Here is a 144,179-nt window from a genome sequence, read left to right on the forward strand (position 1 = left end):
AATTGTAATATTTATGAAGGACGTTCAGGGTTTCGTGAGTTTTGAGCATTTATTTCGAGTCGATGGATTTGCTATGGGAAGTCACATGTTGCATTGTATACGATGTCCGAACTGTCGGTTATTGTTGTGATAAACTTTTTGGAACTTTATCAGCTGTAAGTCTTGTACACCCTGATACGCAATAACTAAAGTAATAATCCTCTGCTTACTCAGAATTTCTGTAAACAGCGTAACATGTCTGAAACCCATTCATTTTGATAGTGTAGCCATAATTATTGCAAAATGTGTCACAATGTAGTTTTGTTTTGAATGATATGCGCATTACAACAGATATTATAATTTATTTTGGTATAAGATATTTTGAAACAGTTATTTTGTCTGCTTGTATCAATAAGTATTGTAATTCTCTTTTGCAATATGGCTGTCTGACAATAGGTACTGCCATGGACAGATGGAGCCGCTGACTGATTAGCAATAAAGACATTACAGTTATAGTGTGAACCATGTCTGCGACTGAGTCAGTGTATGATCGTGTTCCCCTGGAGGGTTTGGGCTAAAAATACACAACGCAATCCAAGTTAACATCGACGATCACAACCGAACCGATGCCAGGGGTCACATATATATATATATATATATATATATATATTTGTTTGTTTATTTATTTATTTTATTTATTTTACTTATTTATAAACGGCAATGCATCCACTATACAGATTTTCATGCAGTTGCAAATACAATTGTATAGAGAGAGAGCAAGCAGACCCTAAAATGCCGTACCATACATCACCCCACCCCCTCTCACACACACATGCACCAACATATCTCATTACATAATATTTTATGAAATGACGTATGTATTATTCATCCCTTCATTTCAGTGGTGTCGACTTGGACTACTTCAATTATGATGGTATTGAAAGATGTGTTTCTGTAAGTCCATGGAGTGATTACATGGACGCTACAGATTGCTATACAGATATGAATGGATACATTTGTGAAAAAAGCATATGTAAGTCACATCTTAGCTTGTATTTATTAGCTCGTCATCATCACTGAAGGTAGAGTAGATTTTATGACATCACTCTGTTGAATATGCTGCGAGATCCTCACAGTTATAACTGATATAATATAATGATTTACTAATTTATTGAGACATGCTGCATAGATGTAACTATGTTTATATTAAAAATCAATATATTCAAACTTAACTTGCTGTGTAATTAGGTATGTAAGATAAAAATTTAATGTTTTGTTTTGTTTTTAAAAAGAATAAAGCATAATAACAATAATATAATCCGTTAAATTCGACCCATTGTGAAGCAATCCGTGTGTCTTTGTTTACGTGTTGTTCAACTTTGTACTTTATTCATACAGACGGTGATACGAATGTTTACACTGAGTGGGGAAGTCAAGTTGAAATCACGGAAGAATGGGAAAAAGATGGGGGTATAACAGGTAATTGAAGCTAGCATTATGAAATATTAACGCTATCGTATTGTTGACTACAACTATTTCTGTCTATATGTCTGACTTACTGACTCTGTCTGTCTGTCTGTCTGTCTGTCGCCCTATCTGTGGAACATATTATGTCTGTCTGTGTCTTTCTGTCTCCGTCGGTAGCTCTGACTCAGTGAATTCCTACCTTCTTTCCCACTCCGCCTCTCTCCTGTATAGCTCTGTCACTGTATGTCACCTATTTCTTAGTGTTATTTGAATGTTATTTACAATGTATCTTCGGTCGAACTATGTACCCTAACTTTGAACGGTGTTATTGACAAGTTATCTTGACATTATTTTTTCAGGTTGGCAGATAGCACTTATGGCAGTTGGTGGAGTTTTTGTCTTGATCTTTCTTAAATCCTACTGGGATAAACGTGCTAGACAACGTCGGAATGCTAACAGGTCAGCGCCAGCGCCGCCAGCGCCGCCAACAGGTGCACGTACACCGGCTCCTCATCCACCAACTAACCAAACCAGTACTGCCGAGACACACCAGTCAACACCAACAATAGGTCACGTGTCAGATGATGACGCTGTCCCGGAGGGCGCTGTGAATGTTTCAAAACCGACCTCTTCTACTATATATCCCACGAGATTAGGCCCAGATATAAATCTTTATAATATGTACATGCCAGCCGTCGAAGGACCGCTCCCAACGACTCCACCTCCTACATATTTTGAAGTATATGGAGATAGATGATTTTGATAACTGTAATATACTATTAGACTGTTTTTTGTGTGCACGTATGTTATGAGGAAATTGAATGTGATACACCATGAACTATTGCGGTACATGGTGGCTTGGGCACATCTTTTTCTTTGCATACACTGTGTTACTACTTTGTTAATCATTCAAACCCTTCAACATATGCAAAACAGGTGCTTTTAATATTATGCCGATATTATCAATGGCATATTTTAGTTTAATCTCCATCCATATTATTAATCAAATACACGTATGTAAATAAGATATTAATACATGCCTGTACTCTGATACAGTACTGGTGGTTTGTGAATGTGATAAAGTTGTGTTATATAGCAACTATTCTCCAGAAGTTGGCAATATATATATAGCTTCATAATTTTGCCACGTAACTCAAGGTACCTCATCAGCCTGTTCCTTCAGCAGCAGCCAATATTACTAGCACTATTTTGGACAGACGTTGCCATACATGGGGTCAAGCTGCAATAGAACACTATATATATATATATACATATATATATATATATATATATACATGTATATATATATATATATATATATATATATATATATATATATATATATATATATGTGTGTGTGTGTGTGTGTGTGTGTGTGTGTGTTCGTATATATATAGGTAATTATATATATATATATATATATATATATATATATATATATATATATATATATATATATATATATATATATATATATATATATGGTCACCTATATGCATATCTTTTAGAAATATTGTATTCAGAAATCCTCCTGTCAACCTGAAGTATTTTAACCAAAAAAACATTTGTAACTACATTTGCCTAAAAATACAACCGTTTTCTTAATTAGTTCTTGTGGTGATTTTATTTATTTTACATGGGAATTGTGCAGGCCAGTAACAAGTTTGTTTTCTACAAAAAACAACTTCATGGGAGTATTTCATTAATTATATATAATATTAGTAACTAATTAAGTTTTATATGTTTTGATAGAAGATGGACAATGCTATGCACTTAAATTTCTTAAAAGTAAAAGTTAAAACGTTATCGTCAGATGTAATTTGTGTTGCTTTGTTTTGAATAGAATCTGGACAATTCACCGAGCTGGATTCAGAAAGCGTCTACAGTCACGTCAGGACTTCACTCATATAATGGGTTGCCAAACATTAAAGGTTTTGTACTCAGTTCCTTATCCTTTGTCGCCTCCTGATTTAAATCAGTGTACACGTTATCAACGACAACTTGGCGTGGCGTCTTGTTTTCATTCAACGTTTCCATCTTCGTCATCTCATGACCATCTTCTTGACTAACTATAACATTGTTGTTTTGGGGAGATGGTGAAGTGGTTGGCACAGAAGGGGTTTTGGATCTCCTGAAACATCAATTTGTCAGACTGGAATGTCAGCTTTTCACAAAGAAAAACATTCAAAAAGTTCAATATTTTTTTGTTTAATTGACAGTATTATTATATTGCTTATATAGACATGGGAATGTGTGGTGAAGTTCAAATCGTTTACACAATGAATCCGGTATACAGATGTCACCATCAAAGATTTCCTTTACAAGCTGAACACAAACATATTCAAAACAATAACCGTTATAAAATAAGTGCTCACCTCCTACATATGCAACATATTATCAATACTAGAGACACTCCAGCAATCACAATACCAACATATAGCAGTCCATTTAACTGGGACGAGTCTGTAATGGTTGATACTTCTGACGTCATTACTATAACAGAAATGCAGTAAAAAGGTTTATTATTACATTTTAAATGTTTGCTAACAGCGCACATTTTAAACTTCCTGTGAGAATCATCGTCGGGATCATATAGGAAAAGTATGGAAATGTGTTTAATTTATGAGTATGTCGAGATATACCTGTGCTAATTGACGTTGTTTGTCCTGTTGTTGTTGTTGCTGTTGCTGTGGCTACTGTATTATTTGTTGTTGGTGTATCTGTTGTTACATCTCTTGTTGCATCTTCGTTCGTTTGAGTATCTTCTGTTGATGTATCTTTTGTCGTTGTCAGTGATGTTGTTGTTGTTGTTGTTGTTGTTGTTGTTGTTGTTGTTGTATCGTCTGTAGGTCTCTCTTCTGTTGTTACATCTCTTGTTGCATCTTCGTTCGTTTGAGTATCTTCTGTTGATGTATCTTCTGTCGTTCTCAGTGTTGTTGTATCGTCTGTAGGTCTCTCTTCTAGATCTGTTGTTGCATCTTCGTTCGTTTGTGTATCTTCTGTTGATGTATCTATTGGTGTATCTTCTGTCGTCAGTGTTGTTGTTGTTGTTGTTGTTGTTGTTGTTGTTTCTGTTATTGTTGTTGTTGTTGTATCGTCTGTAGGTCTCTCTTCTGTTGTTGCATCTTCTGTTGTTTGTGTTTCCTCTGTTGTTGGTGTATTTTCTGTGGATGTAATGGTACGCGATAGGAAAGGGTCCAAATTTTAATACATAATACACCTGAACCTATCTAGATTGTACATGTAAATAGAATCACAAGAACAGAGTGAAATAAATATATTTTGATATCCATAAAACAGGATATGCATGCTAAAACTCAAACCAGATCTACCTTGAACAGAATAATAATAATCAATATAGACAATATGAAAGACGATGAATAAAATAGTTCATTTGTAAACCACAATTTACAGGTTATTACATGCCAGGAGAGAGAGGAAAAGCTTACCTGTGACAATCGTGGTTGGGTATTGTTCTGTTGTTAACGCTGTAATGAAAATAAAAAATTGTACATGTGTTGCCTTACGTTTGTCCTAAATAACACTGGTATAGTCCATATTTAGTACGTTAAATGTTGATAACACAACAATCTGAATACAGTGTGCAAACTTACGTAGTATCAGACATAGAGATGACATACATACATACATACATACATACATACATACATACATACATGTATCCTACCTGTACATATAGGGAAAGTGTCATTCCAAAATCCGTTTGCCATACATTGTATTATATTATAACCACTGGTCAATATATATCCGTTGTTGCATGTGAGAGAAATAACGTCACCGACGAAATAAGGACACGACCCATTGAATTCAAAGTTTGTGTCTTCATTTAATTCAGGAGGAGGCTGACAGTCGGGATAGAAATCTGAAAGATGGGATTGAAAACCACAATTCTTATCTATAGTATTCATATTTTCAGACGCAGTGGTAGAACGTTTGTGACTATGGTAAAATAGGAAGCCTATAGAATCATGTAACACACGAAAGTTGAAGCACTTTAAAATCACCGACGTTTTCGCAAAGTAGGACTGGTGATTTCGTACATAGATACATGTACTTACCAAAAACCTCAATCGAAAATATTCCGCTGTTGCTACTAAAGTTATTTGGTTTTAACTGGATGTTGACTTGATTGGTACATGATATAGCTGTCCCATTGATGAATAACACATCAACTTCCTCACCATGGTACTCTTCAACGATAGACATTGTTCCCACAACAACTTCCATAGTCAAATCCCGTAGAATGGAAGTATTGGCAGGAGTTGTTATACTCCATATGCATTCTTGATTTCCTGAGTAATTACTAGGAAATCCTGGTGAATAGATTATCCCAGGTCCTTCCAAGACACCTCCACATGCACCTAGGGATGCTGAACGTGAAAAAATGTACACAAATTTGCCGATCAAAAATTAGAATGACATTTAATTATATGTTAACGATATATTCACAACTTAAAAGTATCCACTGAAAAAAAAAATATTTGTTCTTAATATTACCATTGAATTGCATTTGAACCAATATTAAGTGCAACATTCGTAAGTGTGACTATTGAAAACACAGGGCATAGTTTTGCTTTCTATATATTAAAATAGATAATCGCGTTTATAGTGTTTCATTTCTGCCATAGAGGGTGCTGTCTATGATTGAGCCTGGGTAGGCCTTTAACTGTGTATTTAGTATCAGTGCTATTTAATGTAGTTCAAACATGTATATGGATGTATACTGTTTTGAAAGACTCAGTACTGTTAGGCATCTTTTGTTATTCCCTGGAGTACTTTGCCAGGGAGTTTAGCTGATAATTTGTTATGACAACACTTTTCTGTCGGAAAGTTGAAGTTACGTGTATTGATTTACTGTAAGTTCCGGAGTGATACGGTAGGAAGAAACAAGAGGGAGATATTCCTGGACAAAGACTGTGATGAGCTGTGTGTTGCGCTAATTATGGCATAAGTTAGCATCTGTGATGTCAAGTGTGAGGAAGGATCGACTGTTTTCCAGAGTATAAAGTTAGTTTGAACTTTATTTGAAGAGTTGGCCGAACGGTGTAGGGACAATATGACGTTAGGTGACCTATTTGTACCCAGTAGATAATCCGCGAAGCGTTTCTCATACACTTTTCAGACTAATCGTAGTTTGCCTCTGGTTTGCCCATGCCATCGACAAACCATTCGCTGTCTGATATCCTCCGTTCAACGTAAACAACGTTGGCTTGTCTAAATCTCATAATCTCTGTGTTGACCGACACCGGTAATTTAATTTCCGGCGACCGGATGAGAGAGAAAAATTGTTACTTTGTAACTCATATCTGTAGTCTTATTGTTTTGGAAGGTTGTTGACCTACGTTGTGTAATGGTATTACAGCTGTACTCCTATTATTTTTCATGTTTTCTGGAATTCTCTCCGCCACTTTCTTTTTAATTAATTTCTTCTGCTGTGACAGCAGCAAGTTTCTCGCTAGTAGTTGCATTGCTGGGCTACTAGTGTGTCGTACATTGACCTAGTTCATACAAGTCAACACGTGGTTATATATTTGATACTGTAACAGTGTAGCGAAAAATTAAAACAAAACTTGGAGTCTTTCTTTCCCGTCTATTCTTTCCCATTTGCGGCGTTTTCTTTCTTTTCTTACTGCTGACCGGTATGGTTTACTATTTCGCTGAAAGTTTGATATATGAGATTTATTAACTGACTTATGATTGGCTGATGCTGATGCCCTCATTTACATATCAGTCACATGTTACCCCTACCTAAGCTTGGGTACAATAATATGTAGCAATTCATATTTACATTGATCTGATCCTACTAAGTGTACTAATGGTGTATAAGCAGTGGAAGCGTTCCGAGTTGAATGACGGCGTAACCACTATAAGAGCACCGCCAGGGTTGGGAATTGAGAAGATATTTTCGGTTGACATAATGTGCTGTAGATTTCAACTCACTGTTTGTGTATCTACTGAGTGCCCGAAACAATGACCTTTCTCGACCCCACTCGCCAAGTAAAAGGACGTCTCTTATCAAAACCAACAAAACAACATGCTGTTAAAATTACTTGACAGAAAAAAATCAAATAATGTTTTATTATATGGCACCTTGTAGGAGAGAGATACTTTTAAAAAGCGAAAAAAAAATATATAAAAGTAAATAATAAACAAACAAACAAACAAAACGTACATATTTGTAAACAAATATAGCCAATCAAAGCCCCTGTGATCTAATCCAATATATGCATTGCCTCCTACTCCGATTCTAGTGTAAACTTGTTGGGTAGAAAGTCGGTAATTGAACCAGAACCTTACCTTTCTGTATGATTAGAAATTCTTTCTTTGATCCTCTCTCTCGCGTATACATTTTGAGCGGGCCAAGATGGTTACTAGTTACAGATGTTATCACTATGACGATCCTGAATTTGTACACTAGTTACTGATGTTATCACTGACGATCCTGAATTTGTTAACTGTATACATACTTATAAACGATTCTTGAAATAATGGTAATACATTATGGAATTAAGAACAAAATTATGTGACGTGTGAAAACAGATTTACCATTATTCTAAAGGTTAACCGAAATAAAATCGGTCTAAAGTTTCAACATTAAATTTATATCTATGACTTTTTAAGTTGAAGTCTCGCTCCTAATACTTACTGCTGTAAACTGCAAGTTCATTCTGACCACCACATATTTGACTGGTGTCACCAAGACATTCTTTTTTACAATTGCCGTAGTCTCCTTCACCGCTACTCCAGTATGTAGAATTTTGTAATCCACAGAAACAGGTCATCTTATCGTCGTTCAATCTCCCGTATAATCCAGCATATGATGTATTGAGCTGACGACAGTAGTCAAGACACAATTGAATTGTCATATTGTCACTCACCATACTACCGTCTGGTAGTGATGGGTTATTTCTGTCGTGGTTGTAGCAACCCAAGTATCCAAAATCTGAAATAAATGGTGATAAAGACGATACCAGGAAAATATATATATAATATATATATATATATATATATATATATATATATATATATATATATATATATATATATATATATATATATATATATCTTACCACTGACTTCCTAACCTGCTCCAAGCTCACACTTGTCGAGCACTCTTCGATAACCCGCAATGGAGAAATTCGACATCGACTAGACGAAAAACAAGACTTGATTTTCTTCTACCCTCAACATATACTCCGCTCTGCGTGCAGACGTATCGAGCATTGTACTACGGATCTATCTTACCACTGACTTCATATATATAATATATATATATATATATATATATATATATATATATATATATATATATATATATATATATATATATATAATAAGTACATCATTGTATATTCACATACGATCGTTTGCCTTTAGTCAAGGCTTAATTTTATCCAATACCTGTGTTGTGTTGTGTTGTGTTGTGTTGTGTTGTGTTGTAGTTTTTCATCCTTTCTTCTCAAACGGCTTAGTTGTCTTTCCACTGATAGCATTTGAAAATAAGCACCTCTCACCTTAAATAAACTATTTGAAAAATTGCTGTAGCTTTTACATGTTTAACTTACAGTTGCATTTCGCCGTAGCAGTGTTTGGGCAACCATTGTTGTCGTTGTACCTACACTCAGCTAACGATGTTTCGTCTCCAGTACAGTTAATGGCGCTAATACGAGGACGGGGGTCACCATCGATGCCTTTGACTTCGTTATCTTTCCACATGGCACCAACATCTTCAAACACTGTTGAGGTAAGTTTTTGAAATCTGAAATTCCTAATTTCTTTAAAAGTCTTCATTTCTTTAAAACTGTCGCCATGTTGAGGTCAAAGTTGTGTAATCGAATGAATAGATACTTATTTGTTATAAAGAAAAGCGTCAAATGATTTCTCTCTTTGTATTGAAATTAAAGTAGACCTTTAATGTGCATTTTCGTTAATTTAAGAATTTGATAGCTCGCCAAATGTCTTTGGTATTAAATTTGGAAAAGTTCTATTTTATCATAACATTTTATTTGTAAGATTTCCTTGGTACTTCCAAATAATAGTCACACGATTGTATTTGAAAAGTGTTATACTTTTAGTATAATAGTAATAATCTGTTTCTTTACCCAAATAAATATAACAGTGGGTAAATGGGGCATCAGGGAATAACTTACAGCTAGTCTATGCATAAATGTTGAGATGGAAACTTTGTGTACGATAATAGGTGGTCGACAGGTTTGTTTTTTGCACTAAACTAATGAAAAACCGTGAGCTTCATTTCTTTCACTCTTCCAATCCTGCCACTTGACAGCGCTCTTTCATTTATAGCCGCCGTGATTAACTCGTGCGTATATTTTTGGAGTCATCATGATTGGCGAACGGATAGAGTGGCCGGCTTGTCGAGCCCCATCGCTGCCGTTTGTTTTTGGAGTGGCTAAAGTCCTTACACAAGAAGTTAACCAAGACTGCCTCAGTCAACCCAGGTGTATAATTGTTGATCTGGTAGGATAGAGATTGCATTGTGAATGCTTTAATCCCATGCGCTTATAAAGGCTGCAATGGATTGTATGCTCCCCAGGGAGTTAAGGAAGTATAAAGAGCTGTTGTGCCGCTATAGATCCTCACCAGGGGTAATAATGGAAAAGAATACTAATAATTGCAAACAGAAGTTACTATGCAGTTCTGTACAAACTTGGACCTTTATTTTCATACATATGGATCATACTCAATGGTACACTGGTCTGATCGCCCTGAAAGTGTTGAACAGTTTAACGTGAATATCCAAATTATAGCATTCCTTACCAAGTTCATTACATAGTATATCTGCTTCATATAAATCCCAATCAGTCTGACACATTGGTGTCCACCCTTTGTCGTCAACGTAAACCTCAACTCGACCCTCATAAGGAGTAACGCCAGCTTCCAGTCGTACTCGTTTCGCTGGGATTATATCTAAAAATGAGAGATTGCAATGTTTTCACGTTGATTAATAAGATATTTAGCCAAGGATTTCTCATTCAGGATTAAATTATATCATGCAAATTAGTTTAAGCCACTTAGTTATGACAGAAATGGGTAAATCGCATTCAGTAACCTCATATATGTTCATTGGGTAGGTAAATCACAGTTCCTTTTACCCAACTAATCAGTTATTATTATTTACAAGTAATGTTTTGCCTTTAGGGTCAACATAGTCGACTCTGTCGAACCGTCTGTTTCCAGACTTTACAGGTAGTCGATTTCAGTTACATATAATTAATTGCTTAGTAAGTCAAATGTCTATGCTAAGAGCTGGACCTGATGATATTCTTATCATAGGTTATACGATAAGTTGAAATAAAGTGACACAATGTAAACAGTGTCGTAGAGTAGCTATTTGTTATTATAAGGTTATTATGTCATGCAGTAGCTATTCTAAATTATGAGTAACACCACTGCGATGGTGTGATGTCAACTCAAATGGGTTATACTTATATAGATAAGAGTAATCAATCTAGAGTCAATCACAAGTGTGTGCACTCACTGCTGTTCATCTATTGACTGTGTAGTAGTTACACGTTGAGATAGATTATGACATGTTCAACAATATTATCGGATATGTGAAACATTCAATTAACAATGGTTGTGCCACTCTTAATATTTTACTATCATTCATCAAGAATAGTGTGTTCGGGCGTTAGTGGGGAAAGGTATACGTAGTCTGTCGTAAAATGATTTACCAACCGCACCCTAATTTTTGATTTTGGAATATTGACAAACGTGACAAAATGATACAATTAACTCTTAACTCCAAATGGCTGAAAAACGTAAATGTTTTAATTATTTGAAATTGTGTATAGTTATATAAGATCTCATGTCATTATGTAAACAACATATTAGTCATTTGATGAAAAGATATAGCCAGCACATATTTCTAGACTATTTGGGAATAATGCATATACCTTGCCAGGTCAGAGCTGTTACCTCGTACTAAGGCTGTCAGTACTGGGCCATGAATATAACATAGGCAGTTGGACAAAATCATAAATGAACATGCCTCAAGGGCACACATACAATCTTTTTTATTTGAGATACGTTTTTCCGAAGAGCAATTCAAGGATGTAAACGGACAACTTTTAAAGGCTAAAAACCAGAAATTGGTTTCAGCAAAGAAATTGCACTATTCATGCTCTGAAGCTCTAGTTTAACATGAAAACTTGTATCCCACTATATCATGTTTTGTCAGCAAATTGCAATTGTGTTTGGCACAAAGCAATAATAGTAATAATAGGTGGTTCTTTTACCCAAATATATAAATGAGTACTAAACATTGGCAACAAAACAAAGAAGAGAAGGGTATATAGGGAGTCGGGAAATAGGTCGTAGCTGCAGTCAAGCCTTACTCCCGGCATTGTACATTTTCCTATAGTTCAGTATCCTACCTTTAATCAGATTGTGTGTCGTTACTCGTTTACTACATACGTAATTGATAAACTGACCTGTATCGGCGGTAATGCCATAGATGCCTGCAAGGACAAACGTTAAAATCTGTACAGTACCAGTCGCCTCCATGTCGTTGTCTGCGATCTAATACATTATAAACTACCTGTAGAAATAAGAATTACTCAAGGTTATTTTAATCCTTTTGAAAACGAAGTTATTGATTAATAGAATCTATATGTATTTGCTTTCTTGTTTTCATACGTACACAACCTGTCCAGAAGTGAAGATAATGACTGAATAATTACAATTCAAGTAGACACATGTCAGGGCGATAACAACATAACTGACAGTAAGAGTTTCAACCTTACCACACTCCCTTACGAGGTCAAACCTTGTCCTCATTCTGTTGGTGTTTTCTCCTATATGTAGGAAACTAAGTAAATGCAAAAAAATATGTCTCGATAATTCTCATTTCTGGAAATATCACCTTGTATTTTTCTGTCGTAACTTAATTACCTGTGTTCATAATTATCTGCCACAGTGACTATTAAACTTCGAAATGTTTGAGTAGGCACTCATAAAGTGGTTACAGGAGAAAGAGCTAAATACCCAGGTGACAGTTTAGTGTGTTGTCATATTGGTTCTCTCATGTGTCACACCTGTATATATGATATGCTAATTAAATCAACATATAACATTCTTTATACCTTTTACCTGTCGAAATGTTGACTCAGTGTTTGACATGAACGCAGGATTAGCAGTCCTCTACCAGAGCTATTATTAGAGTTTGTGCATTGGGTGATAACCAACTCCTTGTCTGTGTTGCAGCTGGTGTTATCAGTAATGGATACCTCTGACAAGTATACAATATACACCAGTGGAAAGATAAACAACAAGGCGAAGCCGCGTTCTTTATCTTTCCAGCGGTGTCTATTGTACCTATGCCCGACAAGTTCACAGAATGGCAGGAATCGTCCATCTCACCCTTGCTAGACTAGATTAGGATAGAGTACATACCGTGTCCCCCCCTTGCCTGGCTTTGCCTGGCTAGGTGACGATAAAGTACACACAGATACTGAGAGAGTGTACACATTCGGATGACGACACACACACAGCATGCACTTTCCCGTGTTCACGCCGCAACAAATACAACTATAAGATACATCTTGCTGCTCAGTCCTTTCATGCTTCTAAATTGTCTAGGGTTCCTGAATGTAGTCTAGCTCATATGAAGACCTGTTAAGTTCCACGTAGGATACCATTTATCACCATACTGTAGTATCCACAAATAAACATTCAACCACCAAGTGGTCATAATGACTTAAACATCCACATACCACCTCCTCATCAAAGTGTAACTGATCCTTATATCCATCTGTACATATGTGAATAAAGTATTCATACGGTAGTAAGCATTCAAATAGCAAACACTGTCTACTGTGTCTATCTCTATCAACCCATTCACACAAGTATATACACATCCACATAAAAGACTTTACACAAGACTTTACACATACTACCTTTGATCTAAGACTTGACTTGAACCCTAAACAAATCTTAAACTTTGAGATATCTCCAATAACTTGTCAAAGAATTATATATATTGCCATGCATGCTCACTTTATATAATGTACTGATGTCCTGTTTCCATTGGCAATAGCACAGAACACTGTGAATTGTAACTTAGTTATCACATATGTTTCCACGTCTGGAGGTGTGTTAATGCTAATTTTAATTCGTTAATTTTACATATATGTCATTTTCAATACTGCCCTCATAGTTGTAAACCTTGTAATCTAATTTCATTCGTTTGATCGATGATATACATGTACAACAGCCTCGAGTAGTCGTGAAATTGTCATTATATAGTTTGATATATATAATTCATTAATCTGGTTTAGATTAAATGATATACAATAAGCTTCCTTTGTTCTGAATTTATTATTTAAAAAATACAATGGCCAATACGACGACCATCCCTTTTGGATTTTGGATTGGACAGGTATTTATAAATCGTCTGAAAAATCTTGCTAGAAAACATTCCCAAAATATTTAACACCTCATGACTTTAAAGTAATTTGGAACACACACACACATACATACATACATACATACATACATACATACATACATACATACATACATACATACATACATACATACAAAAATAAACAAAACAGAACATTGTATCCAGACCTATTTATTTAGTTTTGATAACATCCATATGTATTCACGCATACCAACAGACAGTTATGGCCCTGACCTTTGTACAACTCGCGTTTGACTGAATGAAGTGAGCTAAGGAAAACTTCAGGCATGGAAATAATTAGGTAAAAAATGCTATAATGTGTAACATTGACTGCTGTCATCAATCGACAGTCCATTATATTTTATAACACATGATTCATAAAAATAAACAAAAGTGATGGAAGTACGTATAACCATGAACCCATGAACAAAATACATGACATACATCACTAGATATTTGTACGAAAAATATATATAAGAACTCTAGCAAATATGTTAGTATTGGAACACAAATTATATAACAATTCCCTTTCTGGAATAAGTATATGCAATACATATTTTGTCTATTTTTTTTACAGTAATGGCGACACAATATGATGTTTTGTTTCTGTTTCTACTCAATTAGAGTAGTGCTGTACACTATTGTCAAATTCAGATTTGACCTTTACTTTGAATAATACAAAACTAATGCACGTGATAAAATCTGTTCAACCACTGATTTGAGTGACGCTGTGTCACCGAACAGCGAAATAGCTATAGGCTATTAAAAGAAGTAACACAAACAAGTGGAAATACAACATTAAGACATGCAAATAATGTAATTTTTTATGTTACATTGACTGATTTTATATCAAAATATAATATTTATCACAATGTACATACATCTAATTGAAATCACGAAACCTAAAATAAATATCATAGGGCTCAACAGAATGTTTAACTACACTGCTGCATTGCATTGTCTGGCTAAACAAAAAATTGAAAACTGATATTCATAATCTATTCATATATCCCGATAACAGACAGGACAGGACAGAAAGTCAGTAAGTCAGTCAGACAGACAGACAGACAGGCAGGCAGGCAGACAATACGGAAAACATAATTTAGGTAAATATAGCTTGTACGTGTGTACATAGCTATTCGACAGATGAGCCCCTGGGACTCTGACACAAGGCTTATAAAATAAAATTTTACTGCATGTAAATGAATAGAGTATAGATGTAGGTTGCTTATATTTTGGCTTTGCACTCAATTGTACATCCCTGAATACCGCCTTTTATGCCAAGCGTGTCATATACTGATATCGACAAGATCTAATGGTGGAGTTTTCTTATTTCCATGAAACGTGTTCATCTGTTTTAACGCTTCGCCATCTTCTCTGCGGGTAGTTTTACCAATGTTGTCTTGAAGAGATGACAATTGGGTTGGTTCGACAGCATTTGGAGATTTGCTGAAGCAGAAATCAATATTAGTACATGTAGCTCAAGACTGAAGTGTTGATCGTTATCTCATAGCTATATGTCAATACCTATTATTGACACAAGTCATTTCATAAATTTTTAACTGGAGAAACCGAATATAGTACTCTGGCGAGTGCTTTGTTAATTGAGAACAAAATTCCAGAAAAAAGAATCATGTCCATAAACTATGACCTACTTCTACCACCTAATTACTTGTGATATTACAGAAACATCAAGTTGATCCTATGCCATAGTGGGGTATCTTTGTTGCTTTCCAGCTATAAGGCAGAAATAATATATTCATGTTTGAACAATAAATATTGATGACTCGTTAGTGCCTATTCCTTCCAGTGTAAAACATCTGTCATGAATATTCATTTTGCTACTATGAACATACTATATTTGCTGACTTCCATAATGCATTTGCCCACTATGACTGCAAAGATAACTTTGTGGAAGTTCAACTTGATATTTCTCTGAAATCATAAGTAATTGTAGGTGGTATACAATCATGAAATAACTCAAGAACCCATGTTTTCAAATGCCTTTATTTCCTGGACTGGCCTTCCTCCTTTAAGGGCTGTCCGAAACACACTTGTTGTCAACGTAACGACGATGTTATCAATCCATCTTGATAAAGTTAACATGTACTTTCACTTGTGATAAGGTACGTTATACTGATGTTGCTTTGGGGATGAATTTAACGATCATAAAGGTACAAACACTTGCTGTCTTGAACCCTAGTGTAAGGCTTTCATCAACTCAAGAAATTGTATTTTATATGATGATGGAGCGCCGTGGCTGAAGAGAACATACAGTGTTGAATTTCCTAGAATATTAGCCATATTATTATTGCTAAGTATTAATCTACTTTTTATCACAGTGACGTATGCAAATGTGATGAATAAGACGTCAGGAATTAGATAAAGCATTACCTGGAAAATGAAAGGAAGAAATTACTTCATTAAATAACTGCAGTGAATGCTTACCCCGTGCAGAAGTTACATACTGCCACAACTGAACACACAAATAACGTCACTCCAGCCATCCCCGATAATACAACACCCCAAGTCAACAGGAACGAGTCGGCTGGTACTTCTGAGGCTACAGCAAAAACAATATTATAAAATTGTGACTTTTGTTGCGCATAGCCTAAAAACCTGTCAATGACTGTCTAATCTAGCCATCCCACAACAACTCACACTATGGTATTTCTCAAACTGTTGTCAAGTGAAGAACATTTTAGTAAAGGGTAAAATCATGTTGAAACAGGCGGTGGTTGTAGTATAATCTACCACAAATTGGCAGACCGTGTGGTTGTAATTGGCTACTTCATTCAAATGGTTATATGTACGACATAACTCCACTGTCCACCAGTCCAAATGTAAGTCACATGTTGATACGATACAAACTGACAAACATCAGTTTATATCAATGCTGTAATTGGATTAAAGTGGCCATATGGATGAGAATTTGGTATTTATTTTGGATTTTTATTTGGTAAAACAGCTTCACTATGTTTTTCTACTTGAAAAAATAATGTGAAATAACATATACCAAGTCCATGTTCACATCTCAATAAACGGCAAAACATTAAACAATGTGTAAAATGTTTGTTATTGTACGTACAATAACAAACTTTTTACACTTTTTGCATCTTTTTGCAATGTATTGAGTTATGAACATGGACTTGGTATATGTTATTTCACATTATTTTTTCAAGTAGAAAAACATAGAGAAGCTGTTTTATCAAATAAAAATCCAAAATAAATACCAAATTCTCATCCACATGGCCACTTTAAAGGTTATACCGCATTCCAATTTAGTAAATTAGAGAAATTTTATTTTACTTTTAATACATATGTTGTTCTAGGATTTCAGTGAGATTGAAACCATACCATTGATAATTGACGTTGTTGTATCTTCAACATCTGTTCTTGGTGCATCTTTCGCTGTGTATACTACAATTATAAACAAGTGATAAAGTCTTATTAGTTCAATTCGATAGGCATTTCATGATTTGAAAAGATGCTGAGGTCACACATCCTCAAACAGAATACATCGATAACAGCGCCTCTCTCTCTCTCTTTTGCAAGGAATCTTTATCGTTGGTTAATTAACACAAGACGCGTTTGACAACATGTTTCCTGAAGACAATGTATGTCCTGCATGGTTTTATTAATAATTTGGTGTTTACCAATCACATCTAACGTTATTGATTCCTCTGTTTATTGAATTGAAATGTATGAATATGAATATGAATAAAAATAAGGCAAATTTAACGAAGCAATATATGTTTCAATGAAACATGCAAACATAAAATGTATACTGAATTACTCTACCAAGCTGTTTGTCGATGCTTACCTGTGAGAGTAGTGGTTAGGGGTTGCTCTGTGGTTAATGCTACAATATAAAAAAATATATATTTAATTTTGTATTAACTTTGTCATACAAGGTCTTGGTGTACTATATTTATGTGAAATCACTGCAAACTGTCATTCATATGCACTGAATTACTCTACCAAGCTGTTTGTCGATGCTTACCTGTGAGAGTAGTGGTTGGGGGTTGCTCCGTGGTTAATGCTGCAATATAAAAAATATATATTTAATTTTGTATTAACTTTGTCATGCAAGGTCTTGGTGTACTATATTTGGTGAAATCACTGCAAACTGTCATTCATATGCACAAGTAGACATATATGTATGCTGGCACAGTTGCTTGCTTGATTTCTTACTTACTTACTTACTTACTTACTTAATTAATTAATTAATTAATTACAAATTGCAACTTACCTACTTCATTGCCTGCTTGCTTACTTATTTTACTTTACCTATTTGCTCATGTACTTGCGTGCTCCCTTAATTTCTTTATTACTTATTTATGTACAAGCTTGCCTACTTACCTACTTACTTACTTACTTACTTTACTCGTTCATGTACTTGCATGCTCCTTTATGGGGGCCCGTTCTGTTCACAATTATGTAGTGTGCTAGAATTAATTTAATGTAGTCTAGAATTAATTTTTATAATGACTGAAATTAATATTATGCACTCCTTGAATTAATTAAATGTGTTTTAAATTAATTTCATGTCGAATAGAATCAATTTTTATATTAACTGCAATTAATATTATGTATTCCTTGAATTAATTAAATGTGTTTTGATTAATTTTATGCATTGTAATTAATTTCATGTATTCCTTGAATTAATTAAATGTGTTTCCGATTAATTTTATATACTGGTCTTAATTTTAGGTAGTCTAGAATTAATTTTATGTATTCCTGGAATTAATTTCATGTTGTCTAGTATTAATTTTGTGTATGTGCTGAATTAATTTTGTGTATGTGTCGAATTAATTTTGTGTATGTGCCGAATTAATTTTGTGTATGTGTCGAATTAATTTTGTGTATGTGTCGAATTAATTTTGTGTATGTGCTGAATTAATTTTGTGATGTGTCGAATTAATTTTGGCCCTACAATCCTTTGCGCGAGATTTCTTATTCAAAATGGCGGCCCGCAGCTCGCAGTCGGTGGTGCTCAGCGGGTACGCGGGTTGTCATTCGAGAAAGGAATCAAGGAGGATTCTGCCAATTTTTGCTCAGTTGTTCGAGTTTTTCTGTCTCCCCTGAATTTAGGATCGACAGACGATCTAGAATAAATTTAGTGTCCGAGGTCAAACGAGCATCCGGGTATTTATTACTGTAGCCCTATGCATATATGATAACGAACATCCACGACCGAAATCTGGTCGTACGACCGGTCGTGCGTGTAGCGTAGGCATTGAAAACAGTGGTACGGTTCATTTTGGGCCGCAGATGTGGATGATAATCCAACGGGACTACCTTCCCATATTATACAAGTAGCACTGCTAAGTTTACATCAATCTTTGACTTAATATTTGAGCAACATGCTATCAGCTGAGATAGAATTAGGGAAAATTCTGGTTGCTGTAGCTTGGATACCGGATACTTATTAATTTGCTACAGCCGTAACATCGATACAAGCACAGGGGACCCAGGAACCGTGTGACAAACAAAACAAAACAAACAAATAAATAAACTATCTAATAAATGACAAATGAACAAGGAAACGAACGACAAGTATAGGGACAAATAAAATAATTAAATAAACCAGCAAATGAACAGATACTCATGGGGGTATACTAGATATGTTTATTTTCTATAGTGTACCCATCACTATCTGTATAGAAAAAAAACATATCTAGTATACCTCGATGAGTATATGTTTATTTGCTGGTTTATTTAATTATTTTGTTTGTCCCTATACTTGTCGTTCGTTCATTTGTTCATTTGTCATTTATTTGATAGTTTATTTATTTGTTTGTTTTGTTTTGTTTGTCACACGGTTCCTGGGTCCCCTGTGATACAACTTGGACCGCAGTCGCTTGTAAACTGTTATTCCTTTCCTAAATGGTTTTATTCTTGTCTATGACGGTCCTAATACAGAACAATGGCGTTATTATAGGGGTTGGCGATATTCTTACAATCCCCCGTCAAAAACGGCCGCCGAACATGCGAAACTTGACAATTTTGAAAACTCAAAATTGTCTACTTTCGCATGTTCGGCGGCCGTTTTTGACGGGGAAAGGGCAGATCGGGGCGTCGATTGTGCTGCGGGGGATCCCTAAGAAGTGTTGCGGTTAGGAAATGTCAGATTTTCCGTAGGTAGGTCGATATTTTGGCGAAAATAGGGATTGATATGTGCGATGCAGATCCGCATCGCATCAGCTGATTGGAATTCCTCCACTAGGAATTGTAGCGTTAGGTGCGGGTTAAACACTTACACTTAAAAAGTCACCAAAACAGACGAAAAAACCCACAAAACATTGCAGCTACGTTGGATTGGGCCCTCCTCTCGCTAAGTCATCCAAAAGCAAAGACAAAGTCACTGTGGCATCAAACATTCGAAACTTAACTTCATATAGATCGTCTGTCGATCCTAAATTCAGGCGAGACAGAAAAACTCAAACAACTGATTTTAGATTGAGCAAAAATTGGTAGAATCCGCCTTGATTCCTTTCTCGAATGACAAGCCGCCGAGCACCACTGTGGGCCGCCATTTTGAATAAGAAATCTCGCGCAAAGGATTGTAGGGCCAAAATTAATTCGACACATCACAAAATTAATTCAGCACATACACAAAATTAATTCGACACATACACAAAATTAATTCGGCACATACATAAAATTAATTCAGCACATACACAAAATTAATACTAGACAACATGAAATTAATTCCAGGAATACATAAAATTAATTCTAGACTACATTACAATTAAGACCAGTATATAAAATTAATCGGAAACACATTTAATTAATTCAAGGAATACATGAAATTAATTACAATGCATAAAATTAATCAAAACACATTTAATTAATTCAAGGAATACATAATATTAATTGCAGTTAATATAAAAATTGATTCTATTCGACATGAAATTAATTTAAAACACATCTAATTAATTCAAGGAGTGCATAATATTAATTTCAGTCATTAATAATTAATTCTAGACTACATTAAATTAATTCTAGCACACTTTACATAATTGTGACCAGAACGGGCCCCCATACTCCTTTACTTTCTTTATTACTTAATTACTTGCTTGCTTACTTGCTTGCATAGTTATTTACTTATTCACTCACTTGCTATTCCACTTACCTTCTTGCTTGTTTACATACAAGATAGTTCGCTTGCTTGCTTGCTTGCTTGCTTATTTACTTGCAAGCTTGCTTACTTAATTATTTGCTTGCTTTCTTGCTGGCTTACTTACTTAGCACTTTATTACTTCCTAGATAGTCATAACATATCCTACCTGTACAAATAGGGAAGCTACCATTCCAGATTCCAGATTCCATACATTGTATTGTGTTATGACCACTTGTCAATTCATATCCATTGATACATGTAACAGAAATGATGTCACCGACGAAATAAGGACATGGACCACTGAACACAAAGTTTGTGTCTTCACTTAACTCAGGAGGAGGCTGACAGTCAGGATAGAAATCTGTAAAATAATAATGTGATAAAAACATGGTTTATTTTTCAATGTTGTTGACAGAATTGTTTGTTTTTAAAAGACATTGTTTATAACAGTTATGATCTCATGACATTTGCATGCTATCGTTACCATCGTGTCTAACCACAGCATCGTCATTGTGACCCTCATGTGTATCCTGATGTGTATTATCTATGGAATAGTCGGAATACCACATTATACGTTAGTATATAAGAAGTGATGAAATGTTATAACTGTCTTTCTATGAAGTCAGATAACAGGTAAGTCTTTGATCATGGAACTTCAAAATCCCTTCGATGATTCCGAAAACCATGGGATTACTACACATTTGACACTTACCAAAAACCTCAATCGCAAACAGGCCGATACCACTACTGAATGTATTTGGTTTTAACTGGATGTTGACTTGATTGGTGCATGATATAGCTGACCCATTGGTGAATGATACATCGACCCACTTCCCGTGGTATTCTTCAACGACAGAAATTGTTCCAACAACGTCGTCGATAGCGAAATCCAGTAGAATGGAAGTATTGGCAGGGGTCGTTATATTCCATATGCATTCTGGATTTTCTGAATAAGTACTAGGAAATCCTGGTGAATAGATTATCCCAGGGCCATCCAATACACCACCACATGCACCTAGGGATGCTGCCATTATGGGGGAAATATTGAATACATATACATTACTGTTTCCCAGCACTATCTTTGGAATATGTCTGATCAGGCAATTAAATACTGAAAACTTGTTTTGATGGCAACATCATTTGCAAGTCACAGTATATACCACTGGCAACATTCTGGTATGTTTAATTAGTATAAGCACTTTTCAAATATTCAAATATTGCTATTGTTTTGTATAATGGTATTCTGCTCACAAACTGTTTTACATTGGATTTTATCCTAGATTCAAAATGTAACCTTGTATCTAAGAGCCTAAAAAGGGAATGCAACTCCAGGAAGTAAAGCCATTGTTATAAAAATCCGGTCCCGGGGAGTCATTTCATGTTTTTTTACATCACCTAGATTACTTCAATACGCAGTTGCAGGGAAACAGTAATTTGAACGTGGCTCTCATTTTGGAATGATATTTGCTGTGGGTCACGTGGGGTTAGTACAATGCTTGTACAATACATTAACTCTGAATACTATTGACTTTTTTACTGAATGTAATAGGTACTGACGAGCCAGTAAAAGTATTCACATATAATCATTAATTCTGCGATGTAACCCACAATGAATATTACCAAACAAAGGACAACCACATATACAACTTGATGTGTCTGCAATAACGTGCATGTAGGTGAACTAACACTATGAAATGACTTCAAACTCTCCAGAACCCAAATAAAAGTTAGTAAAAATGGTTCACTTCCTGTAATTGCGTTCCTCTTTCAGATTAAGTGTCACCCACATACTTACTGCTGTAAACTGCAAGTTCTTTCTGACCACCACACAAATTACTGGTGTCACCAAGACATAACTTTTTACAATTTCCGTAAACTGCTTCACCGTTACTCCAGTATGCAGAATTTTGTAATCCACAGAAACAGGTCATTTTATCGTCTTTCAATCTCCCGTATAATCCAGCATATGATGTATTGAGCTGACGACAGTAGTCAAGACACAACTGAATCGTCATATTGTCACTCACCATGCTACCATCTGGTAGTGATGGGTTATTTTTGTCGTGGTTGTAGCAACCCAAGTATCCAAAATCTGAAATGAATGGTTATGAAAATAAACTATGATTTTTTTTTCAAAACATAGATACCTAAATCATAGCATCATTCTATATTCAAATGGTATCGTGATTAGGCTGGTTTAAACCGTAGCCGACGTTCCCTTTGATCTGGAGTCAATGTCCGTGTTGAGGTTCCCCGTCCCTTAAGAAAAACGGTCGTCCTCTCGGGGTGCTCGTACTTAATTATGGGCTAAGTTTCTCGTGGTATCAGCTTAAACATTATGGGTCTGTCTGTAGGTTATTTTTTTCTTAAAACTCATTAAACAGTAAATGTGTGTGTACATGACTAAGAAATGATAATTTTTGTCAGAAGAAGTTTGACTTTGAACCACTTGTTTCACCAAGCGTCCCAAATACATTTTTCGTGCTTAGGGCATCCCATCGCACAGTCAGTGGCGTTGTGATTTGTTTTGAAATCAGTACAGGGTGCCTTTTTTATTATTTCGCAAAGTTGAAGAACGGTGAGGTCATGAGACATGTAGAATTAAATACGGGTGCCTCCATATCACAACTGACATTTCGAGGCAACGGTCATTGTAAGTAACTTTTGATATCATATTACATCTGTATATGTATCTTTAACTTACAGTTGCATTTAGCCGTGGCAGAGATACTACACCCCTTATTCTCATTGTATCTACAATCAGCTAGCGATGCTTCATCTACAGTACAGTTGGTGTCGATAACACGACCGCGGGAATCACCACCAAGGGCATCTTTTTCGATTCCTTTCAACATGGCACCAACATCATTAAACACTGTTGAGGGTAAATTTATTTGTTTAGTTTAATTTATGTGTGGTAAAGTAAAAATGAAACGTTGCGATTTATGAAGAATTTCTTGTTTATTGCAATGAGTGAAAGCACTGAAATCATCCCAGTAAAATTGACAAAGGCTATACTATAACCAAAGTCTCCTTAAATTTCAGTGAACATCACATTCAGCAACATTGATGATGTCCCAATTATGGTGAACCAGAACTATCGTTTCAGTTGCTAAAAGCTAATAGATCTCTCCTTATGAATCAGGTTAGCATGGATTCAAAGGTAAACTTAGTTACTGAATTTATCATTTAAGCTGATGTATGTTTGCTTCGAAATCACAATGCAAATGGCAATACAACTATTATATCAATCAATCAATCAATCAATCAATCAATCAAATTTCTATAGCGCCGATTTCCAGAGCAATGTTCTGTTCAGTAGCGCTGATTGCTAAAGCACACTATATGCTTTGGTGAACAAATAAATGTCTTCAGTTTTGTGTTGAAACAATCCATAACTGAATTCGGCATCACGCACATTCTTGGATTATGACAAAGTCATGTCACATAGCTGGGGGTTGTTTGTTGTTGTTGTCTCAAGTTTTGATAACGCACGTTCAGTTTATTTGTTATTATTTATCATTATTACAGTTCAATATATATCATACAAACTGATTCAGAAGACCGGTACTACTATCTTGTTTGTGTTATACCATTATACACCCTGTCATTGATTTTAATACAGTGACTATCCTAATTATAATATTCCTTACCAAGTTCATTACATAATATGTCTGCTTCGTATAAATCCCAATCACGTGAACACACTGGTGTCCATCCTTTATCGTCAAAGAAGACTTCAACTCGACCCTCATAAGGAGTAACGCCTGCGTCAAATCGTACTCGTTTTTGTGGTATTATTTCTAGAAGAAAAGGAACATTTAAAATGTTATCACGTTTTGATGTATGTAGACAAATATGTACCAGCATTCATTCAATGAACCTTGATGGGGGATGTTATCAACGTCCGAAAATGTGGGATAATTGTCTGCGTCGAGATTTCAGAAACACTGCCGAAGCCACGTACGGTGGATATCTGGTGAAAGCTTTGGTGATTTATTAGTATTTCTTGGTGCAAAATGAAGTGACACAGACTGAACGTTTCCACAGTTGAGCTCTAATAATGTTGTGGACAATCATAGTTCATTCCATCTAGCGTCTACTGTCCTTCGCAAATTAGTTATATATAAACACATTTGCTAATGATGAAGTTGCGTTTTATCACTCTCATTAAACGTGGCAAGTGACCGACCATTGATATATCAAGACTTCGAGCTTTTCGAAATTCCTAAATGCTTATAAGCTAAACTTGAAACACGTGACATTTATGTTGTCGTAATAGATGAATAAACTAAATATCGCACTTCACTCGAGTGACACAAATCTTATTATTCAGACCTGTGTACTAATTTACATATGAATGAATTTACATATAAATGAATTTACATATGAATGAATGTAGACTTCAGCCTACTGTTGCATTGTGCCATGCACGAGTCACGTTATTGTCCTTGTACAGAAAATATGGCGTATATACCCTGTCGTTCTACGTCATAACCCATGTCTACGTAACTGCTGCTCGTTCTGGAGGGATCGAAATAGGAGTCAAAACGTTCCAAATTGTCATTATTTTTATTCTGTCTGAGGAGGTATAGTTATCCCAAATATTCGTGACCTCAGAATTTGTCACTACTCGCGATCGTCTAGCGATTTTCAGTGGCAAAGCCACTTAGATCACATTTTTCTTGACTGAACAAATATTGAATAATATTAGGGAATGACCTGTAATTCCATTATGTATGTGTAAAGGAAAAAATATCGATTAATATTTTGACTAGCATATAGATTGAACTCGTAAGCGAAAGTAATTTATTCAATGTATAAAATAGAATGACGTCATACTCAGTTGCATTCGCTGTTATGTGGCTGTAGTTAAGTTACACATTATGGGAAACTTTGAACAATTTAAAATTTTAACAGATAAGGAAAGATTCCAGATTCATTATGATTATATCACTCTGTGTCTGTACTATTATTCGACGAGTGTACAATAACGTGTACATGTCTGGGTGCTTCTATGGAAACGAAGGGGTTTATTGTCATAGAGAAAGATAAGCCATATCGGTGTAATACAATCAAATATTGAAAGTGGAGCGCCGGAAGTAAGCTAGTAGTTTTATAATACGTCACATTTTGTGTGAATTTCAAAGTCACTATGACACTTGCGAAGATTTCGTTATTTACGATGTTTTTCCGATATGTAACTTTTTTCCACATAAACTCGTACCATTGTCCTGACAATATATTTCAACGCAACTACGTGTATAAACGTACACATTGGCCTAACTTAGTACAAAGTATGCGTACACAAATGTAAGGAATTAATAAAACTTACCTGCTGAGGTGGCGATACCATGGATGACTAAAACCACAATCGATAAAATCCACAAAGTGCAAGTTGCCTCCATTCTGGTGTTTGTGAACTAATACAGGACTTGGATACTATAGAAGTACGAATTGCCCAAAGGCGTTGATACTTTTGAGTTTGGCAGTATTCAGTATTTGATTAGTTCCTTTTGTTGTTTTCATAAGTAGACAGTTTGTCAAAAAAAGTAAAGATAAAAACTGAATTGTAATTCACCGTCTACAGACTGACGTATATGTCAGGGCCATGCCAACAAATTTTACGTAGGAGCTTTGATTTTGTCACGTCTCTGCCCCGTTACTCGCTAGGTCATGTTTGTGTTCTTCTGCACCTTTCTATTACATTATGTGTAAGTAGAATACGGATGTATGAAGGTGTGTTTTTTCGGTAGCCCCCTTGTCCAGTTGCTGAATAGACTTTGATGACACCTACCGTGAAGTAGAAACAGAAGTAATCATACGGTTAAAGAGTTTACGAAAATTCCCATTTAGACATTTGGAGAAACAGTATCCGTTATTTTGGCATAGCTAGCGAATCGGGTTTAATTATAACATTTGTTGAACTGTTTTGTGTTCATTTAGTGTACGAATGAATGTAGATACGTTTGCCTAAAATACGCACCGTTTGTTTTCAATTGATAGTTTAACCTTTGTTCATAATGTTTAGCCATGATTACACGATACAAATATTTGCGTAGCGAATCATTAAGTGTTTACAAATAGATGGAGTCAAAATGTCCAGGTGATATTTTAGTATGTTGACGTTTTGATTTAAACTTTGCACATGTCAATACTTGAGATGTTAAATAAATATTTAAGACCAATATATTCATCACGTTTTTCTTTTATTTCCATGCGATGAGGAGGATAGGCCTTACAGGCCCAACTACTTAAGCAATAAACCACCCCCTGGGGATGGTATACCAAGAGGTTTTGACCAGTGAACGAAATATATGCACGAGCGATAGCGAGTGCATATATTGAGTTCACTGGTCAAAACCGAGTGGTATACCTTCCCCAGGGGGTGGTTTATCGCTATTATATTATACCAGTATATTGAAAATATCGGAAACAAGATAAAAACTAACATTTTCTCGTTTCATATGCGCCCCTGTGGCTAATTTGCATAACAATAACGCTGCTTTCAAGACAGCTGATCTTGGCCTCAACGTGAACGTCGTGCAGCGACTGGATTTATTTTACCTGCGAATCGTTTCTAGGGATAATCTGTACATTGATCGGCTCATTAAAAGTGCACAGTGATGAATAAACAACCTGTTTGACTCAAGGTATAAACTTGAAGTGGTTTATTGAATACAGCATGCTTCGATCGTTCCCGGCCGAATTCGCGACTCGGTGAAGTGATAGACAGGTTAATATTTACAATGTATTTATATTACTGGAAGTTACGTCAGTAGATTTTCGGAGATTTCCCTCTCGGATTGATGACTGATACTCTAGGACAGGATCCCAGAAAAATTTCTATTTAGATTAATGGTAAGTCGGCCAGTGTAAGCTCTTTCACTTGCTTCATTTTTATGACAGGACAGGACAGCTCACCAATGTTTCCACTCCAACTAGCCGCGCCGCTCCGAGGCTGGGACCGATTTCGTGCATGCCTTGACCTTAGTACATGTAGTAGGCGATGATTTGAACAAATACGCGATGACTTGGTTGCTTTCGAAATTTCCTTCAATAATTTCTCATAAAATATTGTCTCATTGAGAGAAAATCCTCCTCTGACAATTCGAAGAGTTCGCTATCAGTATCACGGCGGACTACAACTCAACGCTCGTAGACGAACAAAATTTGGACGCGTGCCAGCAGTGCATTATCGTACCAGCAGTGCATTATCACTCGTTTTAGACGCGCTAGTTCGATGTCTAGACCAATCAGATCCCTCGATTTCCACCATCAATATACTGGTATAATATAATTACTCATAACGAACATAATAGGGTGCGATGAAGGCAATTTAAGAACGTTAGAATGAGTACGCCTGAACTATATTAAAGTAAACGGAGTGATTAACTATCAAAATATTTTTTGTGACGCTGAGTCGTTACGTTTACTACTTAATAATCTCTCGATTCAAGCCATTATTTAATATTACGTTAGTTCTCTACTACACATATCTCATTCTCTCCACAACGCCCTTCTACCTTTAAATCAGGTACCGGGAACTCTGGGAAATAACTTAGGCCACGTATCATGTCCATGCTTAATTTGGGGCAATCGTAAAATGTACAACGGATCGAAGCGCCATACCCAGGCCGGCTAGTTATTCTTCCAGCTTTCGCACTCCTTTCGCTTTCTCCCGCTATGATTCATACTGTTTCAACTTTCTTATTAGTAACATAAATTATACAATGGCAATACGATAAGAATATAAAATCGTCATCACCATAAACGAAAAAACTAAAGGGTGGATTTTCCCTAATTTTATGAAATGCAAATTGACAAATTGAATGGTAGCAAAACCAATGTTATCTAGCAATCGTTCGTCCACCTGGCCTCATTATATAACAGGGTGAACTTTTGATGACACTTACAGCCGTCAATCTCAGTCGAATACTATTTTCGAAATGCAAACACTGTTCTAAAATTCAGGACACCTGAGAGTTCATTGTGACCTCGCGTCACATATCACAACTTGGCTCGAATAAATCATCATATGACATCAACTGTGCAAATTGCGAATATCGTTAAGTACAGATTTTGATGCTGAGGACACATATTGACATCTAAGCTCTTTGAAATGTCTTTGCCCGATTGTGACGAATGAGGAGGCCGCATAAGAAGACCCATTTGTTATAACTTCACGCACTGACAGCACTTGATCGTGAAGGGCCTACAACTTTGTAAAGGGCACTATTAACCGGGGTACATACGTAGAACACGTTACAATAATACTTATTTACTTACCACATGCTTTCGTGTTTCTAGCGACGTTAAACCTAAGAGTCAAGTAGATACTTAGCACATCTCACCTTGAAATTATTTCAGAAAGGTTTTTAACTTTTTGACGTGTTCACGTCTCAAGTCATCTTGCAACACAATTAAGCGCAAAGCAAAGACTTACTAATAGACTTAGCCTATAGTCTAATTCCTGCTGAGGTCACCATGCTTGGCAATATGGCAGGGTGTAACTAATTAGGTAACTTGTATTTTATATTGATTTGTTGCGCCATTCTATGTAATATCTTGATGTCGTATTCTACCATGAAATGCAAATAATCAGCATGAAAGGAAAAGACACAACTGTGATTTTAAAGATAAACTCAGACCTGTGTATATAAACAATTCAACTCTTTGGGAAGCTCAATGCAAACAATCAGCATCAAGTGTGGTGTGATGTCTGATAACAGGAGGTCGTAAAATAGTTATCTTGTGTTCAATCTCATTCTCAGGTTCAGCCATTGTATGGCAAGGTTGTATATAAAAATAGTGTTTCTAAGTATGTTAATTTTACTCGGTCTAGATATTGTTGTCGTTGTATTTTACTACCTCCTGTTATCAGACACCACACTTGGCGTTGTTTGCTTGAATTGGACTTTCTAAACAGTGTAATTGTTTTATATACAGGGTTGTTACAAGTTGAGTTTATCTTGAAAATCACAGTTGTGTATATTCATTTGAATTTCATTGTAAATTGATCCAGCACTTACAGTGCTTATTTTAGTGTAATTCATACCTACATATCTTCAGATAGAATGGTTGCTCAGACTCCGACCCTCGAATTCAAATTACCTTTTTATATTAATCACTGCCCTCAACATAGTAAACCGTTTCGTGCTTCCTTCGTTTAATTTAGAGTATATGGCATAATACAGATTCATTTTGTTGTTAATTTATTATGTATACATTTTTCAAAATCAAAGTATTTTGCAGCGACCATCTCGACGTTTATTATTTGGATTGAGTCGCTGACCAGAATTCATTTGAAAAAACAAGTCAACTACATCATGCCTCAACTGTTTAGATGCGCAAACAATCCGTTAAAGCAAAGTTAACCAATCACAGGGTTTCATTGTCGGTTATGTATGATTTATTTATTTTTGATAACATTCATAAGCACATACGTAAATCAACCAAAATATGGCCTATGTAAATCAACGCCAGTTCAGCATATTTTGTGTTGGCTGGTAAACCGGCCTTCACATGTACATAGGGTTATTGATGTAGTAGGCCATTGGCACGGTGCGTTTCGTACCCAATTTATTGACAGTGCCATCGTTACGAAATGTAACTTCATCGTATGCAACTTCATACGGATTCTTGTTGACTCCTGACAGAGCTGCCATCTGCGTCAACCCCATACTACCCAGTTGGCTTATAGTTCCAGTTTTGTTGTAGAGAGAATGTGAATTGGTTCGTGAAGAATAAATCTTGTGTCTCCTGAAACATGGAAGTTCGATGTTAATATTAGTTGGACTGGAAATCAAGTTAGTGCCTAGAAACTTTTTGATCGAAAAGTTAATAATAAATACATTCGTTTACTCGACAGCATTATGAAATAAAATTAAAATACAGGAAAATGTATGATGATATCCAAATTAGGGATTTAACTTTCAAATTTCAAACCAAGAGAATAAATTGCAAAGGTTCAGTTTAAAAACAAAAGGCAAAAAGCTTATGTGCACACATAAGAGGGCGCTGTACAAATCGCCAGGATTTCTTTCACTGGCATTATAAACTGTTTTTACCATTCTCTGACCAATTGTATTTTTCCATTTTCGTTATGAACTTTAATAAAATCACGTTACATGCCGAAACTAAAGTTTGACCTAGAAATTTCAGAATAAAAAGTTTACGATTAGTCAAAATTTGTATGTAAATCATCCTCAACTCAATATCACAGTGCAGGTTGAGGGACTGATCACTTTCTTTGTTGGCGTCACGTTTCTAGGACCTCAAACTCGAGTAAGACACGCCCTTCTCGACCCCCACCTCTAACAAACTAATAACAGTTCATTAAGTTCACTGCCCTTTTGGTCACCCTGTTTTTGGATCTTAGAGTGCGAATTTAACAAATCCACTCAAACATCTCCATCCCACCCAAGCCCTATGCCGCCAAAGAAATTGAGGACATTTCTCCCTTTTAAAAAACATTGTAAGTGTTTTTATTGGTATATCGGTTCTGTCCATTTTGTTTTACTTAAATATACTAAACTAAACTAAACTAAACTAAACTAAATTAAACACTTACCACAGACAAAGACAACACACCGACACTATCAAACTAGTAACTATTACAGATGATGTAATCACCGCACTAGTATATACTCCAGTCAAAATGAACGGGTCTGAGCGGGTCGTTACTTCCTTTGTAGACTCTGTATCAAAGGTGAGTAGAAATAATGAATGTTACGCTAGTTTCAAAATTGGCTGCAGCGCATAGCACGACCAGGGTCGATATTTGATCTTGTATTGTTATTATTGTCTACGAAATATGCAGTTGTAAAATAACGGAAAAGAATAATTTTATCTAAATTTAGGATTTTATTACTTATCAAAAATTGACTTTCTTAGAAATCTGGACGTGTCTAGTGAGATTTAAAGAAAGGTCCAATCAGACTGAACTCTGTCTTCTGTTCAATTTTTCGGTCATGATTTACGCGGCATGTCTGCAAATTGCACCTTTCGAGAATATATCTACTAGCAGGCCCCCTCATGAGTTTCAGGCATCAAAAACCAAATTATGCAAATAGGTGAGATAAATGCATGTCACGTGAATCATATCTGTAGGAGATTACATAAGTATCACGTGTCATCATTGGTACCTTCCATTTCAAATAAGAAGCTGCAAAAACGTATGAGGTCAATAATACAATCGTAGTTGCATTGGTTGGAAGCTTAGGAGTCATTTTTGGCAATCCGGCATCGCGTGAGCTTTCTAATACAGAGCTATAAAAAAATCTGGCTTAGAAGAGATATACTGTACACTCGGCGAGACATTCTGAGAAAAGAAATCATATTTTTGTTACTATAAATATAAATAGAGCTTGATCTCACTAAGCCGAAATACCCTTTATTTTTTGTCATGGGGATGATAATTGGAATATACCTGTGACAAATGGTGTTCCTTCTGTTGGTGATGGTGCATCTTCTGTTGTCGGTGTGTTTTGTGTTTTTACAGTTGCTGCATCTTTAGTTGTCAGTGAATGTTCCGTTGTCGGTGAACTTTCCGTTGTTTGTGCATCTTTAGTTGTTGATGCATCTTCCGTTGTCAGTAAATCTTCCGTTGTCAGTAAATCTTCCGTTGTTAGTAAATCTTCCGTTGTCAGTGAATCTACTGTTATTGGTGTATCTTTCGGTGTTGATGCAGAGTTTGTTGTTGGTGTATCGCCAGTTGCCTTTGCTACAACAACAAACAAACGGTAATTTATCACCCCAGTGGGGTTGGTAGTGGTAACATTTTTTTACAGAAATTACTTTGGGGAAATTATAATACTTTAGGTAGGAAAAAACACATTTTATTTGGTAAAGAACGATTGTATAATACTCCTTCTATTCAAATTGTTCTAAAGATAGCTGGTGTTTTTGTTCTATACACATTTGTAAATATTTCTGGCACATGCAACTTTGTAGATTGAGGGGAGGCAAACACACTGACCTGACTGACCCATGAGAACTTAAAATGATCGACATTTGCAAAACCATAGCTCAGTTAAATTTACAGACAAACAGACACACTGACAAAAAGACAGACTGACAGACAGACAGACAGACAGACAGACAGACAGACAGACACACACACACACACACACACACACACACACACACACACACATACGCACACACACACACTCTGACAAATAGACACGCCCCAGATGTTAATTTAAAATGCTCGACATTTGCAAAGCTACGCTTGAGGTTAATTCATGGATTATAACAAACGCATTCCCAACAAAATCAAAAATAATTGAAGAAAAAAAAACACTTATTGTCATAGAAATACTTAAGCCAAGAAACACAGGAGTAACTTTTTCATTAGAATGTATTTGTCAATTGCTAGTTTAGTTATAGCAGTACAAAAGGTTGTGCTTACAATTGCAAACAACAAAGGCAGAGTTCATGCAACTCATGTCGTCTGTGAAACTACAATCAGCTAACGATATTTCATCTCCATTACAGTTGATGTTAATAACATTAGTTTTACCGATAAGTTCATTCTCTGCAGACCCAAATGATATAGCACCAACATATTCTGTTGAGGTAAATTTTCAAAATCTGAAAAAAATTCATCTTTTTGATTACCTAGTAATGCAAGTAATATTAAACCTGCACTACCAGTAACAAGTATTATAAATTTGTTTGAATACTCAACCAAGTTTTCCTAATTCTTAAAATAGCAAATGTTAGACACTGTATATGTCAGTTAGCGGTCTATTTTCTCTAGAAATAGCATAGTATAAAATTTGAAATCGTGATTCACGGAGACTTTGATTTTTGGATACGGACCCTAAAGTCAATTTCATTTGATATTCGGCATTGCACAATGCTGTGGGTTACTGCTATGAGCTACTGCATTCAATAAAAAACAGTCAGATTCTGTCTATCTTAGTTTACTGATTTCCAAAGTAGTATTTAAAGTTACGGCATAAGCATTAATTTAATAGCCTAAGGTAGACTGGTCTCTCAAAATGTTGAAAGCAACTTACAGTTTGTAATAATCTCTGATAAAGTTAATTGACAAACTATACTATAATTCCTTACCAAGTTCATTACATAGTACATCTGCTTTGTATAAATCCCAGCCTGTACTACACACTGGTGCCCATCCTTTATCATCAAAGTAGACTTCAACTAGACCATCATAACAATGAAATCCTAAAAGTCTTACTCTTCTTGCTGGGTCTAAAAAAATATTGTGTTTTGTGCTGATTGACAAGACAGTTAGACAATCTGTTTTCAATTCGTTAAACAAAATACTGAATCAATGACAAGTGACATGAGGAGCCTTTACTATGAATCAATGACAAGTGACACATGAAAGCAATTGGTCGTTCACTTCAAATAACATGTAACAAAAATACTTTATGTATCCAAAATAGGAACTTTACGATAATTATAGTTATAATTGGCGTTAACACTGCTCTTCAAACAAGTGACATGTGCCAATATTGAAGAGAATCAAATAGTAAACAGATCATGACATGTGCACATGTAAAGCATTACTATGGCCCACACTTGGATAAAATATGTAATTAGATGTCGGCGAGTAAAAAGTATTCTGACTGGGGGGGGGGGGGGGGCATCGGAATTGCATTCTATGTACACATAATGAAGTGACGTCATAAACAAATGTACATTTGCATCCCCAGCTGGTTAAAAGGTGGCAATGATTACTTTACATGCCGAGAGAAATTCTAAGATTAATAAATACTAGGGCAGCAATCAATGTGTCGACTTACTAAGATAACTACACGCAAACTTGTGTTGTTCGAAGTAGTAGATTACAGCAATGGATGAGTCATTTTGTTGTTGTTGTTGTTGTTGTTGTTGTTTTGTTTTGTTTTTGTTTTTTGTTTTTGTTGTTGTTGTTGTTGTTGTTGTTGTTGTTGTTGTTGTTGTTGTTGTTGTTGTTGTTGTTGTTGTTGTGAGGATGTACTCACCCAGTCATCAAGATAGTGTAAGGCCGCTTGAGAAAAAGTCACTATCAAAAACGACACCCTACTGAGAGTATAATTGTACTAATGTCGATTCAATAGTTTTTGTCAACATGTAACAGACTGGTAGTTTAGTTTGTGCCCATCTTAAAGTTGAAACTTCGATTGCCGTTGTCGTATATGTGAAACATTAAATCAAAGATTATTGTACTACTTATGATTCGTCATTTATGACATCCATGATTTCCAGGTTATCTACAAGTTATGACATTGTTATGATATTGATTATTGAACAAATGATTATCTATTTCTTTAATTGACCCGTACACTTGTAACTATAGACGATATTAGTCAGCCAAGACTTGCGGCTTCAAATTTATTCGTTAGATTTTTGACATGGTACAGGTATCCTTAACTAGTGCGAACTATCCTATCATGTGCACTGTAATTGTATGCCTTATCATCTAAATGAGTGATATGACGGATGATAAAATAACAGCTCTCACGACCTTCTCAAATTTAGTACTTTCCACTCGTACAGCCTCAGTCAACGACACCCACTCTCGGATCAGAATGATAACTTCGACCAAAGAGATCAGTAACAAGTTGGCTATCAAACGCAAATGCAAAGTATTAAAATTTAAGAATGACGCTGTGGTCCCCAATATCAATAATGATTCTCGGCCCCAGTGAGTTCTGATATGTCTTCCTGAGGCCTACATTCTGCCATTTGTGATTTTTGTCAGTCATTCCTATAGTACAACAATCGATATGTTGGCTTTAACATATATAGACACAAACTCAAACTATTGTTGTGTGTTCATCGTGGTAGGTCACACAAGTGGGTGGTAGCGACGCCTTTGTTGTGCAGATATAATCACCCTGTAGTCAAAATGGTGTAAATACTGAAAGTCTCTAAACTGTACACTGCAAGATTATGGAAGTCATCAGAAATGCCACCCGACTTAAACCGACGTCCATTAAATACCTTATAGCATCACGTCGCAACAATAGTTTCTGTCTGCGTCTATCATTGTGAACTGAAACCTAGATTGCCAGAGTCGTAACTTTGTAAAGAGTATACCTACACAGAGTTAGCGAATTTATAAACTAACCTGGAGTACATTCATCCGCGGTTATACCATAGATGACTACAGCAACAAAAAATAAAATCCGCAGGGTGCCAGTTGCCGCCATACTCGGGTTTGTGAACTTGCACTGTACATGTAGATATTATGTACAGAAATTATTGATAATTAGATTTACTTTTCTGATATTGTTCTCATACAAAGACAACCTGTCTAAAAAGTAAGATAAAAATATGGATTATAATTCATGCCAATAGACATATGTCAGGGCAGCACCCAAAAAAACATAGTAAGATATATGACTTTGTCACTTTCCTACCATTGTGACTGTTCTGAAGTTTTACTTGATTTCATTGTTCTGCTCTGCTTAATATTTAATAGTGCATCGTTTAGGAGTAAAATCGAACGATAATTCTCATTCGAATTACAACTTGTACTTAATAGGGCGCTGACCCTTAATATTTGTTTATCCGTGTTTATAAAGTTTCCATGGTCACTTTTCTGAAATGTCATTGCTGTATGTCAAAAATCGTGTTAACAATAGAAGGTGGCCTAATATCGAGCTGACATTTTAGCATACTAATATTTTGACAACATGTCACAAACTTCCTATACGCGAGAGGCTAAGTCAACAGTTAAATTTGACATTCACACAGCTTTTTTTCCAATCTATGAGATTAAAGTCACGAAGTTTAAGTCATTCTGAGTTCCTAGCCACTGAACGTACGTTTTACAAACGCTTTGAAAATATCAGTTTGAGGCGAGGGTGTGGCAGCAGACACCATTTTGTTTACACAAATCACGTGAGGGATTGTTGACAGCAGTTATAAACAGTCAGCTACTAGACTAAGTGTAATTGCGGTGTATAATGTCACAATACTTGCACCAATTGTCACACAAATGTCATGTTTTCCACTTCAACAGCTATTTATTAGTAAATAATTCGACTCGAATAATTCAAAATGACTCAAAAGGCCTGGTTACTGGCGAGGATACAAATAATGTAAAGAGCTTATTGCGACTTCACTTTGAGTACACAGCTGGGCGCGCGTTTAAACATGGAACCCCTCACATGCACGATTGTTTACACCTGAATTGAAAAAGTACAATAGTAGTCACGACAAAGCGTAACATAAATGCTAAAATAAGTACGCCACCATTAAGCCATCGACCCTACACGTGTAGGGTCTATGATTAAACGAAGGAGCCTATTTTCGTATCGTAAAGCACAGACAAAAAAGCAACAAATAAACAAATACAACAAAAATATATATAAACAAAACATGGTTTAATTCATTTTGTTTGAAAATATTTATGTACATGTTAACCAAGGTTAATGTGAGTAGGAATAAGTGCTACCATCAATTACCAGTCTCTATGTAGAATTTATTTTTGCTGAAAGAATTCAGTCCTGTGACCAAAGCGCATAAACTTCTTTACAAATCTGTAAATTGAACAGGAAAAGTCACTTGACTTGTTATCTATATATATTGTAATTAGTGTTAGGTTTATTGTTTATTATTACTTAAGGAATTGACTTTTATGTCTGTAGCAGATCTAGAAATGGCCGCTAGAAACTCATCTACATTTTAGACAACTATTGTTGCCTCCCAGTGAGGCTGCAATTATTATGATTCTGTTAATGGTTAAGTCGGACTTCTGTCAGCCACAATACATCAACAAATCTGTTTAGGAAACCTAATCACGTGATGACCATGATATAACAGCGGCTGATAGACTGGTAATTTAATGTAGTGTTATTTAAGCATTACACAAATAAGACATTCAAAACACCCATGGTATTACATTGTGAACTCGATGTTGAGGGAGGGTTTAACTATATGTATAAGGTTTCTGCTGTGCCACAACATTACAAACATGCGTCTACATCATGTTTTCTTTACTTCTCGAAATATTAGTAAATCGTCCGAAAGCGTGATTTCAAAATGTTTCCATTAATTATGTTTTGACCAGCTGGTATAAGTTATTCCTCAAACACTTATGTCATCCGAACATAAGAGTGTTGTTACCACTCGGCGGCAAGGCCCTCTATGTTAATAATTGTGTTTCATTCACCTATTAACGGAAAGTGTATGACAACTTCTAAATGTAATCGGTTAATTCATCTAATTGTTAAAATGGTTAGCAGAGAATGTATGTAGTTAATTTAGCTTATTTTGAGTAAATAAAAATATGCTAATGAAAATTTATGTTAAAACATTATGTATGGCGACAACCGATGTCGTTAACGTTGATAGTGCTTCGTCTGAAAATTGAACATCAAGGTCCTTCAAGCACAGCATATTCAACTTCTCCATGATTGTCGTTTTTGTGCTCATATACTCGTTTCTCGTCTATGCCCTGTGTACCGTCTTGTTGGGGTACATCGTCATCAATTGCTGTGTATATGCCATCGTAGTTATCGTCATTTATTTCCTTAACATTTTCTTTTATGATGACATCGTCATCAATTGCTGTGTATACGTCATCGCCATTGGCATTGCTGTCTGCATCAGCTGACTCGTATGCCACGTTTTCAACAAAACCACATCGATGGTCGCCGAGATCGCCCACTGGACTGGTGTGTTCGACACTTTGAATTGTTCCACTATGTATGCTTTCATCCAGTGGTACTTGTACGTTCAGTTTGTCGTTTGGTAAAATATCAAGGTATTTCTCGTCATACTTATCACCTGTAACTCCATCTCCCAAGTCGTCAACTCCATAGATCATATTGTCTACAAACCCAGTATCAGGTGAATCTGTTAACTCGTACACGTTATTCATCAAATCACTATATTCGCTAGCATTGTCATTACTCGCCTCATTCCGTTTATCCAATCGTTTCTTTATTTCGTGAACCACGTCTCCTCTGTCATTATGATAATTTGCATAAACCTCATTATCGCGGTCGTCATTTGCATTTTGATATTCTTTACCTGTTGTTGCATTGATGACGTATTTATGTTCTCGGTTCGATAAATCAACACTTTCGCCCGTTTCATCTTCAACAACCCTGCTGTTGTTGGCTTTAATGTTATTACGATGAATGTTTACCACATCAAGTACGCTTGTATCAACAGGATGTCTTGTAGGTCTTGTAGCCTCTGGCGTTTGCCTTCCGAAAAGGAAATGACCATTTCCATCCTCGGTGACTTCTTCATAGGGAGTCGCTTCATTCCTTAACGAAGTCTGCTGTTTTGCATGATCATAGTTCCCACTGTCTTCTATCGCATCACCGTATTGTTGGTTAGTGAAATGCATACTTAGTTCACGTGGACGATGATGTTTAGATCTCCTGCACAAGTAAAAGTAAATCAGATATGAAAAAAAAATGTGTACTTTAATAGTCAAGGAAGTGATTTTGAAGGGGAAAGACAACACTGTTTGTGTAATGAACAGGATGAAATGCTTTGGTTTTACTTACTTGCTAAGTAATTATCAGTACGTACCAGGTATTGATCGGGACTTGACAAATGATCAATGGGCCTTGGTTGGGAACGTCTGTTAGTATAGAGAGCCTAGCTACTAGCGACTGATTGTATTATTATGCAGTTAAAATAACAACAGAAACAATTGGCAACATGTTTTACAGAATTAGCCTCTCAAGTCGTTTCGTGTTTTGTATTTTTGCTAGATTATCATAATTATGGTAATTGCAGAGAAGATGCGGTGCACGATTATCTATACGTCACTTTCGCCATAGTTCTGATGAATGCCACTTGTACAGATAATAGAAAGTGAATGAAAGCAACCATATATTTTATCTGGCGTAAAGTTTTATTAAACATAGTGAATTCATAAGGTATCCCTTACAGATTCAATTCAGCTAAACATTAATTCACATGTTGGTAATTTATTAATTACCTGAAAGTGAATGATTTTGGTTACTATTATCAACATCTTTGTGTTTAGGTATGATTTAGTTGACCGATTCACCGATCTCATTTCTAAATTGATGCTCGTCGTTCTCAGTAACAAAAACTTCTTATAAAAGAAGTAAGAACGATTATGTAAACCAAGCTGTTCGATTTGAGGAACTACAACTAAATATTCGATTTTATATAGTTGATAATTCTTTACGAAAATGTTCATACTGCTTACCTTTTATATATAAATATAACTACCAGCACAGCAAGTGCAATTACAATAGCCAATGGAACCAAAGTACCAACCACTATACCTAGAACAATAAATGAATAATTCGTTATTCTTAATAAAAAAAATAATCACCACATGTTTCGTTATACATCATGCTGTTACTATATGCAAATACAACTAATTTTTTGCTACTTGCATTTCAAAGCAGGGAACACCTTATAAATATGTCACCAAAACAGGAAACATTGCAACAGTCTTCAAAGAAGTTATTTGTTATTTAGTACGGCATATCACATTGATAACGAATGAATCCTTACCCGTGACATTTGATGAATGAGATTCTTGGGATGGCTTATCTGTTACAATAGAATAAAAGTATCTATTGAAATTAGTAATAAGAACCGAAAATTCTAAACTACCTCCAATTGTTACATGTTTGTCCATCAAAATGTAATAAATTTTAACAACTAGAATAACATTAATAAACAGACAAACCTACATACCTACCTACCTAACTAAACAACCCCCCCACACACACACACACACACACACACACACACACATACATACATACATACATACATACATACATACATACATACATACATATTATGAATACCAGCTACCTTGTTGAATACAAAGCGGTTTGGCTGTCCATCTTCCAGTGTGTGTACAAGTGATGGTGTCACTACCATTAATATAGAACCCATCAGTACATGTGTATGTCACAGTGTCTAAATACGTAAACTGACTTTCATTTCTGTCAGCATTGTCAACATAGCCAGGGTCACCACATGTAGTAGCTTTGAACGAAAAAGAAATAACATAAATACCAAACCGAGTACACACACACCCTTGCATTCTAATCTAATCAAGCTCCGTTTGTTCTTACACAAAAATAGGCACGTCTAGATCTGATTATCATCCAGAGTAAACAATTTACTTTGATATCCATCTTGTAATTATAGCAACAGTGCACCCATCACGTTCTGTGTTTATATAATACTAAGATATAAGTCTAGACTAAAAAATATATTATTTCAATTTCTTACTTGTGTGCTGTTCCTAAGCTCCATATAGACAATAACATACACAGTGGCTACTTCCTCATTAGCAATATGAGAGATTTTTTACCTTCACATGTAGGAAAGGTATCATCCCAACTTCCATCTTGTTGACATTCTATACTATGATGAGTACTAGATAGGTCATATCCCTTGTCACAAGTAATAGAAATAACATCTCCAGTGTAATAAATACACGGACCATTAGACTTAAAGTTTATTTCTACTTTTAGATTGGGAGGAGGCTGACAGTCTGGATAGACATCTGTAAGATTCAAAGTGAATTGAAAATATACTACCGTTAATAATATTGTAAATTGAAATGATAACTAGTACATACGTTTGCTTGTCTTAAGATTCAGAGCATTAACTTGTAACCCTGTCCATACATACACGTAATGCTTGGGCAAAGAAACGAAAGTATATATTTACTATCTATCCCACTCTGTACTGTTCATCTTCAGAGTATGAAAGTGTTGACACAGGCATGAAATAGATAGTAGTACATATACAGTCCCAATATCGTCATTTCTGCCCGTGGGCCAGGCTATTCTTTATTCTCCTGGTCGACCCAACGCGAAGAGGGCAGATAACCTCCTGTTTAGACGGAACAAACATAACAACAGTAATACCAGCTTGCCCAGCAAATATCCCGGATGTTCCTATCTGAAACAATGAGTTTGTTTCATATGTATATTGAGGAATTGACAAATAAACACATGGCTTACCTATACCAGTATATTCAATAGCAAACAATCCCATTTCATTCATGCCTTCTCTAAGGCTAAGTTGAATAAAAACCTGATTAGAACATGACATAGCAGTCCCGTTGTCGAATGATACGTTCACATATTTGCTATTAACTTCTTCAAACACGTGTACAGTCCCTATCCGATTATCGATAACAAAGTTTAACCAAATGGAGGTATTGCCAGGTGTTGTAATGGTCCATAAACAGTTCATTATCCCTGAATAGTTTCCAGGAAATCCAGGTGAGTATATAATTCCAGATCCATTCCTACTGCCTCCACAAGCACCAAGGGTTACTGTGTAAAAGAAGTCAATTGCAAGATGAATAGAACTAAGAATTATGCTGTTTATGTCATAATGTCAATTGATTCCTTTGGAAAGGTGACGACTAGAGTGTATATTTTCGTAAAATATGTTGGCATTTTGATATCAGTCCTGTGGTACACTGTATGATGTATCATCTGCTTTACCATGAGTACAAAAGAAGTAATGTTAAAAACGTCTAGTATATATAGTCATGCAGTAACACATTTTCCTGTAATCAGTAAACCAGTTCATAGGGTTGGAACTTGGCACACTCGGAATAACGTTAACTTTGTTGATACGTACACTGAATATTTTTCTTGGTGATCCAGTATTAAAGTAAGTCTTCTGTTATAGAATGATTCAAAAGAATTCATATATTTGTGTCTAGATCTATCAGATTCGTCTATTCATATATTCATTGCTCTGTGTGATTATCATCACAGAGTGGAGTATAGGTATATGGCACATATTATAATAGTTTCACATATAAAGTTTAATATTTGCAGATGGTGTCATATATTTTGCCATGCTTTTGGAGTCCTTTGGTATATAAATGTTCTGTTCGTATTTATCTGCAGTTTTATTGAAAATGTAACATGGTCTTATTATCTGGTGAATTAAATGTAATCAATTAAATTGAATTCATGCCTCACTCATTCATTCATTCATTCATTCATTCATTCATTCATTCATTCATTCATTCATTCATTCATTCATTCATACATGCATATGTCTCTCTTCATAAAGCCATAAGGTGATATTTGTACGTACCGATGTACACTGATAATTCTGTATTACCACCACATACTTGGGTATCATCACCACCACATCGTCTGGAACATTCACCGTGTTCTGCTTCACCATATATCCAATACGCAGTTCCCTCTATTCCACAGTAGCAATGATTTTTATTTCTCAACATAGCATATGATGTATTAAGTTTACGACAGTGGTTCAGACAGAGTTGTATTGTCATGTCATTATCCGCAAAGTAACCATCAGCCCATGAAGAATCACTGTTTACATTGTTATAGCAACCTAGGTATCCATCATCTGAAAATGAAAACAGAGGTTGGCATATTATTACAAAAAAGGCAGAATATTATACAAAAGTCTTGATTTTTTATGTTCTGTGAACTATTGTACAGTAATAAGATCACATCTGAGCAAACAATATCCTTCTATGGGTGGAAATGTTTAAATATGTGCATGTAAGCAATAACAACGTGGCATATCGAGTAGTTGTTGTCATTATACATAATACATAATATTACATTGACACTCGTTCAGTACAATATATGTATTTATCATGTACGTCAGTTATATAGTCACAGCATGATTATCCTATAATAATATCACATAAAATATATAAAACTAAACTTACAGTTGCATTTTGTTGTTGCAGAATTAAGACATGTTGGATTGACACTTGCCGTACAATCAGCAATAGACATTTCATCCCCATTACAGCGTACATTGATAATCCTTGGACGAAGATCTCCTGTAAGAGCGCCATCTTCCCTACCACTCCACATGGCTCCAGGATTTCCAGGAACTATTGTGATAAATTAAAAATTATCGTTGCCTTATGAAGACCTATATGTTATAATTACAATATCGTAAATGTTTTACGTCATGAGGCACAATTGTAGAAATGTAACGTACCAGTTAACATTCATAGTTGGTGCACAGGGGCTCGGAAAAGACCTTTGTATTTGTTTTATTTATTTATTTATTTTTTTAGGCTTTTTCACTTTTCTTTTTCTTTTTAAAATGTGTATACCCTACAAGGTGTCATGTAATAAAGTAACGTTTTCAAAAGCTGATGTGTTTATTTCTTAAACCAATTTTGATTGTTCTTTTGGCTTTACTTTGGCTGCCTTACTAATTATTAATGAGTTACTGTTACGGAGCGCCCAAGAGCGGCGATCCCTAGAGCATGTCGGCAACCCTTGTAACCAGTGGAAAGAGTCTCGAGGGCGCTCGGCAGAAGTAACTCATTGATAATAAATAAGGTAATCATAGTAAAGTCATCAAAAGAACTTGAACAATCAAAAATTGCTTTAGAAGCAAAACTGAAATCGTTACGTTGTAACAAGACACCTTGTAGTGAAAAAATATATACTTTAAAGAATAAAAAAGTAAAAAGTAAACCAAACAAAATCAATATTTGTAAAATCCAAAGACCTTTTTCGAGCCCCTGTGGTTGGTGCGGTGTTGGTAACATACATGCTTCGATTATCAAAGCAATGATATTTTATATTGAATTTCCAGTACAAAATATTATGCATTCATTTGAACGAGACATAAAACAATCATTCTGCAGCGATTATTTTCAAATTAATTTCAGATTAGAACAACAGTTTTATATTGTCTGATGTCAGTTTCCACACTCACTATTTCTCGTGAGACTTCACAATTTTTGCGATTTTAATGTATTTTTTCTCGAGTACGTCAAAAAAAAGTTTTGGGTCGGCAGTGAAAAGCTACGGGGGGGAGGGGGGGTAACCGGAACCAAACAATTAGCAAGACATGGTCTTTGCTTGTCATTTGATGTTACATTACACCGTCTCGGATACCATACTATGTGCTGTTCTTTGTTCACCTACCCAGTTCGTTACATAATATATCAGCTTCATGTAACTGCCATCCAGACTGGCATAAGGGTGTCCATCCTGTATCGTCAAAGACTTCAACCAGACCGTCGTAGGGTGATTCACCATCTACTAGTCGAACTCTTTTGATAGATGTTGTCTCTGAAAGGATTTGAATAATTGTTAAATTTGCTATAATCTTCAATCTCAACAAATATTTATATAGAATGCAACTTCGTGACATAAAGTGGTCAAGTGCTATACCTATTTAAAATCTCAAATAGAATGTAGATATTTAGCCAAAATCTCCATTTGTGTTTTCCTAAATATCTTAGATAGGTTTTACCACATTGCGATTTTTTTTTAAAAGTATATGAATGTACACATGATCAGTCATTTTCGAAAAGATAAAACCCTCTCAGCCTTTCATTCAGTGGCCATTCATTTCTCGTTGTGCGATCTCTCAAATGTTGCTACGAGTTTAGGGATTACAAACGAACGTGTATTAACATATTGTAAATAGGTCGAAAGCCTATTCACTCACTCGGTTTTTTGCCGTATCCCTGTGAGCCTCCTGCCACTCAAGCCAATGTAGACGTGATTTCTAGCCTGATATGTAGGTCAACAATGACTTGAACCACAGGTAGACTATTGATCAAATGAAAACTCTCCAGTAATTTAGTTGCTTGACTAAGATATAGTATGTAAGGGTTTAAAAACATCTACCAATAGAATATCTGTTTCTGTAGTATGTTATTTTCCTTAAAGTTAGTACATTATAGTTGAACGGATATAGCAAAACGTTTGTCCCGAAGTCTTATTATTTTACGAATATATGAAATGCTGGAACAATCTTTTACTGTTTTTTGTCATGGCTTTTGAGTATAAGCGTATGCATTGAGTACCATCAACACATCATTAAGTGCCATTCATGATCATACTGGTACGAAGTACACAACACAATATCACATACCATGAACAGTGTGTTTCAAGTACTTTAGACTGTCTGAATTTTACATCAACCGTTTGAAAGAAAAACTCTAAAAGGATGAATGCGACCCATTCCTATTCCTAATACTACCTCTTAGTCAATGTACTCTAAACCTTTAGTTCGCGCTGAGATAAAATGACCGAGGATCCACAATAGTACCTTCGTTATTATTAACTTACAGGGAGGGATTGGTTAAAGACGCCAGAAGGGATACTCTGAATTAGACGAAATATGGCGCTTAACATTTTAAAATATGCGTGCTTTGGTCCCTTGAAAGGGTGTTGACGACAGCCCCCTTCTCAATAACAAATGTTGTATTAGGAGACTTAGTGTTACTTTGAGTCGCTAGACGATTACGTGTTATTCCTCAAGATTTTCCTTCCTTCATCCAAGGAAAATATAAGTGAACTAAGGTGGCTTTGTCACCACGAGTCTCTAGACAAGTAATAACAAAACCCGTAGGTCACCAGTATTTCCCGGCTGAGTGATGGACAATATTGGGGAGTAATATAATACCCGCTCAAGCATATTTTATGAAAAATACGGAACAATAATGGCGTTGTGGAACCTTTGGATTCAAATTTCGAGAACCATGGAATCACTTACATACACATGGGTCGTCATGACGTAGCAGGGTATCAAATCCATATTTTTGTTGAAAGAAAGTAATAATTAGACTTGTGCAATAACGTTCATTAGCATGAAATTCAAGATTCTCCATTCTTTAACATGTTTGTTACCATCTCGTGTCTGTGAGTCATTCAGATTCCGCCTGACTTCATATTAAATAAGATTTACATTTCGTCATAATTATAACCTTTGAACTTTTGCCACGTCGTCTTGTTAAGTCAAACTATAACCCGATGACACATGTAATGGTCCAGGTAAGAAGTTACAAAGAGATAGAGTTCACCATGTGTTGACCTCGTCACGAATCTACACCGCTCTGTAAACAAGTGACGTCATGTCCACACAGTATTTAAAACATTCCAATTTTGTAAAACGGCACCTGTGGAATTTGGTAAAATTGTGCGTCATCTAAGTTATGACATTGGATATTTCTGACGAGGCATGAAGCAACCCAATTTTGCTCTCAACATCTCCAAGGAAAATGCCCATCTTATCAAAATTTCGCCAGCACCACACAGTATGACATTACAAATATGCTCCATCATTTTCGTACCAGAAAAAAGTATGATCAATGGAGTCCTCCTACATTGATGACCTTTGACCTCTAGCATAAATTAAAGCCTCCTTTTAGTATTAAAGGTATACTAGCTGTAACTGCAACATTTTTTTAATCTGTTTGTTAGATATACTGACCTACTTAATATTGTACACTCGGAGCAGAATTGAATCCCCTGTTGGTATATGTATTTATATAGCTGTAACACATAATGTGGTACTGTAACAATAGATCCAATCGTACAGAGTTTTGGGTCCGCACCCAAAAATCCCCCCCCCCTCCCAAAATGAATTCACGATATCAGCCTGTTGCTGTACTACTTCTGGATACAATCGACCCCAAATCGACACGTGTACAATATCTAATTATTGATATTTGAAAAAAAAATTAAGCGAATATATTGTTTGTTGGTTGTCTATTTTTTTTTTAAAGTATTACCCCAGTTACAGCTAGTGCAGTTTGAAAGGGAATGGATGGTTGAGAATTCACTATGTTTAATAAAAACATAGTGTTAAAATGAGATGAAATTAGTCTTGATGATATTCGTTGCTTCTAATCTCAAGATCTATCTTCACCCCATCGAGCGCAATGAGAAATGGTGAAACAGAAGTTGTTCATGAAATTGAGGAAATACCCCAACTATTAAAATAATGTAAACAATGTATAAGTAGCGACAAATATACAATATTTGGACATTAATATGTAACTGTCTTAAAATACTTATCATTGGAGAGAATTCTGTGATATACGCCACCGATAGTCTCTGAGTTATGATACAATGCGTCGATCCCAACTTAGGCGGAAGTAACATTTAGGCCTACGGAACTTCTTTGTATAACAATAACATTCGCTTTAAAAGGGACAAAGGGTAAGCCTCATACATTTATTTGTGGAACCAGAGAAATCATGGTCACTAATTCTACATCGCGCGGCTTCTCTAAAATAGACATAACATTGGGAAATTTGAGTAATGCATTAGAAGAGGCCTTCTTTCTATATATATATATATATATATATATATATATATATATATATATATATATATATATATATATATATATATATATATATATATATATATATATATATATATATATATATAACTCGGTGAGTATCAATCTGCTAAGACAGTGCTCTATACCGCAGTGGCAGAGCGTAATAGTTTTGGTAGTACTGGAACTCTTTCTTGGGTGTAACTCGGAGTTTCACGCATATTGCGATCATCAGACACTCTGAGGCCTACTCTCTGGGTGTGCTGTATATATAGAGTGTAGACAATAGAAATACCATCACTATTGTCTGTGTTGGTGGGTGGGTAGGTGTTGTATGTGTGGAGGTGTTGGTTGTTATTGTGTGGGTTATTGGGTGCGGACAAGTAAGTGTTGGCGGGTTGTTCCATGTTGGGCTTTGATGTTCCGTTAGTTAACGGGTTTAATAGTTTAGGTGATAGATGCTCTATTGAAGTTGGACAAATAAAACTTATTCTCGTGTCGGCATTTGGATATCAACTCAGTTCTTTTGTTTAGTGTGGAGCTTTTGTCTGCTTTAATAATAGTTAGTTTTTCGGTTAAACACAGGTTGCATCGTTTTGTTTTATTGGTGTATGCTTGGGCTTTCTTGTTGATGGACCAGGATACGGAAAAAGGCTCATTGTTTCTTTTCAGTTTCCAAATGTGTTTTGATAGTTCTGTGCTGTTTTCGTGTTTTTCATGTTTGAATGACTGTTTGTGGTTGGCGTATCTCTGTTTGAAGTTGTTCTCTGTTAGACCGATATATACTTTTGTTTGTTTTCCGTGGACGGTGGCTTGGTATACGATGTTTTCCGTTTGGCATTCGCCGTTCAGAGGGCAGGTGTCTTTCTGTCTGCAATTACAGGGTTTTTGAGTGGGTTTAGTTTCGCTGTTGGAGATGGTGGCGTTATGCGCTTTGATTATGGTAGCCATGTTTGGCATGCAGCTATAACTGACTTTGACATTGTTTCTGTTGAATATTTTGTGTAACTTAGAGTCTGTTGGGAAATGTTTTGTGATTAGGTTGAGGAATCGTTTGCCTACATTGGTGGCTACATTTTTGCTGTATGGTGGGTTAAACCAGATGGTGTTTCTATTTCTGTTTTTCTTGTTTTTCTGCGTCGGGGTGCTGGTGTACGTGATGTTCTCTTTGTGGCCGCTGGTTTTTAGTGCATTTTGGTACAGTGGGGCTGCCTGGAATGCGATGGAAGGCATTCTTTTTTCTCAAAAAACAATCAGGCGAAAACGATAGCACCACTACAAAAACAAATTTCGGTTTCAATAGCAAAAGATGCCCGCCACAAATCGACGAACTTCGACCATTCGAGAATGATATGTTAAAACTCATAGAAGACATCAAATTCCGTAAAATCAATGACCCATTCCAAACCACACTTAGAAACGATGTTAGAAAAATCAAAAACTCCCACGAAATGATCATCCCAGCCGATAAAACCAGAAACCTGTACCTCCTTCAAAAAGATCAATACAACAAACTCCTTAGAGATAATATAACCAAACACTACAAACCCGCCAACGATAGAGCCTACAACAGCATTAACGCAGAAGCAAAAAGTATAGCACAAAAACTCGATTTAGACGATAGGACTGAAATACTCGCCAAGAAAGAAGCTTTTATAACGTTAAAAGACCATAAAGACAATTTCGAACACAGTTTACCTTGCAGACTAATCAACCCCGCAAAAAGCGAGATAGGCATTATTAGCAAAAAAATACTTGACACCATCCTCCAAAACATAAGACCCATAGTCGCCGTCAACCAATGGAAAAATTCTATGTCAGTCATCGAATGGTTCAAGAACTTAGATGACAAAAACAAACACACTTTCGCCTGCTTCGACATATGCGACTTTTACCCATCCATAACCGAAAAATTGTTATTAGAATCCCTCAAATTTGCCGGCCAATACACCACCATATCAGATGAAGACAAACAAATTATCATGCACGCGCGGAAATCTCTACTCTTTGATAAAACCAAACCATGGGTAAAAAAGAATAGCAATGGATCATTTGACGTCACAATGGGAAGCAACGACGGGGCCGAAATATGCGAACTGGTCGGAATATTCATGCTACACAAATTAGCCAAAAAATACGGTAAAGAAAACATAGGTCTATATAGGGACGACGGACTAGCCGCCTTCAAGAACATCACCGGAAGTAAATCAGAAAGTATCAGAAAAGACATAACTAAAACCTTCAAAGCCATGGGGTTAAAAATAACCATACTCACCAATCTGAAAACCGTCAACTTTCTAGACATAACGCTCAACCTCAACAACGGTAAATATTACCCTTACAGGAAACCCAACGACAACCCCATGTACATACACACGCAGTCTAACCACCCACCCAGCATCATCAAGAACATATCGTCAGCCATCGGCCGTAGAATTTCCGACATATCATCCGACGAACACATCTTCAACCAGGCAGCCCCACTGTACCAAAATGCACTAAAAACCAGCGGCCACAAAGAGAACATCACGTACACCAGCACCCCGACGCAGAAAAACAAGAAAAACAGAAATAGAAACACCATCTGGTTTAACCCACCATACAGCAAAAATGTAGCCACCAATGTAGGCAAACGATTCCTCAACCTAATCACAAAACATTTCCCAACAGACTCTAAGTTACACAAAATATTCAACAGAAACAATGTCAAAGTCAGTTATAGCTGCATGCCAAACATGGCTACCATAATCAAAGCGCATAACGCCACCATCTCCAACAGCGAAACTAAACCCACTCAAAAACCCTGTAATTGCAGACAGAAAGACACCTGCCCTCTGAACGGCGAATGCCAAACGGAAAACATCGTATACCAAGCCACCGTCCACGGAAAACAAACAAAAGTATATATCGGTCTAACAGAGAACAACTTCAAACAGAGATACGCCAACCACAAACAGTCATTCAAACATGAAAAACACGAAAACAGCACAGAACTATCAAAACACATTTGGAAACTGAAAAGAAACAATGAGCCTTTTTCCGTATCCTGGTCCATCAACAAGAAAGCCCAAGCATACACCAATAAAACAAAACGATGCAACCTGTGTTTAACCGAAAAACTAACTATTATTAAAGCAGACAAAAGCTCCACACTAAACAAAAGAACTGAGTTGATATCCAAATGCCGACACGAGAATAAGTTTTATTTGTCCAACTTCAATAGAGCATCTATCACCTAAACTATTAAACCCGTTAACTAACGGAACATCAAAGCCCAACATGGAACAACCCGCCAACACTTACTTGTCCGCACCCAATAACCCACACAATAACAACCAACACCTCCACACATACAACACCTACCCACCCACCAACACAGACAATAGTGATGGTATTTCTATTGTCTACACTCTATATATACAGCACACCCAGAGAGTAGGCCTCAGAGTGTCTGATGATCGCAATATGCGTGAAACTCCGAGTTACACCCAAGAAAGAGTTCCAGTACTACCAAAACTATATATATATATATATATATATATATATATATATATATATATATATATATATATATATATATATATACATACATATATATATACATACATACACATACACACACACACTCACACACACACACACACACACACACACACACACACACACACACACACACACACACATATATATATATATATATATATATATATATATATATATATATATATATATATATATATATATATATATATATATATATATACCTGATTTGCAGGGGTTGGCGAAAATGACTTATCCGGGTCGCCTTGGCATAAATTCAGCCCACTGTAGAGTGGTCTGAGGCATAAAGAACTGCCGAAAAGAAATCTACATCGCCTTTGTTCCCCTTTAACAGGAACAGTGGCGTAGGGTTGTTTGAGCATAGGCACTTACTTGTAAGCGATCCATACAGACAGACAATATGAATAGCGCTTTAGACTCTCCTAAGCTAGCTCTACATTGTTACATTATGATAGCAACTTCTCTTCTCTGGTGTTTCCCTTCCAGTAAAAGTTGAGAAGGGGTTGGTGTAATGTCAATAAAACAATATATTGGGAGAGCGAAATTGATAGTTATGCCATGACATATTGCTATTGGTTGAATGATAACAAGGCTTCTTCAACTAGTTCTTATACTTCATTGTGATAATCAAAAAATGAAATATTAACTTTACCTGCATTAGTGTCAGTAACATTGAGTACGGCAACGAGAAACGACAATAACTTGAGTGGTGTGTTTGCCTTCATACTGGTATTGATAGCGGAGCCGGTCAGTCTGTTGTAGAACATGAACCCGGAAACACGGGTAGTTGAAAGTTCAAGTCCAGGATGGGCTAGAAATGCCTTCAGTTGATAGATAATGAACTTCCATTGTCCATAGTCGGTGGCAGTTACGATAAATTACGAGTGTGCTAGTTTATGCTGGCCACAACGCAACATAGAAACGTATAACGTCGGTACACAGCTTGCTTGACTACTTCCGGGTTGGTAAGCGGGTATTTATACCCCGTGTACTGTGATAGTGACTAGTGAATGGCGCCATCTCCAGACGTACACATAATATGTAAAATAGTGCCTGACTACTGGGTCACAGGTCACATCGTTAACTGCTCCGTATCTGTAGTCAGTTTATAAAACTTGAAGATGGTAATAATTATATCCATGATAAAGAGAAGTTTCGGTGGTATAGAATTTCTTTTCTGTCAGTGAAAGGCTATTCTGTAAAGACCTTGATGACCCAGAAAGTTCACTGCATTGTTAAGTGACGCAAACATCATTGTATCATGGCACCGCGACCGGTTTCCCCCATGATACGAAACAACTCGTCAGGTGAGGGCATGTAATGGTTGTTAGCATGAAATGTAGAGTGTATTTAGACCATATTGGTTTACTTTGAAGAAGTCCTCTGGTTTAGCTTCACACTTTAAAAAATACGATTTCCAAACCTTGGGAATTAGTACCTGTACATTTTGTAGTACAGCCATGCAGCATTTAAAGCATTAACGTTAGAGAAGAACCCACATCTCCGTCTAAAGTCTATTTAAGCGAGTAAATACAGACAATCTAAGTAATGTTGAGTTACCTCGCGATCGGCGGAGTTGAACTTCTTTTGTAAACGATATTAGGGATCAGACACAAACAAAGTAATATGAGACACTATAATTATTGTAATTAAATCTTGCAGAGCCAAGGCAAGAGAAGTGAATAGCAGTTGTAATGATAGCTGTTATTTTAAAACCTTTGACATTTTTTGTAGGCTGGTTTCACAGTTGTGATATTTTCATTGGCAATTGAAACAATTATGTATCGAAACCTTGATGCCACCAAACTTCATAGCTTACTCATGCACTGCAAATATCCGGGTAAAGAAACTTTACTTAGGGTTTTCGCAAATAAGACGTGACGACTTACTGCTAGTTGATTGTTGTATACATGCAAATCACGGTCATCACATCATGCCAGGTGGAAATCGAAAGTCCATGCTATAAAGACGTTAAGCTTGTGTAGGCATAATTATAAACAAATATATTCCCTGAATACCACAAAGATAATAACATTTTATATCACGATTATTCCAGTTGTTAATTTTTTAGCCACTTAGGATTTTGCTCTTAAAAATCGGTTATTTTGTGCACTGAAACGGTACGATGCCAAGAGGTGCAAGACAGTAGGACGGCATGTCTGTTTTGTGGATTATAAATTTAACAAGTACACACATGTACATTACAATAGGTCATTCGAGAGTTCAAACAGGAAATTGAAATACAGCGCCCTCACTCAAATTGGGGGTATCATCAACTCATCGTACCGTTTCTTAAGAGCTTTGTCTCTTGGTATTATTGTTCAGATATCGAGGAGCGCAGCAGTGCGCTATGATTAACTGAGTAACCTATACCATGTATACCCCCAAGGTACACACAGACAGGAAGTAGAGCGCCACCATGGCAAATTTTGGAAAGGCATTATATTACCACTGAATAAAGGTCTGCATCATTTTCGGGTAAAAGAAACACAGCAGTACATGTTTATTTGAGCAAGTGATGTAGAGATTTATTTTGTTTCTCATGGATTAAGGTGAACATTTCAAGTCTAACTGATTCTCAAATCTTCGAATCTTTGCAATGAATTTAGGTTAAAGCTTAGCGAAACATTAATAACCAAAGACTGACAGATTCGTCATTGAGGGCGCTTCACATTACTAGGCCGTTGTGCACCGTGACGACAACGTTACAGCGATGTGAAGTTGCGCACCCACAATGATGAATCTGTCAATCCATAATAAACAATGAGTTGTTCAATAAATTCCTGATATATTGTAAATGCTGTTACTGTGTACTTTCAAATATTACACTTATACAACGGTTGTTGTGAGTTGATTAAATAAAAAGTGCTGTGTTCTTGTCTGGGTTCGAATGAAATACCATCAGAGTGACAAACTTACGCAGGTCATTCAAAAGAACGTGACAATGTACAAGTTTGTTTTAGGTAATTTGTTTCTATGATTTTACATTTTCATAAAGATACTTATATTCTCGATTATACAATCTGTTCACATTAGTAAGAATATGCTATTGAATCAATATGCAAATCAAGGTCAAAGTTCACATTTCCCTGCAGTCAGAAAACAGCCATTGGTGGCTGCTAGTATTGTTAAAATTTATGTACTGGAGACATACTAAAAACTGTAGGCAAATGGTTTATTTTTATTTCTGCAATTTGGCAGAATTGTATGAAATGCGGAAATAGATAACTATCAATCTGTACCTTGTGTAGGCTATGATTAATGTGTACCACTCCCCTACATTTTGTTTCTGTTTGAAATCCATCGTTTTTGCAATCGCTAGTAGCGTTACTTAATTGGCTTGTGTTTTTGAATCTTGCGTGGATTTCATTTGATTTTCTAAGTATGCACGCAGTAGAGGTCTTCACGAATGTTTGACAGTATATTACATTAAAATGACAATTAAAATGAAATGTATAAAACGTGAAAGAAATATTTCGTGAATATTTGAAAGTTGATACATAAGAAAACTGACACTTGCATAAATAAAAATAAAAAAATGTAAATGGAATAAATGTCATGGTATATTCAAATATAAGATATACACTTACAAACTCGTAGAGTTGATGTGGCAAATATGTCCAACATATTATGTTTGTAAAGTTATTGTAATGTAAAGTTGGAAGTAAATGAAATTATTAGACAAAATGTCCGACTCTTGTGTAAATGCACATTATTTCTTTCTCTTTTTATAAAAATTCTGTAATCTTCCCAAAGATAAAATGGAGGCAAATGAAATCACTTGGATCATCGAATCCAACTAAATATTGAATTGTCAAAATATGTGTAAGGTATCGTATACAGTGATTGTGTTTATGTCTGTTCAATGTCATGGCCCAGGTCCTTCTAACACATAGTATTTAACATCCTCTTCATCTGGAATCGCCATGTTGTCTGTATTTTCCCTGGCGACATCTCCCTTCTCTCCATTTGTAACATCGTCATCAATTGCTGAGTACACGTTCTCATCAGTATAATCGACGTCATTAGCACCAGCAGACTCATATGCCACGTTTTCGACCATGGTGTTATTCCCATCCCTGACCAGATTGTCTTGTGAGCTTGTGTCTTTGCTTGGAACATGTTCCACCGTTGTGATACCCTCTTTCATATCGTTGTCTTCATAAATGATATTGTCCACGAACCCGACGTTGGGGGTATCTGCTGACTCGTACTCGTTCTCCATTCCTTCGATGGAATTATCTTTAGCCTTGGTTTTGCTAGATTCATGGTCATTACTTGCTTCAGCTGTGTTACCAAGGTGACCATACGCATATGCATATTCAAGATCCTCTGGAGGTTTTCCAGTTCCGCTAATGACGTAATCTTTCCTGTCGGGTAATTCTATCACTTCCCCTGTATCATTTTCGACGACGAGTGTTTGACTACCTCGTTTAGCATCATTGTTTAGGTCCGTTTGAGGATTTACGCTCTCGATCACATCACACGGTGATGTATTCTTAAAGTTCAAGTGTCCATCTCCATTATCAACGATCACTTCGTAGGGCGTAGTGTTTTTCATTGGCGTGTGTTGATCTATTTCGTCAGGCCCTTCGCCTTTGCCTTTAATTATGTCACCATACTGGCGGTTAAGGAAATGCATACCACTGGGGATTGGATGCTTCTTAAATTTCCTTCAATAAATACCACAACGAAGTCGGTGTTAGTTGGAACAAATATAATTGATTTATTCATTCAACACCATGCCCCACTCCTCCCACCCACCCACCCACACACGCATAAACACACGTCATCCCAGTTTATCTTTGCGTGGCGTGCAATAAAATATCAAATATTATAATTGTGCTTTCTGCAGTGAAATTTGATTTCATTATTTCGTGTGTACCATTTCGAATGTAATTCTGGGGAATATTGCATCCTACTTTATGCAGACAGAAGTTTAATTTGTACTCACATCTACTGAAATGTTTAGTCTTTGATAACATTAGATTAATTTTCAAATTCGTTCATATTAAATTATGAACATAAGCATTTACTATATATATTTTTGTTAGTTAGCAATATTATTTTTTTTAATTCATGTTTACATAAAAAGAAATGTTGTCTTGATTTTTTTCGCTCATGAGACATGTTTTGACACAAAGATGGACACATTTTAATTCAGACCCTAGACTGACAAGAGCAGAGATATAACACACACACACACTACACACACACATACATACATACATACATACATACATACATACATACATACATACATACACTACACAAACGCACACACACACGCACGCACAGACAGACAGACAGACAGACAGACAGACAGACACGTACACATACTCATACACACACAGTGATCCTTTACCCAATGGTGATAATTATTGCTATTCTTTACTTTGTCCAGTGAAATAGAAAAAAAGGCTTTCTTTGAAAACATACACATGTTGATGATTTTAATAGCTCCGAGTGTTTACTTTCCAACTGACGATATCAACATGATTCTACATCCCCACTATGCGCGGTACCTCTCTCTATATATATATTTTATTTTTTTTGCAATTCAAGTTATCTGAGTGTGTGTAAAAATAAATCGCGTCCCGTGAGTCAAACTTCAAATCTCATGTATTTGGGTTTTATCAGACTAAATATTGCTTTTATTTGCTATGGTCTTTTTGCAATGGTGGTATAAGTTCGACACTTACCGTCTGTAAACAAAATATGCCACAAAACTTCCAATTAGAAGTACCAAAACTACAGAAACTACTGCACCAATTATCACACCTGTAATGGAATATTGTGATCAGTGTGAGAACGAAGATGACATAGCTATTGGAGTATTGCGTCTATTTGTGTATAAATGAAGGCCATGCCATATATGTTGGCAAGACAGATGTGACGTCATACAAAGCTGTTTTCCCATAAAACTTAGCAAGAAATCATCAGAATAGTCGAACATTTGTCAAGTACAGTTGGGCTTCTTTACAAGCCTCCAGGGTTGAGTAAGCTATCGATTTTTAATTTATCACCAACACTCATATTTTAGTTGAGAGCAGTAAATAGTGCAAGGTAAAGACAGAAATAAGTAAGACTTTGCCTTTAACATGTTTATGCATATTAGATATCAATAGATAGGACATAAATAAACAGACGGTAAATAATAACATACTGCCAATCAATACCTGTATTAGTCGACATTGTTGACTGTTTGGATGTCACATATGGCTGTTCAGATGATATATCTATTAATATAGATAAAATTATAACGTTAGATTTTACACACAGTATGAATCAAGTTTCAAAGCAGACTACAAACATACATCCAGAAATTGGCTTTATACTATGGTATCATTGGTGAAATAATGATTTGGTATAAAAATACATGTATGTGTATGATGGTATATAGTGAGTAGATTTCACGACATTAGTCTAACTTAGCTTTGATACTACATGTAATAGTTGTATCACTGTTGAAACTATTCAAGCATATATTGTGTACAAATTGATAACAAGTTTTGCAATTTCATCACTACCTACCAGTAAATGGCAATGGGGTTGTCTTTGCAGGTGGTATATCTAGAATGAGTAGAAAAAAATAATTATTATTTTTTCTGTTACAGTATCAGCACAACTACCTATCCCTACACCGACACACACGCACACACACACACATACATACATACATACATACATACATACATACATACATACATACATACATACATACATACATACATACATACATACATACATACATACATACATACATACATACATACATACAAACATAACTTTCTTACATTTACAACTCGGGAAAGAATCGTTCCATGTTCCATCTTCTTGGCACACTATAATGTGATGAGGGCTACTCAATTCATGTCCACTATTACAAATAATAGAAATAGTGTCTTCAACGAAATAAGGACAGAGTCCAATAAACTTGAAATGTTTGACGTCACTTAAAATGTTAGGTGGCGGCTGACAGTCGGGAGTAAAACCTGTGAAAATGAAATGACACATGTGTAAGAGCGGTGGTTGTTATTTCTGTGTGTCACATGCTCCGAACGACCCTACATTTTTTCAATACAGTGAAGTAATGTAAAATTACGCCCTCTGAGACAGGATTAGGGAATAAATTACAGCGTCACTGATACGATAGCGACTCCATAAGCGCGTAACTATTGACGAAAATTAGTATTAATGGCTCAGTGACATTTGACCGGGACTTTTGATTAAACAAGTGGTTCGCATAGTTTGCAAACTTCTAGCATTAACTGTCACTGTAAGTCATTCAGCTGTAAAATGTACAATCATGGTAAATTAATAAAAAGCATCACCAACATGTACACATACACTTACTTTTTTGAAATTTTAACCGACCAGTTTTTTTAAGCGTATTTAATTACTTCGAGAAGCATATACTTAAATAGGGCCGCCCTAATGAATAAATAACAAGTTCAGATTCAGTAGCCGCAATATTAATTTGGGTGTATGCAGAATGATGTAATATTAGAGTTTTTCGGCTTAATAAACACAATGTCATACTGTGGACAGTATAATCAGTATTTTTACTTCATAAATACCTGTATATTCAATTGCAAATAATCCCTTTCTATCAACGCTGCCATCTGAGGTGAACTGAATGGAGACTTTGTTTGAACAAGACATGGCTGTCCCATTCTCAATCACTAAGTCAACATATTCGTTATGCAGTTCCTCGAAGACCATTACATTTCCAATGGTGTAATTAATAACAAACTCGATAAAGACGGAAGTCTCTTCAGGAGTAGTAATAGTCCACAGGCATTCCATTCTCATGAAATAGAATCCAGGAAATCCCGGTGAGTATATTATACCAGAACCACTGACAACATTGGCTCCACAGGCTCCAAGGTTTGCTAGGGGAAGAGACAAGATCCGTTAGAATGACCAGTGGCACAGTTTAGCTGCTCACTATGTTATGCCATTAACATTGTCAGCAATTGTTATCATGAATGTTCATAAATTTCAGTATTGCATTGCCAGTTTTTGATAGGTAGTGATACCATGTATGTAATAAGATATGTCGATAAAATATTTATATCACAAACTATTCTTCCGGGACTACTATAAACCGAAATATGATTATTGCAACCACATATCTCGCTATCGTCATCACCACATACTAGTATTGAACTATTTTGCTTGCTCTGTTTCACCATATTCATAACCTACAATAGAATTTTTAGCACAACTGAATTGGTAAGGTTTCGTAGTGCTATAGGCATGACAATGTTTCTGTCTGTCTGTCTGTCTGTCTGTCTGTCTGTCAGTCTGGATATGTGTGTAAACAACTTAAAAGTCAAAAACCGTGGGACCAATTGCCATGCTATTTGGTTGGTAGATTACTTGGGTGTCAAGTTGGGAAACTGTTCAAATCAAAATGATCTTACCGCCAATGTGTGATTTGGGTCAACAATGTGATTTGTGATCAAAAATCTTAAACTCCAAAACTACTTGGCACATCGGTCTGAAATGTGGTTGGAATGTTCTTAGAGGGGATTACATTAAGATTTGTCCATAACATGCTCCCGTTAGTGATATGCAAATTAGGTGTAAAATCGTGTCTCTTTGGTGAAACATCTCTAATTACAAAACTATCGAGCAGATTGTGCTGGAATTCAATGGGGATGCATCTGGGCATGTGTAAATGAATATTCACAACGTGATAATCCCATAAGTGATCTGCAATTAGGTCTTAAAATGTCAATTTTGGTCAAAAACGTATATCTTCAAACTGCATGGTGAATGGGGGTTGAAAATTGGTGGGGATGTTGCTGGAGGTGTTATTCTGCAGTTATTGTTGAAAACATTTTGACAAAATTGGCCATAACAACCATGAGCACGTCCTTAATAACAGTGGAATGACGATGCATATTACAAATAATAACAGGGATGGGTAGGTAAGTGAATACAGATTGATAAATATATGCAATATGCCTAGCAACAAGACCACATCCATACAAACAGCTACATGATGGTTTATAGTGCAAATTAAGATGAAAAGTGGAAAGGGCAGGCAAGTTATTAAAGATTCCACAAATGTATGCAAGTGTGCTACAGCTGTTGTGCTACAACACCATTGGCGCTATGTTTAGTATGTTAAGTCCTTTTACCTGTTCTCTATATCAACATATCGATATGAGTTGACGATAATAGTCTGGACAATTCAATAGTCACCTTGCCGTGCCACCGACTAGCGTCTGGTAATGACATGTTGTCTTTTATTTGTCGTGGTTGTAGCAAGCCATATAACCAAAAATCTCACATGTCTAGCGTTATCACTTATACTTACTGTTGTAAACTGAAAGTTCATTCTGACCACCACACACTTGACTAGTGTCACCAAGACATTCCTTGTTGCATTTTCCGTGTACTGCTTCACCATTACTCCAGTATGTAGAATTTTGTAATCCACAGAAACAGGTCATCTCACCGTTTTTCAATCTCCCGTATAAACCAGCATATGATGTATTGAACTGACGACAGTAGTCAAGACACAATTGAATTGTCATATTGTCACTCACCATGCTACCATCTGGTAGTAATGGGTTATTTCTGCTGTGGTTGTAGCAACCCAAGTATCCAAAATCTGAAATGGTGATAAAGACGATATCTTGAATATATATATATATATATATATATATATATATATATATAATAAATACATCATTGTATGTTTACATGGGATCATTGTTTGCTTTGGTTTGCCTTTAGCCAAGGCTTAATTTGATCCGATACCCGCCCTGTGTTGTAGTTTTTCATCCTTTCTCTGCAAACGGCCAAGTCGTCCTCTCACTGATAGCATTTGAAAATAAACACCTCTCACCTTAAATAAACTATCTGAAAAATTGCTGTAACTTTTCCATGATTTAACTTACAATTATTTATTTATGCATGTATTTATTTTTGAATTGTTGTATATGTACAGTTATACCTTAATGTACGCATTTCAAAGTTAAGGTATCCCTCTATTATACTTACTGCGGTCTACATTTACAAGTACCGGAAGGAAAATTACAAAAAAAAATTACAAGTTAAACAGAGGACGGAAAGATAAATAAATAGGGCTAGAAATGTATCATTCATCAAATTATAAAACAATGATGTGTCAATAAAATTATTCGAATTGCTAGCATGATTGTATGAATCCAAGAAATGGTTTCACTTTAATAATTTTAGAAACTAACTTACAATTACATTTAGCTCCTGCAGAATTCCTACAGCTCTTATGTTCATCGTATGGACAATCAATGATAGAGGTCTCGTTTCCAGTGCAGATCATGTCGTTGATTCGAGGCCGGGGGTCGTTAGCGAGGACGTCCCCGATCTTGTCCCTTCTCATAGCATTAACATTGCCAGGAACTATTATTAGACATTAAAATGACATGATTTTTTTCAATTAATTTCTATTATCATTACAGAATGACATGATATTGGTGTGTGTGTGTGTGTGTGCGCGCGCGCGCGCGCGCGCGTGTGTGTGTGTGTGTGTGTGTGTGTGTGTGTAGATTTTTATTTAATTTCTATTATTACAGTATGATATTGGTGTGTGTGTGTGTGTGTGTGTGTGTGTGTGGATTTTTATTTAATTTCTATTATTACAGAATGATATTGGTGTGTGTGTGTGTGTGTGTGTGTGTGTGTGTGTGGCTTTTTATTTAATTTCCATCATTACAGAATGATATTGGTGTGTGTGTGTGTGTGTGTGTGTGTGGATTTTTATTTAATTTCTATTATTACAGAATGACATGATATTGGTGTGTGTGTGTGTGTGTACGTGTTTAACTATATGCCACTTATATATTACAGTTACTGCTGTACATTTTTTTACACGCCACATTTATTTTGTAGCTTTCTTTATCTTCGAGACTTATATTGTATACTTGTCTAACCATCATTACATTTCAACTTACTTAAGTTATAAGCAGCCTTACCTAGTTCATTGCATAGTATGTCCGCTTCGTCTAAATCCCAATTACCCTGACATACAGGTGTCCATTCTTGATCTGTAAGACGAACTTCAACTAGACCGTCATAAGGAGTATAACCATTCATAAGCCGTACGTTCTTTGATGTAAATGTCTCTGAAAACGGTAAAATGTAAAAAATATGTATTATAAATGCTTGTCAGCTTACATTACAATCAGTACTCCTTCATTGCATGACTTTGGTTCTAAGACCACGAACGTAGATCCCTTTCGCACATACTTCCTGGACAAACTTTATTGGGAGACAAACTTGACTTTAAATCAGTTTATATTGATGTTTTCTACGTTAGATACTCTGCAGTGTCTTGTTCCTAACATAACATTTTACATAACGTCGTTAGCCCTCATTTATTGTCACATTGTTTGAATATACAGATACTTGATTTACATTTGACTTAGATGCAGTACTGTAGCTGTTTCGCCACGTCGTGTGTAAGCTCCTATCAAAAATGTGCTCAGGATCCAGAACACATATTTGAACTGGGGTTTTGTTGTAGACAATATCCCTCACCTCATTACCTCTGCATATTCTATGTCATTGTCTATAAATATGTCGCTCTCGATCAGATTAATTCTTCCTCAATACTATTTTCAAGTGGAAATCGTACTATATTCTCGACGTTTCAGCTATTTGTCTGTACTTCGGTGGACATGTTAACTAGTTCGCATGCTCTATGTTCAAGAACGAGATCGTAATGGCGGCAGCGAACGACTTTAATGTAGCGGTTCAGAATATTTATTGCCGCGGTTTTGAACAAAAAATGAACATATTCGAGTGCTTACGTACTGAGTTTTGCTATTGATGCGATAACTGAAGCTAGGGAATTGGCTCATTTTATGACAAAACTCTGTAAATAATTTCAGAGACGATTTTAGATTAGCGAGGTTCATTAATAGCATTGTAGCTTTGTTTTTCTTTGCAAACCCAGTAAAAGAATAAACAATAAGAAGAACAATGTTGAGTCACACAAAATAAAATATATATAATTTTTTTTCAGTATTGTAAATAAAAACATAGCTACAATTGTGGCAGTTACATTTGAATCAATGATTGAGTACCAGATCTACGGCATAACTGTAGTGCTGCACGACCTACTTGAGTGATATTGTTCAGAACACGTATTAAGCATTAACTAACAAGTTTTGTTCTTCCACTTTGAATTTAGAAACAGGCATGCATGTTTCAACCACATGTCCCTTTTCCGAGTTCACGCTCGATCTGGTAGAACGATTCAAACGTAGTTACATTGTAATATTTTTAGACATGTCCCTTTCTATACCAAATGGAAAACAGGGGGTTTCAGTAATAGTCATTGGTTTGCTGCCACAAGGAATATATAATACAAATAATATTGTGAAGTATTGGCTTCATACGAACCTGTTGTGTATTCGTTACTGGAAATTTGTCTGAAAATAATGATTTCCGTTAACTTAGTTAAACCCCGGATGTCATTTCCATATTAGCCTAAATGTAACACAAGGCGATACCATCGACCGAACTACCTTTACAGTTATCTGGGCTCCTGATTGGAAGGTGATGGGTATGTGAACGTACGTTCAACCAGTCTGACTTCGTGCTTTTAGACGTTATCGCAATGTGTATATGCATATGACATAGTAATAGAATAAAAGTTATCTTACGTATATTGGTGTCGACGACATGGCTCAGTATAACTAGAACAGATAAGTTCCAGATAGCCCTAGTGGTCCCCATACTGCTGTTAGTGAATAAAGCAGTTCCTGTGAAGGACGTTCAGCCTGAACGTAGTGGTAGACCAATGTCTTGCCTGTATTGAAATTCAATATAATGCGATCGATGGGTTGTTAGTTTTCACGTTTCACAAACAAAACACGGTAATGGTGATTAATTGCTATTCTCACACACGTCATTGGATATACGTACAAAATGGTTTATCTACAAGTAGGTGAAGTGCTTGTCTAATACTAACTCGGTACACAAATGCATTGTTTATGGTTTATGTTCCAACTTCTAACTATGACATATAGAATGTAAATCTACACTGCAACACTCAGACAACATGTTGTTTGTTTGTCAGAGTTCTCGCGAGAGCTCAAGGACACTGACCTTCTGTTTGAAACTGATTTTTAGAAACACAGATATGATTTCTCGATAGAGTTAACAGAGTTGATTTGTTACTTCCGCTATGAAAGCTGAAATAAACCACTGTAACATCATCGTTTGGTAACAATTAACCGGATATGAATCATACGTCTGTTAAAGGCGAAGTGATAATTGCGAGCACTACAGTTTCGGTGTTAATCATGATGTCAATTGTCATAGAACAAATTCAAAAGTAAAAAAAAGATTGAGATGGACCATTGTAAAAAGAGGCATTTGTATAGTACAGTTATTCTCCCTGTATATTACGTGTACAGTGCCTTGACATGCCATATATGATCGGCAACCAGAAAAATTTCAAGTCACGATTCTGTTAACCAGTTTTCTAACATCTTTGGTATGTGGGCTTAAAGAATAAGCATGTCCTCAAATCGACCTCTGCCTACGTACACAGGGTGTATGGATAAACAACATACTTACACCAACAATGAAGCACGACCAGTCAGAAGTTTGGCGCTAAAAATAACTCGTATTTATGACGGTACCCATTACTACACTATTGTGATATCGAACTTCCCAGTTATGGTTCAAAGTTCAGCGATTGACGCAAACTATGTTGAGTAGGGTATTAAATTTGAAACCGTTGCTGTGTGAGAAAAATATCACTACATCCTATTTTATCCTTATATTGTTCACAGTGTACACACACACGACTAAGTAGTTTTACACAAAAATGTGTCAAACCACAACTAAACGGACTTCATTATTTATTGCATTACAAGGCCACCGGCCCATTTGCCAAAGACATGTTACAGTACGCTTGTCGCACATGTATTTAAGTTTACTATGCCTTGTATATAAATTTACAGATGAATTAACAAATCACAATCTGTTGTTCACATTAATGATTCAAATTTGTTAAAATTTGGTATCAAATATAAAGGCGCGAGTAGGGACTCAGGTATCAAAGAATTACATGTAGGACAATTTGACAGAAAATGGTATACGGCAACGGACTTTATATGGAGATGTCGTTTACATGATGACGTCATTTCCGTTTAAATTCCATGTGCCGACGAAACAGAAAGGTGTGGTAAACCAATCACCTATAACCTGAAATGTATGGCACCACTAAGTCTATCTAGCAGTAACTTTGATATAGATTTTCCGTCTAATTGTCTTCTATGCACCTGATGGTCACCCACACAGTTTTACAGATATTCAACAAACCTTTTATGTCTACACCCCGTTATTAAAATACTGCAAATCATGCGCACTACATACAACAACCATGCAGGATGACGGATTCACTTTATTTATGTCATTTCCTATCAAACGAAAGAACAGTGTAATTTATATCAAGTACAGGTCAACACGACACGGAATTTGCAGTTACCGCATAGTTTGGATAATAAATGCTGGAAGGGAAAGGACACCTCGCGATATCTTCTATATCTGTGGTTTGAAGGTCTGTATCATTATGTTTAATAAAAACTACATACGATAAAATGAGCTGGTTGCGTTTACTTTCACTTACCCGTACAGATCTAGAGCTAGCATCCATCAGAACTTAGGCGGAAGTGACGTATGGGCCTTGGTAGAGAACTTCCGTTAAACACATTGTCGACTGCTTGTATTGTTACGCAATTACAATTATAGAAACATTCGATAACCAGTTCCCGTCATGTCATCGGGATAGACAGTACACTGCCACATTCAGAGCGAGAGTGTCCACGTATTCAACACTGTGTGTACCATGTGTGACACGTTGTTTGTCGCTGATGTCAGCCGAGCGCCTGTTGAGTAGATTTGTTTCGATGAGGAAATAGCTATCTGAATCAAATTCAGTTCTAAAACGAATGTCTTGAAAACGTAATCACGGTAATGTATTTACATGCGTGATAGTGGATGATAGCTTCGTTGTGTGGTCGTTGTCGATCGATCGTCGGATATAGGAGTGAGTAAATGGATAAGACGTACATCGTATGCAAAGCATGTGTATACAATCATAAATGTAATCATATGTTGACACTTTGTAGGTAATGTTACAGATAAATTATTTGTATCCATTTTTGCCAGCTGCTTTCAATATTAGTCTATAGAGTACTAATGAATGTTTTTTTTCGTTCGACAGCATCATCGTCAGTCTAACTAGCACCATCCACAGAGCCAAAGCAAATCGAGCCAGGAGATATCAAAATTGACACTAGTATAAGAGGGACATATTTCCGATATCACATATTGCAATATCTTATTATTATTCCTTTGTGTCACTTGCTTATGATCTAACATAGTAAACATCCACTTGAAACCAGGCCATAAAGCAAAATGTAATCCAAGATGTGATAATTTTAATAGTAACAACAACAACAACAACAACAACAACAACAGATATGGTTTATAGTACTCTGTTAACCATCATACCAAGCGCATTATGTTACCAGATTTGCCCGAGTTCCAGAATTTTACTTTGAGTAATGTCATTTTGTAAAGTGTATCATCTTGGTTATTTCTATAAATTTATTCTAGTTAATTTTATCTGCTGTGTATGCATGGTTATATTTTATTATGATCCATACAAATGTTTTTCTTTGGTTTTGTTTTTATAGCCATCAGGCTCTCTGTGACTGTCCCAGAAGTGTATAGATGGATTTACATCCGGAAGTCTACAACCCTCATGAATCTAACTGCTATTGATGAATACAGATTATAAGTAAACAAGAAACTTGTTGAAACAAAATAGGTGAAAAAAGAAAAACACATTGAATTGTACGAGGAAGTCGATGACCTTCTCACTATTGAGGTAGTAGAAATAAACCTTCAATATAAAATTTGAGTAGCTGGGAGCACAACAGTCCCATATGGATACATTTATGAAAGGACAGTCTGTTTTTCAACTCACTTCATAAATCTTCTCCGAGAAAGAACATTACCAAGCTCCTCTACATATTTGGTGGTTTGTAACACAAAATTCAATCTCTTCTTTTTGTCTACTTCGAGTTTGGACTATTTACTAGGTTGATCTTGACTCTGTCCTTGTAACACATACCAGGATTAGTGCAATCTATTTCATGTAACAATGACAGCCAATGTAGGTACCACAAAGTTTAGTTGTGATATTACCATACCAAACACGTTCCTCAATGATTGGCTTATCTGTTCTATTGATGCAGTATTTGGTTGATGATTCATTTAAACTTGGCTTGTTTTTGAGAAGACTATTATGGCTCATTAATAAGTTAAACACTTCATGGGGGCCATAAACTGTCAGCTTTGGGTAAACGTAAAATGATGTAATGTGAAAGATAACAACTCTCATATATATATATATATATATATATATATATATATATATATATATATATATATATATATATATATATATATATATATATATATATATATATAACTTCACTTGTTTACAATGGTCCTGAGTCCTGCTATAAATAGTTTTCAGCATGTCAGTCAATATCTTCACATTTGACTTTATGTAGAGGAAGACTTTGCATCTTGTACATGTGTAATTTTTCATCTGTTATTAGCGTATTGAATTGCTTGTTGTTCCATATTTGTATATGTTTGTTTTCATTTTGGTACGCACACTAGATTCTAGTGATTGTTGCAGTGCTATTGGTGATATCTTAATTCATCTCAAGTCAATATCCCATACGAGAGTGACAGTACACGTATTCGTTCATTCGTTTGTTCATTCATTCATTCATTCATTCATTCATTCAATCAATCAATCATTACTGTCTCGAGCAAAGGAATACAAAACAATTTGAATTGTCGACTAAGTAGACAATTCATTAAATATATATTTTGTTGTTGGTTTTGTCTCTATTCACTTATTTTGCCACGTGACTAAGCAGCAATATTATGTGACTGTTGCTATGCGATGGCGTGATGCTGTATTGACATTCGTTGTCAATACTCTTGTAGTAAGGTCTGACAAAAAATTTAGCTGTTAGAACCGTCTCTTCAAGTGAACTTATCCTATGGGGATCCTTAACCCCTTCACTAACTTTGCGGTGAATCACCGTGGGGAGCCTAGAGAACACTTTTGTCATATATATACAGTTGTCCGCTGGTAAAGACCATGACCCCATGTCTTCACGTGGTGTGCATGTGAAGTCTAGCATGTACAGGCTGAGTGAAAAAGTACGACAATATCTAAATAACAAGGTATATAATTACCTGTAACCAATTCTCCAATCTCAAAAATCTAAGAAGAAGTAAATTTTTCAAGGTATCAGGAAATACAAAAATCTACATCAATATTAAATATCCATCGAAAGATTTATTAAAACCTCAGACCATTGCCATTTTCTTATAGTGGTCTGAGCTAAAACTTACATCAGTACACTTACACTATTAAATATTAGATGAGGATTAAATAAATAGCCAACGAAATATAGCCAATCTTCATCTAATGGGTAAACAATGACATTCTCCAACTTCATAAAATATATAATCAGTAAGCATGTATGTCTCTAACAAATGAAAATACGCTGTAAAGTATACTAACGACAACACAAAATAAATATTTTTAATACTGAACATAAACGTCAGAAGACCCTCGACCGATCCAAAACATGAAAGAAATAATATTATATTGGAGATATTACGTACGGTGATTCGAGTGCGCATAATTCGCAATTTTAGTCCTACTGTAATTTCAAGGTCAATAAACCATAACCAAGGTCATGATAAGGCATCCACTATAGGTTAGGAAAACGGTATACATTTCCCAAATAACGTTAATTCGTATTCGTTTGTTGGGATAGTCAAAGGACTTGATAACTCGCGCCCCAGGCTTTCTTGACGCTTATAGGGTTTTCATTGTTTTACATCATTTTAGCATTTTATCGTTCAAATTTGGAGCCTTATTTATATAATTATCGGAATAACCGAGGAATAACAAATGATAGCTAGGCTTAGCAGGTCGAGGAAAGACCTTGGTTAGATCGGAATAAGACACAATAGCTAGAGCTGATGTTCCATGTTTCTCACTCACTTTCATGTGTTCACCTCGGCAGTGGATATAAACCTTTCTGAAGTCTACTTAGCTAATTCCCTATATGAAATGATCTCGTTTACAATTTGAAAACATGACGGTGACTTTTGTATAGTTATATGATCTAGGCTGCAAGGTGCAAAAAGATCCGAGTAAAGTACAATAGTTATTGATATAGAACCTGTCACAATTTAGTTTTTAAAACGATGTAAGGAGTCCATAAAAGACCAAAATGGAAATATCAAAGTCCTGTAATGTGCGCAGATGATAAACTCCACGAACTTCGTGTTCATGATACAGCGGAATAAAAATTACTTGTTAACTTCTTGAGTCAATTATCTACATCGATATTTAATTATTGTGCATAGAGTTATGACTTTCTTCAACATATTTTCATACATTAGTATGCCAAACGTCATCGAGCCGTAATTAACTTCATCTGTAAACGCCCAATCTTCCTTTGAGGTTTCCACGGATTCTTGCTCAAGTAGTACTACCCCCAGGTCTTGACACGACTATTTATTTACCTGGTAAGAAAACAGACCATATACAACTGGTTTGTACGCTACAGCATAAGATATAAAAAAAACCTACAAAGACAAATAAATAACAACGGACCACTATAGAAAATGCTATATAGTTGTCTTAGGAGAAATAAGCATGTTTGAAATTGTTCCGCCAAAAAATATAACTTCCAAGGGCAAGTATGATATGATGCATTTAATAAAAAGCACAATGTGATTTACTTTATAAATATCAGAAAGTATCTTCAAATCGTATGGAATTTGAAAACTTCCGCCAAACTATTGTATTTTACGTGAGTTGAGCAGATGTTATATGAAAATCACTCACAGCATACCTTGTTTTATGTATCGCTTGGATCATATGATTTTACATTGAACCACTACTACATAATCGTGCGACAGCTAACAGACCATTATTCGTTTGTTCATTCATTCATTCATTCATTCAGTCAATCATTACTGTCTCGAGCAAAGGAATACAAAACAATTTGAATTGTCGACTAAGTAGACAATTCATTAAATAAATATTTTTTTGTTGGTTTTGTCTCTATTCACTTATTTTGCCACGTGACTAAGCAGCAATATTATGTGACTGTTGCTATGCGATGGCGTGATGCTGTATTGACATTCGTTGTCAATACTCTTGTAGTAAGGTCTGACAAAAAATTTAGCTGTTAGAACCGTCTCTTCAAGTGAACTTATCCTATGGGGATCCTTAACCCCTTCACTAACTTTGCGGTGAATCACCGTGGGGAGCCTAGAGAACACTTTTGTCATATATATACAGTTGTCCGCTGGTAAAGACCATGACCCCATGTCTTCACGTGGTGTGCATGTGAAGTCTAGCATGTACAGGCTGAGTGAAAAAGTACGACAATATCTAAATAACAAGGTATATAATTACCTGTAACCAATTCTCCAATCTCAAAAATCTAAGAAGAAGTAAATTTTTCAAGGTATCAGGAAATACAAAAATCTACATCAATATTAAATATCCATCGAAAGATTTATTAAAACCTCAGACCATTGCCATTTTCTTATAGTGGTCTGAGCTAAAACTTACATCAGTACACTTACACTATTAAATATTAGATGAGGATTAAATAAATAGCCAACGAAATATAGCCAATCTTCATCTAATGGGTAAACAATGACATTCTCCAACTTCATAAAATATATAATCAGTAAGCATGTATGTCTCTAACAAATGAAAATACGCTGTAAAGTATACTAACGACAACACAAAATAAATATTTTTAATACTGAACATAAACGTCAGAAGACCCTCGACCGATCCAAAACATGAAAGAAATAATATTATATTGGAGATATTACGTACGGTGATTCGAGTGCGCATAATTCGCAATTTTAGTCCTACTGTAATTTCAAGGTCAATAAACCATAACCAAGGTCATGATAAGGCATCCACTATAGATTAAGAAAACTGTATACATTTCCCAAATAACGTTAATTCGTATTCGTTGGTTGGGATAGTCAAAGGACTTGGTAACTCGCGCCTCGGGCTTTCTTGACGCTTAGAAGGTTTGCATTGTTTTACATCCGATTCATTTTAGCAATTTATCGTTCAAATTTGGAGCCTTATTTCTATAATTATCGGAATAACCGAGGAATAACAAAAATGATAGCTAGGCTTAGCAGGTCGAGGAGAGACCTCGGTTAGATAGGAATAAGACACAATAGCTAGAGCTGATGTTCCATGTTTCTCACTCACTTTCATGTGTTCACCTCGGCAGTAGATATAAACCTTTCTGAAGTCTACTTAGCCAATTCCCTAAATTTGAAATGATCTCGTTTACAATTTGCAAACATGACAGTGACTATTGTATAGTTATATGATCTAGGCTGCAAGGTGCAAAAAGATCCGAGTAAAGTACAATAGTTATTGATATAGAACGTGTCACAATTTAGTTTTTAAAACGATGTAAGGAGTCCATAAAAGACCAAAATGGAAATATCAAAGTCCTGTAATGTGCGCAGATGATAAACTCCACGAACTTCGTGTTCATAATAAAGCGGAATAAAAATTACTTGTTAACTTCTTGAGTCAATTATCTACATCGATATTTAATTATTGTGCATAGAGTTATGACTTTCTTCAACATATTTTCATACATTAGTATGCCAAACGTCATCGAGCCGTAATTAACTTCATCTGTAAACGCCCAATCTTCCTTTGAGGTTTCCACGGATTCTTGCTCAAGTAGTACTACCCCCAGGTCTTGACACGACTATTTATTTACCTGGTAAGAAAACAGACCATATACAACTGGTTTGTACGCTACAGCATAAGATATAAAAAAACAAACCTACAAAGACAAATAAATAACAACGGACCACTATAGAAAATGCTATATAGTCGTCTTAGGAGAAATAAGCATGTTTGAAATTGTTCCGCCAAAAAATGTAACTTCCGAGGGCAAGTATGATATGATGCATTTAATAAAAAGCACAATGTGATTTACTTTATAAATATCAGAAAGTATCTTCAAATCGTATGGAATTTGAAAATTTCCGCCACACTATTATATTTTACATGAGTTGAGCAGATGCTATATGAAATCACTCACAGCATACCTTGATTTATGTATCGCAATTGGATCATATGATTTTACAATGTACCACTACTACATAATCGTGCGACAGCCAATAGACCATTATTACCGGGTATTTCTCCGTTTGACGATTTTCTTATAATCAGCAAAAACTGAAATGAAAAATAAAATCCTTTGGTTAACAATTATCCTTTAGATTTAAGGAATCAAAAAGGCGCATACCAAATGACAGGTTAGAGTGACCGACTCGTCGTTATCATTCTCGCAAACCAGAGCTTAATTTTTCTTCTGTAACACATCCTCGTGACGGTGTGTCTTGGACCGTAACGTACCGTAAAAGAGGTTGTGTTGACGTTAAAGTAGCCGTAAAGAAGGCTGTGGTTTTTTACGGATGATGTGTCGTTGCGAACACTTCGTATCATTTGCTGCTCAGATAAAACAAACATTGGGTTTACAATTTGACAGTGATTTGTATGAAAAAGGGGTTACATAAAGCTGTACACCCGGAAATAATACGAACAGCTGTGGACATTGGGTTAACAATTTGTCAGTGATTTGCATGAAAAGGGGTTTAACATAACCCAGAAATAATACGAACGACTGCAAACATTGGGATTACAATTTGTCAGTGATTTACAGACGTACCTCTCGGAAGCTGATTTGACCATCGTTATCTTCATCGACAATTTTTATCATACTTTGTAGCGCAACATCTGACTGGGGTTCTCCTAACCTCTCCATCATACCTTTTAGTTCTTTAAAGTCAATGAAGTCATTCTTATCGACGTCAAAACTGAAAAAATTTGTATCAAGAAAAGTGGTAAAATTAATATGTTGACCAATAGTATCCAATTAAGTCACAGTTCATCTCATAGTAAACTAAGTTCACTTGAATGATACATCAATATTCAAAATTTATATATCGCAAAACTCCCAACTTATGTTTTGTTCATTTTCTACCTTTCTTACTTTCATCGATGCAGTTTTTTCCTCTCATCATATATATATATATATATATATATATATATATATATATATATATATATATATATATATATATATATATATATATATACCTGCTTGTTTTCTATATCAATTGTAGGTATTCCATCTTTGAGGGTTAGATCCTCTAGACAGCAATTTTGTCGTTGGAGGAATAAACCAAATCTGCAACTCATAGCTCAATTACATGTAGGAGCAAGGATTGAAGACCCCAGCATTGAAGATAGCTATTTACATAAAGAACATGAGGGAAACGTAATCTTGCCTGGACAATTAGATATTCTTCACTGATAATTTCCTTCGTTCAGCCAAGGAAAATATGAGTGACCTAATTAGGGGGCTTTGTCACCAATATTTTCCGGTTGAATGAAGAAATATATTGAGAATAATATAATTATACTTTATCAAGCATAATTTATGAAAAAATGGGGAAACTGTGGCGATTTTGAACGTTTTGACTCATTTTAAGCACCGCAGAACCGGTGACGTAGACACGGGTTGTAATGACGTAAAACGACCAGAGTATACAATTCATATTTTTGTTCGATGACAATAACTTTGTTTGTGCATGGTATAAGGGGATTTGTATGAGCGAATACTATTACGGACACGAACAGTGTGGCTACGAATAGATAAGCTTGATACAAAGAAAAAAGTTTCTCTCTCTACATATTAGTAGCATATTTAGTGGATTTATTTATTTATTTAACCACCCAAACGTGCAAAAACGAGGTAAAGTAATACCATCATTCGTTTTCGTTAGGTAGTGTTCCATATCATCTATCAATACAAGCAAGATTATGTGTCCTTCTGTGGATAGGAACTATAAAGTGTGATGAACACATAGAGATACAAAACCAATACGAATATATTACTATCAAAAATAACCGCTACCATCACACAAAGTCACTCTGGTTCACCATAAGCACGATGTAGCAGAGTGATAACTTTTGTACGAGGAGTGTTAAAGTGTGGCATTGATGTACATGAGATCTGCTAAATTTATTTCAATAAAAATTGGTAGAATTGTTATAGTACGTTATTCATGTATCAAGTTCGCGAGTGTTGATACAGGCCTATATTTCAGTGGTTTGCGTGTATATTTGCTATAAACAACACCACCAATATGAGTTTAACCGAGTTCTCTGTCCACGTTTAGGGTCGGAGACACACCAGGGAGCCTTCCTTTTTTGAGAAGCGGAACCCTGATGCATGAGGGCGCCCCCAATTAACCGCTTCCAATTATTAAACACAGCATATTCCTTTACAGTTGGGTACGTCCAGCTCACGATAATTGATCAGTCCTACAAGGTCGTGTTACAAAATAATAGGGTCATTTGATTCATGCTGTGATACTATACACAATATACCCAACTACTTCAGTATTTCTGTTTACCAGTCGGCTCACTATTACAACGTACTATATATATTGTAAAAGTCCTCAGCTCAGCCATAGGCCTGGCATGCCATCGATATGGTTCTGAGAGGCTGTCCATTCAGTCGTTATTAGTTCAAATCCTATTTGTAATGTTAATAGAACGGCAAACATTGTTGACAATCTTACATAACACACACGATGTAAAGAGACGATATATTTGAGATAGGTAAACTTGTTCTTGGTGATCGTTTATGCGATAGTAATGCAACTTAAAAATAATTGTAAAATGGCAATTTTCCAAAGGTCAAAGTTTAAAAGGTAACATAACAAGTATGTCGTATATTCAAAGTTAGCACAGAGAAACCTAGTCTATCAGCTAGCCCTCGGATGTTCTTCCGATAAAATACGACACACAGCCGAACAACGCTATCGAGGATGGAACTAGACTGTTCGGGCAGGCCCTCACATGCGAACTTCGTTCGCTTATAGTTATAGCATCGAAAGAAAGCCCGAACGTCTAGCAGCAAGACTAAGAGAAACCCAGAGAACGAAAACATTACTGAAGCGTCACTGTTTCAATTATAAAAGCAACAACACATACGATTTATACAGTGGTGGTAGGAGTATTACATGTAAAGGTCAGAAGGTCATTACGATTGATTACGTAATGCTGGCTTTGTCTCAAAGTTTCATAGAAAAAGATCGTCACTGTGTACGTGCAGGCATCAAAGTTTTCATACATCTGTTCATACATCACCACCTAACCAGATGCCTGTCGACAACAATAACAAAACATGATCGTCTACATGTGAGGCTGGGTGGGCAGTCGTTGATTAGTGGTTTCAAATACTGCAATATTCAGACAAGTCGACATAGAATTCTTTCGTCCAACATGTTGAGTAACTGAGATATTGTTGGTATTTTACTGCCCTCCAGACAATAGACCTTTACTATAGTATACATCTTGTCGGTCAACTCTATTAGGCGTCTCAATGCAATGGCCTGGTACGACTAGACCCTGAAGGGAAACCAATACTTGCAAACCAAAAAACTGTGTCAACACACTTTGCGACTTTCAGTAATATCTTTTCGGCATCAACACCGCATAACTGGTAGGAAAATCCGACTTACCTGTCAAATATTTTCCGACATTCTTTAATCTTTTTTATTGGGATTTCCTCAAACTCAACGAACACACTTTGTGATACTCTAACTGGTGTCACCTTGACCTGCTCTCCTATTAGTTTCTGTCGTACCTCGAAGTCCGACATGTTGAATTGGTCAATGGTTTGGTTCACCAGAGAAGGAATCTAAAACCTGCTGATCTTAAATACCCTGGCTGAAGTCAGCGAGTAGTGTGATATCATTGTGCACCGTACGACAACGACACAGTAGTGTATCTGATTTCAATTACGTAGGACGAGCACGACAAATTGTTGCGTCTGTCACGTCATACCTGACTCATATTGTCTGGTAGATGCCAATATTTAGAAGGGGTGATTTTTTTTAAAGGACTCCGATTACACCACATGGCAACGAAGGAGGTGAGGTGAGGTGAGTGAACCGTGACGTTGGCTGATAGTCAAAACTTTGTAAAGCCTTGCTCTTTCAGAAAATAATCTAACACTTTGGAATAACATCAACCTCTTTCCCGCTTAATACAACCCATATCACAGGACCAGAGCCATATAGCTACGTTTATGCTCATGAAAAAAAATTAATTAAATATATAGATAAATAAATAACAACAACAACAACAACAACAACAACAACAAATCAAAACTGACAATATTAGACATATTAGTATTAACATTTTTTTTATTTAAGAAGAACTACGATATGTTTCCTACATGTGAAATGGTCGACAATTTAGAGACAAGGGGAATGTGACAGATCGATGTTCCTAGCAAAACGTATACTATGAAGGATATCGTATTTTCAAGTATCAACTTGACGGTTGATGAACACACATACCCGTCTTTCTTAGAACAAACATGCTTAGAACATATTCACCAGGCGCAATTGACATCGCAATGAATAGGAAAGCTGCATTCTCACGATTAATAAAGCCATACTTCGCGGTATTGAAAAATCACACCAGCTTTTCAAATATAGCGGGAATCCAGTAATTGAGAATCGTAAATGGACCAACCATGTAACTCGTTTTGACCATCCCAGATGACTAATACTGATCTCATACGACGACCAAAACTCTTCAAACCAGTTTACATGATTGGTCCCTCTGCGATTCTAAATTACTGGATGCCCGCGATTTTAAAAATAAAACAGTATTAAACGATAATATTATTCGTAAATTAATGTAGAATGATGTTGTCTTGTGAACGTTTATGTGTCACCGTCATTATATGTATCTCATACTGTTACTTTTATTCAAATAACATGCATAAATTATCCTAGTATTATGCATAAATTATTCAAATTAGCCTCCCTGTACATTTACAAGTCGAAGGCACCCGGATAAAATAAACATATACCTGAAGTCAACATATACCTATAGAACAATGTTACTAATTTCTGTTGAATGGCCTATGATTTAATTCTAATTGTTCACAATACTGATGGTAGTGGAGTCATAATGATGGGTCATTATCATGTTCATCGCGAACGTTTTCTACAAGTCTACTAGATATCTATTTTCCTAACTCAAATGTTCATCCTAGGCTAGGCCAAATAAAACAAACGGCGTGTTTCCGATAACTCGATAGACCATAGTTTGTGCGCCGATCATAAACATGTTTTGAAAAACTTAAGGTAAAATGTTAGCAATTTACTTCTATTTCCGTGTTGTATACCTATGTATTTGCCGCATCTTTTTAAAATCGTATTCCAGAGAGAACCAAGATCTTAACATTACAGTCTGCATAAAGTGTTCATCTACTTAACTTCTTCATTTACTTCTTCTACACCTCACCAACTGTTATGGAAGTATTATGACTGCTGACTATCTTATATTGGGTCAAAGAAATTTCAAAAAAAATTAAATTAAAATAAAATAAAATGCAATTCCGACCTACCTATGGATTGATAAAAAATATTGTGTGGTTCCGATTACACTTAATTTTAGAATAGGTGGGTTAGGTAGATTTTTATCTTATTTTATTTTATTATAATACATTTTTCATGTGTGAGTGTCTAGTTCAGGTTTTCCATTGTTTTTCAATGGTCTCTGTGTTGTTTATTTCTTCCTATCAGATGTACAGCCATTACAGATTTAAAGAGAAGTTTGATTTTGTCATTTTAAGTTGATGTCAGTTTCCACGTCCACTATTCCTCGTGAGACTTCACAATTTTTGCAATTTTATTTTTTTCTCGAATATCTAAAACCGTTGAAAACCGTTTAGGGTCGGCAATGAAAAGCTAGGTGGGATCGGATAACCGGAACCAACCAAACAATTATTTTTTTAGACCTAACCTATTTTTTGAAGTCATGTTATCTGAAACAAATTTTGTTTTTATATATTGCCTAATGTGACACGGACGTTTAATTCATATGAAAAACTACTCTACTAGACACGTATATCTCCTGATAGAAAGTGTTACTGGGTATAAATACTTATTAACAAAACTTAGAAAAATTCCTGTATGTCTACAAATTAAGAAAAGTTCAATGGCGTAATATTAATATTCCACAAAAGGTTTATCAATGATTAATTGTAGGTAAGTTTTGTTATTTAATAGTTTCATTAAGGAAGTTCTGTGTAAAGCACTGTGGAAATTTAAAACAATGATTATATATTTATTCAACATTTCATAATATTCGCACTAGTTGCCCTTCCAGTGGCAATGTGTAACGTATATATATAGACTTCTTCTGTTAATAAACAACGTAGTTATAAAATACCTGGTTTGGACTTTAGTTGATGTAAATGTTTCAGTTTATGGTGAGATTAGTTGGCCGAAGCAGTGAACTCATTGGACCTACTGGTTAGGTCCAAGCCATTGGTGCCTTTGTAATTGCTGTTAATCAAATATTGCTCTAGATTAATGTCTCCCACACACCAATGCCTATGATACCTACCGACTTACCTAACACTCGTCCAGACTTGCGCACGTGCGCGCGCACACACACACACACACACACACACACACACACACACACACACACTCTCCCTCTCTCTCTCTCTCTCTCTCTCTCTCTCTCTCTCTCTCTCTCTCTCTCTCTCCACACATACACATACATTACAGACAGACAGACAGACAGACAGACAGACAGACAGACAGACAGACAGACAGAGGCAGACAGGCAGGCAGGCAGATAGGCAGGCAGGCAGGCAGGCATGCATACATACATACATATATACATACATACATACGTACGTACATACATACATACATACATACATACATACATACATACATACATACATACATACATACATACATACATGTGCGTAAATATTTACAAACCCGCTTGGTTTACACATTTCCTTCCTGATTTGAGTATTGAAATACCCAAGCTAAATTGATATATATAGATATCTTCACACTAATATGTGCCTTAAAGATTGCAGTGTGCACACGAGGTTGTTATCCCTCGAAGGATTCGTACGCAATGTTATCGACCATTGGATGCGAGCTGTCGTTGCTTCCTGGACAATAAACGCCAATGGCGTATTCATTTTCATCCCTCGCTTCCTCCTTAGCTTCCCGCTTTCGCTTCCCTTTCTTTATAGGTTTCGTATACATCGGCAGATTTCCGTTCGTCTCCTCTTGATCACCGACTTCTGGTACATCGGCTTGTTCGGTCTGCACAATGTTTGTAACCGCGTAATGGGAAGGTTGTGCTACCCCTCTTTGTCCATTGGTGTTCCCATCATCCGACATGTCTTCCACAATAGTCGCATATTCCCCAGCACTAGAGTTTTTAACGATGTGACCTTCCTTTGGCACACCCGCCTGTATTTCCTCGTACTGACAGCCATCCATTGTTTGAGTCTGGATGCCTGTATTGTCGATGTGGTCGTGATCAATGGTTTCCATCTCGAAATGGTTGTCTCGTTGTGCTTGTAATTTACGCCTGATTGAAAGCAGAACCAAAGTAATTGGTATCAGAAAACTAATTTAGTGACTGTACCTTTTAGTTCCCATTTCCTATAGAGCATGGATAAGTTACATGATTGAACGGCCCTTTTTGGCAGACACGCTGGAGTGTGGCACAGAGAAGTAACTTTGCTAGAAATACCATGTGCCGAAGTCAAATAAATGCTACAAACATTGAACGGGTACAATTTAAAGTTGTAAGAAAAAAGTATGATATGATTGTTTTCTACTTACCGTCTTAAGTAAAGGATGGCGAATAGTAGAACAGCGGCAATAATCAACAGAACAACTGCTACAACACCAATTATGATAATAAGAGTACCTGTAAAAGTAGACATTGCTAGTAAGTTAATTACACTGAGCCTGGTACATTATTTTCAACACCACGCAAAAAAAGACTATTCTCTTTAAGGAAAGATGCTATAAACAGTACAATATCATACACTTTGTAAATTTCAAAACTTTCTTGCGAATCTTTAGCAACTATTACCTATCTGTTATCAACTCTTACCTCCCTGTTATCAACTCTTACCTACCTGTTATCAACTATTACCTTCCTGTTATCAACTCATATCTACCTGTTATCAACCTTATATACCTGTTATCAACTCTTACATATATGTTATCAACTCTTACCTACCTGTTATCAACACTTACATATATGTTATCATCTCTTACATACCTGTTATAAACCTTACGTCTGGTTATTACGAGACAAAGTATTACTTTTGGGTTAACTTTCCATAGTCCCCAGAAAATATATGATCAACTAAAATTTGACAGGAAACATTGTCTCACATACTCACCCCATGTTCAAACCGTTTACATATACTGTACTTGGATGGCAAGAAGCGGTCATGTGGAATTCGACGTAATATATTGATTCCTCAAGGTTAAGGTAACCGTTTTAGTTTTCTACCGCTATAACAATGATATATCTTGAATGGATCCGGTAAAACCAGATTCTTAGCTTTGACTCTGCACGAGTTAACATTAGTACCATACATCATCACGGATAGCCATCTTAGTATCGTACTATTAAGTAATATCAGGATTAATTCATTTAAAATATAACTAGTTACTTGCCTTTGTTTCCAATACCAAGTTTTCGTCCCAGTCCGTTTGCATCAGACACTTTTTCACCTAGTGTGTAGAAGAGAGAACTCGGAATTAGATTTGGAGTTTTCTATCAAAATCATTTCCATTCCTAGTATAGCTGCACGAAATGCCAAGGGCGCACTATAGCTATTCAGTGATCAAATATGCATACATCCTATGTAACGCGAAGGTCTGGTTAATTCATATTTGAGGCATTCTTCACCGATACCACAGGGACATTTGCACCGATCGTTAATCTTACAATTGCCTCTCTTCGAATGTACCATTTAAGAATTTGTACGATAACACCAATACGTACATGGATTGGAATTGATAAATATTTATTTAGACATTAGACATTTAGATTTAACTTTTTCACATTTCATTATGGACATTAATACGCGATATATTACAATTCGGTACTAGTGTTGGGTTAGTATTACATATTGGGTTAAGGTGTTATTACGTATTGGGTTAGTATTACATATTGGGTTAATGTGTTATTACATATTGGGTTAGTATTACATATTGGGTTAAGGTGTTATTACATATTGTGTTAGTATTACATATTTGGTTAATCTATTATTACATATTGGGTATACTGGGTTAATTATTACATATTGGGGTGATACAGCTAGAACCATGCGAACCATTCTCCGAGATACGTCTAATTTTAGGATACGACGATTCTCTGTTCATTACCTGGTCTTATACAAATATGACATGAAACAAGCAGGTTTCATACGTAACGGTAACGCCATGACATATCTTACACAAATAATTGCGATGTATGTATAGATCTTCAGATGGATTCTTTCTATTCAATTTTCAAAGTTTGTTTGTACAGTCCAGTCCATTGCCATGAACATGTAACTGTGATTAGATTATTATTCGGACAGTTTATCATCGAAAACAAACGCAGGATGACAATTACCAAACTCCAAATTTAGGGGACGATCCAAAAGCATTGGTGAACATAGGTAACTTGTATCGGAGTGGTAATGCATTTTGCAGCACCCTCAATTTTGCCATTTCACATCATGTGATTTCACGTCATTCCGGTTCCGGAAATATACATACACGCCATCTTTACAAAATATCTTACATTTATGTCAATACTTACAGGTTGGAAATGAACTATTCCATTGTCTGTCCTCCTTACAAATTACTGAAGAGTAGGATGATGTCAGCTGGAATCCTTCATCACAATTCACGTGTATAGATATGTTACTTGGACATGTTCCATTAATTGTAAATGTACCATGCTCAATAGTAGGTGGCTCACAGCTCAGTGTTTCAGCTAAATAAAGATGTGTTGTAATTATTACAGATACATTTTATTTTAAAGACATCTACAAGAAATATACGGCTTTCAAAAAAGGTTTTAATGTAATAACACCTGGAGGGGTCTAAAGGAAGGGGGACTGGTTGATTCACACCCATAACATTCTTGAATGGCCTTCAACTTTGTCAGAGTTTTGCAGAAGTAAACTTTCTAGCTTTACTTGATCTGAAATTGTGAACAGGGAACAATGCTATATGGTTTCATTGCATCCTTCGAAATGTTACATGCTACTATTTGTTCAATGATTGTTTACCTATGTTGATGAACTTAAATGTTATATTTCTCAAAAACGTATTACCTGTGTAATATATCAATCATCAATCAAAGACTAACATTCTAATGACTTAAGCATAACAATGTATTTTGAAAATATATACGATATCGATATGACTTTTAATTCATTCTGTAATTATAAGAATAGAATACAACTTACCTGATACCTCAACTTCAAACATTCCAACTCCATCGTTAATATTCATGAGCATATCACTGTGAAATGTTATGGTCACAATGTTAGAACACAAGGCGATTTTTGTATCTGATGATATTCTATTGAAGTGTCTTAAATTTTCCGTTATGCCACTTTTTGTCTCTATAACATTGATGTAATCGTTTTCTCCTGCTAGATTTAATAACACGAAGTTCAGCGAAACTATTGATCCATGTGAGACTGCAATGTCCCAGGTGCAATCCATCATGTCCGTGTAATTGCCTGGAAATCCAGGTGAATAGATTATTCCTCCTTCTCGTATACTACCACCACATGCACCAATAGTTGCTGTAGAGATACATGATGATAATGATGATGATGTCAGTAGGGTATCCTGTATACGGACTGGGCCTCCGGGCATGTAAAAAGAATGTTGACGATATTGATTTGACTAATTAATTCTATTTTATGTGTATTTCCAAATATCACAATTATTACACTAGTACTGACCAAACAGAAGATAATGTCATCACCACATGCTTATCCCCATGTCAATTCGGTACGGGCAGTTCCTGTGTCCTTATATATACTTGCAACAGATCAATTGTTTTCCCGGCTAACATATTCTTTTAAATAATATGTGTTTTGTTCCAATTGGTAAGGGGTGCACTGTATGTAGAGACTTGTAATTGTTACATTAAAACGTGTTACTTACTCGGATAAACTCCAAATTTTCTGATTCCACCACATATCGAGCTTTCATCACCTTCACATACAGCATCGCATCCATCTGTTTGTACAATATTCGTATAATCATTTCCTTCCCTTCTACAAGAACACGCCCGTCCAAGGCTGAGTTCTGCGTACGCCATGTCCTGTCCACGACACCAGTTAAGACAATATTGGATGGTCATTGTGTCGTTCTCTATCGGACCAACGTCTGGACGTTTGTTGAAAGGATTATCGAAATAGCATCCCATGTATCCTTTATCTGTCAATGAAATATTGGAAAGAAGGTATCAAAACATTGACATGTTCTTGTTAAACAAACATACGCGGACTAAATGATATATATATATATATATATATATATATATATATATATATATATATATATATATATATATATATATATATATATATATATATATAACTCGGTGAGTATCAATCTGCTAGGACAGTGCTCTATACCGCAGTGACAGAGCGTAATAGCCCCTGTGTATCTGTGTAACAGATATATATATATATATATATATATATATATATATGTATGTATATATATATATATATATATATATATATATATATATATATATATATATATATATATATATATATATATATATATATATATATATATATATATATTGTGTGAAACTGTTAATAATATCGCCAGGGTTAAATGTCAATCTATTAGCGACTTGGGTACTTGCAACCACTAGAAAACATGTAAACCAATACTAGTTAGGCCTGAACTTCCAATTGTTTTTTCTCAAGAAACAAGTGTCTTTTTGTACTTAGCTGTAAGGTCAGAGATATTAGGAAACACATTTCATCCAGGTATTTTATACCTGCCAAATATAAACTTTATTTATCACAATTGTTTACCATCGATGATGAAGAATGGTCAGGAGAGATATTTTTGTTACCTTTTAAAGTGTCTTTGGATTCGAAACTACAAGATTTTCTATGGAAATTAGTACATTAGTATATCATATAATTTATACAAACAGAAGACTGTACAAAATGAATCTTTGTAGATCACAAGAAACTTTGATGCACCTCTTTGTTGAGTGCAACAGCGTTAAGTGTATTTGGAATAGCTTCATTATGTTGTGAGGATCTCTCGTTGCAAGCCCCACAAAAACTGTCAACAAAGCAAATTCTTTTGGGTGACACTTCTTTGTCTTTGCTTTTAAATCATGTGTTGTTGATTGTGAAAAACATTTTCTATGATTGCAAATGGAAAAAATCATTCCATCTTACTCTAATCATCATAAACATCAGAACTGCTAAACAAAGTGAGCTTCATATTGCAAAAAGAAATGAGCACTACAGTAAATTTATAGACAAATGGTCTGTTTTGACTGTGATATCCGATTACCTCCTCTCAAAAGTGGACTATTCTTGTATTTTCATGAGTAACTGGAAAGTTGGCCCGTTTTCTCGGGTAGTTTTGTAACTTATTGAGTGGACTTGCAAATAAATAAATATATAAAAAATAAAAATAAACTTACACCTCTGTCACCTTGTAAAGTCTGAATGCTGCGCTGTGGGAAATGCGATATTCTTTGTGAAAGGTAGTCTAGTCTTAGTTACCTTGACCTTTGCAAACATGCTATTTTATCAATCTGCCAGAGTAGACATTACAATAACTACTGATAATCCCATAGTCCCTTGCATTTGAGCATCCGCGAAATCTGGATTGCAAGTTCCTTGCGATCCGTGTCTTATATCTATGTTAGAATATCTGTACAACTAAGCTGCTTACAATTACATCTCGGTCTGGCAGCCTTGGTACATTGTTCTGCAATCTCGTAAGAACATACGTTAAGGGGTGTCTCCTTTCGATCTCCTGTACATGTTAGGTTGTACAGTGTCACCCATTCTTGACCTTCTACCTTGTTCTCAACATCAGTAATTCCAGCCACCATTGCTCCAGGATATCCTAGCGACAGAATAGCGGAGGACGTCGTTAAATCATAATATTCGCATCTCACAATATCATATCATCGATGAAAACTATCGACGTAAGAATGTTACAACTGCTGACTTCAGATCATGGACCAACGGAACCTCTTACAAATACGGAAAGTAAACAAAATGAATAGGATTAATAACACTTGGCTCAGCATGTTGGAACAGCAGAGACTTGTATTATATATCATAGTTTGATAAGTACAGTTTTATTACCTCTTTATGTGTATCTGGAATGCTCGGGGAACTGGAAATTTGTTTGTGAAGGTGAACTAGTATGTAAAGAGGCTAAAAAACTGTTCTTATCAAGTGATTGAATGTTATACAAGTCTCTGTACTTCCATTACATGCCGTGCTAAGTGTTATTAATCCAACTCAATTGTTTATTTTCCCTGTTTGTAACAGGTTCCGTTTGTCCAAGGTCTGACATCATCAGTTATAATTGTTTCAAGTCATATATTCAAATAAGTATTTGCGGGAAATAGGGTTAGAAGGAAAATGGTCTTTGTCTTGATGGCCTACCACAACTGTAACAACAGAAAACATGCCTTGAATGCTCGTCTCATTGCCGTAAACCACAGGTAGGCCTATTTACGGCATCGTCAAAAACGTGCTCGCCAGGCATCGTCAAAAACATGCCCTCCAGAGGTTGCTTCAGCAGAATTGTGTGCTCTGACATGCGAGAATATAATAAAGGATGACCGATTATTCCATGCTTTTCCTGTCTTCAAAAGTGTGTCTTCTGAACAAACAACGTTGACACCAACGATTTATTGTGTGTATGTGTGTGTGTGTAATTCGTACCTACCTAAGCTAGTACAAACGACATCAGCTGTATCACTGTTCCAATAATCATCAGCACATATCTGTATCCATCCATGATCTGGTACATTCACCTCAACTATACCAATCTCAGGTATTGGACCATCAACTAATCGTACGATGTCTGAAGACAATACTGATAAGGTCCACAGAGAATTAGAATAATGAAGTAAGTATTTTTTTCTTATGCACAAAGTGAAACAACTAACTACGCAGATATATAATCTGCATAGAAATCCAGTTTATGTCCTTGTTTAGTGTGAATACTGGCAATAATTAATAGCACACACATATATCTGTACCTGTATTTCATTGAAACTTGCACTTCCGTATTTTGTCATGTCAACTCGTCTCTCATCAAAACTGCTGCTTGTGAAAAATATACTTCGAGATTGTTTTAGCCTTCTGATGTGCAATATTTAGATATATTATCAAACATTGAAATTACATCAATGGTGTCAAAGTTTGATATTAATAAATCTTGCCTGGGAGCATGTTTAATCACCGAACTAGCCTATCTACCAACCTACCTATCTATCTACCTCCTTACCGACATCCCAAACCTCACCACCTAACACGTGCCCCCAACCAACAAACTGATCATTCACACAGAAAAAAGAGAGCTATCACATACATAACAAACTATCATTACGGTACATGGCTTGCTCTAAACAACATACTGACTCCAGATGTACTATGAACCAGTCTCTGTGGTGAACTACATTGTTCAGTGTTTGTGAATTTAAGAACTACAGCACCCCTTTCATGTCTGGCAGACAATATAGCTATTTGTTCTTACCTTCAATGGTTACCTTATTGTACAGTAACACTGAAATAAAGACGGCTACAGTGCTGTAATCCATAGCGTTTTAACGCCAGATAACTATCCTGAAACGTCGTGTACATAACAAATAAACGACAGTGTCTAATTTGATACTTCCCGGTGCAAGGGTCACTCGTTTAAAATGAGTAAAGAAAGCGAAAGCCGTAAATAACTTTTTGTCTTTTTGTTAGACATGCGCAGCATCTGTCAACCTATACAAAAGACACAATGGAATCAGATATATATGTCATGTTATAGTGCGTCATATGACCTCTATTGCTCCATATAGTGTCAATACCCGGTCGTTGGAGCAGTCCTTTCAAAAGGGCTACCGAAAATGAGAACTTTCAATGTGTAGGTACGGAAATTGTTAATCTTGCTGAAAGACCTTCGGACTTTCTACCGATACGAAGGTCGATTTTTAAGGGCGGAACGTGTTTCACTCTCGATAAAGCGACCTTCGGTCGCTCGTCGTATCATATCGGAAGAAAACCCGAAGGTCTAGCACAGCTAGACTAGGGAATTGTTTACCTCGTCCCCGTGTTAAAAGGGTTACAACGTATCAACGTACAGAGAGACGGACGGACGGACGGACGGACGGACGGACGGACGGACAGACAGACAGACAGACAGACAGACAGACAGACAGACAGACAGACAGACAGACAGACAGACAGACAGACAGACAGACAGACAGACAGAAAGAAAGAAAGAAAGAAAGAAAGAAAGAAAGAAAGAAAGAAAGAAAGAAAGAAAGAAAGAAAGAAAGTATGATGAGGTATATAATAATAAACTTACATCCTTCTGCCGTCGAATACCCTATAAGTATATAGTATTGTTAATATTTAATTGTAGCTCAGGTCGCTATCAAAATCCAAAACGTGAACAGGAATAAGTGTGTGAAAAAAGTATAAAATCATATGCATTCATTATATACATTATTGGTATTCTAATAAACACCTGGACCAATAATTTTTATTTAAATTTTCTGATTAGCATAATTTATGGACATTCCATATGCCTTAAAGGGCAATACAACGAATAGCAAGCTTGATCTTCTTGATATTACAGTTTAGTTATTAAAACATCAATATGTTATCAATATAAATCATACAGTAATGGGTTTCTGAATATTAGCTGAAATGCACTTAAAAGGTATCAACTAAAATATTGATATTGGCAGATCTTCGGTCATATTCTACAGGAATTTTGACTTAAAACATCTTTTTTGTGGTTCAATTATGAAGTTTACCTGACTGATAAGTGGAAGCCTAGATCATTTATATGACAAGCTTAAATTATTCTTGTTTACTGAATGTTACAGTGAGGTCTACACACTTGAAAAAAACTCACTCTATTGCAATTATAAAGTGTCGCTAGAACAAGAGAGATATATAATTGTGGAAGTTTAAATGCCAATATATGTATAAATTTATATGCTTTGTTTCCGCTGTTCTTGCCATTGTCTGTAAATCGAGAAGTTAGAGAACCTGCTTGCTTTGTGATGCAGACGAAATTGATGATGAATAATATTTTGTACTCGTTCATTTTCATATCGAAATACATTCCCATACAGTATTTTGATCCTTCATCTCAACAAAACATCAATAACTTGTTTTCTACCGATAACGTTGATGCATTTTAAAGATTAGCAGATTTGTTTTACCATGCCATGAAACTTTGTATTTAAATGAACAATGATTTGTAATGTAACATTCACTTGTCTTCTATATTGCTTTTTATTGCCTTCCTGCTATGTTTGTTTTCAAATTGTTTGACATGTATTATGGGTCGATGGCCCTGAATTGCATATGAAATAATGAGATTTAGTCTTATTGTACCTATTTTAAGAGTATTTGTTTCAAACCAGCAAGGTTTGATAAATATTACATGTAATGATATATTCATATAATTAGCATGGAATGGATAAACCTACATTTGTATTTCCAGAGATGAGAGTTCATGGCCATCTTAACGTTACAGTAGTTATATTCATCTTATATATTAAAAATTAAATCGTCTAAGGTTTCACTAAACCTTGATAAATATGCTTTTCTCTATCTGGTGAGAGTTCAGTATAATCATTAGCTAACTCTAGATCCTGATTGGCTACGTTGACGTTTTCCCCACTCCTGTTTCCATTAGTAGATCCATCATCCATCACTGCTTCATAATCAGCCTGTCTGTCTGAATCTATAGTACGTTGTCTTTCTTGGATATTGTCGTTTTGTTCGTTTGCCGGTTCTTGTACACCATTTCGTATAGCGCCCACATTTGCATAATCGCCAGTGTTTTGCATTTCATGGATACATTTTTTATTCATCTTTCGAAGTTTCCTGTGAATAAATGAGAGGTCGGCAGATATGACATTATAAGATTTTCTGATTACCTTTGATTATAGTAAGCTTGCTACCTCACGTTATCACACTTGCCAGTATAGTAGTCATGAAATTATATGTAATTTCTTCTTCTTTTTAAAAAATAAAACATATGTAATTGCAGTTTGTGTGCAATGATTGCTGGTTTGTACATCCTGTATATTGATTTGAAAACTAGAGAAGTCATGTCCCGCACAGCAGGAATAGTTGGCGGTAGAATGTGTCTATATCACGATTTAAGAAATTTGGTCCTTGGCCATGGTTCATTAAGGATAGTTCTAAGCATTTTTTCTCAATATGAATGTTTTATAAGTGCTTACCGTCTGTAGTGTATGACAGTTACCACCAAAGCCACGATTAAAGAAGAAATCGGTAGGACTATCAGTAAACATACTATAGCTACCAGTGCACCTACACGAAAAATATAGAATTCTGCTTGTGAATGAATGAATGATTGAATTTTGATATTCAATGAACAATGCCAACCTTTCTAACTGAAGGTACTATACAAGATAAAACCATATAAAATGTATACCTCGAGACTCTACATGGCTTTGTAGTGAGTCTTCAAATGGTCAAATCGTTTGATAAATGTGATATGTTTTATTTGTAATGTATTTGTCTAAAGTCATGTATATATATTAAAGTATAAATTAAAAAGAATACAGTTTTTATATTGTAGGTTATTTAACTATCAAGATTTACATGTTCATCATAGCCTTGTCTTGATTCTTATCTAAATGCAGTTGTATGAAATATTTGAAAAACAAAGATTCTACCAATTTCTAGTGTCACTGTTGAATGGTTTGTTTTAGAGTCACTAATCTTCGGCGTGGTGTTAATATCCGAAGCCGCTGAATAAAATAAACATAAATACCAATTTTCATTATGTTACATAATTTTGAGAGAGAGAGAGAGAGAGAGAGAGAGAGAGAGAGAGAGAGAGGTGAAATAGAGAGGGACAAACAGAGGGAGAGGGAAAGCGAGTAATCTTTATTTAGACGTAGTGTGATTTTAAATACACGAGTGTTGCCTTCTTGGACGATATATTTATATGCAAATGTTTTGTTTATTCCTTCTTCAAATGTGTCTATTTTTTTTTTGGGGGGGGGGGGTTGCGTCTGGAAACCGAATAATTACAGATACAGATATAGGTTAAAATATTGACAAACAATCCAGTATCATTTCTACAGCCCTTAATAATTATAAAAACGGTTTCTCAGGAGATCAATCGATATAGTCTATGTTCCATAGAAAATACGGAAAGTTATTTTTGGTACTAGGTAAAACACAAAAGGGTAATGAAAGACAACAAGAACACAATAAAAATCACAATATCACATAATTCACCTATACACCCTGGTAGTATGTCGTTCCATTTCCCTTCCTCGTTGCAAGAGACCGTCGAATATATTGTTGTAAGTATGTACCCTATGTCACACAACACATTTATTGAGTAATCATAGGGGCAAGTGCCACTCAAAGCAAATGTACCATTCTTTACATTTGAAGGAGGTTGACATCTTAGATTATTAACTGCAAAAATATCAATATGTCGTATAAACAATGAATCTAAGGCATGTAGGAATGGGAAACAATGCATGACCACTTTCCTTGCGATTAAAGAGTATACATTTATTATAATTATTCCATGTCAAGAATGCTAAGTAATATATATATATATATATATATATATATATATATATATATATATATATATATATATATATATATATATATATGTGTGTGTGTGTGTGTGTGTGTGTGTGTGTGTATTCATATAACTATAAGTATCTCACTGGAGAGAACAATGTTCGATGCAATATTAGTAACAGAGCATTATAGACTTAAGTCCATATATATATATATACATATATATATATATATATATATATATATATATATATATATATATATATATATATATATATATATATATATATATATATATATATATATAACTCGGTGAGTGTCAATCTGCTAAGACAGTGCTCTATACCGCAGTGGCAGAGCGCAATAGTTTTGGTAGTTCTGGAACGCTTTCTTGGTTGTAACTCGGAGTTTCACGCATCGTGAGTTGTCTGATGATCGCACGATGCGTGAAACTCCGAGTTACAACCAAGAAAGAGTTCCAGAACTACCAAAACTATATATATATATATATATATATATATATATATATATATATATATATATATATATATATATATATATATATATATATATATATATATGTATATATATATATATATACGTATTACGAATTTGAATGCCAGAAGACGGGACTTATTAGAATAGCAATATTACAATTAGTAGTATGCGCCTTGGAAACAAATGCTAAACTTTGTTCCTAAAACACCTAACCCATTGTCGGGCAAAAATAAGGAGAAAACCAAGTTTCATGCAAATATTTTAAGTTGAGGTCATTATAAGCCCTATTTTAGAATCCCATTCACCAAGTACTGTTCACGCTATTAAGTAACAAGAACATCAATCCACTGCAAACTGTGTCATACGAACTGATCAGAACTGAACTTACCCGATACCACGATTTCAAAAATTCCAAGCCATTGGCTAATAGAGGTGGACTTCTCACTGTGAAACACTAGGCTAAGGGATGATGAGCACGAGTCGATCTTTCTCTTAGGTGGACATACGGATACATTGCAGTAACCGATTTCCCTTGTTGAGTCAAAGATGCTAAGGTAATCATTGTCTCCTGCAAGCTGCAAAAATACTATGTCTAGTGAAATTGTTGACTCACTAGAAGATGAGATGATCCAGGTACAGTCCATCATTTCCTTGTAATTGCCTGGAAATCCAGGCGAATAGATGGTTTCACCTCCTATGATATGGCCACCACAGGATCCTACATTTGCTGCAATTAAGTGGAAATGTTTTTTAGTTAAGATGAAAGGGCTGTCATGGATACTTGACTTAACTTATATTTTAATGTATTCATGATGCATATGATTTAGCTAAATACATCAACAATGTCGATTAAACGTAATGCCATTTTCTAATTCATTCGAAGCACAAATATTCCTCATCATTTCTTTACCATATTGAAGAGTCATCTGCATACCAATTATCTTTAATTAATAATCATATGTAATAGTTGGAATAATAACATAAGGGCAACACTTTAGCATAAAATGTTGTAAATGCCTATTATATATATATAGTCTCCATATAAGTGTACAAAATTGCATTGTTTTCCTTAATTGGATAAACACCAATTGTTCGGACCCCACCGCATGTATCTAGTTTTCATCACCAGAACACAAAAGCTTATTACCAAATATCACAATTATTACACTAGTTTTGACCAAACAGAGATAATGTCATCACCACAACCGCATCGCGATGTTAAAATAGGTACGGCACCCTTTTGTAGTTGTACTGGGTGCAGTTTTTATTACAAACTCATAAATAGGTACGCCAGTTTTTTAACAAATTGTTCTTTTTGTGTGCAACGTTCTCCTTTAATTCGTGATTCATAGTTTTTCTTGATAATATATTAATTGCTTCAATGAGAAAGGGGTGCACTTGAGGTTTTTGTCACATTTAAACTATTCCTTACTTGGATAAACTTCGAATCGTCCGCCACCACCACCGCATGTCTGGCTTTCATCACCAGCACATCCAACATTGCATCCATCTGTTTGTGTAAAATCCGTATAATCATTTCCTTCCCTTCTACAAGAACACTTCCGTCCACGGCTGAGTTCTGCGTACGCCATGTCTTGTCCACGACACCAGTTAAGACAATATTGGATGGTCATTGTGCCGTTCTTTATTGGACCAACGTCTGGACGTTTGTTGAAAGGATTGTCGTAGTAGCATCCCATGTATCCTTTATCTGTCAATGGAATATATTGGAATATTGGAAAGAAGGTTTTAGAACATTGACATGTTGATGGTATGCACAATGGCTCTTTCGTAAGCATTGTATGTGTTTATGGTTTCAATATATATAACGCACTGTTTATTATTTTCTTAGTTTCATAAGTTAATAATATCACAATTTAATTTATGAAACTATAACCCACGCTGTTCAGATTTCTCAAACGTTCAGAATGGCAATTAAGAAGCACATCTAAGATTAAGTCGTATAATAATGATAATGAACTTAAGCAAATACGCAAAATAGTTATGCATGTTTAGTTAATAGCATCCTCTTTGGTTAAAGCTGTACTACCGGCAACTGGAACATTGTTTTAAACCTCGTTTGTTAGATGCATTGACGTGCTTGTTATGTTGTACACTCTGAATGGTATTGAATCATTTTGGGGGCGGACCCAAAAATCAATTTGATTGGATTGATTGTAGCATATTACGTGTACAGCTACGTAGACCTAAAATAAGCCCTCTAAACGTGATCACATTTTCATATAGTTACTTTACTATAGAAAATCAACCTCTAACTAACAAGTACAAAGTCTAATTATTCACGTTTTGATTAGTTTGAATGGATGTATTATTGGTTGTCTGGTGGAAAAAAGAATACTTTAGTTACAGCTAGTGCAGCTTTAATGTGAAACGACTGTCCCCAACCTAAAGGAAGGTCCCAAACTGTCACGCTATCGAAAAATATTCAATAAACATGATGGTTATTTTGAAACCGGAATATCTATATTAATACTTACAATTACATCTCGGCCTAGCAGCTGTAGAACACTGTTCCACTATATCGTACGAACATTCGTCAAGAGATGCCTCTTGTCCGGTACATGTTACGTTGTACACCCATTTCTGTCCTTCGACATGGCTCTCTACATCAGTGATTCCAGCCCTCATAGCACCTGGGTAACCTGACGAAAAAAATCAATGTAATGAACAATTTAATATTATAAACAGTAAACATCACTATGCATGGACATAAGGCGGAAATTAAATTTTATGTTCTACCAAGTGTTCGCCTAATATAGTTTTACTAGTTAAAGTACATCTCGTCACAAGTATATCCTAATATTGAGTTTTAATTTAGAAAAGTGTTCGAAATTTGTGTTAATTGTCCAGGAATAAATGTTTCCCTCCAAGAAAATTCATTACTTCTGAAGTCCACTCTCTTAGCAATAAGTTTATATGTTTTACGATAGTTTGCCATGTAACATGAGATGAGCTGTTCTTTAAATAAGCTAACTTTAAAATTAGAATTTTCATCGTTGACTCCATTGTGAATGTAACTAGTATACATAAAATATTGTCATTCTACTTTGTCTATCTTTCCTATTTTGGACAGGTTGTTTTTAAGGAGAAATACAATTTCAGCTGTAATGAAATTCAGAAGGATTGATCTATGTCTATTAGTGTGTTCATCTTGTAATGAGATAGCATACACATATTGCATGATTACATATATATAAATATGTTATCATAGAACATTAGTTAATATAAATGATATTCTTATGGAGACATTACAGCGTGACTTACAATCATGATTTTATATATTTTAGTTTTAGTCATATGATTATACGGTATATGTCACTATTGACCTCTATGAGTTGTAGATGTCAAGGATGAGAAAGTCATATCATTTTTATAACAAATTTGATTTGTACAGCCTTCAACGATTGGCTTAGATCGTGTCCCATGGTATAGACTTGTTACCCATGGTCACCTCAATTTGTATTTGTATATACGGCTACCAGTCGCGTTCTATTTTCCCTAGGACATCATATTTCCCCTCTTGCTGTTATTTAGTCACTATATCCCTTGGTTTTCAGCCTTGGGAAAGTAAGTAACAGCCCTCGGGGTAATAGGTGCCTAATCCTTTGTACAGTTCCATTTATTCTGTCATAACATTAACAAAATTACATGTAATTTATCAATCAAATGCGTTTCATTTGCATCCTTCATAACGTCCCACTTATCTAAGTATGTTATCCGTACCTAAGCTATTACAAACTACATCAGCTATGACACTGTTCCAATTATCATATGATTCAGCACATATCTGTATCCATCCATGATCTGGTACATTCATCTCAGCTGTACCAGTCTCCGGTATTGGACCATCAACTAATCGTAAGATGTCTGACGAGGACAATACTGAAAACATTTGAAAAGAAATAAAATTATTCATAGTAAAGTGGTTAAGTTAGTACTGTACTAAAACATGGATTAGATATAATTTACAGAAATATACTCTGTCAGCATGCGCATGCAAGCATTTAATAGCAAACAAATACTACCTTCTCTGGGCATCAATATACACATCTCAATAGTGCCTTATGAAACCCCTCTATATCATCCATCCACCCACCCACCCATTCGGTCCCTCCATCCATTCACGCGCGTGCACAGGCTGGCAGACAGAGACAGGCAGACAGGCATACAAATTTAAACAAACAAACAGACAGACAGACAGACAGACAGACAGACAGACAGACAGACAGACAGACAGACAGACGGAGTTCAGTGGAAAGAAAACAGCATACATACATACATACATACATACATACATACATACATACATACATACATACATACATACATACATATCTTACGTTCTAATAGGGTTACCAATTCATTGTTTCCTGAAGTACCATTAACAGCTTGGCGTCGTGATACCAGTCTTAGAGATATGGTGGTCCATACAAAACAACGTGAATTGGAAGTTAATGCTGGTTCATTTCCATGCGATAGTACTCGATGTGGTACATGTCGTTTCATTATTAATACTAATCATGTTTTGGCCCTAAGAACAGTGTGCCTGTTACGAGTAGATTTACTTGTATTAGTACTAATGTAGTGTATTGCATTACATGTCAGAAATGTGGTTTTTATATATAGGTTCAACTGTACGTCGTCTTGGTGATCGTTTCGTGGAATATCTCCACCTGACCAGACGAAAGAATCGTAACTATCCCGTATCTATGCATTTTATTACCAACGATCACAGTGTATCAGATATGTCTATTTCAGGAATTTGTCAGGTTTCTGGTGATGAAGAAGTATTGAGGTTAAAGGAAGAAGAAATCATTTTCCGTCTCGGAACGCTTGAACCACTTGGAATTATTAGATTATTCTCGTCATTCCCAGTCTAATCAGGTTTTTTTTTTTAAATTTCAGGCGTGTTCTATTGGGTTCTATTTGGTGCGTGCGAATATTAGAACTTTTCACACGTATAACCGTTTATCATGCGCGGTTGTCGTTCTGTTCCATTACATTCAGATATATTCAGGTGTTAACCTAACATTTCTGTATCTCACCGATATTTCCTTTGAAAAAGAATATTTATTCGAAACGTCGGATTTTACATCTATTTATACGGACTGATTTATAAGTTCATACATACATACATACATACATACATACATACATACATACATACATACATACATACATACATACATACATACATACATGCATACATACATACATACATACATACATACATACATACATACATACATACATACATACATTGGTAACCCTATTAGAACGTAAGATATTAAAATGCTTGTATATAATGTTTTTAACTCTAGTGGAAAAGGGCTGGTATGTAAGGGCTAATATGGGACAATCGTTGTTACTCTTCTGATCATGTGATTCAAATGATACAAGCTTCCCTAGACAAAAATGATACTTTATGTAAAGCCGCATTGGTCACAGACATAGGATAACCACGTTGATGGAAGTACGTGCAAATTTCAGCAGACCTTTCCCTGAAATCCAAATCACTACTACAAATACGACGTAAACGAAGTAATTGTGAATAGGGAATGGAATCGTTACACTTATTAGGATGTGATGAACCATACTGCAAATATGAATGTGAATCGGTAGGTTTAGTATAAATAGATGTAGCTATATCATCACCATCAATCCTAAGGGAGATGTCAAGTAAATTGGTAGTTAGTTCAGAAATGTCATAAGTATACTGAATAGCAGGATTACAATTACATATATAGTTGATAAACTGCATAAGGTCCTCAAGTTTGAGTGACGCTGCACCAACGCCGTCATCAATAAATCGTTTATATAGATCAGGTAAGATCCCTTGATATATACGAGCTGAAATTCAGGTGTTCTTGATAAGACATAAATAAACAAGATAACTAGGTCCAAGACAACTTCCCATAGCAACGCCGCGTTTCTGCACAAAATACCTGTCATTAAAGGTAAAATAATTACAGGTAAGAACAAGTTCAGCCAATCCCAGAAGTACGCGGGTAGGAGGGTCAAGTACAGGTCTTAAATTAAGATAGTGTTCGATTGCAACTAAACCTCCATTATGTGGTATGGAAGTCCATAGAAAAAAGGTATTGTGGCTTACCTTGTTGGAATTGGAAGCCATTAAGTACTTTAAGAGCATGGTTCGTATCTTTAATGTAGGTAGGCTGAGATGCCACAATAGGTCGTAAAAGGGCATCTAAATAACGCGCGATGTGTTCCGTAGGGCAGTTTCAAGCTGAGACGATGGGCCTACTAGGAATATTAACCTTATGTATCTTGGGTAATAAATAAAACACGGCTGTCCTTGGTCGACTGACTATAAGGTTGCGTGCTTCTGTAGGTAATTCGCCAGCGGATATAAAAGTGTTAACAGTATCCATAATTTCGCGTTGCACGTCTTCTGTAGTATCACCTTCCAATTCCTGGTAAAAATCCGTGTTTAAAAGTTGTCTCTCTGCCTCAGCTACATACATATCTTTATACCAAACAACTACCGCTCCACCTTTATCAGCAGGCTTAATTACAATATCATCGCACGCACGCACACACACACACACACACACACACACACACACACACACATACACACACACACACACATTCATACAAAGAACCACTTCATCGGACGAAATGGTATTAGCAATGCATCACTCCCATTTTATACTTATGTCAGACCTGCATTGTTTGCGAATGGAAATGCCTTTTACATTTCAAAAGATAGAAAGTACAGCTATTTGTTCTTACCTTCAACCGTTAAGCTGGTGCTCAATACAGCCAAAATAAATATAGCTTCAACGTTTGAATACATAATGGTCTAACAATGAAAGCAGCATTGGAACATCACAAATCATGGTATGTGAAAGGCAGTGCCCGATATTATGTTTCACGATTAAAGGTTCTGGTGATTTAGGTGAGTTGACGATAAGACATTTAAGCAAAATCCGCGTTTTCTGTGCAGGTTATCCTGTGCGCAACATGTCTCTTCTGAGAAGCAATCGACAGTAATACCCATGTGACCGAGTCTGACCTGTATTAAAATATCAGCTTCAACGTATCTACTACGTGTGAACCCATTTTAAAGTTAGTGTAAGGAGTAGTTTCAAAGTTGTTGTTCTTAAAGAGAACTTTCTTTGTGTAGGAATGGTGTGGTGTTTAACCTCGCCTACGCTGTTGAATATACAAGTAGTCTGCCTTTATAATGAACACATGATGCATATCCAAATCTCCTTGCTCAGTACGTGTACTATCCTACTATTTTGACCCGAACACCATTAATTTTATAGGACTGTGTAACATGTAGTTTAATGTATTAAAATATGGTATAGACTATATATATATATACATGTATATATATATATATATATATATATATATATATATATATATATATATATATATATATATATATGATGATCGCACATTGCGTGAACTCCAAGTTACAACCAAGAAAGAGTTCCAGTACTACCAAAACTGATGATCGCACATAATATATATAATTATATATATATTATACTAATAGAAAAGAAATCTATTTGTTTGGTATTTGCCACTGTTCTATAGGTAAGCTGAGTTTAAGCAGCTGTATAGGTATAATGTACAGTGACTATGTTTAGATTCAGTTTCCTGGTTCAAAGTTCAGAAAACGCCATTTCGTCAATGAAGTCACATCTATAGAACTCATTGTTATCTAACGTCTCACCTATGTGATCAATAGCTTTGACTGACCTTAATGTAGAAGTTCTGTTTAACATTTGACAATAACAACAGAAAATAATGCACATGAACGCATCGTAAATTGTTAGGCATGTTACCGAACCCTTTTCATTATTGGCAAAATAATTCTAAAAACACTAGTGTGTTTGTAACTCATTCCAAAGTTACATAGCTGTATCAATATGTCACCTGCCAATCCTATGTTTATCATTACTGAGCATACCATGTATACACTGTCGAGATTATGTGCACAACATATCCTTGACAGATCATATAAATGTATGTACTATTAACTTGTGCTTACTTTATGCTAATCTAAATTTATGTGAATGACAGCATGGTGTAATAGTTCTGAGGAGTGAGATTTGCATTTTAGATTGCAACCTGTAGGGGAGCCTAAACAAAGGGTGTGATTGTCTATAACTTTAAAACTAATCTCAGTTTTTATATTTGAATATATCACTACAACTATAAATATACAATAAAGTGGAAGAAGATGCCAATAAATCCAAGATGAAATACATTGTGTACATCAATTATACAGATTTTATCATCACTAAGTAGTTGAAATTGAAAAAGGTCGATGATTTCCAGTATCTGTGATTAAACGTAGACAACAGCATGGAAAACCTTCTCCAAAACAACTACTATATGGAAGAAAGGTATACCCAAGACTCGATTTTAAGAAAACAAAGGTGTAAATTAACAAATAAAGATATGAATTTGAAGACTACGAATTTGATTTCATGTACGAAAATGTTTTTTACTGAATATACATTACAACCTACACATGGCCTGCCATAAAATAACGAAACAGTGGCAAAATAGAAATGTTGATTTTTAAGATGACATTACACTAATGCATTGTATCAACTTAATTAGAGTAGTGGGTTTTCAGAAATCAAATACGCATTGAGTCCATTAACATACAAAGCACTCATCCAAATCATATATTCTTAAAATAAACAAACGCAAGTAAATGTATTCAATATGCATGCATGTAGTCGCTGCTTTTAATGAGATCCAAAACGTTAATGTTAACAGGCAGTAGAAAAATGAAATTAAGCAATCTAACACTTTTATGATGTGTCTTTGATTGTGGACGTTTTCATTCATTAAGAAACTTTTTATGAACTAGATAAGTATCTCCTTGATTATTAGTAACTAAAATGTAAATAATGTTAACATACATATTCGTTCTACTATAGCCACATCCGAAGTGGATCTTTTCTACAGAGACGTAAGTGAATATATACTGTCAGTCCCTAATTACTAAGTTTATGTCAAAATCTTCTATTTCTTCGGCACATATGATTGCACAATAGTATATATTTTTATATAAGCGTGTCACTACAAAAATGTTCCCTTAAAATATGTTATAAACTTGCTGTTATACATATACAGCCTAAAGACCATAAAAATATTACATTATTAGCAGCCATTTTTAAAGCCTCGGTTATCGAAATGACATAATTGCTTCAAGATGAAATCTATATAAAGAAAATTGCTATCGTAAAAGTGGGTTCCTTTGATTAATCACGTGGGTTTTGAAAAAAAACTCCTAAGTAATAATCAATGTAATAAACATGTCACTTAGATCATTATCATTTTTATAAAATTAAATGGTCCTATTAAACACGTACACTTGTAAAATCAATACCACGTGTTTTAAGCGTATTGGCTTGCCTCCTTCCACACTCGTGTGTTCGCATCCGATCTACTGTACTTTGTCCCAAACACAAGTACATGTACATGAATGCTGTCTATCTCTCTGCAACATGAATGAGTGTTTAGTTTGTTCAGTCTTTCTTTCTATTGCTTTCCTTCTCCTCCATGTAGTGTATATGCCACAGCGCATGTCGGCCAGATTTGCGAGACCCCCTTGCAATCTATTTTACGCTACATTGTAACGGTCGTTAGCATTCCAACCATCAGCAGACTCGTAGGCAATGTTTGGAACCATCATGCCATCACCCTGCCCACGACTCCTTTCATCATTTCCCTCTCCCCTGTCACTGTTTCCGCTCGACCTGTTCTTGTTCGACTTGTTTTTCTTCTGTACTTGTGCATACACGGGGGGTACCTGTTTATCAGTTTCTGCATTCCCGCCGTAGTCAGGTATATCATTTGCATCGTCGGTTTGTGGTTTCCTGGAACTTATTATAGAAGCCCTTGGATTCGAATGTTTTACATCATCAATACTGTAATAATTATCCGAACGCTCGTCACTTTGTACCATATCAGGAATGGCCTCGTATTCACTTGACTTGTATCGGTACTGACTTGGTCTCTGTCTAGTTCCAACGTTAGTGTACATTGGGTCATCTGCAGGCAGCTCTTGTAAAGGAATACCAGAGTGCGGTATAGATTCATATGTATTGTCAACCGCAGTCTCTTTAGCCCCATGCGTAGCTGCGTACGCATACCCAGTCATGTATACCATTTCCAAACGTCGCCCTTTCTGCTCAGCTATTCTTCTTCTATAATGAAAAAGAAATAATAACAAATGTTTAGCTTATCTTCTGCGAGAGTTTACACATTAAACCTTTGTTACACTTATTCGACCTACAAGTCATCACATAGCAGTGATGCTTGTGTTCTGAGATGCATGCCGAAAGAGTTATAGTGAGCCATATTGAAATTTTTTCTTCTCCACTCAGCCTGTTAGTTCTTCATTAATACTATATACTTAGAAACAACCGTGGCAGAGAAAAGTTCATTTTTAATATAAACATACTAATATTTGTTCTCATACCAAATCAATTATATCCACATCGAAAACCTGAATCAGTTTAATATAGTACTAATACATAGATTTGTTATCCACTCTTTTCTGGACAATAAAGTTTCCCTATATGCATCTGCATTAAGCATTCTTTTCCTTGACCTATATTCCTCATTGTTTAGTAGTTAAAAGAATTGCACACTATATTTTGGACTACGACCAATGTTTGATGGAATGTGAATAATAATAATATTAAACAGTCTTGGGATAAAAACTTTACTCGGGGTTCATCCTCGTAACATTTTAATCCTTGAACTATTTCCCACACAAAGCAAATATGTAGTCATGGTTACATAAACTTACCTCTTACAGATAAAAACTGTCAAACATATGACCAAAATAATTACAAGGACTCCAGCAATGGCAATACCAGCAATGATACCTGAAAACAAAAAGTTGTATATCATTAAAATGTATTCAACATGGTGGTCTCTGTCATTTCCTTCAGTCACTCAAGTTCTGCTTTCGAATTCATTTATTGTAATGTCACCATTCAGCCACACATATAGATGTAAAGTATTTGAGGAGGATGTGTGTCTTGTACGAAGACTTGTTTACTATGCTTCAATTGAAAAATATCAACCTTAAGACAACACCAACGTATGTGAATGTTTTTGGTAGTAGGCTAAAAATTCATATCGTACCTACGCCGATGTGAAGACTGTCATCCGTATTTCCAAGTTGAGAGCTTGTTTTGGTTGGACTAGCAGCTTTTGGGTCCGTGACAACATCGTACAATCCTCTACCTGTAATTTCAACCATAGAAAAAAAAAGATAAATGTCATTTCATAGAATTATTACAAAATATTTTTATATATAAGGAATCGTTAAATATCTTGAAAATGTTCTTCTTAAATTATACTTGTCATGTCAGTCGCAGACATTTTTTTGCGATAACACGCAAATATGTGATCACACCATTTCCCATGTCGTTGTAAGATTGTTCTTGGATACAGATTATGGAATAGGCTAATTTTGACTTTCGTGGCATTTAATGGTAAATGTACATATGCATGTCTGTCTGTAAGTCCGTCTATCTTCCTGCATATGTCTGTCCGCCTGTCCATCTTGATAACTATTTGTCTGTCTGTCCTAGATATATCTAGTACATATTCATCCATCCATCCATTCATTCATTCATTCATTCATTCATTCATTCATTCATACATCCATCATACATCCATACCCTTCCATCTTTCCAGATGTCCAGCCAGCCAACCCTCTATCTATCTATCTATCTATCTATCTATATATCTATATACCTATATATCTATCTATCTATCTATCTAATAGAGTGTATCAGGCGCACTTAATAAACATGTAAACATAAACATGCGAGTTCGTTTACATTCTCTTTGAAGCGAAGAGATCTACATGTACAAAGACACATGACACAACATAGGAACACGTCTGTGTTCGTATGTAGATGTGTTCAATTGTTACATAGATAATATAATTATTGTACTATATTCTATCAGGTTAATATAACATACCTCGGCAGTTAGGTATAGTATCATTCCATCCACCCTTGTCAGTACAAACCACTACAGAATGGTCCGTTGTGATACTGTAACCACTGTCACATGATACTGATATAGCATAATCACGTGAACACTTCTTAACCACTTCAACTGTTCTATGTACTATTTTTGAAGGAAGTGAACATTGCGGAGGTACGTCTGTAAGTTAAACAAGAAAGAATTATGAGACCTACTTTGATGTCCTATATAATCCTCATGCGTGTGTGTGTTTATGTGTATGCATGTATGTTTGTTTGTGTGTGTATGTATGTATGCGTGTATGCATGTGTGTACGTATGTGTGTGTACGTATTTGTATGTATGTATGTATGTATGTATGTATGTAAACATCAGTGTGTTTGTGGCTTGTAGCCATGGTAAATATCGTGAATCTTTGATTTTATGTTTTGATGGCAGATGAAAGGCTCTGCGGCCATTGTAATACTAATGTTCGAATGCATGGTTGTGATTCGTTACTTACCTCGTATGTTTACTTCAAATATTCCATCTGATTCATCACTATGAAATATTAATTGAATAAGTCTCGAACACAAATACATTGACTCAGGTGGGTTTGATTCGCTGAAATTTCTAACAGGATGAAATTCGCCATCTTTCCATTCAGAAATGGTGACGTAATCCTTTTTGCCGAGTAGGTTGAATAAAGGGAACTCCATCCGAATCTTTGCTCCGATAGATGTAGTAATGTTCCATACACAGTCCTGGTTTTCTGTGTAATTTCCTGGGAATCCAGGGGAGTAAATTGTACCAGATCCAGTAATTAGCCCTCCACAAGCACCCATGCTAGCTGAAAGTATAAACGGTAGATAAGATAGTGATTATGACGATAAGATAGTAATAGGGAACTTGCAATCCAGACTGAGCATGCTCAGACGTAAAGGACTATGGGATTATCTGTGGTTATCGTAATACCTAATCTGGAGCTACGGATAAAATAAACCTCCCACAAAGATCAGGGTGACAATGAATTGTTCATTCGTGATTATGAACAATGTAACAATATCGTTTACAATGCCTATTGATTAGTATTTATTATCATATTTCCCATGATGCAACATTCAACATGGCGGGTTTGCAAGTTCCCTATTACGGACTTGATTTATCACATCCCAGTTTGCAGAGAGAAACAGTTGTACACATGTGAATTATCAATTAATTAAAAACAACCCGTGTGAGCTTTCAAAAACAGGTGATTGTCACCATGACTCTGTGGTCGACTACGTTTAATGTATAAATAACAAACCAAAATAAGAGGCAAGGTAGTACTCTCAACATCTGAAAACCTTGTGTATGTGAAAAATGTTCGAGCCCAATGCTGTTCCTCGGTTGAAATCGTATCAAAACGGGTACCAGACGATATTCTCTGCAGCATCAAGAATTTTGAATCTAGACCACAAAACTTGAATCTATATCGAAACGCTCTTTGTCGATGTCATCCTACAGGTCATCTGTGAGATTTTTAGAATGTGATTTTATGAATGTCGATTATCAACACAAACAGTCGCTGTATTGTAAATCTAGTGAAAATGAGTATAACATAAATATCTCCCCATTTTTCTTATCTAAACAGGTATACATTGTCATGTGCATGATATGTCATTTCAATCATTACTATTAAAATCACGAAACTGAAACAAAACGTCGTCTGGCCAGACAAAATCTTACCGACACTGCTGCATTTTATCTTTAGACTCAACAAAAATTGCTACATTTTATCGCCCGACTCAACAAAAAATCTTACTGTGTTACATTGTTACCGTCTAACTCAACATCAATCTTACCAGCATAATTATTTGTCGAGCAAGCAGGCAGGCAGGCAGGCACACACACACATACACACACATACATACATACATACATACATACATACATACATACATACATACATACATACATACACACACACACACACACACACAAACAAACAAACAAACAAACAAACAAACACACACACACACACACACACACGTAGATATTATATCGTGAATGTTTATGAAATGTGAAATATATATGGATACTTACTTGGATACACGGCAACAATGGTGCGTCCGCCCCCACAAGCTTGAAAGTTATCACCTCCACATACTGAAACTTTACCAATCAGATTATCAGGCTTGCCTAGATTCGAGTAATCGATACCTTTTCTTCCACAGACACAGTCTACTAGCCGTAGACCAGCGTACGTCATATTATTACGTAGACACTCACTGAGACATAGTTGTATAGTCATACTGTCATCAGTTTCCCTATGGTCAGGTAAAACGGGATTAAAAAAGTTGTCGTTGTAAAACCCTAAGAAGTCTTTGTCTGCAAAATAAGACAGCACTGAGTTAATAAATGTCTTTACTGTGTGTGAAATTTTAGGCACAGAAAAAAATCATGATCTCGGAGTCTCGGACACACAAATCGTAAACGAAACAGCAGTGCTTAGGGGGAAGTGGAGGGGGGTTAGGTTCGTGTTTACGACGAGAAGTTTGTGTGTTTCTTTTGTCATCGCTTTTTTATGTTGTATGTAGCAACATTCATTGTAATTGGATATTACCAGACATTCTTCAACATCAAAATTAAACACACATACTCGCACCTTTAAATATCAAAGTTAACGTCCTAGAAAGGATAAGAGATTTGTTATTAATAGTTCATCATTATCTTGGATAGCTTAACCCTTCAAACAATCTTCAACTCGAGGAAAAATCTATGAAAATGCGTTGTTTTGATATTGTATGCGCGTGTTTATTTGTTGTCTGTCTGTCTGTCTGTCTGTCTATCTGTCTGTCTGTCTGTCTGCCTGTTTATTGTGTGGATGTTTGTTTGTTTGTTTGTTTGTTTGTTTGTTTGTTTGCTTGCTTGCTTGTTTGTTCGCTTGCTTGCTTGCTTGTTTGTATTGTGAAAGCGACAAATGACATGTTTTGTTTTACTCACAGTTGCATCTGGGTCTAGCCACTAGATTCTTGTCACATGACTTCGTAATATTAAAGACACAGTCAAGTATTGATAATTCGTTTCCAGTACAAGCTACGTTAGTCAACCATTGCTGTCCTGTCGCGTTACTTTCTACTGCGTTGACGCTCGGAAACATAGCATCCGGGTAACCTAGATAGCAAATTAGGTTCAAAAATAGAATATATGAATTAGCATAACATCATAATATGAAATACATATTGATGCAAGTCTGTAAATCTAATTTCTCAGCGACACAGTCCTGTTTTAGACTTTATTGGGAATTGGTGTCATTTTCCAATTCCATTACTCATGAATTAATTTTGCAATTAACGTACGTATTTGTCAACGTTCTACATTAACCAATGCTACCTACCCAACTCTCGGCAGAATACATCAGCATCGGACCGTTCCCAGGTATCATCGCCACAGACCGATAACCAACCGATGTCGGGTACGTTGACTTCGGCTTTCCCATGCTGTGGTATAGCGCCACCTACGAGCCGTACAGTCCCTTCGTCTTCTGTAAAATCGAGCACACACAAACATACGTCATAAGATTAATGGAGTGCAAGTAATGCAATAAATCATACATAGTAATCAAGTATATAAATATGCAATATTTTATCATTGTTATATGAAATTGGTGACAAAGTCTTTTATCAATTTATAATTTCTTGCAGAAACTTGGATCTGCAGGATCACGAAACTTTACTACAGTGTGATAATACTACTGTTGTTGTTGTTGTTGTTGGTGGTGGTGGTGGTGGTGGTGGTGGTGGTGGTGTGCTGCTATTATTCTTGTTATCATCTATAGACTGTATCAGGACATAAAAAGTCTTATTGATTTGTAATTGCTTACAGGAACTCTGGTTCGCAGGATCTACACAAACCTAGCGTGATAATGTTGTCCTTGTTGTTTTCAGCTAACTTGTCTCACTACAAACAAACGTAAGCTTACTAGTAATTATGCAAATGAATGTATAGATATTAACAACTTCTCTAAGCTTAGGGCCTTCACCATCAGTGGCCACATCACCACAGCGAAACTTAAAGCTAGCAATTATTGAAAGCGGATCTGAGATTCGCTACACAAAGAGAATAATCATGGAAATCGAACAAACGGAGAGATGATGAATGGAATACTTGAACTTCCCTGCCTTAATACTGCTTATTTATAGTAACCTCATATTTGATATTTAGTGTCGTGGAATTCAAGCCTTAACACAGCTATGAGGAAATTGTTTGCTTGGAAATTCCAAGTTGTTCGCAGACTGACACAAATCCCCATGGGAGATTTTTTTTGTCTTTCTTTTTTTTAGTCTCATAAGGCTAACCAATCTGATTAAAATCTGATGTAGTGAAAGCACCTAGATGTCTTTATTTACTTCCATTTCCATTGTTTTGTGTCATTTGTTTTGTTCCGGATGATCGCCTCCTTCCCACAAGCGATGGAAATAGAGGTAAATAAAAGACATTTAGCCGCTTTCACCGCATAAAATTTTAATCAGATTAAATCCAGAAAACAGGACTTCAGAAAATAGGGTAGGTAGGTGGGATTTTATTTTATTTTATTTTACATTTTATTTCGTCAAATGTTTTCTGATTTTTTATATTAATTTTACGTTATGTAAAAGATATTATTCTCACCATATATATTTCCCAGGTACTCAAAATGCAACGCGTTCACCAGATTCTTTCGTAATCACTCACCCAGGTAGTCATGATTTCATACAAAATAACGCAGTTGTGTATTTTTTATAACAAAATTATTGAATTTAAATAAAGAATGAAATAATCTCAGAGACTTAAGCAAGTCTAAGTTATTTGTAATGAATATCGTAACCATGGTTTCCACAACAGAAAGACCAAAAAGCTGAGCTTTTAGTATTAATCAAAGAGGCAAGTTAGGCATTGGAACTCCACTCAATACCTCACCAAAAGAAAATAATTAAAACTATAAGAGGAAAGAAATCGTCGGATTTGATAATAAGAAATTATTATATTCTTAGTTTACACGTGTCAAAAGTTACAGTTTATTGTGAAATTAGGAGAAACCAATATAGGCAATTAATTTGTCAAATTTACATATTAATTTACCGCATTACAATTCTCTCCGATGCTAAAGTGTGACCAATTGAGAACTTCCCAACCTCGAATTTCCGAGGTTAGTTAATATGCTAAGCTGGTAGAAATGTGTTAATTGGCCTCATCATCTATATCAACAGAAATAAAGAAGTGTCGGGTATTTGCATAATCTTCTTTTTCATCTTTTCATTGTATGCATGGACACTCATCAGACCCCTATTGAAAGTTGTCTTGCTGCTAGACGTTCGGGCTTTCTCCCGACGAAGTTCGCTGTGATGGCGAACGCCCATCCTTGTCGTATTGTAAATTCGGAATAACACCTGAGGTCTAGCAGCTAGACTAGGACATGAGTAGCTGTGGCCAGATTCATAGGAAGTATTTATAGAAGGAGCACAGAAACTTCAAAGGCTTATTTATTCTTTATTGTTTAGTATAATGTCGTAGTTGTGACGCGAACTTGGCCGCTTTATAATGAACACGCAGGACAATAGCCACCTTAGCTCTGAAATATGCTTTGAGAACTTTCTGTCAGCAGTTGTGTCGCAGTTCTCTGAGTGCACATTTCCAAACTTTGACCCGTCTTTTTTACACCTGACCCCATGAAGACGCGACATTACACAAATATCCATTATCGGATAAAATCTAATTTTAAAGTCTAGGTTAGATGCTTGCTCTGATTCACTTTTTTATGATATTATCCTATAAAAAGTACTCTGTACGTGCGAAGAGTAATATTAGAGTCTAAAATTCGATTTTGTTGGCGTCTGTCAAATCGCTACCTAGTCTTGCTGCTAGATGTTCGTGCTTTCTTTCGATACTATAAGCGAACGAAGTTCGCAGTGAGGGCTTGCCTTGGATGTTCCATCCTCGATAGCGATGTTCGGTCGTGTGTCGTATTGTATCGGAAGAACATCCGAGGTCTTGCAGATAGACTAATCGCTACCATGAAAAGAGGCCAATGGTTTGCGTGATGTTGAAAATAAAACGTCCATACGATTATTATATTGAAACGGCTTAGTGAATACACACAACTAGCACTTGTATAAACGGAGATGTGTTCCAACTCAGACTCAGACCACTAATGAATATTTTCAGTGGTCTGAGGTTACACAGACAAGGAACACAAAATTGCAGTCCCGCGCTTTTATAATGTTTTGCACTCGCAAATCCGTGATCAAAGAATGTACACTTGCTATTGAATCCAGGATGAATAAAGTTTAACGTTGTAAACCTTTCTCGAATATATTCTGACAGTGATGTTGAATTTGAGGGAAAATTCTGTTTGATAATAAAATAGACTAGCCAAGATTACTGACTACATAGCTCTTGTGTGAGCAGTGAAGTGAAAACAGCTAGTGTACTTCCCGTTTCTCGGAAAAGGCAACATTATATCGCCCTTCACATGCTATTGTTTGTCATATCCCTTCGTCGCTAAAATTAACAGAGACGAGAAAATGACGGAAATGCAAGTTATCGAACATTCAGGACAAACACCCTTTTCAGTTAGAAAAACTTCCCTTTTTGAAATGGAGATTAGTCCCCAGCATCATGTTCACAAACCTGCGAAGAGGCCTTGATTGACACAACAGTGTACAGTCATGGACACAGTCTATCTGAGAGACATTCCTTACTGTTCACAAATATAGACATTTCTACTAGGCTACATCCATTTCGTAGGGTCTATGATCCATCTCAGACCGGTTGACCACTAGTGGTCTGAGGGTCCATGTCGCCCTGCTTGCATACGGAGTAAGTCGCCTACAAAGAGACAGTTGCTTACCTGAAATGCTAGTAACTAAAGATTTAACGCATCTGTGTTCAAATATCAGCAATAAATTAAATCGACTATTTAGTAATTTTACCTCGCCTTGGCTACAAAAGTACTAGTCCCAGTCCGGAGGACCAGAAATCCCGAAATCACAAGTTCAATCGTAATTTATGCCCAAGTGGACGCCTGATCAAATGTGGCGGAGTTTGTAAGGCGGGATTTTGAAATCAGTCGGAACTGGAAAAGTTCCGATTTCGACACTTTTTGTGATCGTACCAGCGACTACTATCGTCAAAAAGATGTAAAATGAGTACATATTCGACCGATTGCTAATATTTGATAGCTTTATAAAAAAAATTATATGTAATTATTTTGTTATTGGTGCGAAAGTATTTTGTTTTCGCACTCGCTATAGGACGGTTACTTTTCGTAGGACGGTGTTGAGCGAAACGCGTGCACCGTCTGCAAGCAGCACTGTGAGCCATGGTACAACATCTGAGCACAGACAAGGAACACAGTTTCTTGTCTGTGATCTGAGGTACAACTACTGACCATTATCGGATTGAGAGGTGTCAACGAGTTCCAGCAAGATGCTTAGTTTAGACAAACAAGTTTTATTTACACATAGCCCCAAAACGTAGGCTGGTGGCGTTATTCACCATATGGGTAGAGGTGTAAGAAGGTGCTAAAAGGTGTTACTTTTAGCATCAGCAGAATTGTAATGGCTACGTCATACATCATTCTTAGAATAATTATCACAAAGGTCGATGGTTTGTATGTAACTAAAACCCACCAGGAGCCTCTCAGTAGTTTAACATCCCGTATGTTGTTAGCCAAGTTATTGTCTTTGAACATAAAATATGGATTACCCTGGTCGCTCTACATCACGGCAACCCGTGTCTACGTCACTACGGTGTTTGAAATATACAGTATTAAAATGTTCCAAATCGCCGATATTTTTCCGATTTTTTATATTATTCCAAAATATTTTTTCTTTATTCAGTAGGAAAATAATCGTGACCTGGAGGGGGGTGTTTCACACTCGTATTGAAACTCCTCGTAGTGACAAGGCCCCTTAGATCACTAATATATTCCCGGGCTGGATGAAGAAAAATATCGGCCGGGGGAGTAAATATTAAATTGCTTAGCTTCTCGGTGATAGCATATATTCACGTCTGTTGTTTATATTGGACTTGCCTCGCGAGATTTAATATATGGACTACTATAATTTTAATACTAATTATCTAAACGTTGTATCGTTTCATCCGCAAGAATTCAATTCCAGTAGTTCCAATTAATCAAACGCTTCACGGTTATCAGGAAATATATAGTAATCACGTTTATAATTGAATTTATGTATTTTTGACCTTATGCATCAATCGATACATCAAACGAATCCAGTGTGACGGGGTGGTGCCTCACAATAAATAATGTAAGAATTTAAATTACACTGCTTGTTGCCGACCTTGACTTGAGATATTGTCTAATGAATAAATTATTTGAGCATATATATATGAACAGATTATGGAAATTCTGTATGAACAAAACGTGATATTAACCAGGTCCATGAAATTTATCTAATAGGACTTATATCATATGCCAGTAAACAAACAAAGCTACTGTGCATGAACACAATTTACTTGTTAGCAGCTTCGAAATCGTAGTCGACAGACTAGCCATACTGCGGCCATCGCTGGGAGGCCACCATTGGGCCACCATTGCTGTATTTATAGTCTATTAATAATGGAACATAGTCTAGATATAGGCAGGACAAGTACATGTGTTGTATTGACATGTAAACAAGATGGGGGTCACACGTTGTATGCATCTACACACGCCAGTAATAGTTAGTACAAATAGTAATGACAAACCGATTTCAGACTTAAACAAACTGCAGACGACATTTGGCTTCAGGGTCAAGGACACACATTCTCCAAACAGGCAGAAAATACTACACGTGACAACCAAACCATTCCAGGTGTGTGTGCTGTTTTTTATAGTATGTGGGCTAGGTCAAAGTTCATATTAATCGTCCGCAACAGTGGCACGGTTGTAGGTGTTATTGTAATGACCCTCCTTCAGATATCAGTTATTACACGGGTCGATATGGCCAATAACAATTTATTTGCAGATAAATGGTGTGATTTCAAAGAAACCGTGTACAGATTGAGGCATTGTGAATGTAATTAACATACGCTTCTTAATCGTCAAAGAATTGGTGTTACAGGAGACCTAATCTATTGACAATAGTTGACTGTGTTGCTGTTGTCGCCGTTAGTAGTGCTGCCAGGGAGAGGGGTGGCAGTGGTGCAGGTGGCATTTACTGCACACACGAGGTGTTTTGCTGTATAGAGGCCATTTCTCAGTTCCGAGTGCAAGTTAGTACAATAGCCTGGTGTGAACAAAGAAAGACTGAAAAAGAAAGCGATTTTGACTGTAGACAAAAGACACATTTAGATTGGAGTAATTCAATTTGTACCAATTGTAGTCGGTTAATTATGGCCCCGTTATATTATACTGTCCCAAGGACAGTGGACGACCATGCTTCTACGTAGTTATATAGTCTCTCTGTATTTTAACTAATTTTCAGTCGACTGACATTTCGTGTGCTTGCCTCTAATCTTTGTAACAACTGGTGAAAACAAACTGACCCCGTTTAGGTATGGTCTGAATAGTATTAAAATCAGACCGGAAAATGACCCTCCATTGCAAACTTAAATAACAGGCCAGATCAAACTTACCTTCGCCATATGCAGTACTGTGGCCTGACCCCAGTAAAACACACACCAGCGTCAACACCTGTAACATCTCATAAGTGATACGGTACTCCAGACGGCTTGAGTAGCTGTTACTACGTCAGGTTCACGCGTAAAATGTGACAACGTTAACGTCAGTGTCACTTCCCGGTTCAATGGTCACAGACACAGTAGGGTTGCTACAGTGAATACAACACAGGTGACAATTTACACATGAATACAGACCATCCTTGAACCGTATGCAGTGCGGGCAATTGTACCGATAGCGATTGTAAACAGGCTTTCAAATCAAAGGATGGGTCACGTGATATATATCAATTCCCGCCTCCATACCATAAGTAGTTAAATCCAAAGATATGTTGGAGTGACACTTCACAAGTCAACGACTGATATAAGTGCTATAGATACGTCGGAGGAAGATTTATTCACCAATAGATTTACCCTGCTGCTGCTGGGTGACCACGTAGTTTAAGTACACTGTCTGCACTAGATGTTCGCAGTACCTCAGACCACTTGAAAGTGGTTGTTTTAGGTAGAATTCAGAAATTTCGATAACAATGTAGTTGCAAGCGGGTTTTCATGGCCATGTGTATCCTGCCTGAAATGGCGAGATTGTTGTTGACTATGGCAATTTTTATACTAAAAGTCGTTAGAGCACGAAGAGGTTTCACTGTCGTACCTATTGAAACGTGGCACCCTTGCCCAGCGGCAAAATACAACAGACATAAAAAACAACAATGCAATCCGTGACTTGAATATTTGTTTAAGTCAATACTCGGACTAGTGACACTATTCCTAAATCAAGCCACGCTAATCAAATAAAACAACAGAAATCAGATTTGTCTAGAAAATTCCAAAATTTACGTATCTCAATCTTTTCTCAATAGTATGCGAAACAACCACCCATGGTTTTGTCTTCACCGTGTCTTATTTCGTTTCCCTTTTCAACCGTTTTCATAGTTGAGTGGTCTCTGGTTAATACAAAGGTGTTAGTTAGGGTCATACTATTCAAGCCGTTGTGTCTAAAATACCTTCCTGTTATTCAGTTTCTTGTCGTGACTGCAAAGAAATGATTTCTCCATGGACCAGTGCAGTGAAAACACTTGCCAAATAACAATCATGTGACTGCATGACGTCATGTATTAGGTTTCGAACCATGAAAGCCGTGTATATTCAGCTAGCTTGTGTGTTAGAAGTGGAAACAGTGACGTCATATGGTGTTTGTAGAGTGAAAGGCTGCCATTGTGCTATAGAGGAGCTTTCATATGCAGAATAGAAATCTTGAATTATAATTGTATTACCTAATTCACATTACTGACATTGTATCTGTGTTGGGACTTGACTAAACACATTAATAACATATTTGGCCACACACAAAAAGAATTGTTTCTGGTCAGGAGAGTTTGTCTAAAATGGTGCGACGACGCGATTTTTTTTTTGATTCTCAACAACCCTGTCACACAGTTACTGTTCTTTTTATTTGGTACTCTAGAGCAGGTGTGTATGTGGGGCAGATGTTATTTGCTTGTTCATGGCTGGCTCTGTAGTTGTCTTCACTGAAGTACAGAGGGTGATTTTTGTGTTTGCTATAGATCTAGAAGAAAAAAGACTGACGCGGGGGAATTTTAAGTTATGCGCACTGACCAGAAACGATGCTCTCCTTTTTTGGCCTTTGTTACTGTTTTATTCAGGACAGCGTCCAACCATCGTAATTTCAGATCGTTTTTCTCCATTATAAGCTTATTCATGTTAAGCTTACGCCAATTAATTAATTTGCTAACTTTTGAAAAAATATTGGTTGTATGTCATTGAAAATAACAACCAATCATCAACAATTGGAGTAGGCAGAGGACGGGCTCAAATTTCAGGGAAAATAAGTAAGTAGTTCTATGAGCAATAAAACCGAAAATGGGCAATACAAGTTTTATTTGGAACTTTTTTGTTAACAATGAAAATACAGCTGCATTTGTATATGTACTTAATATTTAAAAAGCTGCTGGAACACTTAACTGTTTTTGTTAGGTATAATGGCTTACACATCATATACACTGAACAGTACGAAATCACCTGTGGGCAAATGTATTTGTGCACCTATACACATGATATGGTACAACAAGTCGATTCACTGACGCATTGGTTTTGGGGTCGGCTCCATAAAATCAGCGCCCCCAACGCGATCATGATTTCAACCTGTTAATGTAAATACTTATAGATAAAACTACTTGTAATTAACATATACAATGTCTAATAAGTTATTGTTAGAATTTCAATGGTTTTCTGACCAAAAATTATATACTTCAGTTACAGCTATTGTCGCTTTTAAGTGGCCATATGGATGAGGAGTGGGTATTTATTTTGGATTTTCAATTTATATAACAATTTTACCATGGATTCCTACTTGAAAAATCAATGTAAAACGATGTACGCCAAGTCCTTGTTTGTAACTCCATGCATTGCAAAAGATTAATAAATGTGTAAACCCTTTGTTGTTTTACAAACTTTTTACACCTTTTTTGCAATGAATTGTGTTACAAACAAGGACTTGAGATACGTTGATTCATATTGATTTTTTCAAGTAGGAAGCCATGATAAAATTGTTTTATAATTTACAATACAAATCCAAAATAAATACCCATTCCTCATCCACATGGCCATTATAATAATGAAATAAATCTCATTTTACATTATCCCTCAACGTGGTTGAATTGTGTTGAATATTCAACTTTGTCATTTTATACATTAAGTTAATTTCATTCACTGAGACGAACTCAAGGAAACGTCTACGTCAAGTTTTATATCGTTACGTAACAATAAAATTTGTGGTCAAAACAACCTTTCGTCAACTATATTTTTTGAAAGGTTATATGTCAAATTATATAATAAAATTCAGAAGACACGTCATAAATACAACAGAATTTGTCATTTCCATAACTTAATTAATTAATCATTTAAACATATATGTTTTCTTTGGACAAGGTTAGCATATATTAATTCCAGTATCAGCTTATACCTTATGTAGTAATATCTATGAGTATATATCGTACAAGATATGTAATTTACGGGTAGGGATACAAAACTATTACGTCAGCAACTTTTCATTGTTTATTTGTCACTCGTCAAGGTATCATTGTTTTAGTACTTCTGTTTTAGCACGTATATGTAAATATGTTTAGTGAAGCGAGATTAATATTTCTGGGTATATATATATCGAGTCTTGGAATGCTATAATTTGAGAGTGATGTCATATTCTCAATTGATGTTTTTGTACTCATCAGTTGTTAGATTTGATAGATACTTTCATCGTCATTGTCACGAGGCACATCCAACTCCGCGTATTCCACATCGGGTTCGTCATCGTTTTTGTCTGCAGATTCATACAGGACATTGTCCGTCATGACGTCACTCTCACCACCATATTTGGTAGTGTTATTTAAATTGTCACCTATGTCTGAATACTCAACATCGTTGATGACGTCATCGGTAGATTCGTACAAGACATTGTCTACCATGGCGTCATTTTCATGTTCATTTTTGGCAGTATCTTTTTTCGGTTCATCTAGGTCTGAATATTCAACCGTGGACATGACGTCATCCGTTGACTCATAAAGTATGTTGTCGGTCATTTTGTCAGTATTTTTGGCATTTTCCTCTTTAGGAACATCTATTTCAGCATAGCCAGAACTCTTCCTGGCGTCATCGTTTTCAACCGTGGACATGACGTCATCCGTTGACTCGTAAAGTATGTTGTCGGTCATTTTGTCAGTATTTTTGGCATTTTGGTCTTTAGGAACATCTATTTCAGCATAGCCAGAACTCTTCCTGGCGTCATCGTTGGTATTATAGCTCGCTTTCCGAACCATACCTCTCTCCTTCGTTTCCATAACAGCATATTTGTTTTCTCCTTGGTCAGTTTTACCCGCACTCTTTTGCAGAAGATCTCTATCTAAAATGTCTCCGTCCGCAAGATCGGCAGATTCATAGAGTACATTGTCCGTCATGTCGTCACCCTGATCATCGTTCTTTTCAGTTTCGACATCGTTCTTCTTACCATCATTAATGTCTGAATATTCAACACCGAGAATGACGTCATCGGTAGACTCGTAAAGCACATTGTCAGTCATGACGTCATCCTTCTCGCAATGTTCTGTGGTGTCGGTTCCATTACCATCTATGTCAGAATACTCAACATTGTAAATGACGTCATTGGTCGACTCGTAAGCAGCATTCTCAACCATAACGTCTTCTGTTTCTACCAAACAAGGGGCACTTTTTCCCATGTCACCTTCTCCAAAACAATCTTTCTTTTCACTGGTAGATTTTGCAGTTTTCCGGTCGGTGATTGTCTTCTCGTCATCGATGTCTGTATATATAGTGTCTTCAGGGTCAGTAGTATCGTCTAAAACGTAGTCTCCGTTTTGTTGCTTTTTGTCGCAAAGTTCACCGTGTCCATTTGCAACAGTTTCTCCTGTCGCGAAACCGTCATAAAGTACGTTACCAGTTGAGTCTGCACCAAGGTCATCATTAACGGTAGAATATACATCTTCCTGAACATCGTCCTCGCGAAAACTCTGGATGACATCGCCAACACTCACCCCTTTGGTCTCATTTTTATTCCCAATCATCTGCGTTCTTAACAAATCCTTACCTTCAACACGAACGGGTGACAATTTGGAGTCGGTGTATTTTTGCTTTGGTAAATTTGACACTTTGGTGACAGCACCATTCTTAGCGCTCTTATACGAAGAATCATCAATCGTTGGTATGTTTTCATCGACATGTGCATCTCTTCTGTCATATGTATTACCAACTTCAGGTTTGTCAGTTCTCTTATTCTGTTGTCTTGGATACGGAGCATCGTTCTTGTCTTTGTTCGATGTCAACGAAACATCAGTGTGATTTTTATTGTTTGTATGTGAGCATTCAAGACTCTTGTTTCCTGTGCTTTCTGAATGATCGGCATCCTTTGATTTAGCCTCAACTTCGCCCTCTTTGTTGAGTTTTTGTCTGACGACAGCTTTGATGTCTTGAACTACTTTGAACATATTCCGCCCCGGATCTATGTTCATATACACATCCATGGAGTGAGAGTCGTCTTTCTGTGTGTCTGTCTGGGTGGACGTCTTGTCTGTTTGGGTGCTCATCTTTTCTGCCTGGGTGCTCGTCTTGCCTGTCTGGCTGGCTGTCTTGTCTGTCTTGGCTGTCGTTTTGTCCTTCTGGGTGGCAGTCTTGTCTGACTGGTTGCTCGTCTTGTCTGTCTGGGTGCTCGTCTTGTCAACAATTGGTTCAATGTCAAGAGCAGTCTGTTCAACTTTGCTTTCTGTAGATTTAGGGTCCAATCTTTTTTGTGTCTCCGTCGTGTTTTTGTTGCCATTCGAGGGGTGTACTTTTGGTTTGTTGACAGTTGTATACATATTACGTATGTCTTCACTTTCCTGTATATCTACGCTGACAACTTTGTTCTCTCCTTGTTCATCTACGTCAGGACTCCTGTTCAGAAGATTTAAGGTATCATGTTTCTTCGTCGCAGCTTTAGACTTCCTGGACCTAAAACAATAAATGTGATGACCATACACATTTATAACAAATGATACATTTATTGATATTTTTACTTAAGTAAATAGTAAACCTGAGAACTCGAACTGAGATCACAATAATGTACCACAACATAAATGAATAATTCACTGTACGGCTTAACACAATTAATATTCCCAGAATAAATTGTCAGATCTCTCTGCAATTCTGTCATATCATTGCCAGATCCAATTAATTAAGACACCGCAAGTGATTTGTTGGAGTCATGTCTGTTTTCTAAATAAAAAAAATGGAAGATCAGAACTTGTGAACCACTTTATGGCTAGATGATCTGTTTCGTCAGTTGGTAATAATATTTATTAATGTTAACTTATATATGGTATTTGTTTTTGAAAAACATAACAACTATTTATTTATCCCTATAAAAATTGGTTGGCTCCGATTACCCGACCCCACCTAGTTTTTCACTGCCGATCCTAAACTTTTTTTACGTATTCGAGAAAAAAATAATAAAATCACGAAAATTGTGAAGTTGTTTTACATATGGTGTCTGTGTTATTGGTTTCTTCCTATTATATGTACAGCCATTACAGATTGGAAGAACAGTTTTATATTGCCTTATTAAGTTTAATGTCCGTTTCCGCATCCACTATTTCTCGCGAGACTGCACAATTTTAATATGTTTTTCTCGAATACGGAAAAACAATGTTTAGGGTCGGCAGTGAAAAACTAGGTGGGGTTGGGTAACCGGAACCAAACAATTGTCTAGGCCTTAGTACTTACCGTCGGCATAGAAATATCAAAACAATCACTACCACAATGATTATGACGATTGTTCCAACAGCTCCACCAATAACAGCTCCTGTACCTGGTTAAAATTAGAATAGTTTTATTTCAAAATAGAAAAGAATATATAATGATTTCTCACTGAAGGTATAAAGGCGTGTCTGCATAATAGTACCTGTATCGTCAATGTTTTACGCCTTTCAACAACTTCGAAGTTAACCTTAAATTGTGTGACAGATGCACCCTTGCTGAAAAAGACAGTCAGCATTGATAGTATACAAGGAACTCTGTCATTGGTCAGTTTGGTGTTGGATAATGATATGTGTAACCATTTGTCAGCGATCTAAGATACAGGAGTTCAGGTGACTTTTCCTCGAGGCAGTTGACGGACGGATAGATGTCGCATACATTCATATGTGCTTTAATTATTCAATGAACAGTCATATCATTCAATAGTAGCACACTATATCAAACCACTCAATCGGATACAGAGAAGTCAAGCACGAAATGAAAGACTTAAGTGTCCTAACCTGTCAAAGCCGATAAATTTCCCAATCAACCGTGAAAGCCCACATTGAAAATTAATCTCTCGTGACTTAATAAATTGCCAATTTTCTAAATATAGACATATTGTGGCATTACGATATTATTCTTGGGATTTGTTCTTCATTCGGCCGAGAAAAATACGAGTTACACTTGGGTCTTTTCACTACAAATCGAAGACAAGCCGTGGTAACACTAGTATGTCACCAGGATTTTCTGTTCAAGAAAAATATCAATACATATACCAGCGCAAACTAAATTTTTGGGGGAGAGGGGGGGGGGAGAGGCTGTAAATGCTTTCCGAACGTTTTGACGTGATCATATTTCGAGTACCCCAGAACCAATGACGTAGATACTCGTTTTCATGACGTATACCGACTAGGGTATAAATCCCGTATCTCCTATTCGACAACGTGCAACATGGTTAGCACATTGCATTATGGTATTACCTTCGGTTTTCATAGATAGACACAAACTAAAACTATTGTGTGCTATATGTTGATACAACAGTGAATAAGCTATTGAATGGACATTGCTTTAATTATACTCTCAATAGGTACGTAGGCGTCACTGAAAACTAGTTTATTTGGAGTTACATGCTGAACATGCAGTGCTGTTTTGGGACGTCAAATGTTTACACTATGTTGATCACAAGGTGATTAGAATTGCACAAACAACAGAGGAACCACTGGCAACAACTTGTGTAATCACAGATAAGTAACACTTATTCTTCCACTGATCTTGGTGTTACTTATCTGTGATCTTAGTAAACCAAAGGCTGGATTACAGTATCATAAGTAATGTGACCTACATAATTTTGAGGAAATGTATGTCAATTCATCCATTACTGTTGTTATTCCTTCCCTCCGTAGATACAAATTTCTTTTTAACAAACTATGTACACTCACCGTTTGAAGCTGAACTTGCCATAGCCATACCATCATCTACAAAATGAAAAAAAAAGGCGAGCTATAATTGTACATTTGATACTAAGACGACCAGGGTGGCGACATCTAAAAAGTTCACTAGAAATCAATTCAGGTGTTATTTTTTCGTACAATATGGCCTCGAAATAGAGCTTTTAGAAATGTTATCACGGGAAATATAGTTCTTAACTGTCTTAAATATTTGGGTCTAACGTGACATTTTTATTCATGTTTTAAAATCAAATCTATATCTTGCAAAATCAAACGATACTTTATAGCTAAGAGGGCGTTGATGTTCATCTTTAAATAGGAACCTACCATTTTTATAACAAGATGGCTTCTTTGTCCAGAGACCGTCTTCTTGACATGTGATGATGCCATCGTTGTCGTTAAGGTAACCATCGTGGCATACGTATTTTACTTGATTTCTGTAAGTAAACGAATGCCCCTCTCTGTCCGCATTGTCTGTGTTGCCGGGATCACCACAATCAATCACTATAACAATGACGAGAATGATAGATGAAATCATGCCCAAACGACTACTGACAATTGGATATGATAATACCTTGAAAATAGATCGTATGCTAATATATGTGGCCAAAATAATAAGCATGGAAAAAACATGACAACGCTTAATATGATAGTGTGTAACAGGTGTTGATCATGTCAAAGAGTTTGTTCTTTCATCTCTCCGCAGACTCCATCAGACCAATGGGGCGAAACTCACCTTTGGCAGCCGAATTTGTCATTGACAAACAAAAAATACGGAGTAGTGAACACTTTCAAGAGCAGATGATTAATTCTGTCTTTGATATCCGACACTTTTAAGGTGAAATAATTCACTAGAGGTCTTCAATAAGATTTTAACATGTCTGAGATTTGTGCAAGTCGTCCTCTTTTTGCATTTTATGTAAGTCCTCGAAAGCCGAATTATTCAACCAGCTAAACATAAACAGAGTACTTGTATCGTATTTTACCTTTGCATAACGGAAATATGTCATTCCATCCACCATTTTCTTGACACTGCACTGTATTATGGGATGTTGTCAAATGGTATCCATCTTTGCAAACAACTGATACTGATTCGCCATGGAAATATGGACAGTCTCCATCAATAACAAGAATACCTTCTTTTGGATATAAAGGAAGAAGACAGCCTGGTTTGATACCTTTGATAGAAAATGTATAGATAATTTTACCTTAAATGGGAACATCACTCTCGGAAGTAAAGCTATTTTGATAATCGTTTGGGTTCTAGAGACTCATTTCATGATATTACATCAGGTAATATGCACAAAGTTGCCAAAAAACTCATTGAAACTCCTATTTTTCGTTCACAGATACACCAAAGCATAATGGTTCGTAGCAGGCATGATTATTCAGTAGATGCACACTGAATATTCAAGACTCCTAAGAGCTAATACTTCCTTCACACACAAATAGTCATGAATATTTAGTGAGAATCTAATGAATAATCGTGTCTGCTAAGACCCATAATGCTCTGGTGTATCTGTGAAAGAACAATAGAGGTGAAAAGGGGTTTCAATATGATGAAATGACTCTGCAGAACCCAAAGTTATGAAAATATCTATATTTCCGAGAGTGGCTTCCCATTTTAATTTTAACATTTAGAAACGGTTGAAATGTGTAACGTATATATATGTCATGCTTTTGTGATAATTGATTGTAAGGATATTTGAGGTTGATATATGTTTAAACAAGACGGTATTTGAACTTATCAAGCTTCCTCCAAGACGCTGTCTATCATTACGAAATATGTATTCCTCATATTTACCAATTTATCTATGTTTACTAGGTACACGTAGCCACTGTCAGTAGTATAATTTAACAGGTGTCTTATTTAGATAACAAATAATTCCCTTTTTATATCAAAACGTATTCGTACCTTTCACCTGTAATGTAAACATCCCAAAATCAGCATCTGGCCGCGTTTCAGAATGGAAAACCACAGAGACATTATTCGAACAAGACCATGCTGTACCATTGCTGAATGTCACAATATTACCACCATCTGGATCTGTACCCTCAAAAACATAGAGACCATCGTTTTCACCAACTATGTCATTGGTAATGAATTCTAGTTGAACAATCATTCCAGGGGTGGTAGTAATATTCCATGTACAGCCTAGATTCTCGCCATAATATCCAGGAAACCCGGGGGAATAGATTGTTCCCGAACCATTTATATAGCCTCCACATGCACCCATAGTTGCTGGAAAAGGTTGAAAGAAATCTAAAATCATATGATTGTACCACTTTAAACGTAAACTTGATTATATAAGATTAGATTAAAGAGTTTGGATCTTCTTCGTGAATTTAATATGAGATTTAATTATAACAAGAGATTTATGTTTCATAACATTAATATTTTGAACTTCCTGTAACATACGGTTGTTTTATTTTTTATTTGGATAGAAATATACAACACAAATTCTCATTCCAAGTGTATCCGGGATAAAATGAGAACGATTCTAAATACGTCCTGGATCAGAGTTGGTATTTCCGTCTCTTTCTGGGGGAAATCGCACAATGTAAGGACAATGTACACTACAGACGTCTCCAAGCTAATAACTTAAGAAAGACTAGCAGCATACATGACATAAGAAAAAAGATGAGATGTTTGATAAGCAGGGCACTTTTACACTTACTTGAATATACTGCTGCAATTTGGCTTTTTCCTCCGCAAGATTGGCTAGAATCGCCTTTACACGTCTTAGTTGCACAGTCTTTGTTTAGTTTCATGGGTAGGTTCTGTAGCTGTGTGAAGCTAAGAATACAATAGCAATTCTTCGCATTATTAAGACCAGCATAGGTTGTACCATTCATCCGACAGAATTCAAGACAAAACTGAATTGTCATACTGTCACTGGTCTTGGTGATGATAGGTGGACTAAGGATGTCCGGTAAACCATCATAACATCCTAAGTATGAATCATCTACATAGGATATAGAATGAAGAGGGAATGATGTATGACATACAAGCAAAAGACATTGTTAAAGTTAACAAGACAAATTGCTGTATATTACTAGACACTGTACCACTTTGTGTTTTCAAATAATGCATATACTTAAACTGGATAGGTTAATGTCTTCGTAATTACAATGGATAGGTGTATGTATTTATTGATATATGTAGGCATTTATTGTAGTATGTTACATGTAACTCTAAGCGTCAGGCAGGAGAGTACTTTGAAATGAAATATGAAGATATAGCTTTATACTCACAATTGCATCTTGCACACGCAGCAGTATTACATGAGTTTTGGAAGGATAGAGAACAATTCAAAATTGATGCTTCCTCATTTGAACAGTCGATGCGAGTCAGCACTTTTTCAGTTTCGGAATTGATATCATCTTTTTTCCATGACCTCATAGCTCCAGGAAAACCTAAAATTATGAGAATGATAATGATGTTTATTTAAATATTATTTAAATATTATTCCCCTTTTCAAAACATACACTAATGCTTATCTTTATTCATGACTACACATCTCTGAGCCTCATAATTTATGTTCATATTTCACACATGATTGTCTCCTGTACATGTCAGTTGTCCATGATTGTCCATGATTGTCTCCTGTACATGTCAGTTGCAATTTGTGTGCACCATGATTGATTTGGCAAGTATGAATCATACCTTTTCATAAATAATCACGAGAAGAAAGTTAGGACAAACATTTGTGATTTGTTTCGATAACTGGTTACTGTAAACAGTTATGAAGAGGGTATTCTTACCGAGTTCAGTGCAAGCCACTTCCGCGTCATTGATATCCCATCCGTTCTTGCACACATGTAACCAACCATCTCCAGGTATGAATATCTCAACTCTGCCTGCATATGGTGTCGAATCTCCTACTAATCGTACGTAAGGTCCTGTTTTTAAAAATATAATCAAAGAAAATATGTTTCCCACAGCTATCATCTTATCATCCTTTGTAAGTTAAAGAATGTTTATGTGTTCTCCCTAGTTGGCATGGTAATGTTGTTTAGATAATGAACCTGTGTCTCTCCTGGGACCCACCTGTAAACCAAATAGTGGTTCTCATTCGCGCTATTGAATAGTCACAAAACGAGAATAAATTATAGATTTGTTAACAAGGTCACAATATACTATGAAACCCGAAGACTTGTCTCCTATCTAGTCTGTGTTGTCTTTACTCTCCTTCAGTGGACTGCCGACCTAATATAATTTTCATAATGTCATGAATATTCATGTAGCACAAATATTGGCTCAAACGGTGACTCCCGACATGTGACAACACAGGTCCATTTTCCGTGCATAAAAAAGAAAATTAGATTTCAACCCACATTTCTCTCAGTACTTTTGGGTATATACACAAATGTGTGAAACTAAAAGTCTAATTTAGTGAGATATATTTCCTCAAATGTTATCTTTACCGGATTATATACATAGTTCAGTTGTAATTTGATGTTAGACTTAATATTTCAAAAGTCAGTGACGAAATCTTTGGATAAACAGTCTTGTTATATAATAAAAACGGATTCTAATGATATGATATGATATATATATATATATATATATATATATATATATATATATATATATATATATATATATATATATATAATAATAATAATAATAAATTCTTATCAGCGCATTACGCAACAGCCTCAATGCGCTTTACAAAACTGAGAAAATAAGAAAAAAAAAGAAGAAGCACAAACTTGATTTGCATAGAAATCAAAACCAAAACCAAAAACTTGACGTTCACTATTGATTACTATTAAAAGTACAATATGTCCTAAACGTTTGTAGACAGGAGTATGGCACAAACTTAATTTGCAAAAAAAACGACAACTTGAAATTCACTAAAAAACAAAACTTATTGATTACTGCATGTAAAAGTATATATATAGTTATATATATATATATATATATATATATATATATATATATATATATATATATATATACTTTTACATGCATATCATCAGTTGTCTGATGATCGCACGATGCGTGAAACTCCGAGTTACAACCAAGAAAGAGTTCCAGTACTACCAAAACTATATATATATATATATATATATATATATATATATATATATATATATATATATATATATATATATATGATAAGATATTGCTGATCATAAGCAAGCTTTAAGTAGTTAAATAATATTTTACTTGATATATATTAATGACCGTATTACATTCGAATATGGAAAGATTATAAATAAAGAGAGACTTCTTGTTTACATTTGTTCAGCTTTTCAGACTCCCTTATAATCATAATGTCTTCAGGAAATTTATCAGTTTAATGCAAGTTGAAAATGCTACTATATTGTTGGATTTATCTAAGTATGTGTTCTACTCATTTTGTAGACGCCAGAAAAGGTTGGAGGTATGAGTAAATTATGGCTCCTTTGTCTTTGTATATACTTTTCATAATTTTGGTATTTGTCGTACCATAGGCCTGTGGCCAAAGTACAGAAATAAAACATATTATTATAATGTCTTCAGCAGTAAACGTGCTTTATCTACCAAGTGAAACAACAACCTCACAACTTGCAGAAGGATCGACTGCGTTCTGAAATGTATGTTACATGTAGTTTTCTGATGAACTGTTCCTGTTGTCAAAAGTACCACACATCCATTGGTGTGTATGTGAATATAGCCTATGCTATGTCTTTGTAAACAATATCTTTTGATCAACGTAACAATGCCTTAGCAGAATCGGTACAATATAGTATGTCTGTGATTTGACTGCTTGATACATTCTACGTAAACTCTCGTCACACGTTGGTATCCACTATCATTTGGGGTCAGGACAGGCACACTAAGCATTTACCTGTATCCACATATTGTTTGGTATACATGGTATAACTTCAGAATATAACGAACGATTGCCCAGAGACACAAACGCCTTCAATTTGGTATCGAGCTGTAGTTCAAATACCAGATTTTACTCGTGAACATATATATGCATAAACCATACTGTGACAGAGCAGACAATTGTCGTGATTAGAATGGGGAAACACATGGGTGCGTCTAGATCTATAAAAGGCGTAACAAGAGATATCTAAACTTGACATATCAAATGATACAAATACTCACCTCCATTGCCTTGTATTTGCGCAGGGACACACATCAAACTTAACATAAAAAGGAGGAAATGCACGATTAGATGGGCCAGAATCGCCATATTGTCAGGTCACCCAACGCCAATGTGTATTTCCAACAATGCAATACATTTACGTGTGATATAAGTGACTAGCTCAATATCCTGGTTCAAAAGGTGAGTGTTTATATACAGCAAGAAAATCGACTTATACTGTTAGTAGCACCGTCACCAGTATTCAAAAGGTAGCTCTGTAACCCTTGATATGAAAGTGTGTCGACGTCAGTGTTTGTTTTGTGATACGTGTCAACAACACAGAAGACGTTCTCAGCAGTCTATTTATCATTTTCACACCTGCATGCTGACCTGACAAGAGAAGGCCAACCTTTTGTGAAATTCCGACATGGCTCATAAAACACACCGTTCAATTGAGACTTAATTTGTCTAAAGTCCGTGTAATAAAATAGCACGCCTAAAGTAGCGAACGAGCCCTTACACCGTACAACATCAGGGCGCAAAACCTATATCTGGGATGTAAAGTGAACCCACAAAGAAACAGTGTTAAAGTTCATCATAATGTTATTGAAAATGTTACCTTGACATGGAGATTTTAAGACACTGAAAATATGTGTCATTACCTGTTTTTGAGTCTCACTTACATTATCCACCAGTGTATTGTTCATTTTCACGACCAAACTTCTGCTTTATATCAACGTTAGACCACTCAGATGGTTTCGTGTTTCATCAAAGTGTCACAATTCTGAATCGCAATAGTCAAATAAAACATGCATACATTCTTTCATTTTTGTCGAAATCATTCGATGTAATATGTTTGTATTACCAGATTGGTTTGATCATATGTTATCATATTTAGAATTTTGGTATGTTTTACCAAAACTAATTTAAATTTAACCCATGTCCTACACAAAAATGAACAGGAACCAACAACAGCGTGATCTACTAATATGTTGATTTATCTACTAATCCTGTGTTAATTGCATTTATCTCTAGTAGCTAACAATTGTCAGTGCCCTGATTAAACAGCATACATTAGTACTTGTACACAAGATACATGTACATGTAACTTGTTGATTATCGAATTCAGATTATTACATATTTTTTGTCCAAAAGCGTTATCAACACTTGTCTTACACGTGGAAAATTTACTTATCGCATGATGCCAAATACATTTTAAATATTCTGCTGGAAAGTTCACAACGTCTTCTGGAACAATGGATCCAGCTGAGAGATCATTTATTTATAGCAAATTATATTTAGAAAAAATGACATCACAATAATTTCTACGTGACGACTACAACTTATATGTTAGGAATATAAAGAAATAAGGACACTTTAGATTTGATTTGCAACGCAACTGTTGGTGTACGGTGTTTCCCTCTGCCTCAGTACCAGTGTAAGAGCGTACGTGTGAGTAACCATACCTGTGTGGTTAATTCCTAACTTAGACAAGCTGGTTAGATCCTGATACCCTAGAAAGATAGATAGAGTGGAGAATCGTGTACGTTCTGCCGATCTACCCATAATAACACAACTTAGACACCAATTGCAAAATGATACACTAGGAACACCAGAACGTAATTCAATGTTACTGAAAATGTTTCATTGACCATACACTGAGATTTATTAGACACTGGCAGTATGTGTCATTAATTAATTTGATCCCACTCCCCTTATCCACCCCTAGCATTGTCCATCCTTGTGGATTTCAAGTTTCCGCACTAAGTCAACACAAGATCACTCAGGTAGTTTCCTTTTCTATCGAAGTGTCAGAAATGATTCAGAATCTCAATATTAAAATGACAAATGCATGCACTCTCTTATTTATTACGATCTGCAATATATTTGTATCGATTGTCAATATTTTAAAAATTATTTGTATCGATGGGAATGTAGATCTCTTTCAATTAATTTCCTTCTGTAACCGAATATGCTTAATACCTTTTACGGAGTAACCTACCAGTATGTACTTTTATCAAATTGTTCAATCGAATCCAGCTGCTGGGAAGTATGATTTAAAGTGTACATGCAAAGGTACATACTTTTTTTCGCAATTATGTTTATTTTGCCATAAAAATAAAGGAAATCGGGTTTGTAATAGTACAATATAATTCTAATACGAGAAATTGCGCGAAAAATGAGGCACTCTTGGCTCAGCCACAGAGCACCTTCAGGTAAGTACCTCTCATTTGCATATGGATAGGACAGGATTTGGAACTTTATGACGTCACTTCGGGAACACAAACGCATTCGTCAGTGTATCTTTACATGCAAAGCCATTATGGTCGAACCAGAAGGTCAACTTCAAAACCCGTTTTCGCCAGAACCCGACGTTGAATATTGATCAGATTCCTCAAGCGTAGAGCAATACACTCCAGCATTAACATCTGATGGTGTGATTTAGCCAAATTCATTCGAACCGACCGCTAGCAGTAACGATAGTTCCTCTGGCAGTGGATGAGTATGTCCTAGTGAAGCCGTGTTGTTTACATAAAGTGGATGCTGTTATCAGCGTCCTTTGTTGACATAACTATTCAATGGGTGGAAAACAGCTCCTGCAGACAATGTAATCGAAACGAACATTATGTAATATTTCCATACCCATCAAACATACAGAGAATGAGAATGGCTTCAAGAGTTCCCCATAATATTCTCTCAAGTTGTTCAAATGTAGCGTGTTGTAACAGTACATTCAATCTATGACCATTCAAAATCTTCGCGAAAGTAGACCCACAAAATCGTTAGAGCAGAACGTTTTGTTGGATAACCGTCCCTCTTGATCGAAAGCTATGTGTACACGTACTTTATTTCTTTTTTCACTGCGTTCATTACCATCCACACAGTGACATGAAGTGGTTTCATCATCTTTCAAAGCACGGCCCATGTTCACTGAAGCCGGCCGTACTGTGGTGTATTGTCTCCGACCATTTTTGTTTGAGTTTTTTATGGATAGACATGTCTTACGTTGTGGAAGTTATTTGACCTGGGAGCGTGAAGCTTAGTGCTGACTGTACTTTGCTGTGTCCATCCACTTTTGACATGTGATTGGCATGACACAGTAATTGTTCATGTAGACAAAACAATGGAAACAAAAATAGCAACATTATAATGAGCGTTGCGTCTTTTTACTTTGATATGATTCCGACGATGTATGTGATGTATCACAATGAAAACGATCGACTCTCAGCAACATGGAAATCAAAACATACAATCGGACTACGCATTGTTTAAAAACAAATGCTATCGTAATGAAAATATTTTATGAAGCTAACTTGCTTTCTTGAAAACATCATTTCAAATTATTTTATTTGTCTTCCTTTTTTCGCTTTGATAATGGCTACACCGGTGGCGTGGAGAACCCCGGCCCCGGTAACATTTACCGACTTTCACTGTATGGCGTCACTGTCCAGTTTTTACGTGATTTCAACTGCCTTCACCCATTATTACCTACTCAGTTATATCACTCGGAAATGTGTGTAGGGTGATGTTTCACTGCGGGTGCTGCCGACAAAACACCAAGGAACCATTGTTGTCGGAAGACTAAACTGGTACACCACAATATGTACAGTTACAGATAATACTATATGGCAAGCGTAATTAGTAATTCATAAGTAAACATTACACAAAGGCTTAGAAGGCTTTTGTAACACGTGGGACCTCGGCACCTTTCGTGAGCTGGTTGCGGTGCCGAAGTTAGTCGAAGCACAGGGGATTAAGGGGGCAAGTATTTTTGCGACTTTCTTGGCAATGCGCGCAATATTTAGAGGTATGAATGCAATTTCATTTATTTTTATGGCAAAATAAACATAATTACGAAAAAAAGTATGTACCTTTGCATGTACACTTTATATACTATAGTAAACTTATAATTGCATGACGTACGCAATTCACCATTGACGGATGAGGGCGGGTGTCCAAAATTCCATAATGTCTCTCAAGCTTTCGCACGCTGGTGGTTTTTGACTTTTCCTTTAAACGCAAACACACACAACACACATACATCCACTGTTCCACGCACATACATACATACATACATACATACATACATACATACATACATACATACATACATACATACATACATACAATACCTCCATATATACACACACACAAACGCACGCACGCACACACAAGCACGTACTTACATACGTATGTTCCCTCCATTTCTACCATGATAAGCGATTTATGAATAACTGAATTTATAACTAAGGTAAGCATAACCAGTGTGACTTTTAATACATGGATTCATTATCACATTGAAATTATCATTTTGAATTCACATACTGACAAAATGGAAAATCGTTAGGACTAATTGATGATCATTTATTGATTGTATTCTAACAAAATTTACATAAATAGCAGTGATATGTTATTATCAGTAAACTTTTTCTACATTATTTGTTAGAAAAAAGAAAAAAGAAAAAAGAAAAAAAATACTTTTATATCGGTAAATTTTGAATACCATTAAGAAAAGTTTGCTATTATGTCTGTTAATTGATACATATTGGTTATTTTTATATGTTATCGATAAATTTTCAGTTTGAAACGTTCTTGGCTACTACCATGTTACCAGTTGCACTCCTACGGTTAGTATTTCAATAATAGATTAGGGTTGTGTTCTATACGCGTGGCATCATAGTCACCTGATTCGAAGCAACCAGATGTTCCGTATCAGACGATGCTACGTCAAAATGGCAGTCTACACGTAACTGTAAATACATGTTAAGATTTAGGCATTTTTAACTCCCGTAAGGGTACGGGAGTATTAAAAGGGGAATGTCTGTCTGTCTGTCTGTCTGTCTGTCTGTCTGTCTATCTGTCTATCTGTCTATCTGTCTGTCTGTCTGTCTGTGTCATCATTTTCTAAAAATCGGCTTGCTCAATTGTAATGAAATTTGGGATATATAATCTTTAGGGTAATAGCTAGACCTGATTAGGTTTTCAGCCAGATCTGTTAATGTTTAATTAGAGAAATTTGCATATTAATGAAATCAACTAATTACACAATATCTTAAGACTGCATACTTCAATTTCAATATAATTTAGTATATTCCTTAAACATAACAACATACATTTGTCCTATAAAATTCGTTGATGTATCTTACAGCGTTAATGAATAATTTGCATAATTAATTATTTTTGGTAATTAGGCTATATCTTAAGAATACATACTTCAAATTCAACATAATTTAGTACATACGTTAACTATAAGAAAACACATATGTCCTATCAAGTTTGTTGATACACCGTACAGTGTTAATGAATAATTTGCATAATTAATGATTTTCGGTAATTAGGCTATATCTTACATACTTCAATTCCAATATAATTCAGTATACAGTGTTAACCATAACAATCGCATATGTCCTGTACAGCTTGTTGATGTACCTTTCAGTGTTAATGAATAATTTGCATAATTAATGATTCTTGGTATTTAGGCTATATCTTACGACTGCATGCTTCAATTTCAATACAATTCAGTACATACATTAGCCATCCCAAATTGTGTTTGTCCTATAAAGTTAGTTGATGTACCTTACAGTGTTAATGAATAATTTGCATAATGAATGATTTTCGGTAATTGGGCTATATCTTAAGACTGCATTAAGCAGTATCATACACTCTTACATATATTAACCTAAGAAAGTACGCTTGTCCAAAAAACAAAGCCTGTTACCATAGTTTTTTTTAGTTTAATGAGTTATTTGCATAATTAGTGATTCCTTTACGGGAGGCATTCAGTTTAAATCTGGTATTAAAATGTTGTATTTTCATATCAAAGTTTGGATAACTAAACACATTGTTCAATTTTTCGGTTGGGTAGTTGCGGGCAAAATGGCTAAAATACCTGAACGCGTAACTGAACACAACTTTGTATGTGTCATTACGTGTACGCCTGCACGATAATGCTCCCGTAGGCATTCTAACGTGTATCTAAATCTCTCTCTCTATTCAATGAGACATCCATATCGGTAAATCGTGTGGGTGCAGTGACATTGATGTTCTCATAAATTCTACTGTTGCTATCTTTACACAATATGTAATGATGCACCATTAGTTAAAAATCTCCTAATTTTTTTGTAAACTTTGATAAACTTGTTTTTCTCTAACCGAGAGTGCAGCATATTCATTCGCTATTAACTCATCATGACCAAGATCATGACTGGCTATCTTGATTGGTTCCCTACTTCTTTGTCCACCAGTTAAAATTTCGTTACCAACAGCTTCATAGGTAGCTGTGTTGTCTGAGTTGACATCCTGTCCAGCTGGACAAAGGTCGATCTGTGTATCTGTAATGGCGTCACGTGTGTTGTCATCACTGTGTTGTACATCGTTTCCTGTAGCGCCCATATTTGCATAGAAATCCGGGTCCTGCATTTCCTGTCTACATTTTTTATTTAACTCTCGAAGTTTGCTGTGAATGTATAAGACACCATCAAAATAATATGGCGATAAATTTGCATAACGTATGTTACTTTAGGAGATAAATAAAGAAATCTAGAACTCAAGTGGAAGAATGAAGGAAAGCAATCTTCTTGTTTTATAGGCAAAAGTGACAGTTTACCGTTTGTAATACAAGATAATTGCCACCAATGCTACGATGGAAATAATTAGCAGGATTGCCAATACACATATACTACAGCTACCAGTGATCCTAGAAAAACCGACCCTAAACTTTTTTTACGAAAATTGTGAAGTTGTTTTCAATACGATGCCTGTGTTATTGGTTTCCTCTTATCAGATGTACAGCCATTACAGATTAGAAGAACAGTTTTATATTGTCTTCTTAAGTTTAATGTCGTTTCCGCATCGACTGTTTCTCGCGAGACTGAACAGATTTCGCGATTTTATTATGATTTTCTCGAATATGTAAAACAATGTTTAGGGTCGGCAGTGAAAAATTAGGTAGGGTCGAGTAACCGGAACCAAACAATTGTTTAGGCCTTAGTACTTACCGTCGACATAGAAATATCATAACAATCACCACCACAATGATTACGACGATTGTTCCAACAGCTCCACCAATAATAGCTCCTGTACCTGGTAGGTTAAAATTGGAATAGTTTTATTTCAAAACAAAAAGGATATACAATGATTTCTCACTGAAGGTATGAAAATGTGACATTTTTGCATAATAGTACCTGTGTCGTCAATGTTTTACGCCTTTCAACAACTTCGAAGTTAAATTCTGTGATGGGTGCAACCTTGTTGAAAAAGACAGTCAGCATTGACAGTATACGAGGAAATCTATCATTGGTCAGTTTCGTGTTGGATAATGATATGTGTAACCATTTGACAGCGAGCTAAGATACAGGAGTTCAGTGACTTTTCTTCGAGGCAGTTGATGGACGGATATATATGATGTACATTCATATGTGCTTTAATTATTCAATGAACAGTCATATCATTCAATAGTAGCACACTATATCAAACCACTCAGTCGGATACAGAGAAGTCAAGCACGAAATGAAAGACTTAATTATCCCAACCTGTCAAAGCCCATAAATTTCCCAATCAACCGTGAAACCCCACATTGAAAATTAATCTGTCGTGACTTAATAAATTGCCAATTTTCTAAATATAGACATATTGTGGCAATACAATATTATTCTTGGGATTTTTACTTCATTCGGCCGAGAAAAATACGAGTTACACTTGAGTCTTTTCACTACAAATCGATGACAAGCCGTGGTAACACTAGCATGTCACGAGGATTTTCTGTTCAAGCAAAATATCAATACATATACCAGCGCAAACTAAATTTTGGGGAGGTGGGGGTTGTAAATGCTTTCCGAACGTTTTGACGTGATCATATTTCGAGTACCTCAGAACCAATGATGTAGATAATCGTTTGCATGACGTAGACCGACTAGGGTATAAATCCCGTACCTCCTATTCGACAATGTGCAACATGGTTAGCACATTGTATTATGGTATTACCCTGGCACAAACCAAAACTATTGTCTGCTATATGTTGATATAACAGTGAATAAGCTATTGAATGGACATTGCTTTAATTACACTCTCAATAGGTACGTAGGCGTCACTGAAAACTAGTTCATATAGAGTTAAATGCTGAACATGAAGTGCTGTTTTGGGACGTCAAATGTTTACACTATGTTGATCACAAGGTGAATAGAATTGCACAAACAACAGAGGAACCACTGGCAACAACTTGTGTAATCACAGATAAGTAACACTTATTCTTCCACTGATCTTGGTGTTACTTATCTGTGATCTATCTTAGTAAACCAAAGGCTGGATTACAGTATCATAAGTAATGTGACCTACATAATTTTGAGGAAATGTATGTCAATTCATCCATTACTGTTGTTATTCCTTCCCTCCGTAGATACAAATTTCTTTTTAACAAACTATGTACACTCACCGTTTGAAGCTGAACTTGCCATAGCCATACCATCATCGACAAAATGAAACAAAAAGGCGAGCTATTGTATATTTGACACCAAGAATACCAGGGTGGCGAAATCTGAAAAGTTCACTAGCAATCAATTCAGGTGTTATTTTTTTTCGTACAATATGGCCTCGAAATAGAGCTTTTAGAAATATTATCACGAGAAATATAGTTCTTAACGGTCTTAAATATTTGGGTCTAACGTGACATTTTTATTCATGTTTTAAAATCAAATCTATATCTTGCCAAATCATACGATACTTTATAGCTAAGAGGGCGGTGATGTTCATCTTTAAATTGGAACCTACCATTTTTATAACAAGATGGCTTCTTTGTCCAGAGACCGTCTTCTTGACATGTGATGATGCCATCGTTGTCGTTATGGTAACCATCGTGGCATACGTATTTTACTTGATTTCTGTAAGTAAACGAATGCCCCTCTCTGTCCGCATTGTCTGTGTTGCCGGGATCACCACAATCAATCACTATAACAATGACGAGAATGATAGATGAAATCATGCCCAAACGACTACTGACAATTGGATATGATAATACCTTGAAAATAGATCGTATGCTAATATATGTGGCCAAAATAATAAGCATGGAAAAAACATGACAACGCTTAATATGATAGTGTGTAACAGGTGTTGATCATGTCAAAGAGTTTGTTCTTTCATCTCTCCGCAGACTCCATCAGACCAATGGGGCGAAACTCACCTTTGGCAGCCGAATTTGTCATTGACAAACAAAAAATACGGAGTAGTGAACACTTTCAAGAGCAGATGATTAATTCTGTCTTTGATATCCGACACCTTTAAGGTGAAATAATTCACTAGAGGTCTTCAATAAGATTTTAACATGTCTGAGATTGGTGCAAGTCGTCCTCTTTTTGCATTTTATGTAAGTCCTCAAAAGCCGAATTATTCAACAACTAAACATAAACAGAGTACTTGTATCGTATTTTACCTTTGCATAACGGAAATACGTCATTCCATCCACCATTTTCTTGACACTGCACTGTATTATGGGATGTTGTCAAATGGTATCCATCTTTGCAAACAACTGATACTGATTCGCCATGGAAATATGGACAGTCTCCATCAATAACAAGAATACCTTCTTTTGGATATAAAGGAAGAAGACAGCCTGGTTTGATACCTTTGATAGAAAATGTATAGATAATTTTACCTTAAATGGGAACATCACTCTCGGAAGTAAAGCTATTTTGATAATCGTTTGGGTTCTAGAGACTCATTTCATGATATTACATCAGGTAATATGCACAAAGTTGCCAAAAAACTCATTGAAACTCCTATTTTTCGTTCACAGATACACCAAAGCATAATGGTTCGTAGCAGGCATGATTATTCAGTAGATGCACACTGAATATTCAAGACTCCTAAGAGCTTACTTCCTTCACACACAAATAGTCATGAATATTTAGTGAGAATCTAATGAATAATCGTGTCTGCTAAGACCCATAATGCTCTGGTGTATCTGTGAAAGAACAATAGAGGTGAAAAGGGGTTTCAATATGATGAAATGACTCTGCAGAACCCAAAGTTATGAAAATATCTATATTTCCGAGAGTGGCTTCCCATTTTAATTTTAACATTTAGAAACGGTTGAAATGTGTAACGTATATATATGTCATGCTTTTGTGATAATTGATTGTAAGGATATTTGAGGTTGATATATGTTTAAACAAGACGGTATTTGAACTTATCAAGCTTCCTCCAAGACGCTGTCTATCATTACGAAATATGTATTCCTCATATTTACCAATTTATCCATGTTTACTAGGTACACGTAGCCACTGTCAGTAGTATAATTTAACAGGTGTCTTATTTAGATAACAAATAATTCCCTTTTTATATCAAAACGTATTCGTACCTTTCACCTGTAATGTAAACATCCCAAAATCAGCATCTGGCCGCGTTTCAGAATGGAAAACCACAGAGACATTATTCGAACAAGACCATGCTGTACCATTGCTGAATGTCACAATATTACCACCATCTGGATCTGTACCCTCAAAAACATAGAGACCATCGTTTTCACCAACTATGTCATTGGTAATGAATTCTAGTTGAACAATCATTCCAGGGGTGGTAGTAATATTCCATGTACAGCCTAGATTCTCGCCATAATATCCAGGAAACCCGGGGGAATAGATTGTTCCCGAACCATTTATATAGCCTCCACATGCACCCATAGTTGCTGGAAAAGGTTGAAAGAAATCTAAAATCATATGATTGTACCACTTTAAACGTAAACTTGATTATATAAGATTAGATTAAAGAGTTTGGATCTTCTTCGTGAATTTAATATGAGATTTAATTATAACAAGAGATTTATGTTTCATAACATTAATATTTTGAACTTCCTGTAACATACGGTTGTTTTATTTTTTATTTGGATAGAAATATACAACACAAATTCTCATTCCAAGTGTATCCGGGATAAAATGAGAACGATTCTAAATACGTCCTGGATCAGAGTTGGTATTTCCGTCTCTTTCTGGGGGAAATCGCACAATGTAAGGACAATGTACACTACAGACGTCTCCAAGCTAATAACTTAAGAAAGACTAGCAGCATACATGACATAAGAAAAAAGATGAGATGTTTGATAAGCAGGGCACTTTTACACTTACTTGAATATACTGCTGCAATTTGGCTTTTTCCTCCGCAAGATTGGCTAGAATCGCCTTTACACGTCTTAGTTGCACAGTCTTTGTTTAGTTTCATGGGTAGGTTCTGTAGCTGTGTGAAGCTATGAATACAATAGCAATTCTTCGCATTATTAAGACCAGCATAGGTTGTACCATTCATCCGACAGAATTCAAGACAAAACTGAATTGTCATACTGTCACTGGTCTTGGTGATGATAGGTGGACTAAGGATGTCCGGTAAACCATCATAACATCCTAAGTATGAATCATCTACATAGGATATAGAATGAAGAGGGAATGATGTATGACATACAAGCAAAAGACATTGTTAAAGTTAACAAGACAAATTGCTGTATATTACTAGACACTGTACCACTTTGTGTTTTCAAATAATGCATATACTTAAACTGGATAGGTTAATGTCTTCGTAATTACAATGGATAGGTGTATGTATTTATTGATATATGTAGGCATTTATTGTAGTATGTTACATGTAACTCTAAGCGTCAGGCAGGAGAGTACTTTGAAATGAAATATGAAGATATAGCTTTATACTCACAATTGCATCTTGCACACGCAGCAGTATTACATGAGTTTTGGAAGGATAGAGAACAATTCAAAATTGATGCTTCCTCATTTGAACAGTCGATGCGAGTCAGCACTTTTTCAGTTTCGGAATTGATATCATCTTTTTTCCATGACCTCATAGCTCCAGGAAAACCTAAAATTATGAGAATGATAATGATGTTTATTTAAATATTATTTAAATATTATTCCCCTTTTCAAAACATACACTAATGCTTATCTTTATTCATGACTACACATCTCTGAGCCTCATAATTTATGTTCATATTTCACACATGATTGTCTCCTGTACATGTCAGTTGTCCATGATTGTCCATGATTGTCTCCTGTACATGTCAGTTGCAATTTGTGTGCACCATGATTGATTTGGCAAGTATGAATCATACCTTTTCATAAATAATCACGAGAAGAAAGTTAGGACAAACATTTGTGATTTGTTTCGATAACTGGTTACTGTAAACAGTTATGAAGAGGGTATTCTTACCGAGTTCAGTGCAAGCCACTTCCGCGTCATTGATATCCCATCCGTTCTTGCACACATGTAACCAACCATCTCCAGGTATGAATATCTCAACTCTGCCTGCATATGGTGTCGAATCTCCTACTAATCGTACGTAAGGTCCTGTTTTTAAAAATATAATCAAAGAAAATATGATTCCCACAGCTATCATCTTATCATCCTTTGTAAGTTAAAGAATGTTTATGTGTTCTCCCTAGTTGGCATGGTAATGTTGTTTAGATAATGAACCTGTGTCTCTCCTGGGACCCACCTGTAAACCAAATAGTGGTTCTCATTCGCGCTATTGAATAGTCACAAAACGAGAATAAATTATAGATTTGTTAACAAGGTCACAATATACTATGAAACCCGAAGACTTGTCTCCTATCTAGTCTGTGTTGTCTTTACTCTCCTTCAGTGGACTGCCGACCTAATATAATTTTCATAATGTCATGAATATTCATGTAGCACAAATATTGGCTCAAACGGTGACTCCCGACATGTGACAACACAGGTCCATTTTCCGTGCATAAAAAAGAAAATTAGATTTCAACCCACATTTCTCTCAGTACTTTTGGGTATATACACAAATGTGTGAAACTAAAAGTCTAATTTAGTGAGATATATTTCCTCAAATGTTATCTTTACCGGATTATATACATAGTTCAGTTGTAATTTGATGTTAGACTTAATATTTCAAAAGTCAGTGACGAAATCTTTGGATAAACAGTCTTGTTATATAATAAAAACGGATTCTAATGATATGATATGATATATATATATATATATATATATATATATATATATATATATATATATATATATATATATATATATATATATATATATATATAATAATAAATTCTTATCAGCGCATTACGCAACAGCCTCAATGCGCTTTACAAAACTGAGAAAATAAGAAAAAAAAAAGAAGCACAAACTTGATTTGCATAGAAATCAAAACCAAAACCAAAAACTTGACGTTCACTATTGATTACTATTAAAAGTACAATATGTCCTAAACGTTTGTAGACAGGAGTATGGCACAAACTTAATTTGCAAAAAAAACGACAACTTGAAATTCACTAAAAAACAAAACTTATTGATTACTGCATGTAAAAGTATATATATAGTTATTAGTTATATATATATATATATATATATATATATATATATATATATATATATATATATATATATATATATAACTCGGTGAGTATCAATCTGCTAATACAGTGCTCTATACCGCAGTGGCAGAGCGTAATAGTTTTGGTAGTACTGGAACTCTTTCTTGGGTGTAACTCGGAGTTTCACGCATATTCACGCATATATTCATAGAGAGTGTCTGATGATCGCAATATGCGTGAAACTCCGAGTTACACCCAAGAAAGAGTTCCAGTACTACCAAAACTATATATATATATATATATATATATATATATATATATATATATATATATATATATATATATATATATATATATATATATATATATATATATATACTTTTACATGCATATCATCAGTTGTCTGATGATCGCACGATGCGTGAAACTCCGAGTTACAACCAAGAAAGAGTTCCAGTACTACCAAAACTATATATATATATATATATATATATATATATATATATATATATATATATATATATATATATATATATATATATATATATCATAAGATATTGCTGATCATAAGCAAGCTTTAAGTAGTTAAATAATATTTTACTTGATATATATTAATGACCGTATTACATTCGAATATGGAAAGATTATAAATAAAGAGAGACTTCTTGTTTACATTTGTTCAGCTTTTCAGACTCCCTTATAATCATAATGTCTTCAGGAAATTTATCAGTTTAATGCAAGTTGAAAATGCTACTATATTGTTGGATTTATCTAAGTATGTGTTCTACTCATTTTGTAGACGCCAGAAAAGGTTGGAGGTATGAGTAAATTATGGCTCCTTTGTCTTTGTATATACTTTTCATAATTTTGGTATTTGTCGTACCATAGGCCTGTGGCCAAAGTACAGAAATAAAACATATTATTATAATGTCTTCAGCAGTAAACGTGCTTTATCTACCAAGTGAAACAACAACCTCACAACTTGCAGAAGGATCGACTGCGTTCTGAAATGTATGTTACATGTAGTTTTCTGATGAACTGTTCCTGTTGTCAAAAGTACCACACATCCATTGGTGTGTATGTGAATATAGCCTATGCTATGTCTTTGTAAACAATATCTTTTGATCAACGTAACAATGCCTTAGCAGAATCGGTACAATATAGTATGTCTGTGATTTGACTGCTTGATACATTCTACGTAAACCCTCGTCACACGTTGGTATCCACTATCATTTGGGGTCAGGACAGGCACACTAAGCATTTACCTGTATCCACATATTGTTTGGTATACATGGTATAACTTCAGAATATAACGAACGATTGCCCAGAGACACAAACGCCTTCAATTTGGTATCGAGCTGTAGTTCAAATACCAGATTTTACTCGTGAACATATATATGCATAAACCATACTGTGACAGAGCAGACAATTGTCGTGATTAGAATGGGGAAACACATGGGTGCGTCTAGATCTATAAAAGGCGTAACAAGAGATATCTAAACTTGACATATCAAATGATACAAGTACTCACCTCCATTGCCTTGTATTTGCGCAGGGACACACATCAAACTTAACATAAAAAGGAGGAAATGCACGATTAGATGGGCCAGAATCGCCATATTGTCAGGTCACCCAACGCCAATGTGTATTTCCAACAATGCAATACATTTACGTGTGATATAAGTGACTAGCTCAATATCCTGGTTCAAAAGGTGAGTGTTTATATACAGCAAGAAAATCGACTTATACTGTTAGTAGCACCGTCACCAGTATTCAAAAGGTAGCTCTGTAACCCTTGATATGAAAGTGTGTCGACGTCAGTGTTTGTTTTGTGATACGTGTCAACAACACAGAAGACGTTCTCAGCAGTCTATTTAAGCAATAACCCCCGCCGAAGGCGGGTAAACACGAGATTTTGGTACAATTCGCGACATATAGCACGAGCCGAATGGCGAGTGCTATATGGAGCGAATTGTACCAAATTCGAGTGTATACCCGCCTTCGGCGGGGGTTATTGCTATTATATTATATCAAAATATGTGTCTATTTCTTCTAAATGTGATTCTGTGGTTATTTATATGCCTGAAAAGGCGAATTCGCTCGTACAGAAAAGATCGTCGGTAATAGATCGTCGGGAACGAGCATATATTTTGATGAGTGGATACGTTCACGTCGCCCATACACACACACTGCATGAACACAAACCATACACTGCATTGCATTGCATTGATAAATTACTTTATTTACATCATATAATGCTAACGAAAACGCGTTGAAAACTAGAGCAACGAAGAAAACGGGGCAAGAGGTCAAAGAAAGTAACAATTTTGTTTGGATATTTACATAAGAACAATACAATCTTGTACACTGCTAAAAATAGATGTCTCGGCGTTGAATCAGTTGAATGGAGAAAGCTCGAGGCAGTAAATCAGAGACGCGACGTTACACAGTCTACTTTAATTTAATGGTTAACAAATTGAACATTGACTGAACCTGAAAATGTACAGTTTTGAAATAATCCTGACGCACTTGACTGATGGTTAAAAGTTAATTATAAATTGGTGTTGCTTGATTCAACGAGAGCAGGACGCTGACGGCTCGTTGCATGGGAGAACTTGTACGTTATCAGCCATGGCCAGTGATGTTGAAGCCACTGATCGATCGTTGCTTTCGATCGCAAGGTCATCAGTGGAATTATTTGGACTACTGTAACCCAAACTATTGTACAGGATACCTGACATACCTTTACTCTGAGGAAGTGTTAACTTATTTGGTATAAGAACGAACACTAGCTTCTTTTTTGTGAGTACTATTCATATGCTAGTTTAGGGGCCCATTTTACCACTGCCAGCCGTGGTAAAATGGGATTTTACCACAGTTATTATCCAATCAGAATGGCCCATAGTAGCATGATATAATATAATTATCATTTTCACACCTGCATGCTGACCTGACAGGAGAAGGCCAACCTTTTGTGAAATTCCGACATGGCTCATAAAACACACCGTTCAATTGAGACTTAATTTGTCTAAAGTCCGTGTAATAAAATAGCACGCCTAAAGTAGCGAACGAGCCCTTACACCGTACAACATCGGGGCGCAAAACCTATATCTGGGATGTAAAGTGAACCCACAAAGAAACAGTGTTAAAGTTCATCATAATGTTATTGAAAATGTTACCTTCACATGGAGATTTTAAGACAGTGAAAATATGTGTCATTACCTGTTTTTGAGTCTCACTTATATTATCCACCAGTGTATTGTTCATTTTCACGACCAAACTTCTGCTTTATATCAACGTTAGACCACTCAGAT

General features: G+C 35.8%; 10 protein-coding genes across 14 annotated transcripts in view; all 10 read right to left on the minus strand.

Annotated features, from left to right (window-relative positions):
* Positions 1-22,792: 22,792 nt before the first annotated feature.
* On the minus strand, positions 22,793-26,455 carry LOC144448086 (lysyl oxidase homolog 2-like). Its single transcript, XM_078138239.1, has 4 exons — positions 26,356-26,455; positions 24,674-24,823; positions 23,725-23,895; positions 22,793-23,112 (listed from the first exon to the last, which is right to left on the minus strand). The coding sequence occupies exons 1-4, from the start codon at positions 26,426-26,428 to the stop codon at positions 22,793-22,795; spliced, it is 714 nt and encodes a 237-aa protein (XP_077994365.1). The 5' UTR covers positions 26,429-26,455.
* An 11,135-nt stretch (positions 26,456-37,590) lies between these two features.
* Positions 37,591-52,354, minus strand: LOC144448087 (uncharacterized). Its single transcript, XM_078138240.1, has 10 exons — positions 52,282-52,354; positions 44,915-45,061; positions 43,690-43,860; positions 43,077-43,358; positions 41,978-42,295; positions 41,320-41,514; positions 40,812-40,988; positions 40,503-40,541; positions 40,189-40,267; positions 37,591-39,382 (listed from the first exon to the last, which is right to left on the minus strand). Exons 1-10 carry the CDS (start codon positions 52,352-52,354, stop codon positions 38,365-38,367), a joined length of 2,499 nt encoding a protein of 832 aa, XP_077994366.1. The 3' UTR covers positions 37,591-38,364.
* Positions 52,355-54,150: 1,796 nt separating this feature from the next.
* On the minus strand, positions 54,151-66,356 carry LOC144448281 (uncharacterized). Of its 3 annotated transcripts, none has more exons than XM_078138464.1 (11): positions 66,274-66,356; positions 64,298-64,443; positions 62,603-62,752; positions 61,860-62,030; positions 60,961-61,257; positions 59,210-59,524; positions 58,427-58,624; positions 58,164-58,202; positions 57,809-57,868; positions 57,332-57,410; positions 54,151-56,302 (listed from the first exon to the last, which is right to left on the minus strand). In XM_078138464.1, exons 2-11 carry the CDS (start codon positions 64,368-64,370, stop codon positions 55,498-55,500), a joined length of 2,187 nt encoding a protein of 728 aa, XP_077994590.1. In that variant the 5' UTR covers positions 64,371-64,443; positions 66,274-66,356; the 3' UTR covers positions 54,151-55,497. The 3 variants fall into 3 exon arrangements, with proteins under 3 accessions (XP_077994590.1, XP_077994592.1, XP_077994593.1); XM_078138466.1 differs by lacking the exon at positions 66,274-66,356 and adding an exon at positions 65,217-65,309; XM_078138467.1 differs by lacking the exon at positions 66,274-66,356 and adding an exon at positions 64,560-64,720.
* Positions 66,357-71,118: 4,762 nt separating this feature from the next.
* LOC144448511 (EF-hand domain-containing protein D2 homolog) lies at positions 71,119-76,763 on the minus strand. The gene is made up of 4 exons (XM_078138777.1): positions 76,362-76,763; positions 73,496-73,643; positions 72,873-73,002; positions 71,119-72,538 (listed from the first exon to the last, which is right to left on the minus strand). Exons 1-3 carry the CDS (start codon positions 76,499-76,501, stop codon positions 72,907-72,909), a joined length of 384 nt encoding a protein of 127 aa, XP_077994903.1. The 5' UTR covers positions 76,502-76,763; the 3' UTR covers positions 71,119-72,538; positions 72,873-72,906.
* A 2,900-nt stretch (positions 76,764-79,663) lies between these two features.
* Positions 79,664-87,587, minus strand: LOC144448088 (uncharacterized). Its single transcript, XM_078138241.1, has 9 exons — positions 87,483-87,587; positions 86,670-86,819; positions 85,656-85,832; positions 83,880-84,155; positions 83,168-83,512; positions 82,513-82,689; positions 81,378-81,434; positions 80,526-80,613; positions 79,664-80,268 (listed from the first exon to the last, which is right to left on the minus strand). The coding sequence occupies exons 1-9, from the start codon at positions 87,544-87,546 to the stop codon at positions 79,779-79,781; spliced, it is 1,824 nt and encodes a 607-aa protein (XP_077994367.1). The 5' UTR covers positions 87,547-87,587; the 3' UTR covers positions 79,664-79,778.
* Positions 87,588-88,475: 888 nt separating this feature from the next.
* On the minus strand, positions 88,476-99,050 carry LOC144448468 (kremen protein 1-like). 3 transcript variants are annotated; one of them, XM_078138726.1, is made up of 9 exons: positions 98,813-99,050; positions 95,780-95,938; positions 94,534-94,698; positions 93,468-93,746; positions 92,424-92,762; positions 91,235-91,420; positions 90,664-90,738; positions 90,205-90,295; positions 88,476-89,842 (listed from the first exon to the last, which is right to left on the minus strand). In XM_078138726.1, exons 1-9 carry the CDS (start codon positions 98,874-98,876, stop codon positions 89,527-89,529), a joined length of 1,674 nt encoding a protein of 557 aa, XP_077994852.1. In that variant the 5' UTR covers positions 98,877-99,050; the 3' UTR covers positions 88,476-89,526. The 3 variants fall into 3 exon arrangements, with proteins under 3 accessions (XP_077994852.1, XP_077994854.1, XP_077994853.1); XM_078138728.1 differs by lacking the exon at positions 90,664-90,738; XM_078138727.1 differs by lacking the exon at positions 90,664-90,738 and having other exon boundaries at positions 90,205-90,316.
* A 1,743-nt stretch (positions 99,051-100,793) lies between these two features.
* LOC144448389 (uncharacterized) lies at positions 100,794-114,713 on the minus strand. The gene is made up of 10 exons (XM_078138614.1): positions 114,690-114,713; positions 113,644-113,837; positions 107,423-107,569; positions 107,029-107,199; positions 106,129-106,413; positions 104,567-104,893; positions 104,060-104,245; positions 103,211-103,312; positions 102,870-102,948; positions 100,794-102,261 (listed from the first exon to the last, which is right to left on the minus strand). The coding sequence occupies exons 2-10, from the start codon at positions 113,708-113,710 to the stop codon at positions 101,676-101,678; spliced, it is 1,950 nt and encodes a 649-aa protein (XP_077994740.1). The 5' UTR covers positions 113,711-113,837; positions 114,690-114,713; the 3' UTR covers positions 100,794-101,675.
* A 17,335-nt stretch (positions 114,714-132,048) lies between these two features.
* On the minus strand, positions 132,049-136,089 carry LOC144448708 (uncharacterized). The gene is made up of 3 exons (XM_078138996.1): positions 135,954-136,089; positions 134,521-134,605; positions 132,049-133,979 (listed from the first exon to the last, which is right to left on the minus strand). Exons 1-3 carry the CDS (start codon positions 135,979-135,981, stop codon positions 133,634-133,636), a joined length of 459 nt encoding a protein of 152 aa, XP_077995122.1. The 5' UTR covers positions 135,982-136,089; the 3' UTR covers positions 132,049-133,633.
* On the minus strand, positions 135,974-142,492 carry LOC144448705 (scavenger receptor cysteine-rich domain-containing protein DMBT1-like). The gene is made up of 8 exons (XM_078138992.1): positions 142,397-142,492; positions 139,724-139,861; positions 139,214-139,375; positions 138,637-138,924; positions 137,874-138,200; positions 136,947-137,138; positions 136,289-136,465; positions 135,974-136,067 (listed from the first exon to the last, which is right to left on the minus strand). Exons 1-8 carry the CDS (start codon positions 142,482-142,484, stop codon positions 136,015-136,017), a joined length of 1,425 nt encoding a protein of 474 aa, XP_077995118.1. The 5' UTR covers positions 142,485-142,492; the 3' UTR covers positions 135,974-136,014.
* Positions 140,638-144,179, minus strand: part of LOC144448706 (prostaglandin reductase 1-like) — a 25,795-nt gene continuing 22,253 nt past the window's right edge. The window contains exon 12 of the transcript XR_013482119.1: positions 140,638-140,648. The gene's annotated coding sequence lies outside the window, so the exon portion shown is untranslated. The remainder of the gene's footprint in view (positions 140,649-144,179) is intronic.

This window comes from Glandiceps talaboti, chromosome 17 (assembly GCF_964340395.1).
Source record: "Glandiceps talaboti chromosome 17, keGlaTala1.1, whole genome shotgun sequence".
Lineage (NCBI taxonomy): Eukaryota > Metazoa > Hemichordata > Enteropneusta > Spengelidae > Glandiceps > Glandiceps talaboti.

Bases quoted from the DNA above. Each gene is read 5' to 3' on its own strand.
- LOC144448086 (XM_078138239.1), bottom strand. From the start codon at position 26,428: ATGGAGGCAACTTGCACTTTGTGGATTTTATCGATTGTGGTTTTAGTC. The intron at 23,896-24,673 runs GTAAGGAATATT...TACCCTCAACAG, and splicing joins CATATTATGTAATGAACTTG to TGTTTAATGATGTTGGTGCC. The intron at 23,113-23,724 runs GTAAGTTAAAGA...CATTCATTTCAG, and splicing joins TGCCACGGCTAAATGCAACT to ATTTTGGATACTTGGGTTGC.
- LOC144448087 (XM_078138240.1), bottom strand. From the start codon at position 52,354: ATGAAGGCAAACACACCACTCAAGTTATTGTCGTTTCTCGTTGCCGTA. The intron at 45,062-52,281 runs GTAAAGTTAATA...AAATCCTTTCAG, and splicing joins TGTTACTGACACTAATGCAG to AGACAACATCTATCAAAAGA. The intron at 43,359-43,689 runs GTAAGTTTAGTT...TTTCATTTTCAG, and splicing joins TGCAACAACAAAATGCAACT to ATGATGGATACCTAGGTTGC.
- LOC144448281 (XM_078138464.1), bottom strand. From the start codon at position 64,370: ATGGGGACCACTAGGGCTATCTGGAACTTATCTGTTCTAGTTATACTG. The intron at 62,031-62,602 runs GTAAGGCTGCTT...GTCTAATAATAG, and splicing joins CATACTATGCAATGAACTAG to TTCCTGGCAATGTTAATGCT. The intron at 56,303-57,331 runs GTAAGTGTCGAA...TATTTATTGAAG, and splicing joins GCATATTTTGTTTACAGACG to GAAATTTAAGAAGCATCCAA.
- LOC144448511 (XM_078138777.1), bottom strand. From the start codon at position 76,501: ATGTCGGACTTCGAGGTACGACAGAAACTAATAGGAGAGCAGGTCAAG. The intron at 73,644-76,361 runs GTAAGTCGGATT...AAATTTTTTCAG, and splicing joins TGTCGGAAAATATTTGACAG to TTTTGACGTCGATAAGAATG. The intron at 73,003-73,495 runs GTACGTCTGTAA...TTTTCATTTCAG, and splicing joins GTCAAATCAGCTTCCGAGAG to TTTTTGCTGATTATAAGAAA.
- LOC144448088 (XM_078138241.1), bottom strand. From the start codon at position 87,546: ATGGATTACAGCACTGTAGCCGTCTTTATTTCAGTGTTACTGTACAAT. The intron at 86,820-87,482 runs GTAAGAACAAAT...GGACCTTATCAG, and splicing joins CAATAAGGTAACCATTGAAG to TATTGTCTTCAGACATCGTA. The intron at 81,435-82,512 runs GTAAGTATTGAC...TCTACACACTAG, and splicing joins GAATAGTTCATTTCCAACCT to GTGAAAAAGTGTCTGATGCA.
- LOC144448468 (XM_078138726.1), bottom strand. From the start codon at position 98,876: ATGTATTCAAACGTTGAAGCTATATTTATTTTGGCTGTATTGAGCACC. The intron at 90,739-91,234 runs GTGAATTATGTG...TATTTTATTCAG, and splicing joins CATACTACCAGGGTGTATAG to CGGCTTCGGATATTAACACC. The intron at 89,843-90,204 runs GTAAGCACTTAT...ATTTATTCACAG, and splicing joins ACTGTCATACACTACAGACG to GAAACTTCGAAAGATGAATA.
- LOC144448389 (XM_078138614.1), bottom strand. From the start codon at position 113,710: ATGTTACAGGTGTTGACGCTGGTGTGTGTTTTACTGGGGTCAGGCCAC. The intron at 107,200-107,422 runs GTAGGTAGCATT...TTTGCTATCTAG, and splicing joins TGTATTCTGCCGAGAGTTGG to GTTACCCGGATGCTATGTTT. The intron at 102,949-103,210 runs GTACGATATGAA...TTTTGTTTTCAG, and splicing joins CAGTCTTCACATCGGCGTAG to GTATCATTGCTGGTATTGCC.
- LOC144448708 (XM_078138996.1), bottom strand. From the start codon at position 135,981: ATGGCTATGGCAAGTTCAGCTTCAAACG. The intron at 134,606-135,953 runs GTGAGTGTACAT...TTAACCTACCAG, and splicing joins GGCAAGTTCAGCTTCAAACG to GTACAGGAGCTATTATTGGT. The intron at 133,980-134,520 runs GTAAGTACTAAG...ATACATTCACAG, and splicing joins ATGATATTTCTATGTCGACG to CAAACTTCGAGAGTTAAATA.
- LOC144448705 (XM_078138992.1), bottom strand. From the start codon at position 142,484: ATGGCGATTCTGGCCCATCTAATCGTGCATTTCCTCCTTTTTATGTTA. The intron at 139,862-142,396 runs GTGAGTACTTGT...TTTTAAAAACAG, and splicing joins GCAAATACAAGGCAATGGAG to GACCTTACGTACGATTAGTA. The intron at 137,139-137,873 runs GTACGAATACGT...TTTCTATCAAAG, and splicing joins GTTTACATTACAGGTGAAAG to GTATCAAACCAGGCTGTCTT.